The sequence below is a fragment of the Podarcis vaucheri genome (assembly GCF_965113315.1).
Source record: "Podarcis vaucheri genome assembly, chromosome: 9".
NCBI classification, from domain to species: Eukaryota; Metazoa; Chordata; class Lepidosauria; order Squamata; family Lacertidae; genus Podarcis; species Podarcis vaucheri.
The window spans coordinates 41,719,744-41,863,922 of record NC_138767.1 but is presented as its reverse complement, the minus strand read 5'-3'; the positions used below and the strand labels follow the sequence as shown (position 1 = coordinate 41,863,922).

Sequence of the window (144,179 nt, the reverse complement as noted above, 5' to 3'; positions counted from 1 at the left end):
TAAAGGGAAGTTCAATGAGCAACGAAGTAAGATAATGTCATTAAGAGCACAAACAGGAACACTTAATATTTTGATTTGTGCACATCAGTACCATTTCATTTATTTTAGTAGAGCTTCTTCAGTTCATTTAATGAACAGATTTTTGAAATATCTTACACTAGCATCCTCACACCCAGCATTGCTGAAGAATTCTAAGAAACAAAAAAAGAGTACAGTTTTGAAAGGTTCATTTCACCACCTTGATTCAAAATGGCATGCAATTATATCCAAACATATAGTAGTTGAAAACTGGCTCCTTGATCTCAGGGACCACCATACAAAATTTGGTTAAGATACAGTATGTCCTTGTGCTAAGTTGGGTGACCCATCTTCAAAGCCATTCAAATTGGCACCAGTCACACCAAACTAGGTGAAGTCACATCAAACTGGGCAGCTTGGACCCTTAATGCCAAATTGGGTGAAATCACTCTGAAGTTACGTTTTGATCCACCATCTTGATTCAGAATGGCACCTAGTATCCAAACATAGATGAAGGTTACCATCTCCCCTTCGAGAACCCTCATGCCAAGTTGGGCAACAATATCATCAGTGGTATCCAACGTCATGGAGGTTGGAACTGTCATGCCAAAAATCAGGTGAAGTCATGCCAAAGTCACATTTCAGTCTGCCATCTTGAGTCAAAATGGCAGGTGGCCACCTCAGGAACCCTTATGTCAGTTTTGGCAATTGTATCTTAAGAGCTGGGCAAAAAAATAATAATGGGAAAGTCATGTCAAAGTGATGTTTTGGTCCACCAGTTTAATTTAAGGTGGTGCCTGGCATTCAAATGGTGATGAAATCCATTGCCCCCATCTCAGGAACCCTCATGTCAAGTTTGGCAACAATATCTCAACAGGCGGATGAGCCTATGCCAAAGAACAGGTGAAGTCACACTAAAGCAGGCATGTCCAAAGTCCGTTTTGGGGGCCTAACACGGCCCCCTGGCCAGTTTTATCCGGCCCCTGTGGCAGTTTATTTATTGGAGTCAAATCTCCAAAAAAGGCCCAACTTCAACCCTAAAGAAAGCTCAACAACTTTGGTTAGCCCTCATGTATGTTCACTTCATCAAATCTGGCCCTCTTTGGAAAAAGTGTGGGCACCCCTGCTAAAGTCACATTTCAGTACATCATTTTGAATCAAAATGGCACCTGGCATCAAGAAGTCAGCAAAGACTCCCCACCACCTTGGGACCCTTATGTCAAGTTTGGCACTGATATCTCAAGAGGCATCCGAATGCACAGAGAACAGACAAACTACTTCTCAAAATATACAGTAGATTGTCAATAGTCATTTTTTTGGTAGTTTTAAATTTTTTATTACAGTTTTCCCCTCTCTTTTTTTGAGGGGGGGGGACAGGCGTTTGGCAAAGAGAGATCCTGATGGGCCACTCAGGTAACAGTAAGTGCTTGTGGGTATGCAAGATGTCAAGAAGCATCACTTCACTGCTGCTACCCTGGCCTTTTATACTTCCACTAAATTTAGTGCATTTGTAGTAAGTTTCAGCAGTAAGTTAAGGTCTACTTTTCCCTTTCAGCAATTAAAATTAAACCAATTTATTGCAAGTAGGTCACTAGAAGACACTTAACTGCACATGCTTTCCATCACACTTAAATACTTTTATCACGCATGTTGATCCATTTTCAAATCAACTGAGCATACTTAGGGGAGCCATTCCTTCCTCCAACTGCACCCATGGAACAATGCTGTGCTTTTACATAGTGGCCATACTGCCCAGGGACACCACCACTGCTGGATTCAGCTTCAAAAAGGAGTTAAGAAAGAAAAAGGGGGGGGAGACGCTGCTGATCCTGAATTTTGAAATATAAGTCCCCTTCTAAAATTGAAATCGATTTTTGTTTGCCTCTCAAGGGACAGAACAATTTTCTCCCCGCTATTCATCTCCCAAGGCCCCCACAAATTGACAGAAGCGTTCCCAATTACTATTTCTGCTGTATGTCCAGCTACAGGGAAATGACTTTTGTCCTTCATTAATATAATCCTTTGTTTGCTAAAGTAAAGCTTTGCCAGCCTACAGGGGACAGGACTGAGTTGTAATACCTAATTTCCTTTTATCGATCATAACTCAGAAGCTGAGCCTCTTTGTAATTTCTCTTTACAGTCACTGGTTGTCCTTTCCGAAAACACTAGGTGCTCCTCTCAACCCAAGGTTGCACATGAGAGTAAAGATCCTGGACAAAGATTGTGATGTTCCTATTGCCAGAGCATACCTTTCTCTATGCCATACAAACATACACCACCACCAGTTATTTGAAGACTCCAGCATGACCGTCTCTACCATTAGGTAAAGTGGGGCAACTGCTTTAGACAGTTGATGCTTGGGATTAAATAACACCAGCAAGGGAAGGCTTCTTTATTAAATACCACTTAAACCCAAAATAGATATAAAATAAGTATAAAACTATGCACAAGCATTAAACTATAGCCACCCATAACAAAAATATACAATAAAACAATCCCATTAAAACAGGTGGAAGAACCTGTGGTCCTCCAGTCGTTGTGGAGTTATGACTCCTAGGATTTCTGGTATTATTTCTTAGGAAAATGAAGTTGTAATGTTATTCTTAAAAAAAAAAAACACATTGAGTTTACAAATTATACTGCCTGGGAAGTATAAATAATATGATCATGATTACCTGACAGGGTGGCACTTTTAGAATCCACTTTATGTTGCCATTAAAAAGTCAGTTTTAAAATACATATTAAGAAGTAAACTACAGCCATAAAATACAGTAATGCTGGGCAGGCCGTTCTTCCTGTTATATACCTGCTAGGATTGGCAAGACCTTCACCTGAATCTCATAGCTCTCCTGACAGGTGATTTGGTCTGTAGCCACAGTGTGGAAATAAAGGAGGAGATTGCCCTCCAGATACCAGGCACTCTATTATTCAAATTAGGCCCCAGTGTTTTTCTTACGATCCCCTTCTCAATAAAGTAATCCATTTTAATCTAGAATTTAAATTCTCAAAACTTTCTTATTTGTTAATTTGAGCAACTACTTCTCTCACTTCATTACAAACAGTATTTCTACCTGCAACACACTTGAGCAATCCTGCTCCTCTTCCTTTCACAGATATTTTGTTGCCATTTGCAACTGTAGCTGCCTCTGATGAGTTATCATTTAACTCTTTGGGGGGAATTAGCATCAGATGTCATGTGCATGGAAGTTGCCAAATCAATTAACCAACTAGAAGGGTTACTGTTAATAGCACCAGTTTTCCTATAAATTGATATTGCTGGATAGTTCTGATGAACCGCAAAAGCATTTTTAGTTTGCTTTCTGTTGCCACCCTGGAACTTTTCTTTATTAGTGCCACTTTGTTTTGTACAATTTCTTGCAAATGAGGGAATACAACTTTTCTGCTTGTATATGTTGATAATATAATTCTGGTTACTGAGAACAAACAATATTGTACAAAAACAAAAGATTTGGTGCAGGCTTGGCCAGGACATAGACATCCTGTGGCAAAGGTGACCTGTGTGCTTGCTTGCTTGCTTGCTTGCTTGCTTGCTTGATTAACATCTGTTGGGAACTTCAAGGTCCCTGCTCTCCCTTCTTATGGTCTTTATATTGGACCTGGAGACTCCAATAGTGAGCATTCCATGTCAAGAGGGAGGGCAAGTGGGCACCCTATCAAATAACAGGGCAGGAATTACACGGAGCAGGGCCTTTTCACTGGTGGTGCCCATTGTATGGCTCACTCTTCCTAGACCTGCTCTCTTTTGGCGTGTATTTTGGAGCTTTATAATTTAGGAAGACTTTGGAAGAACTGGTTGACAAGTCTTATCAGTTGGTGATGTATGAGCGGATTTTATTTGCTGCTATTCTGGGCTCCTGGTGCACCAGAGTTTACACCAGCATAATAGAGCTGGCCAGGACGCCAAAAGGGATACAATTTACGACCTTTCTCCATTATCTGCACAGCATGGGGTGTTCAGTCAACAGTGCAAAGGCTGAGCTGAAGCGTTTCCTGCTGGTTACCTGCTTTCAGCAATAGGGGTCGCTGTTTGGTAGTACCCGGTTGATTAGCTGTCAGATTCTAGAGCTCCCTATTGGTGGCTCTTAGATAATTCCAAAAATACAGAGTCCATTAATAAAACACAGTGTTCATTCATAAAGCAGTAACATAAATCTCCATTGCTACATATTGGGTGTGTATTTCAGCAGTTGAATGTACAGGTTTATGGCCATGCTGTAGTGTAGTGATTAGGTAAAGGTAAAGGTACCCCTGCCCGAACGGGCCAGTCTTGACAGACTCTGGGGTTTGTGCGCCCATCTCACATCTATTGGCCGGGGGCCAGCGCTGTCCGGGGACACTTCCGGGTCACGTGGCCAGCGTGACAACGCTGCTCTGGCGAGCCAGAGCCGCACACGGAACGCCGTTTACCTTCCCGCTGGTAAGCGGTACCTATTTATCTACTTGCCCCCGGGGGTGCTTTCGAACTGCTAGGTGGGCAGGCGCTGGGACCGAGCAGCGGGAGCGCACCCCGCCGCGGGGATTCGAACCGCCGACCTTTCGATTGGCAAGCCCTAGGCGTTGAGTCTTTAGCCCACAGCGCCACCCGCGTCCCAGTGTAGTGATTATGCGACTGTAAATAAAAGGTGGCTGGGCTCATCATCCAGGGTTTTTTTTGGGGGGGGGAGGTGACAAAACTGATTTCCAATAAGTGCACCCTCTTTATTTCCATAACAAGTCCTTGAGTCTGTACTCTGAATAGTGATACCAGGGACCTAGAAGGTGCAGGGCTTGTCAGTCCAATCCCTGCACAGTCTCATCAGGGCTGACCTTAAGGCAATTGGAGCAATTTGGCCAAATTGGGCCCCGCAGGCTACTCCTAAGGGGCCCACCGCACCAGGGTAATCTAGATGGATTTTATTTATATCTATAAGATTTTACAGAGTTTAGCTATGAACTGGGGCCCTACCCCCAAAAAACCTAAAGTTGGGCCCCACTTCTTCAAATTGGGCCCCACTGGCTAGCCCTGAGTCTCAGAGCTGCTGGGAGAGGGAAAACTGTGGCACTGGGGAGATGGCAGGCTGGTGAGGCCCCCTAGATTTAGAGGCCCAAGTTGCCCTGCCTTCGCATGAAGTCTTGGGTTTGCAATTTTGGGAGAGAGGAAGTTGCCTGCTGGGGAGTGGGCAGGCTGGTGAGGCCCCCTAGATTTAGAGGCCCTAGGCTTCAGCCTACTTAGCCTATACATAAATCCGGCACTGGCTGTTTTAACAGTGGCACAGCCTACCTCAGAAGGTGATGGACTCTCCTTCATTGGAGGTTTTTAAACAGTGTTTGGATGGCCATCTGCCAGGGATGCTTTAGCTGTGATTCCTGCATTGCAGGTGGTTAGACTAGGCGATCCAACCCTTCCAACTCATATGATTCTATGATTAATTTTAAATCTTCCAAAAAGTCGTGATGACCAGCAAATTAATATTTCAAGTGCTTCTTTTGCGTTTATCTGGAATTTTGAAAGAACCCCTGTTTGACTCATATATATGATGGAAACAAAGTAATTCAGCTTTGTTTGAAATTACTGGCATTGCACTACTTCTCAGTATTAGCAACGTAAAATGCAAATCTGTCCTTTAATGCATCCTGGCAAAACTTGCTGGCAAAACTGAGAAACGTGAATCTGCAACTTCCTAGGAACATTGTTCCTGAGTTAAAGGATCTCTTTATTAACAACACAAATTAATTGCCTTGTTGGAGATCTTAGAGATCCTTAGAGGTTTCAGGAATAAAAGATTTGTTCAAATGTTTACTGCATCTTGGTTAATATCTTCATGATGATGTGATAATTATTTTGCCTGAAGAACACTTAAGGGAATACAGAGAGCTGCCTTACTGTGGGTCAAAACATTGCTCCTTACAGCCCATAATTTTTGTTCCTGCTGTGGCTCCCCTGGGTCTCACGTAGAGATGGAGCCATTCCCCATATCTGCTACCTGATTGACAGTGACAGGGATTGAGCTGGAGACATTTTGAATGCAAAGCATGTGCTTTACCACTGAGCTGTGGTCCCATGTGTCATAATTCATACCTGAAATAAAGAAGTGTTTCATCTCAGGATTTATACTTTATATTACTGGATTCTCAAGGAACTGAAGAATTCAAATTTTGCCTGGGATTTATGCATATGTACATAAGAATGCTTGGTAGCAGGGCACTTTCATCCAGAAGGACGAAGCCTTAAAGCAAAGTTAGGGAATATAGTGCTATCTGGATGTGATGGACTACAACTCCCATCATCCCCAACAAATGGGCATGCTGGCTTATGGCAGCTGGAGTCAGTAATATCTAAAGGACATCCCTTTAGCTGGCTCTGCCTTAAGACAGGGATGAGGAACCTTTGTCAGACCAAGGGTTCATTCCCATCTGGGCAAGCGTCTGAGGGCCACATGACAGTGGTGGCATGTACTTTTGTACAGTAGGCTACTTTCTACACACACACACACACACACACACACACACCCTCTATCATGCTTCCAGGCAACAAAGAGGCATTATTGGAATTCAAGGACACATTCCAGCTGGACAAAAACACTCAAGGGTCTGAAGAGGGGGGTGGCCTGGGAAGAGTCTCAAGGGCCAGTTAGAAAAGCCCAAAGAGCTGCATTTGCCCCCACCTCCAGGCTTCTGTCATGCCATTTGGCTTTCTCTTTCCAACATCATCAAATATTAGTCAAAGGGTGGGGGTGAGGGTGGTTGTTATGCCCACAAATCTGAGCATCTGACTGGTTGAGCAGTTTAACCTATTACAATTCTTTTGATTTCACAGAAGATATCCTATCAAATTTTGTTATTTGAAAATAAAAAACCCTTAACTCCTTCCTCAGAAAAATCAACTTTAGAATCAAAGGAGTCTCCTGTGTTTCTAACTTATTCTGTTCATGTCCTCCTTTTTCTTCTTAATGCCATGAAAGGGATAGACAGTGAAAGTGTGTTTTATAGCTCTCCAGGTGTTGTTACGACAATCCTCTGTATGCCTTCTAAAACCCCGTAACTTTCGTGTTTGGAGCATTTTCTCCCTCGAGCACACTGTGTCTCCTGCTGTCAGTGCTGTTTCCTTTCCTACAGGAACCTGAGATCAGCTACCAGAAAGAATTTCTATCAATTCTGCAGGTCATTCTGCCACCAGGCAGGACATAGTGACTTGGTTTATGTCACCAAATTCTGCCCCGAGTGCTTGTTCTATATTTACTGTGTTAATTAAAGAGGAAGACCTAGACTTAGCATGAAGGTGGACAGGCCTTCTGGGGTGTGAGAAAAGTAGTTGGAATAAATATTTGCTACATTCTGAGCCACCTGTTTTCAGGCTAAATAAGGTGTCAACAGATGGGGTCTTATACCAAGTCAGATCACTGCTCCATCTAACTCAGTGCTGTTTATACCAGCCTTCCCCAACCTGGTGCCTTTTGGTGTCTTGAACTAGACTCTCATCAGCCCCAGGCAGCAATGATCAGGTATGATGAAAGCCGTACTCCACAAGGTTTTCCAGGGTTTCAGCTAAAGGTCTTTATCAAGCCTACGCAGATACCAGGAACTGAACCTAGAACTTTCTGCATGCAAAGCCCATTCTCTACCACTGAGCTATGGTTTATGTTCAGATCACTTCCATCACAACATAGAATGCCTGTCCATTTTCACCCTTTATCTTATCCTTCAGGCAACAAGCAGGGCCTTCTTTGTTGTTGCACCTACCTTGCTGAACTCACTCTCAAAAGAAACTTTCCCGGCAACCTCCCCATCTCATTTATAATCAATATATGGAATTCACAGCCCCAAGATGTGATTGTGGCCTTTGACTTAGATGGGTTGCAAAGGAGATCAGACCATTCTGTGTGCAGAATATATGGCACATTAGGAGCAGTGACCTAACATAACAGCAACAGAAGTCTGTTACGTTTGATGGGCTCAGAAGGGATGGCAAAGTTGAGCATGTCTAGACGGAATCCAAATGTCCAAGTCCATAGTTTGGGACTTACACAGGAATTAGGGGTACAGGAACTTGGCCACTTTTAGCAAGATGAGCATATTGTGGTATTTATCAAACTTTAGTATCCTTTTAAAACGTATTAGAGTCTTCTAGGGTTTTCTATTTGAGAGGCACTGGCTTGTGTCCAACAAAATTGCCCCATTAGCACAAGGACTTCCATATGCCCCCAAATCTGTTCTGGTTTTCCTCCCAATTCTTCAGAGCAGATTTTTGGAGGTTGGTGCACAGGCAAACAAAGAGAAGATACAAGGGGGATATTTTGTTGCTCAAGTGGAAGTCCTTGTTCTAATGGGACAACTTTGCTGGAACTTTCATAGAGTATAGTCAGAGTGCAGCCAAAAACAAACAAAAGGGATAAATAACAGTTTTTATATTGGCACATAACTGAAAGTGGCTCAGTTTAAGATTTTGTTTAGATGATACATGGCAGCCCAATGAATAGCAGAGTACATTATACTATTATATTTGTATGTTGAAAATATGGTAGGATTCATGCAGATCAATATCATATGCTATGAACCAGCCCACATGTTATTCAGCTCAAATAATTAACAAAATAGCAGGGGCCAGATTAAAATGTGATGCATTAAGAACGTTGTTATATTTTATAAATGGAAGAAGCTAACAAAGGGTGTGAAATTTGATTAACTTTTTGACCACAGGAAGAAAACTCACCAGCTGCTGGGAAAGCGCTTTAATCTCCACAAACTCAGAATGACTCTTAAAAGTACTAGAAATCTCACACACTGACAAATCAGCCAATGTGGCTTCTAGAAGAAACTGCAAAACTGTGTAAACTTTCCTCCCACTACATAGTATCCTTTATTATATACAGTCGTACCTTGGATCCCAAACACCTTGTGAGTTGAACGTTTTGGCTCCTGAACGCTGAGTGTTCCAGTTTGTGAACCTTCTTTGGAACCCAAACATCCGACGTGGCTTCCACCAATCAAAAGCCGTGCCTTCATTTCTGATTGTTTTGGAAGTCGAACGGACTTCCAGAACGGATTCTGTTTGACTTCTGAGGTACAACTGTATTTGAATAATTATTTTGGGTTTTATATTTAAGTAATGCTAGTAGATAAATAGGTACCGCTTACCAGCGGGAAGGTAAACGGCGTTCCGTGTGCTGCGCTGGCTCGCCAGATGCAGCTTTGTCACGCTGGCCACGTGACCCGGAAGTGTCTCCGGACAGCGCTGGCCCCCGGCCTCTTGAGTGAGATGGGCGCACAAACCCCAGAGTCTGTCAAGACTGGCCCGTTCGGGCAGGGGTACCTTTACCTTTACCTTTAATGCTAGACTGCATTTCTAATACGTATCCATTGAGGAAGGTCTATAGCTTAGCAGAAGAACTTGCATGCAGAAGGTCCTAGGTTCAGTCCTCAGCATCCTCAGGTAGGGATGGGGATGCCTCCTGTCTGAAACCCTTGATCATCTTCTCCTAAGCAGTGTGGACAGTACTGAGCCAGAGGGACTAATGGTCAGATTCAGTAGCTTCCTGCATTCCTGTTGCTAAGAAGCAAGACCAAGCTTACTGCTTAATGTCAAACATAGTAGATTCCCCCCATGCACAAACATTTTCTTTGACATAATGATGCTCTCTATGTCTTCTGGAAGGTTGACAAAGGCTTGCTTTGTAGGCTTTCTGCAGCATTTCATTAGGCAAGTATATTTTTGTTGAGATCTATGATTGATTCCGTCATTTCTTTGTTATTCTTTACATCAACATGCAAAATTGCCTAGGCTCGTGCTGGTGGAATTTAATGAGCAGAACGCATGAGGCCATTTCCCACCTCCACACAAAAGTCCCCAACAATGATAAGAAAACAAGACTGGAAAATAGTAGCGAGACCAACAATAGTTATCTACAATCCCACTTCCTTTGCGGTAGCGCAAGTTATAAAAGATCAACCAATTTAAAAGCAAACTCTAATTCATTTGCAAAACACGCCTGAAAGTCATTATTCAGAATGTTCTCTGAAACACCTACACCTTTTCACGAGTTTCCAAATAGGGGTTTTTTTTTCCTCTTTAAATGCCTTATTTTAAATTACACTATTAAATGATGAGAACTGCTATACAAAAAGTAAATGGAATGAAAATATTTCCTTGTTATGCTGGGGTGGGGGGAAATGTTCCAGTTTGGAAAAACTATTGTTGTTGTTGGCATCCATTTGTCTTGAGAGAGCGTGTCTCTCTAATCAGTTACATAGTGCAGGTTTCTGGCGCCCAGGGTGGGGCAAGTGTTACATTATTGTCATTGTCCCGTCCCCCATCCCCCCTGATCACTTGGACTTCCCAGCGGGGCTGGGCTATCACTGAGGAACTTGCCTCTGCAGCTCCCTCATGCACCAGTGCCTAGTGGAGGAGAGGCACAGCAATGCTACCACCAGCATGGCTCCTCTTGGCTGCCTGTCATGGCTGCCTCATTGCACCCTCTCAAAATCATGTGCCCAGGGCTGTGGCCCCTCTACCCCCCCCCATGCTATGCCTCTGTCCCTAATACCCCACACACTCCTGGAAAAACGTGTGTGTGTGTGTGTGTGTGTGTGTGTGTGTGTGTGTGTAAAAAGTGACATTTCTGTAGTAGCCATAAAATGAAGAATAACTCTTCTGAAGTTTACTATTTTTCCCCTGGGGCTCCCATTCCTTGGGAAGCCTCCAGAGACCTTATACTTTTCAGCGTCTCCAACCAGGCAGAAAGTCTTTGATTTGAAACTAAATGGGTGCACAGTAAAAGCATTCTTTTGGTAGTCTTTTCCATTTCATAAGGTTCTCAGAGCCTGGGGTGGGGAGCAAAAGCAGCTGCTAGGTGTAATTTTGGGGGATTCAAGTGAAGCATGAAAATCCCAGGACAGAGCCAAGGGTCCTCGCAACAGATGAAGAGGTGGCCATAAAAGGAAACATCTAAAAACATGAGGAAGACACAGCAGGAGTTTTCACTCATCTTAGAAAGATAATGCAATAGTTTAGAAACTTTAGCATTAAATTTGTGTCATCTCCAAAGACCAAGTTATGTCACTTGCAGCAAATCACATAGTCAAATGAGGGGGAAAGACAGTTTTATGTATAGTCTTTGCTGCCCAGGGAGCCTAGCATATTGGTATCAACTTCCCCTCCAGAAATGCCATTCATTCCCTACCCACGCACCCCAAAAAAGTTGAATTGAAAATGGAAGAAGGGTTCATATCAATCCCAACATGGAGAATGAAAATGATCACTCTGGAATCAGGGCAACCCTAAATTTAGGCACAGGGGGTTGTTGCCTCAGGCTGTAGGTGCCACTTCTATTTCTTCTAAACCCTCTATGCTAGCCTGCTCTGCATTCCCCAAAAAGCTAACTTCCTACTCCTAGGTGGAGGAAAATGTTCTCTTGGCAGGATTGAAGTAAGTTTCAACTGCCAATGCAACCATATCCTTTGCAGGTCCTTTTTTTGAGCCAGCCCTGTCATCACCTGAACAAAGATAATACATCCTTTTATCCCTATAGCCCCAATAGACAACATACAGCAAAACCAGCAGTATTTTTCAGGGGCTTTGTGTGTGTGAAAACGTTGAAGCCTGCACATCTCAAAGTACCCATGAAGTCCTCCCTTATGCATGATCTGCAGGATAGAAACATCTATAATTTCTGAATATCTGTGGCTTTGACAGCTGGTAAATGTGGGTGTTTTCTTTTTCCTGGCACACCTCCTATGCGGCTTTGGAGAGCAGATAATTTATACTCAATGGCAACATCTTGCTTTTCCTAGCCTGCAGATGCATAGTGTAACCCCATACATGTCTACTCAGAGTGAGTTCAATAGGAACTGAGGTGGGGCCAAAGTGTAAAATCTCCCACCCCCTTGTGTTGGCCCTGATCATGTCAAACACAATGGTTTTCTTTTAGAATAATCTTGTGAGGGAAAATGTGAGGGAAAATATCTCAACTTCTTTGGACATCAGTTTACACAAAACCAAAATATCACAGAAATCATATTACAGATTCGCGTTCATTGATACTGAACACAGACATGCCAGATATTTGAATGAACATTTTTTACCATTAAGGTTTATGCCCCAACACCCCAAAGTATCCATTCACAGATTTGTTTTCAATGAGGAACAACAAAGCTTTTTTGTTTGAGGGAGGTACAAGAGTGCTCAGCACTTATTTTGGAGTTTTAGACTTTCCCACTGTGTAGGACAGGGAGAAACAAAGAGATTTAATTTCAAGCCTCTCTTGAGACCATTCTGATAGAAATGAAACAGGCTACCTGCAGGCATATCAGCTTTCTGTTTCTAGCTAATATGATCTCTATTTCCAGTTTTCTAGACCAGGGTTTCCCCAACTGTGGTCAGCAAGCTTCATTCAGGTGGTCTGTGGCATGTCTGCAAAATACAGTTTAAAATCATACAAGCATCTAGCACAGCACCTTGCAATTGCTACACGCAAGAAGAAAAATCTTTAAGTGGACAACCAAGACCCCTCAGTAACTTGCAAGTGGTCCATGAGGGGAGTTTGAGAACCATTGCAATGGACAGTTGGAGCTGTACCATGGTAGAATATCTAAGTATTAGGCTTTGTTTTATATTTTATATTTTTCATTGTCTCATTTTACTTATTTTTGTAAAATCTAAATATTAGTATGTTAGAAGTTAGTGTGATGAGGGATTGAAAATAAATAAATAAATAAATAGTACCCCTTACGCCAACATTGTTGTCTTTTGAGATGCTATTTCTGCCTTGGGGGCGGTGGAATTTTTAATAGAAGTTGTCCACATCAGTGCTCATGAATAAAACAGAACACTGAACTAATGTGAGTGGGTGGTAGTCAGCCAAGTTTTACTCGAAGTAAACCTAGTAAAATTAATGGACCTAACTGAGTCATGTTCTTTAATTTCTGTGGGTCTGCTCTAAGTTAAGATTAGCTGAATACCACCCAGCAGTAATGTATGCTTTGCACATAATAATACATTTTAAGAAAGAATGTACCTTTCATTTTTGAACTACATAAACATCTTAACTGGAGTAAGTGCTATGATTCAACCATTTTAATGAAGTTTTTCGTAAAATTATTCCGCTGAAGCAGCTCGCTGTGTTCTGCAACTATATTTTATTGTCTAACACAAACTGAAAATAATATTTTCATACCAGCTTCATTATGAACCAAGAATAATATAATGGACGTAAGAGGCAGCTCATCAGCCACAATCAGGATGAATTACTGGATATACCACTCTAGTGTTTAAAGTCCTTGATACACTTGGCTACTCCACAATTATGTCTCACGAATTTCATCCTCAACTCAAAGGCATGAAAGAAAAAGATACAGACACAATTATTTGCAAAGATTTTTGGTACGAATTTGCAGTCTAACAAATTAACCCTGTTGGTTCCAAGACTTTTGAGCCTACCTGGATATAGTAAAACTACCACCACCCCTGGAATTTCAGGCCTCTGTGGAATTTGGTATTTTGAAACCTGCTTTTATCTCCAGTTGGGATTCAAAACCTAAAGCGCTTTCATCTCAATCCATTAAACAAGAGTTGCATTGCAAAAAGTCTCCCACACGAGCCCCTGCTGGTGCAGAGTTGGATGTGCATTGCAATGCTCACCTGGGTCTCACTGTACTAGAAACAGCTGCTAGTCATTCTATGACTATTCACCGTGTATAACTAGACCTGATTTAGCAGGATTTTGGAGTTAAACCAAAGGTGCGTTTCACAGGACAAAATGGAAATACTCTTCATTTTTTGCTTCATTATTTATTCTGTTTCATTTGGGGATTGCCTGGAGAAAGGGTGTGTTTTGGTTCTCATATTTCTTTTCTTTTCTTTTTTTCAAATAATATTTATTATTTTCAGTAGATAAACATAGTAAAGAAAGAAAAGATTAACTATAATAAAGACATACAAAAAAGAAAAGGGAAAAAAGAAAGAAGAAACATACAACATATTATCACTTAATTAATTAAAATTAAAATTAATTAAAATCTTCATAAACATAGTATTTGACTTCATCGAATCTCTTCCATCCGAATTTCTTAGTAATTATATGTAGCAGTTTCCAATATCAGTGTTTCAAAAGACCATATCACAGTCCTAATCATATTACATAGCTTTCCTTATCGTACATTTTCTCATATTTCTTCAGTAAAGTGCAAATCTGATAGATTCATCTCTAAATGCAAAATGAAACAAATTTCTTCCTCAACTCTACTTTTGAGGTGTATCAGACAGCTGCCTATAGCCCAGCCCTGACAGGGTTAAAAATATGCATCTGTCACACATCCACAGCTTACATACTTAGGTGTACTCCAGGAATGGTGGAACTGTGGCTTTCCAGAATGTTCATAGAACAACACCTCCCATCATTCCTGGGCACTGGAAATACTGAGCAAGGCTGCTGAGTGTTAAGAGTTCAACAACATCTAGAGGGCCACTGTTTCCAGAATCCCTTGAAAACCGTTTATAGGCATATATTAAAAACCTAAATACAGCATCAAACATCATTTGCCATAGCATGTACACACAATAGCAAGGGCAAGACCAATTCTCCTTCAGAGAAGTGAAGGAAAACACATTTGCTGGATGCTCACATTATGGTTTTAGAAGCATAGGAGCATACATTCATAAAAAATGTAACATATAATTCCAGCTTCAGTAAGCATGAACTCAGCAAGCACGTCAACATGAGAAAGAGGCCAAAGGAACCAGCTCCGACGCAGCCGCCGTCCTGGCATCCAATTCCATCACGGAGGGACAGGATTCTATGCCATGTCAGTGAATTCTGTAGAATGACAAATATTACCTTGTGTTTCCCCATCAATCTCTTTTACATGAGTGACTGCAGGATTTATGTACCTGTGTGACAGAGCTGAGTATTTGTCAGAAAGGTAATATGGCTGTTTCATCATAGCAGCTGTTCAAAGGACTTGGGGAGGTCTAAGAAGAACGATGCACAGAAGTAAGATTGAGACTGCTGCCTGTACCGTTGGGACAAAAGGGCAGCGGCAGAGGGGGTGTTCATGCAAAATGAATAGAATAGTGATAACATCAAGCTCTTTGGTCCTGGCATATCAGGGCTGCCAAGCAAGAAACATGTCTTAGAGGAATAAATGCAGGGACAGTGCAATAGCTGACTATTGGCATAAATGCTGGCCAGCACATTCTAAAGCCTTATTTCTGAATGTTCTTGCTTCCACTGTTAATTTTCCAGCAGGATTTTAAGATTGCAAATAAGCACAGCATATTGCACAAATTTTTGATCAATTAGCTTAAAAAGAAAAGCCCACAATATAATGATGGACTATATCCATTTACTTGAGAGTAAGAGATATTAAGTTTCGGGGGACTAACTTCTGAATAAATATGCAATGTATCATGCTGCTGGAGTCCTTATTTACTCCAAGTTCTGTGGAGATGATGATATTTTTAAGAGATGAATATATAAAATATTCATTAAAATGTGAATTGTGTGGTACCATCTGAAGCAGCTGCCTATGACTGATGGAAGTTTCTGCCGCCCTAAAACATCTAGAAGTCACCACTAGGTCTGCAGAGTCTAATCTAAAGAGTCTCCTAACTGGGCCCAAGTAATTCCACATACACTCCTAGGAATTCCAAAATTTCTCATTTCTCCAGCATCTTCTTGTGCTGCATCACAAACAGGATCACACAGCTTTCAGGAGCAGTTTTGCTGGGATTGGAGATAACTTCCTTTTAATAACATAATTTTCCCGGAAAGATTATGTATTTTTATGAAGCTGTACAAGTCTCTGGATGCCTCTCAGAAGACATGGCAGAGTGCCTTAGTGAGCCTAGAATAATTCAATAATAATTTCATTTTTGCCTTGGTAGTGTTGATGGCGATGAAGATTAACAGCTCCTGCTTGCAGGCTTACATTCTAGTAATCAGAAAAGAGAGGGTGGGGAGAGACTTGGTGGGTGCAAGTTTAAATACACGTTGCATTCATGCAGCTCATAAAACCTTTCCCCAAATACTACTGAGCTAAGCATTTTGGCATTCTAAGGCAGGCATAGGCAAACTCAGCCCTCCAGATGTCTTGGGACTACAACTCCCATCATCCCTGACCACTGGTCTTGTTAGCTAGGGATGATGGGAGTTGTGGATCCAAAACATCTGGAGGGCCGAGTTTGCCTATGCCTATTCTAAGGTTTCATGCTCACACCTCTCCAACTGAAATAAACAGGGCTTCCGAGTGCTTACTTTAGCTAGGCTGTGCCTAGATGGTATACAGGAGCTTAATAACCTATCTCTCATTATGAAAAACCAAAATTAAAGTTCTCTGTTATGGTCAGGAAGGGAGACAATGACTTGAACATTATTAAGTTGAGGCTGTTTACACTGCTTATGTAAGGTCGAGAATTTGCTCTAGGAGGAGTTGGGAGCCTTTTTGCATTTTACTCAGTTGCGTTGCTGAATTTCAGATTCCTGCCTTACAGTTAACAGCAACGTCCCAGGCTAGTCAAATGATGCACTTGCCATTCAAAAGTCTCTAGTTTAGTTTGTCTTAGAAGTCTGCAGTTTGAATATGTGATACAGAAATTTGGGTGCATAAATACATCTCTTTTAAAAAAAATGTTTTATTTAGGTATGCATCACAGAGGAAACATTAACTAATGCAAGGGAAAGGGCAGTAGTCCCACCTCAACCCAATGTTAGCAGTCCATCTGTGGCTATTGGTACTTTCCCCCCTTTTGGCTGAAGTCCAATATAAGGCTTATATGAAGCCCAAGAGCAGCAGGCTAAAAGGCAGGAAAGATAAAATACATGTAACTCAGGAAACGGATTAGGTTTTGTTCTTCTTAATGGTCTGTTTTTCATATTTTTGAAATTTTTAAAGCATTTCTATACTACTTAAAATTTCAAAGACTCTATGCTGTGTACATTCTAAAAAGACAACCATATATATATATATATATATGTGTATATATATATAACCCACCTAGAACCAGTACAGCAGCAATATAAAAACATATTAAGCTGAATAAAATAGAGAGAATTCAAGCACGCCTCTCTCTTGAGCGACCTGCTGAAATGGACATTTAATGTTATTATCTCCAACCTATTATTATTGTATAGCATATTATTGTACTGTTGTACATATTTTAGCTGCTTTTTCCAGATATTGTCAGCCACCTTGGGAAAATGTACTTTGAAAAGTAAATTTTATTTGTTAAATAAAGTAAATTACGTAGCCAGAAAAGAACATTAGGGTATGGTTTCAAGTCTGCAAGCATTTAACTTGCCATGTTCTGCCTCCTTCCTTGCTAAACGTTCAGAGAGACACAGTCCTTGTCCGGCTGAGAAATGAAATTCATTGCCGACAATTCAGGTGTGAACTTTCTGCCTTCATATCTATTATCAGGTTTTTTTAAAATAAAAAAAAAGATTAGGTTCAGGACACAACAGATAATCCATTCCCAAGGAGGGGAGCAGGAACGTACACAGAGTCATACTTGTTCAGATCACGTAGCTCTCCTCTCGGCTGCTTGCTCTCAAGCCCTTCGAAAGCATGAAATCAAAAGGAGCCATTGCATTGCAATTTAAGTGGCTGTAATTCCACTCAGGGGTCGGGTAGCAGTTCAAAGAGAATGAGAACCTGACACATTCAATTAGTCATATATTGCAGGTTCTTACTTGCCTGGGTTACCAATCACAGCAGAGTCCATTATATTGGTGGGGGGAAGGAATTTTTGTTCTCTCTTTTCTGCCAGGATTGATGTAGAATGGTGTAGTTAGGAGGGATGATAAAGCATTGCATTGCAGGCACAGGTGGAAGACATTTTTGACCCACTGAAGCTATATAAACACAACAGGAAGAGGAAAGGCTTTGATGGTCAGGCTTCCTGAGCACAGCAAGCTCCATCAGAGCTTAATGAGCATGTCATTCAATTGTCCAGCTGCCAGCCATTCACAACTAAAACCCTACTTACTGTGGCAGAAATGGCTTGTCGCTGTTCCCTTGTTAGCTGAAGTCAATGAAACTGCCCAAAGTGTTTCTACATCCTCCCTCATCCTTGTTTGTACCAATCGAGGCCAAGTATGATAGCTCTTTTTGTCTGTTCTCTCAGTGCAGAGGGAAAGTGTAAAAAAAAACCCAACCATGCAAACTGTGTAAATGAAAGCAGCCATGGCGAACCAGTCTATTCCGCTGGCTGGAGAAAGATGGCAGCAGGCTATGACAGTTGCTTTGTACTCAGAGGAGAAGAGCTCCAGATTTAGGGGTGCCTTAAGGTAGTCTCAGGAGCCCCTCTCCCTGAATGGTCCCACCATGCTACCACCATCACCATTTGCCCTCTGGCACTGTGCCAGATGTACCACACTCCCCAGATGAAAGAGCAACACAAATGCAGATTGCTACTCCTTGTCCTTGTCATTGCTTGGTCAGAAAGGGAAGGCAGTGTCCTGATGCAAGCACTGACCACAGCCAAGGCAAGACCTTCCAAAGTCACCTCGCCCTCCCAGTTGAGTCCTGCATGAGAGCAAAGTTCTGATGTTGTTTCAGCAGCCACCTTCATGGAGAAAAGGCTCTTCATTTAAAAGAGCCAAGCTTTCTGCCGCAGGTGTTTGGTCCCAACAGAACAGGGGAGACTCCAGCTAAACTGAGATGGAAGTCTCTGAGTCAAGAGGAGGGAAATGTAATGTCCCTGGACCACAGGGGTACTGGCTCTTCTTGCAGATAAGTTTCCAGTAGACTAGCTGCTTCTAGGGCTCCACCCATTCTGACTCTCTGGTCCCAAAGAAGGGTTGTGATAGGCAATGGCAGCAGCAAGAAGGTATAATAGAAGCCATTGACCATGGATGTTAGCAATGTGACCTGTGTTGGAGTGTTGTCCTCAGCAGATGCCCAGCAATGCTCATTCCTGGCAGCAGCTTTGGAAATGTGGTGGCAGGCAGAGGAATGGCAATAGAAGGCTGTAGTAACTGTGTCCTCAATGGTATTTAAAAGATTGCCATAAAAGGTACGTATTTAAGCTGTAATAGTCAGGCAATTTATTCTCAAATAGCACTGGAGGCAATAGATTTGCCTCAAATGACACTTGAATATTGCAGCTCAGCAGCATTTTAGAACCAGACTTCGGTGGTTGTTCATCAGGTGGCCGTGACCACCCGTGTTGCAGAGCTCAGAGAAAATTGACGGAGCAATCATTGCCTGCATACCGAATGGTGTAAATGCTTGAGTTTGTTGAGTGCCTGCTCAATAAAAGGCAACATCTTTATGACAGCTGGTGTCATGCAGAACTTGTTAAGTGGATTCTTTAGTCCAGTCATTAAGGATCTATCCAGGAAGAAAGCTGCATCCAAATAAAATTGCCTGTGAGAATTCAGATGACCTCTAATAAAATGATGGCTTACTTTGCTGCAGTAGTCAACTGTGTGTACTTATTCAGAGAGATGTTTTAAGATAAGTATAGTCATTTCCATAAAATATGCATCTTCAGCATGTTGACCCTAGTTCTCCAGAGTTCTTATAGAGCCAGCAGAACACTCATCACAACAGAAGATAAATAATATTCTAAGTAAAGATGCTATAGAATAGATGAAACCAAACATTCAAGAGAATCCAAATTTATCATCCTCATTTAGGAAAGGACATCATAAATCAAAGTTGCTGATATGACTTGCTGTGCCGGCACATTGTGCTTAAGGTACATCAACAGTTATACCTGAAGACAACCACAGGTGTAACTGTGATGCTGGTGCAAACATTTAAGAAAGAAACTTTCCAGAGTCTACAATACATTTCCGAGCACAATTCAAAGTGTTGGTGCCGACCTTTAAAGCCCTAAATTGCCTTGGCCCAGTATACCTGAAGGAGTGTCCCCACCCCCATCATTCAACCCAGACACTGAGGTCCTCCTCTGAGGGACTTCTGCTGGTTCCCTCACTGTGAGAAGCGAAGTTACAGAGAACCAGGTAGAGGGCCTTCTTGGTAGTGGTGCCCTTCTTATGGAGAGCCCTCCCTTCAGAAGCCAATGAGATAAAGAACTACACAACTTTTAGAAGACATCTGAAAGCAGCCCTGTATTAGGAGGCTTTTAACGCTTGATGTTTTTATTATGTTTTTAGATATGCTGTAAGCCGCCCAGAGTAGCTGGGGGGAACCCAGCCAGATGGGCATGGTATAAATAATAAAATTATCATTATTATTTCAAGCAGCAATCTTTCTGTAACTAGGGTGATGGACAGATAATGATGGTGATGATATATTTAATTATACCCCATCTATTCCCCTGATGGGACTCAAAGCAGCTAACAGCGAAAAACAAGAACCGCTAAAACATAATCATTACAAACAATTAAACATTGATAGGATTAAAACGTTATATAAACTCTGCTTAGAACATACAAATAAGTACATTAAAAGCAGCACGGCACCAGCCCTTTGGTTAAAAGAATTCAATCCCCGAAAGCCTGTTGGAACAAGAAAGTCTTTACTTACCAGTAGAAGGCAGCAAGGAGGGAGCCAGTCTAGCTTCTCTAGGAAAGGAGTTTCAGAGTCTGGGAGCAGCTACCAAGCTCAGTCTATTTTCATTGAGAATGGTGATTGTATCTGTGAGCGTTCATACTTTGCCTTTGCTCATATGCATGTGGACCCAGAAATGGTTGGGAATAAACCCACAGGAGAAAAAATAAGTTTGCGTGTTGTACATTTCACAGCTACTATTTAAAAAGTTTCCTGTCAGGTCAATTCAGTGTTGTATTAGGAGCCAGAATACCAGGTTTTATATGAAATGTCTACATTTCTGTTTGAACGGTGTGGCATAATGAGCTGCTATGAGAGCATAAAGAATTGCCACTGTCTGTGCCTGGGCAAATCAGTCCATTTTTAGTCTGCTTTACTTTCATCGGTAAGTCAGTTCCATCCAGTTTTGGAATGCCAATGGATGACCTAAATTCTGATCTGTACATTAGTCTTGGAGGTGCAGAGTAGGTCAGTTTGCATCCAGATTTACAAAGTTTGTGTTCCTCAGGCTAAGCACTTTGATGTTTCATTCCAGGCCAAGAGAGAGACCTGTAATTGCACGTACAATCAATCTTGCTGATTGTAAATATTTAAATATTCAGGCTCCGGGTGGGAGGAGGAGGGTAAAAAGCTGGAACAGCAGCACAAACTGTGCATCTCTAATTACTGCACAGTGTAAAATTGCAAGTTTTCTAATTAAATATTTTTGCTTGCTTGATAGAACGTTTCTAATGTGTGGTGCTGATCATTTAATAAGGGTTGCTGGAGTAAATGCAAAACATTTAGAAGTATAATATAAAAATAAATCAGCCCTACAATGAGAAATATATCTGACATATCTGGTTCACTTTATTCAGCCGTTTCTGGCAATTTGCTCATTCACTGGAAAAGCTGCAATTCTTACACTGATACAGCAAAGGAGTAAATACAAGTGAGCACTACAACAGCAAAATCAAATGGGACATCCTTGCAAAACTTTGAAAGTTGACATAATCTTTCTGCTCTAGGTGAAGCTTCTGGACCAGATACAAGGGTCGCCCCACATAAAGAGAATTACAGTAATCAAGCCTTGAGGTTATTCACACATGGACTTCTGTGGTCAGGCTGTCATGGTCCAGGAAGTGTCACTGCTGGCACCAGAGGTCCCTGCTGACAGAGATAGACCAAGAAGTACCTCACAAGGGTGCTTTCATTTTATACAGGTTGACAAAATGTGTGTGTGTGTGTGTGTGTGTGTGTGTGTGTGTGTGTGTGTTGCTCAGAGTTGTGAAACTTCCCATTGCTCAGAGTATTATTATTTTTTTGTAGCTCTGTCATAATAAACGTGTAAGCTTTTAAGATATCTCAAGACTTGCTTTGTGGTACCTTATTCCACACATTCCTTTCCTGGGAAAGGGGAGCCCCTTTTGGGCAACTGCACCAGGGTCCCCAACAAACTTCATTCAGCCTTGGCAGCTCCAACCCCTGAGGAGAGAAAAGGGAGTCTAAACAGGCCTGGCCTTCCAGATATTGCTGGAATACAACTACCATCACCTTTGAGCATTGGCCACACTGGTTGGGGCTGATGGGCATTGGAGTCCAACAGAATTTGAAGAGCCACAGATTCAGGACTGGAAGCTAATCCCAAACCTGAGCCCTGTAGCTCCATATAGCATCATGGGAAATGTGTGTCATCTGTGAGTGCCAAACAGCATGACAAAGCTCTTGTTCCAGGCTGAATAAAGTTTGGAACAGAAGAACTCCGGCATTTTTTACAGATCCCATTTGTAAACAATGAATGTGCACCTCTCAATTTCACAATGAGAATTGATAAAACATGGTTTCCTACCACATTATTTCGCCATCACATGCCCCCCCCCCATTTTTTTACACTTTAATCTGATATAGTAAAGATTATCACTTTGCATATTATACTTCCCTCCCATGTAATTTTGCCTCATAAATAAGATGTGCCTTCATGAAATTATCACTTTCTACTTTACAGTCTCCATGTTCCAGGTTTCTGCAAGCTCAGCCCTGTTAGCATTAACGACCAGGAACTGCTTGGGGGTGGAAACAAATAAAAATTCTGCCCATGTCTTCCTAAAGAAATTAAATTTTATCTTTTGTGAAGCTTGTATTTCTCAAGCACATAACCATCCGTTTTCTGATACCTCTAAATGCTATACCTTGTTTTTATTGGCCTAATCATGTCTCCACATTTCATGGTGATAATGTCAGCAAACACAATATTTCACTTAACAGTCAAGAAGTATATTGCTTTCTCTCCAAGCTAGTTACATGTCACATCTTTAACAAGGTTCATATGCAGCGCAATCTTATGTAGGTTTACTTGTAAGTAAATCCCACTGAGTTCAGTGAGACCGTCTCCCAAGTAAGATTACAAGCTAAAGAGGCCCCTTTTACTCAAAGCCTTTAGGATGAAAATATTATTTGAGTTATCAGCACATTGCAGTTTCCTCCCGCTGCTGCCGCTGTGCCGCCAGAGCACGATTTCTGTTCTCATCCTGAAGCAAAGTTCTTAACCCGAGGTACTATTTCTAGGTTAGCAGAGTCTGTAACTGAAGCATCTGTAACCCAAGGTACCACTGTATACAGGTTGAGCAGAGGTGGTGATACAGGTTTAGTGCAGCTGGTATCTCAAGGTTCACTGCTCCTTCTTCATCAGATTTCTAGGGAGACAGAACCTCCAAAATGCTTTCCAGAGGCAATTTCGCTCTCTTTCTGTCCTACCCCAAGCCTGAATGACACCTACATGCTGCCCCAGTCAAGGGAGGGGTAAGAAAAAAGTGTCCTCTTTTGCCTTATGGGCTCTCACCTTCCAGAAATTTCTTTAGCTTCTGTGGCAATATAGCCACATAACAAAGGGGATACTTAACAGACCAGGCCAGTTCCATTAACAAAAGAAGCGAGTTTAATCATTTTAGCAGTCCTCATACTCTTCTTCAGACCCCAGTCTCACAACTACAAAATCACAGGTTTGGAAAGAATCCTGAGAGGAAAATCCAACCCAACATAAGTCCTATAGCAATATTATCTAGATGGCGCAATTGCATCTGAAAACCTTAAAGCGTCGACTCCCAGGTCCCCATAGTAGATATACTACCACAAAGGGAGATAGTGTTGTGGTTGCTGCTGCTGTCTATTACATTTGTATACTACCATTCATCCAAAGGTCACAAGGTGCATCACAACACAAAAATACAAAATGAGAACACACACTGCATAATAAAAGAAGAACAAAAACAATCTGATAAACCCTTACCGCTAAATAATTTTGTATTCTATGGCTGCAATACAGAGACAGTTGTACTCAATAATTATGCAGCACACACAGAACTAGCAACTTAAAACAGCAGATAGAGATGCACATTTGCATATGTACTGTAGCACGGATGGGAACACAGATACCCATCCACTATCTCCAGCGCCAACAGGGATAATACAAGACCTTTTGCATCTGGGTGCATTATTTCCAACCCAGTAAAGGATTCCAGACATGTAATCCTGCTTCTGATTATGTATATTCCTTGCTGGGTTGGGATAAACACCTTATCATATCACTGTCAGCATTTTTAAAACCTTTAGAAATAATCAAGCCATCTTTCCCTCCTGGTATTAATGAAATTAGATTCTTCTTTACTTTTTATTTTCTGCTTGTATTTCATCTGCATTTTTGATTTTATCTTTCACATCATTATATTTAGGACAGTAAAAAAAAATGCACCAATTTCAACAGTATAGTTTTAATTTACATAAAATGAATGTAAAATGAAAGGAAGGTCAGCAAAGACAACTCAGTTATGACAATCATATACATCTATCATTCTAGCAAAAACGTGTCCTTAACAAGTATGCCTCTACATGATACGCATGCCAATCATTTTAGTTGCCCTTATGCAGATCTGTCACATCTGCGCTAATTCCAGAAACTTGAGTACATAGGTGCCCATCACTACTGCAATCTCACTGAGCCTCTGATGAAGTGATTATGTGACCTAGAACAGCATGAAGAAGATTCAAACCTTCCCCCAAAAAACCTGAATGAAAGCTTTTTTTGTATAAATTGTTGGTGGGGATCAAAATACTGACTACCGCAATGAAAGGGAAAGTGATATGCTGTCAGTTCCATCACTGTTTTTCTTAGTTATTATAGCCTGATTTTTTTGTTTTAAACATTTGGACATACCGTACATTTATATTTGTAATATACTGACATTGAATACTTGTGCACTTAGCTTTCATAGTCAGACAGCAGTTAACTGTCTAACAGTGCAATCCTATGCATGTTTACTCAGAAATAAGTCCCACCCAAAACGTGGTAGATTTTCCTTCATTGGACGTTTCTAATCAGAAGTTGGGTGGTCGTCTGTCAGGGATTTCTTAGCTTGATTCTGGAATGGAGGGGCGAGGTTTGGACTAGATGACCCTTGGGTTTCCTTTCAACCCTACAGTTCTATTATTCAATGAGTTTATTGGTTGAGTGGTATAGGGTTTTATCCCCAGTGCTCTATATGAAGCCACTGGGAGCAGTCATTCGGAGATTTGGTGCAAGGTGCTATCAATATGTTGGTGACACTCAGCTCTGTTTCTTGATAACATCTGAATTAGGAGAAGCCATGCAGGTCCTGGACCAGTGTCTGGATGCAGTGGTGGGCTGGAAGTGAGATAATAAACTTGAGTTTGGATCCCAGCAAAACAGAGGAGCACTAGGTATTGCACAGCAACCTGAAATATGTGTGCTTCAAATTTACAGTTTTCATTTCATGCCTGGAATGCTCCTAATTATTCCTGGCATGCTCCTGAACTAAGCATAGCGTTCTCTCTCTCTCTCTCTCTCTCTCTCTCTCTCTCTCTCTCTCTCTCTCGTGCTCTGTCTGTCTCTCTCTCTCTCTCTCTCTCTCTCTGTGTGTGTGTGTGTGTGTGTGTTCACTTGATCCCTCAGATTTCCACAAAACTAGAAAATGAAGTAAAAGTGGATTAACATCTCAGTGAAGCTCAAATGTGGTACAGGTCCACTGTCTTTATCAACCACACTGACTGTACAGGAGAACCTGCCACCATTTCCTTTAAATAAAATTCACAGATGAACTGCGTTAGGAAGGGATTTTGGAGGACTGCAGGCTACATGGACCATTGCTCTGAGTTGCTCCTGATATTTCCTGAAGACAGATACAAAGCTAAAAAGGATTGATGGAAAGAATTACATATGCATTTACATGACATATTATAGTGCAGCCAAGTTTCACAGACTTTTACCATCAAAGGAATACACTGATTTCTGCATTAGGAACACTGGCTACAAAGAGCTATAAAACTGTCCTTCCTATAGGTGTTTCAAGCATTTCATTTCTTTGTAATAAAATGTATTTCCAGAATAAAGTGCAGTATTTGTGCTTATAATCCTGTAAAATAGAAATTAGGGAAAAACAATTATCTGAGCTATACTTCAGACATGAAAGGGAAGAGACTCTTTAACGAGAGGAGGAACATCCTTGCAGCCTCGTATCAGGAAAATTTTTATGTCTGATGTTTTTACAAATTTTTATATGCTGTAAGCTGCCCAGAGTGGCTGGGGAAACCCAGCCAGATGGGCAAGGTATAAAAAATAATTTTTTTATTCTTATTCTTATTCTTATTATTACTATTACTATTACATCATGTCAAAGTATATCTGTGGAATCAATTAGCTTTCGGTCTCAAAACGTATACTGACTGAGTGATTTCTATGCCATTCCATATATTAAACATATCCTGTCTAAAAAACTGAAGCAACAACAAGCAATCTAAACAAAATATTACAAAAATGCATTTACATATAAAAATGTTACATTAATACAAGTTTATTAATTTATATAACTCAACGTTGACTCGTTTTCCAACTGACATACGCTCCTTCTCAGCCTCCGGGATCTCCCCCAGGGTCCAAGAAATCCTCAGCTCACCCACAAAAGCCTCACGATGAGAAGAGATCCTGGAAACAGTGAACATCACTCAAGACTTGCTTTTTATGAGCAGACCAAAGGTAGATGATACTTCCTCAGGCTGTCTACTGGTGCGTCCCATTCAGCTGCACACACTGCACCCATTTCCAGGTGAAGCAGGTTTGTTGAGTTTCCCAGAAGGTGCAAAGTATGGGAGAATAGCAGCCATATCTAACAATGCATATTCTTGCTGGTAAGCAAGTGAATGGGTTAAGACCACAGAGCTGTATTGCTGATAGGCAAATATAAAATTAGGCACAATATGGATAAAGGAGATGGGGGGGATGACATCACAAAGAGCCCTCTACCAATTACATTTCTATGGTCTGGGTCTGCCTAATATATGGCCTAACTAGTCCATCATTCTGTTCCCACAGTGGGCAACCAGATGCCTACAAGAGCCCCAAACCAGGACATCATGCAATAGTACTCTTTTGCTCATGTTCCCCAGCAACTGGCACACTGTTTCTGATACCAGCCATCATGACTAGCCTTATATGTACACATGATCTTCTGCAGCTACAAATTGCATAGCAACCAAAGGGAGCTACAAGCAGCTTCCAAAAGAAAAGAAAAGAAAATACACTTGAAAGTATGAAGCAATTGACAATCAGTTGCCTATGGTTCTCGATATAATGCAAGTACTCCAGTCCATGCGCACAGGAGATTTCTGCATGGAAAGAATCTGGAGCTGCTCCATTCTGTTCATAACAGTCTGAGAATGTCCTTTACATCTTTCCACACGGACAATGAGCAGGAGACATGCTAGGAAAACACAGAGCAAGCTGTAAGAATGAGTGGGGCACAGTATGCTTGCACAGAGTACATCAGAGCTCAATGTTGCTTTTGATGACAGAAATTTCCTCACCTATATAATATATATGAACACAGTGAACACCCTTTTAATGAACTCGGCGTGACACAATCAATGAAATTGATTGCTTCAATAAAATTAATGGCTTTCTCGTGACACCCTTGTAGTTCTGTGGACGTGAAGCTGGGAGAGATAAATATCTTACTTCCAACAGCCTTGTCAGGACAAGGTTGAACTGAAATTTACTGTTGCTCCAAGTTCAATCTTCTCCAAATTGTACTCTGCAGTTGCTTCCAAAGAGTTAATGAACTCTGAGTTATGTCCAATGGCTTTGCTTTAGTGGGAAAAGCTTGCATCCACACATCAAGATACATTATTTTTGCTGAAGCGCCCTCCCCGTTGCTTCAGCCCTCAAAAAGATGTACCTGAGGATTGGGGATCCTCCTGAATAGATTTGTTGTTGTTGTTTAGTTGTTTAGTCGTGTCTGACTCTTCGTGACCCCGTGGACCAGAGCACGCCAGGCACCCCTGTCTTCCAATGCCTCCCGCAGTTTGGTCAAACTCATGCTGGTAGCTTCGAGAACACTGTCCAACCATCTTGTCCTCTGTCGTCCCCTTCTCCTTGTGCCCTCCATCTTTCCCAACATCAGGGTCTTTTCCAGGGAGTCTTCTCTTCTCATGAGGTGGCCAAAGTATTGGAGCCTCAGCTTCACGATCTGTCCTTCGAGTGAGCACTCAGGGCTGATTTCCTTAAGAATGGATAGGTTTGATCTTCTTGCAGTCCATGGGACTCTCAAGAGTCTCCTCCAGCACCATAATTCAAAAGCATCAATTCTTCGGCAATGGTCCAGCTCTCACTTCCATACATCATTACTGGGAAAACCATAGCTTTAACTATACGGACCTTTGTTGGCAAGGTGATGTCTCTGCTTTTTTAGATTAGAATATACTATATACAGGAAGACAGCAAAAACAGGGGGGTCAGAGAAAACTGGATGCCCCAAGTCACCTCCCACCATTTGATGCAACCTGCAACTGTCGTTGTTGTTCATTAAATCTGTATGCTGCCCTTCATCTGAAGATCACAAGATAGTTCTCAACATAAAAATACACACATATCAGACAGAGCTACTCACAAAAATACACACAAATCAGACACAGGCCCAACTTCAGCTGATCTATGGAGATTATGACTTCATCTCCACCAATAAAATGATTGATCTGATGGCTGGAGAAACTTAGCAAAAACCTAGTGCGCCTAAGCATGCAATCTCCAGAATGCAGACTTTGTGATATTTTTAGGAAAAATTAAACCCCAGGATGTGAACTCATTTCTCTTATTTTAAAATAATCTAGTGGCATACAGATTTATGGTTTTGGCCCATTTTCATACATCTGCATTTTGTTTACTAGGTGATGCTGTGCCCAAAGCCACTGGAACAAATTTTTTCTGATATCCCTATAACATTTCAATCAGATTAGCCACTCACAGAATAACTTATCTGCAGCAGCATCAAATTGAAACTGACATACACTGAACAAAAGCTTCCTGCTCCACAAACTACAGAAGAGGCTTTATCTTTTCAAATCCATCAAACTCTTTTTCAGTTTTATAGCTTCATAACCTAACTTTGCTATTTGAGCTCCAATGATTTCCCACCAAAGAAATGGACTAAAATCAGTGCAGTATGCAGGATATGCATTACTTTTTAAGCAAATTTTTCTTTGTAAAGAATTGTCCTTTCATAAGTTATGTTGTTATATCCATGCACCTTTTTGAGTGCATGGCTTCATGCTAGTTGACTCTAAGGGTTGTCTGCATTATCCTCATACAAAAATTGTGTGCTTCTTTCAAAGACTAGGTTTTATAATTATTTTTGTATTGATGCCACCCATAGCTGTCAACCTTCCCTTTTTTTGCAGGAAATTCCCTTATTCCAGCGCCATTTCCCGCTGCTTCCTGCTGCTATCCCGGATTGTTAGATATCCTGTAGACTGTCCCCGGGACAGGTGAGGCTGCTGATCCCTTATTTTTGAGGCTGCTGGTCCCTTATTTTTGAGGCCGCTGATCCCTTATTTTCAAATCTGAAAGTTGACAGCTATGATACCATCCTAGCAAGCAAGAGGCACCATATTTCAAGGCTACATTTGAGCCAGGCAAAGAACACTTGAAGAAAGCACAGAAGACGGATAGGAAGAGGTGTGGACTGAGGAAAACCCCGTTGGTGAAATAGAGACCTGAGGTTCACCACTCCTTTTTTTTTTAATGATATTTATTGGGAATTTAAAGTTACAGAAAAGAGAAAAAGAAAAGCAAAGAAAAAAGAGATTAAACAATACAAATCAATAAAAAGAAAATAAAAAGTACCAAACATACCATACCCCAAGAACAAAAAAATAAATTTAAAAACTAATCCAATATTCCCATACCCTTATCTTCATTAACTTATTTCCTCGACCTCACACCTCCCTTTTTTGTATTCTAATTATTAATTATCTCAGCAAATCATTTCCATCTTTCACTGTATTCTGTCCTTTAGTTGTCTTAATTTATTTTAGCCTTATTTTACCATAAAAAACCCTAAAACTTAAAAACTTATTTATACATAACTCCTTATAACATTTCTACTAAAGCCTAATAGTTTCATTCCAAGATTTTCCTAACAGTCGTTAATTTTGCAATATTTCTCTAAATGAATTTTTAAACTTTCTGTCAATCTTCATCCACCGTCTCTTCTTCCTGGTCTCAGGTTCTGTCAGTCCTTTCTATCTGTTCCATCTAGTCCATCAACCTGGTGATCTTATGTCCGAGGCTCTTAACTCTTTTCCATGTCCCTTCTGCAGATCTTCTTCATAATTGTACCTGCACTTTACTTTGTCTTCTGCTGGTTTTGTTCTTAATTTCCTTCCTTTGTCTCTGAGGAGTAGATCTCGGGGGAACAACCTAAGAGTGTCTTTATCCCTTCTCGGCCGGTCAGCCCGTTCTCCATGGTTAGCACTAAAATCCAAAAAATATTCCAAAACATACTTCAATGCCCCTCCAAAGTCGAGTGCCTCGACCACTCCAATCTCCTCCTGGCCCAAAACCAAATCCCTAAGGTCAGAGCATGCCTGCATAGGAGGATCTGACCAACTTGCCATCTCCAGTCCCGACAGGACTCTGTCTCTCCAAGTCTGCCTCACTCCAGATTCAGTCCTTAGAAACGACAGCTTATGCTCCTGCAGGGCCGCATCTCTCTCAACTTGTATTACTTGAGGTTCAACAACAACCTCCTCCTTTGTCTTCTCCGCAACTTGCCCTGTCAGGGCAGATTCCTGGGTCAGTTGTTGAACAGGTTCTATATCAGTAGTCACTGTTTGACCGAAATTATCAATTGCAGTAGTCATCAAATCCATCTTCGCATGAAGCTGCTCCAACAAAGTACTTGTCCTGCACAAAGCAGACACTAAGGTTTCCTATGTCAACATTCTTATCCAAGGTCAGAGCCTGTTTCTTACGCTCTGTAATCTCTACAGCTGTAGAGTTCCCCAGGTCCACTCCAACAACAGTTCAAAAGCTCCCTCTAGAGGAAACAATTCCTATTTGTATCCATCCTTTTACAAGCAGATCCAGCAACAAAATTGCTTTCGTTTTTCAAATCTTTGTTCCTTTTTTGTGCAAAAGGAAACATTGCAGTCAATATGTTTCTCTTATTTAACTATCTGTCAACATGCGTTATTATTCAGTCAATGAACTTTCCCCAAACGTCTATCTTCCCAGGTTCAAGACGATAGAAATTTATCTTTCTTTACTCCCTCTCCTGCAGGCTTGAAAAATTTAAGATTTCCCCCCTCTTCTCCTTTCCAAGGGGGGTTTGTAGTTTTAACCTGTGGAAATTTAGTCCTTTACAGATGACTTTCCAGACTTTAGCTTGCGATGTCTTTGCTTCAAGCTGTTTACAAAAGCGGAAGGCGGACTTCCTGTTTAGACCTTCCCGCTCCGGTGCCAAATTACGAAGTTTAGTAATCCAATTTTCCATTCTACTCACGGGTACTTGTTTAGAGTCCAATTGTCCACAGGAAAAAAGTCAGCGCTCTCCGACAACAGCAATGCGGCTTCACTCCGTGAAAAGAGCAATCGATTCAAAGCACCGCGCCGCTCACCCCACGTCGCTCCGGATCCCCGTAGTCGGGTTTCCCCGCGAGTAGGGGAGGCGCTAAAGGTGCCAGCCAAATCCCAGGTCCACAGGCTTCTGGGATTTTTGATGGGTCTCCGCCTCGCCGTGGCGGTCCAGACCCAGAACCCTGGGTTCCTCCAGATCAGAGGAAGCCCGCCATTGCCGGTGGCACTAACCCGGAAGTCCCCTGAGGTTCACCACTCCTGTCCTAATGGGGCACTTCTTCCATTATCTCTTTCTGTTCATCGCTACAGTAGAAGAAGTAAACATTGGAAGCACCCTTAGGAAGAAAGCAAATAGACTGGTGCCTTCCTTTCAAACAATAACTTTTCCTTTCTGAGGACTACTGCAGAAATAGGTTCCAAGGGAAAGGATTTATCTTACTAAAACTGCAATACCCTTGATTAGAATGTGCTGCACACCGGCAAAGGAACTCCATTAAGTGAAAACTCACTTAGAATGTAGGGACCTGAGTGGTTAAGGAGTTAGGTACTTATTTTAAAATGTCACGAGGAATGAAGAGTGCTTGATGTTTGAACACTCCCGTAATGGCTGCAGTCCTAGGAAAACCTCAGCCAGGGTAACGGAAATTAGATTCAATAAGGTTCTCTTATGCAGCTGCTAGGTTTCAAGTGTCTATTTTGATGATTTGGATATTTTATTGTAATGTTGCCATCCTACACTAAACCCACTCATACAATATAATGCCCAAGAAAGCTGAAAAGGCATAATAGCAGGTGATTATTATTTTTTTACAACCTAAAGAATTGCAAACTTTTCAGCTTCTCTTACCTGAAGATGGCAGGAGTGATGGAGCCTACCATCTGTTGGCTTGATCCTTACCCGTCCTATCTGATTGAATCAGAGAGATTATGGCTGAGCATCTGCACCTCAACAGTGGTTAATGCCTCCTTGAGGGAAGGAGAAATCCCCAGCAGCCTTAAGATGGAGGTAGTGAAGCCACCCCTTAAAAAGCCAAATTTAATTTAAAAAGCCGGTAGCAATTGTCCAATTTGCCATTTAGTGGCAATGTATTGAAGTAGCCTGTAGCATCAGAACTCCAGAAAGTCTCAGGTGATGCTGATTATGTAGATCCATCTCAGTCTGACTACAGGTCTAGCTATGGGAAGGAGATGCTGTTGTTGTTATTATTATTATTTATATACTGCCCTTCATCAAAAGATCTCAGGGTGATATACAAGATAAGTCCCCGGGAGAGGGAAATGAGTGTCTCTTGTTCTGCTTTATTTCCTGTCACTGTGGGGCAGGCACTTTCCTGGGCTGCTTCATCCCAGATACCTTACTCTGCCTTTCTTCAGAGCAGAAGTGGTGGCAATGGCACACTGTCTTGTGCCAGTCCTGATGGTCTAATGATATTAACTGGGCCTAGGCTGCACAGTTTGTCAACCCCTTCCTTTATCCAAAATGGATTCTTGATAACTTTTTAGCACTGATGATATCAGCCTGCATTTGTAAAAGGCCACCCACCCTCCATTCAAAGAAACAAGGTGTCACGACCCAGTTGGCTCTTCGGCTTAATCAGGCAGCAAGCAGACTCTGTCAGTTTTCAAGCAGTTTTATTATATACAGTAATTACACTCAGAGCCGCTCCAATGGCTACCAACCCCTTTCAAGACATTGAGGCATCTGAGCTAAGGTTACCAGATTTTTTTTCCAGTGAATCTGGGGACACTTTTCAACTTCAATGGATTTTGTATGGGGACTGATTTGTAAATCCGGGGAAATGGGGAAGTCTGATATCCTTAATCTAAGCTCGGATTCCTCCGCCAACAGGATGTCTTCCAGAAGCCCCCCCTTTCGTTTCTTTGATGGACGTCTTTCCTTGACCCTCGTTAACCTACGAGAACGGGGATATTCTGGCTGTCGTCCCACCTCTTCCTCTGACGAATCATTCCCCCCTTGTGCTGTTGTTAGAGACCGCTTATCAGTGCCTTGGCCTCCCTCCAGCCCTCTCTCACTTCCCTGAGAATTTATCTCCTCTTCTCCAGCAGAGGAGAAGGGGGGTTGCGGGGGGGCTGTCTCCAAATGGCTGAGAAGGAAAGAGAACTACTCCTTCCTCCTCTGGCTCTCTGGAGAGCTCTGACATTCTCTGGCTCTCTATCCCCATCCTCATCCTCATCGTCCCTCTGGGGAGCCCTGTCTCTGACACAAGGCTTCAGTGATCATCAAGCAGCTCAGAAGCATCATCTGCACCACTAGGCAGGTAAAAAGACACATGAAAAACTGCCATCATTGGAATGAGAAAACTTCAATCAAATGATATATCAACCAAGGCACAATCAATTCTAAGTGAAATCAGACAGCCTCTGAACTAATTTATCTCAACTATCTGATGGATGTGAGACTTGTCAACTCAAAAATGTGTCTGGTTGTGGTTTTTTTACTGACAAAATGTCATCCCTTCCCAATGAGTTAATAAGACGAAGGTCGATGCCTAGCCTGAAGGCTTGATATATAATCAATATGTGCTCCCAAAACTATAGCAAGAGCCAATTAATCGTCACATACCTTAAGGCCTTTGTTGCCACAGTGAGAATTTACCTGGATTGGCTGATGAATCTCTCACAAATGCCTACTACATAGTCAGAAGGTCGAAAGAAGCCAGAATCCAAGCCACTGTGCCTCTTCCTCATAAGCAAAAGACTGGTTTCCTGCTACTAGCTAAATGGGAACGCTAGGAAAGTTTGCTGCCCTTGGGATTTGCACAGATCATATTTTTCATGTTACGGACAAAATGAAAGCGCCATTTTGGAACATGGACTTTGACTTTTGTAAAACTGGTTGTGTGTTGTGCCCTAGCAGCTCAAATACTGTCTTGATGAGGATAGGTAGAGCAGCCCAACAAATGCAACCTTTGCTACTAAATAAATAAACCCTTTGTGAATTATCCAACTTACTGTATTGACAGGTTGTTTAGGGAAGGGCCATAACTCAGTTTTCAAGCATCTGTGCTGTATGCAGAAGATCCTGAGTTCAACCTCCAGATAGGACTGGAAAATATCATTGTCTGAAACTCTGGAAAGCCAGTCAGTGTGTAGACAAAACTGAGCTAGAACTGGACTCACTATAAGGCATGTTTCTATTTTGTAAAAATGGGTGCTCATGACACAAGGCAGAGAAAAGTTGTTGATGCTAAGGAGGTTTGGGTCTGGTCAGCATCTGATATCCTAAACTCAGAGACAAAACATCACATTTGGATGCGCTGATTAACTCAATGTAGGAATGGATTAAAAAAACTGACAGAATATGCGGAATTGGATTGTTAGTCCGAAAAAATAAAGAACAAACCAAAACAGGTATTTGTATCAAAATGGGAAGTCTTCAAAATGTATTTAAAAAATAATTATAGCAGTTTAAATTCTGTTGCAGCATTTAATTAATTTCAGTAGTGTTTTAAGAATAATGTGAGACCCAAGACTAATTAAGAAGCAGTTTAATCATGATAACAGTTTGTATCGGCAACAAGTTTTATGTATTTGAATTAAGGAGTAGACGGGAAGTCATTTGTGTTTTTAATTTGGTTTTGTAATAATTTTATTCACTTTCTGTATGGTATGGGTGTAAAGGGTGCCTTTTTTCTTTTTATTTTGTTTGTTCTATTTCTGTAATAATTCAATGAAAAATATTTTTTTAAAAAAAAAAAATTAAATCATTGTAAGACACATGGGTGTTGCCAGGATTTTTGTTAGGGGTGGCAGGACTTTGTTGGGGGAGCAGGACTTGATTAGTCAGTTAGTTAAGTATTTCTATTGTTTTACTTTATCTAGGGGGGCAGCTGACCCCCCTTCCCTCCCTTGGCTATGCCCATGTTAAGATTGGCTCCTCCTGTAGGGTAAATAAGTGCAACAGACAGCAGCAATGTGCCGGGGAGGTCTTGATGAGCTGCTAAGTGACATTTGGAAGGGAGACAAGAAGTATGTCCCTCCATGTGGGATAAAATAAGACTACCTGGGAAATTTCTTCCTCCTGCTGACTGTAGTATGCATTTCCTGAGGCCCTGATCTGGGTTCCCCTCTGACAGATGCTTGAAGAGAGGGCCTTTTCAGTTGTGGCTCCGTTTGTGGAATGCTCTCCAGTGAGAGGTGCCTGGTGCCGTCACTAACATCTTCTCTGCTCCAGTTAAAACCATGCCTCTTTCCCCCAGCATTTAAAGCCAACGGTTGTTGGCTATTATTGATGCTACTGAAGCATTTGCTGCAGTTATGGGGCAGGGAGGTTTCTGTTGATTTTTTTTTATTATTAACTATTCTGGTTTTTTTTACGATGGGTTTTTTTTTTTTTGTATTTCTTATGCACATAAAAAAAGTCACTTTGAGACCTTTTTTTGTATAGCAAGCAACTAATAAGTTCAAGTGATCACCACTACAATCATATCTGTGAGCAGAAAATGGCAGGTAAGTAAAACAGGTAAGCAGGCCAAGTAAGGAGCTGGTCAGTGACAGAGCACATGTTTCACATTCCAAGTTTCAAACCCTGCCCAGAGGCGTTTTTGCAGAATTTCCCCCCAGGAGTGAGGATAGTAAATACTCCAAATAAAAACATATGCATAATAAGCATCAGAGGACAGGTTCGTCAAACAAATGATGCCTGCACATTTTGCCTCATAACTCAGGCAAATGCTGGCAATTTAACGCTTATTTAAAAATGAAAGCAGGGAATCTGAGTATTATGATTTTTGGGGAGGGGGAGAAGTTTCCCACCTTTGCCCACCTGTGGACACCCATGTCCCCCATAATCCTCTAGTAAGGCTGTATAAGACACCTGTCTGAAAGAATCCTGAAGAGTCACAGCTAGCAAGTGACTAACCTGAGATACGTGGTCTGACTTGATAACAGGCAGTTTCCTCATTATACTGCAGCTCAAATCAAGCCCTTTGTGGCGATACCTCTCTGCTGGAGATCGGAGTGTTATGAGATGTGCGTTGCAATCCAATAAGTTCACTCCAGTAAGCTCAATAGGACATAGTCCCAGGTAAATCTACAGGATTGGTGCCTAAATCAGTTTGGAAGGGTAAAGTATTTTGTACGCTGGAAACGATTTAATAGTAATTATAGTTTACAGAGGGATTTATGTTTCAAAGCAATTATGCTCTCTCAATCTTCCTGTGGATAAACAGCAATTAGCCAAACAGAAACACTTATTTACAAGTTCCATAATAGCCAGCCGACTTTGTATCGCTGGCAGATTCAGCCACCTTCTGCTTTCCTCCCAACACGTAACAGTACTTAATAAGCTTGCCATTTAATGGGCTATTTTTCCTGGTCCATTTCACCCTAGTGACTAAGCTCTTTCTCCTGAGAAGTGGCAGTTTGATTCTGCCATTAGTCATCGTTAACAAGAGACTTATGGCCGAGGAGTTTAAGAAATTAGAAGTATAATGAGAGTCGCCAGCTGAGCCTCATCTAGAATTGTGTCCCATCCTTTTTCTCTTCTTATGAGGGAGGGGGCTTCAGCATTGGAGCAGCTCTCTGAAGGACACAGTTTTCTTGTTTTCCACTCTCTTGCTTTCTCTTGACTGGTCTATATATTTATTTATTTATTTTATTTATTTAGACTGTTTCTATACCACTTAATATATACAAATATCTCTAAGCAGTGTACAGAAAACTGAAACACACCGATTCCGAAAACACACAATAAAACCATTAGTGCAATTTGCTAAAAATATATATAGTGATATCAAATTCCTTCTCCTTCTGACAGACCTCCCCACTTAACACCTCTCAGCCCCCAGGCTCTCACCAAAGGCTCCACCCATCCAGCCTGGCTCTCACAAACCTTCTCCAAAATCTTACAAGATTTTTCCTGGGACCTGCTGGCATCACCTTAGTCCTTCACCCAGGCTTGTTTTTATGAACAGGCACCATGGTTACTGGAACTTCATCGGGTTGCCCACGGCTGTGTCCCATTCGGCACTCAGTCAGCTGCACTGAACATACCCAAAGCCAGGATACAGCAGATTTAGTTGGGCGAGTTTTCGGGGGGGGGGGGTCCAAAGGATGGCAAATAGGAAAATACTCTCCTCTCTTCTCATGTTTCTTTCTCTAGTCTCTGCATACTTCTCTTTCAGCTGCTGTGCTTGACATGTGTTAGAATGACGTGGGAATAAGATGGGCAAGAAAATCATGTGGACTACAGGGCCACTTGAGCACTGTTTCAGCATAGGGATTCCATGATGCTAGAACTGTTTTGATTCCAAAATTGGAAGACACTAAAAGGTCACCTTGGTTCCAGCCTCTGCTGCAGGGCAGGCCTATCCTCTTGTCTTCCCACACCTGCCCAAGACAGTTTAGTGTGCTACAGGTAGACCAACCACTGGGGAAGGGTTCAGTGGTAGAACAGGGGTGGGAGAATGTTTTCAGCTTGAAGGCCAGCTTTCCTTCTGGACAGACTTATGATGGCCCCATGCCAGTGGTGAGCAGAGCCAGAGACAAAAGTACGTGGAGCGATGCGTGCACAGTAGGCTAGCTTCCACACACACAAAAAGCTCTCTCTGTCCTCTGTCCACACAGCCAAGAGGCCAAAGTTCAAGGACATATTGCTGCCAGGCCAAACCCCTCAGGGTGTGAAGCAGGGGCAGTGAAGAGCGTAGCCTGGGAAGAGCTTTGAGGGCCGGCTGGACAGGCCTGGAAGGCTGCATTTGGCACCCACACCAGAGGGACCCCACCCCTGGTGGAAAAGCATGTTTTGAAGATTTCCAGGTTCATCCCAGGCATCAGCAGACAGGGCTGGAAACATCCTCTGTCTGACAAGCAGCCAGTGCAGACACTTGGCCAAGTCAATCTGCAACACAAAGCACAAAGGCAAGTTTTTCTAAGGAAGCAGACTGTTATCAGGGAGTGCCTTGCTCTTCTTTCTTTGCTCCTGTCAGGATTTAAATTAGCCTACTTGCTAATCAAATGAAAAGGATTTAGCATGCCTATAACTTTCTGCTGATTTATGATATCTGAGCATATGTATTGTGTAGTTGTTAGAGCAGCTGTTCAGATATATATCACGTCTGACTGAAATTCACAGAAAATAAAGGATGCAAGTAATTGTGCTGCGCCGCATACATAATACCGATCACCTCTATCAGCTGGGCAAATTTGAAAACTAAATTGTCTACAACCATGTTACATATGCAACTGTTAAATTGGGCATTCACTAATGGTGGTTGCAACCTACAAATGATTTGACATGTGGCTGCATTGTGGACAATAAAAGCTCAAGGGTTTATCAAGGTGGTTCCAGGCCATTAAACCAAATTCTGTTTTTTGACTCCGTGAGACAAAATTCTGTAGATAAATAAGAGCCAAAGAAGGACCTGCAACAAAATATTGCAGTGTGGAATGCTTTTTAAGAGTTCCAGCCTTTTCCTGGATTCTCCATTCCATTTCCCCTTGGTTCCCCACTTTCCCTTCCCAACATTATTCTGCAAACCTTGGTTACATCAAGCTGGCTGATACATTCCTTGTGTGTGTAGATGGTGTCATATTGGCTAAATAAGGATCCACACTCAGAAGATGTGTTTGCTGTTATTACATAGGTTAAGGTAAGTCCTTTGCTGAATCAAAGATCCTTGTCATCCAGAATGCCATTGGAAGTTGACAAATAATTCTACATTACCCCTTTTGTTTAAATCATAAATGCTTAGATTTTCGCATTCCTCCTCCACTCCATGCTCCAGATCATTCTCTGCGTGAAGAACGGCAAGTACGGCAGATGTGGTGCTGAATCAGTGTGTGGGATCAGTGATTACCTGGATGAGGGCCAATAAACTGAAGTTGAGATAAGGTAGAGTGTCTATTAGTAAGTGATTTGTCTGATTAGGGAGGTCATGTTCAGTATGTTCTGGGCAGAGTTGTTGCTAAAGGATCAGTTTTGCAGTATGTAGGTCTGATGAAGTCCTACGGTAACCCGTGCATGAACACTGTGCCCAGATTATTGTTTTATGCACTCATGCCACAATTATGTTTTATATGTTTAGGAGATAATTCCATGCCATTTAATTTAATATAATGTTAATGCACCAAAAGAATATTTATTTAAATGTGATCTAGAAATCTGTCTAGGAGAGAAGTCTCCTAAATACTTGTTTTTGGGGGAAATGAGAAATACATATACAGTCACTTTTTTAAATTACTGAGTGGGAAGTCAGAACTAGCATTTTGACACAACGCATAAAAGTAATTTTTACAACAGTCCAATTTTCTTTAACAGTATTTGGAATGTTTGACTGTAATTGTAGGTGCAACTACTATATATTCTACTGAGATTCCCTTACCAACATTTGCATAATCTCTTCTGTGATTCTTGTCTCTTGTGTGAAGATATCCGCTATTCAGATAATGATAAAAGAATTAGAGATAAAACATAATGAAAACCCAATATATATGGAATTAGGAAAATGTTCAGTGCTGTGGACAACTATTGAAGAATGGGAAGTTTTGTATACATTACTTTGAAAATTCTGTCCAAAATCCCCAAATCTTTGTAACATGAAGAACAGCTAATGTCTTAATGCTACCTTATTCTTTTAAATAGAGATTAAATACTATTATGTAAAAAATCAGTGATGAATCATCAAAATTAAGATTATTCTGTTATGTACCTATTGTTAGCTTTAGCAGTGAGCATTAAATGATGTTTGGGCACCCAGTTTCATTTACAGTATCTGGATATAATTTAGGCTGCAATTCTTAACAGCGCTTCTCTGGGCATAAGCCCCTGCTGAATTCAATGGAATTTACTTCTGAGTAAACATGAGTAGGATTGTAGCCTTAGTCATTACTTCAGTTTCTTTCTTCTACAGCTTTATCACTATCACAGCCTTCCACAACCATGCTGGCTAGGGGTGATAGCTGTGGTCCAATATATCTGGAGACCACGTCATTGGGGATGTCTGTGTTATCAACAACTGGCTTTTTGTGAACTACCATGGGTAATAACAATTACTATCAGAACTTTGCTTCATTTCTTTTTCTTCTGAACTCACTGTAACTATACGTATATGTATCTGCAACTCAGGATAACACTTCATGTATCTGATGAAGTGGACCATAATCCATAAGTCTATGCCATAATAAATTTGTTGGGGTGTTGCAAACACTGTGCAAACACTGTTCCCCTTCCTCTCTCTGTCCATCTCCAAAATCTGCTACAAAGGGTCTCCCAAACCTCTGGAACAAATTTTGAGACAAGTGGCTGCAGGGGAGAGGAGAAGATCCATTGCACAAGTGGAAGTCTGTTGTACAAGGGCAATGGCAGCTTTCATTACAGCCAATCATCTTTAAAATGCCATGACTGTTTTTTGTTGTAACAGACTAATATGCCTTTGCAAATTTCCCAGACATGTCAGGCTTTAAACCACAGCTGAACACAAGTTTACCATCGGTAATGTGAAATAACAATTTCTGCCTTTGCCAACTATGAAACTCATAGAGTATTAAGACAAATGTTGTCATTTGGAAGTGGCAGTTGACAGAACTCATCCATCTTTATATATGATGTGAATATTCTTCAGATAGGTGTAATCACTGTCAGCCAGCTTGTAAGAAAGCTGAACCACATCTCAGGCATTTTGTGGAGGGGATCATCTTATGAAAAGACTTTATCATGTCAGAAAAGCTACAGCAGCAACAGAAGCTGAACCTACAGTCTGCAAAGTCTGTTTGCAATGAGGAAATGGTTACCACTGTAGGCCCTTTTATGGAACTCCCTTCCAGCTGAAGTCAAACAGGTTTCCTACTGAATACTTTTTTATTCCAGCAGGCATTTTGACTGAATTCTGATCTTACAGTTTTAACCCATTTTTATGCTCAATGTGTTCCTTGTAAACCGCTTAAGAGACAATTGTAATTAAGCAGTATGTAAACTGTCTAAACAAATACATAAATATCCAACCTCGTGCAAATGGACTTCAACTTGCACAAAGGGCCTTCCCCTTCCTTTCTGCCCCCATCCTCCTGAAATCTACTTGAAGGCTCTCAAAAGCTCAAGAACAGATTTGGAGTGTGTGTGCAGGGGGCTAAAGGAAATCCCACTGTGCCACTGTGAAAATTGACAGGCAGCTGCAGCTAGATATCATCCAATGGGATTTGAATGTTTCATTTTGGTAACACTATAGAAAAGTTCCAGATATGAACAACATGAAACTTCTCAATTTTTTTCGGTACTGCATTACAAAACAAGGAGTCTGAAGTTGTCAACGTGGGCTGTGATGAGTAATGCTAAATTAACACAAATCAAACTAAATCTCAACCCTGGTGTTTTCAAACACTGTAAGGTTTTTTTTCTTTCCAAATGTAATGTTGCTGAAATATTATGAAGTTTCTTTCCAAACCAGAAGCTCCAGTAAGTTTTATAGTTGTATTTATAAGGCTTTACTGCAGGTTATTTTCTTGATTTCAGTATAATTTTCATCTTAGCACTATCCCATGGCTCTCCACATATCAGTGGATAAAAACCTTCATGTCATTAGGTGAAGGAAGCTTACTCCATGTCTTCTGTGTTGATACAGGTATAAGATCCTTTTCTAGCATTAGACTTAAGTACTGTTTCCTGGGTTTCCTTAGTACAGAGTACCAAGTTCAGCAGGGTCAAATTAGTGCTATCAAAATGCAATCCACATTTACTTATATCAATCTGGGGATTAGTCGAAGTAGCACTGAACTGGTGGGTAAGCAGTAACAAAGAGGACCTGTCCATCTCACCAGTAAAACATCTGTTTTCGATTTGTAGCCAATGCCAGCCTGAAACCGGAAAACTATTTGCATTCTCTTCAGATGGGGGGAAAAATGCATTTGGTTTTTCCCAGAAAAGAAATACATTCGATATACATTGTGCTGACAAACAAACCAGATTGCTTCTAGTGGGAAAGAAATTCTACTTCTAAACAATATGCATCTTCACAAATATCAAATTCAAGTTACAGACTAAAAAAAATTTCCAGTCTGGAGCTATGGAGCATTGGCCAACCAAGATAAATCATTATCAAGTTCCACTGACTTTAGTAGGAAAAAATAATCCAATTTACTAAAATTTCTTAACTTTAGGTCATTTGCAATTAGGAATGAGGCAGGGGGAGGGCTCTGCCTCGATTATGCCCTTGATCTGAAAATGGATACAAATTAATATTAAAGCATATACCAGGTTGCAGCAGCTTTTCTCACCTTTGTGGCACATCTGCCTAGGTGCCTTTTCCCTCAAAGTTTGGGATAGGTCTGGAAGACACATAGCACTGTGGCAAATTAATGCTCTCCATTATTAACGGGGAGCAGGCAAGACTGCTAAAACGCAACCATATAACTTTCCTCATGCTGCAACTGACAATTTCTTTTCACATTCAGAATTTGATTAACTGCTTCCTTTCGTAGCAGCAAACGTTTCAGTTGTTCAACACAACACTGTAAGTTTAAAAGTAGTGTTTGATAACTAATGGATCTTTGGAATTAGTTATCTAACTAAGAGTTAACCAAGAGAAAGTAAACTAGACTTCCATAGCTCATTAGACCCTTTTTTTTTTATTTCCTTTGCTAGATGCATTGATATTTTCAATTCCAAAGGCAGGATGTAAATAAACTCTAGAAGCCATTCATGCAGCACATTGCTGCCACCTACAGTTCAAAGTAAGTATGCTGTCTTCATTGAGAAGCAACTATTATTAATATTCCACAACATATGTTGCTATTTATATTTATATGCAGAAGCTCTTTAAAGAAAACCAGGTTCAGAGCAGGGGATAATAGGGAGAAGAGGAGCAGTGTTAGACAGGAGGTGCCTTAACCCTTCCAGTGCCTAAATTTGGAAATCAAGATGGGTGGTGAAAGAATGCCCTTTATCCCATCCACATTTCTGTATCTATATGTTAGTGATACAGCATGCAACTGAATGGACGACAGAGAATCCACTCTAATAACTTATAAACTGGACCTTATTTGCAGTTTCATACGGTGGTTTGCAATATGTGCATTTTAATCAGATAACTTATTGGTTCAACACCACAGGGGGCAGAATCATTGTAATAAGCTGATTTGAAATTTACTGACAACTACTTTACGTATTAAAGACAAATCTCATTAGTATTTTATACAGCAAGAATTTAATGTCAAAATGTCTGCATTCAAGTATGGAATTAAACACATGATATAAACATTAAAAACATGACAACATGCAAATAGAACAGTACCTTTAACAAATAATGCTTAACAATGTAAACATTGGATAAATTAACACAAAATAATTTGTTTCATTAATAAAACAAATATTTATGATGCAACTAAAATGCAAAGTGATTTACAAGGACCACAATAGTATATAAGTTATTTGTGTGAAGTCAAATTTGGAGGCATTCACTTGGAGTTAAGTTTGTTTTTGTTTTTCTACAAAAATAAATCTCTCATATGTATCATTTCCTTCTTACATAATACTTTGCTTTTTAACTAAATAATGTTTCCCATCTCCAAGAGAAAAGAAAAGAAGTGTGATCCTTGGTAACAAGATTATAACCAACATTTGTAGGCACTTAAAATATGTTAATGCTACCATTCAGCAAAGTAATTACTTAAAAAAATATTACTTGGATTCCCTTATCTACAATTAGACAAGGCATGAAATACTATGTCACGTTTGAAAGAATCCCACTCTTGCCAAACAAAAACACGTTTGAAACTTTATCTTCACACAAATTCAGTAAATTTATAAGCCATCTGTAAAATGGATAAAGTTAACTCACCAAAACTAATTGCGTGGACCCGATTAAAACTAAAACTACACTCTAGATTTAAAATAAAATAAAACATATTCCATTTTCATCCAGCTTTTTCTCTTTTTTTTTTCTTTTTCAAAAGAATGAGGCCTGATTGGAAATATACAGACGCTGTCCAACATGGTTGCTATTAGCAAGTGGAATTGTTGGTGACAAAGGGTAGCTTGGATAAGAATATGGTCTGGATGCATATGGTAACATGCTGGTTGTTCCAGAAGAGAGAGTAGCGCTAACTGGAGAAATGTTATTTACTGAACTTCGACGGAAATTGTAGTCTGTAAAAAAACAATAATAATCTGAGTTAAGTTTGAATGTACAACAGAGGTTTAATTAAGCAACAAAACTTAAGAAATAAAACAATGGTCACTGTTTTAGTTTTCTGCAAATCTAGACTATGCAAACAGGTATCGTTCGCCTTTTACCGAAGATTTCCATGCAACCTACACATTCCTCACTCAAAACCTTGATGCTCACCAACAGAACTGAAGACTACCTATACACATGGGCTACTTTGAGCCAAAGCTCTCTAAAACAAAGTATGACAGGGCCATACAGAGAGAGCGCTTGTCTTGCTTGTACAAAATGAACTATCAGGAGGAACTCTGGCTACCTCCCTGGATGTCCCCAATGAAGACTTTGTGGTGCCATCTAGTAGCCTGGTACAGCATTACAACTTGTCCAGCGCATAACCCATGGCACGGTGGAGGCAAAAGAAATTTGATTGACTGTCACATGGAGACAGGAGCTTACATGCTTTGTCCTTCAGCTAAACAACTGTCTACACATTTCAAGCCTCAAAAAGGTCAAACACAATGAAAATGGATGGTACTGAACTGCAAATCTTGTTACACTAAGAGATGGCTCAGAAATTTTGTTCCTAGTAGCTACGAATACTGGGCACCTAGGGTCTAATTAAACATTATATGCAAATGCATATAAAGAAACCCTGCAAGCCTTTTAGAATAAAATCTTTAAGCTGTTTGTTGGGATTGGGTGGGCACATGGAGTGGAAAAGATTTAGCCCTCCCTCTGCCCTTCTCCACTCCCAATTATCAGCATCTTTCCTCCTGAAGGATCAGAAACTCATTCTTAAGATTAAACACACATGGAATCAGATTTGGAACAGAGATGCCTCCTTTCAAAAGAGTATTTTACTAGTAAGAAAGCCTTCAGTGCTTTATTCACATAGTTGATTATAATGTCTAATTAGCCCCTGCCTAACAGAAATTTCATTTATAGATATCAGTTGCATCTTTAATTTTGCAGAAACAGAGTTATCATGCTGCCACACTGAAGTGTTTTAAATAATGGGTTTCCAAGAGTCCAACCTTAGCAAGTTTTAAATCTTTGCCTTTAAGACTCAATCTACAAGTTAGAAATATGTCAGTTTCAGAGAAAAAGAAAGTGGCAGTACTTTTTATCACATAAATTAGCCAATATTTAACTACCATGCATCTTGGTATACACCTACATCTCTTAACAATTTAAGTATTATTGCTGCTGCGCAAATACATTAATAATAATTTGCAGAACTGCAACAAGCTTTTCAAAGGAAAACAGCTAAAAACACATCTATAAATAATTTCCCAGCATGTGCATCTTAAAATTCAATACTGTTTAGTAACAAATTAAATTTCTATTTTATGACTGACCAACAAAAATTCTTAATTTTCCCATTCAGTTATGCCTTCTAAGATAATACAAGCCAAAATAAGCCACATTATTTTCTCAACACCGTAAAAGGAACAGGATGAAGCTACTCTTGGTTTTAGCCAACAGATTATATTCTAAAACAGTGTTTCCCAGCCTATGGGTTGCAACTTGCAATGCCAGTGCAAGTGGAGTTTATAAGTAAACCCCAAATAATAATTTTTTACTTTTAATCCTTAACTGAAATAATGAACACCTCTTACAACTTTTTGCTTCATTGGCATATTGAAATGCTATGTTGACAAAGAGAAAGGCTCAAGTCTTACATTTTAATGCTTGGAAACTGCTCCCTGGCAGATGATGGCAGATCAGGCCACAATGTACGCATACACTGCCACTATTACTGTACTTGCTAAAATGGACTTTATCATGAATAGAACAATAAAAAATATTTATAGTTCATTTTAACTACACTATATATTTAAAGTAGTATTACGTACATCACTTTCACACTCATAAAAGGTAAAGGTAAAGGACCCCTGACAGTTCAGTCCAGTCACAGACGACTCTGGGGTTGCAGCGCTCATCTCACTTTACAGGCTGAGGGAGCCCGCGTTTGTCCGCAGACAGTTTTTACGGGTCATGTAGCCAGCATGACTAAGCCACTTCTGGAAGCCAGAGCAGCACACGGAAACGCTATTTACCTTCCCACCAGAGCGATACCTATTTATCTACTTGCACTTTTTTGGTGTGCTTTCGAACTGCTGGGTTGGCAGGAGCTGGGACAGAGCAACGGGAACTCACCCCGTCGCAGGGATTCAAACCACCAACCTTCTGATCGGCAAGCCCAAGAGGCTCAGTGATTTAGACCACAGTGCAACCCACATCCTTTCACACTCATGGCTTCCCCCAAAGTTCAGTTCCCCCCAAGAACTTTTGTTTGTTAAGAGTGCTGTGAGTTGTTAGGAAAACCCATTCCCCTGCACAGAACTACAATGCCCAGAGATCCCTGGGTTGTTAATCCACTTGGGGAATTGTAGCTCTATAGGGGAACAGGGATTTCTAACAATTCTCAACACCCATAACAAACAGTTTCCTGGATTATTTGGGGGAAGCCAAGTGATACAATACTGCTTTAAACATATAGTACAGATGGGGCCCTACACTGTTTATGTAACCATATGTTTATAGAATAATTTTTGTAGCTTTTGAAGCAATATCCTGCAATCCAGATGGTGGGTCTTCTGACATTCCCATAAACAAAACTGAGAATCACTTTGTAAGTACAGTCGTACCTTGGAAATCGAATGGAATCCGTACTATACTATAAATATTTCAACAAACTGCACATTAATAGGAGTGTTAAGTAAATTTGTCTTTGGGTGCCTCAAGTTGTTGGTTATAAAATAGGCAAACTTGCCATTAAAATGCACAAAGCTGATCGCTGTCAAAGACCTAAGATACAAAATTCACATGATAATGAAGCTATAGATCACCACAGCACGGAAATGTGAACTTGTGGGTTGCTGTACCAAAACGGTTGTGAACCACTGTACTAGATGACTTGGCAGAGTTACATATTGGTTCAAAATAAAAACAAGTACATAGCTGTATTATTAGGAAAATGTAAATGCTATACTATAATTCTTAAAACCTGCATGGACAATAACTTTGTTTTAAGTCTTTTAAAGTAACATAAATATCATGGCTTGTTTTGCTATAGTAGACTAGCATATCTACTCTCCTGAACTAGGCAGGATTTGGGGGGGGGGGCATGGGGGGATTAGAAATGATTTAATTTGCAGCCCTCCAGTTAAGGTAGAGTACACAGGTTCAGACCAACTTCATTCCTTGGACTTCATAAACCTTGCCATTTATTTTTCAACATATATTTTAAAGCTCAATGAACCAAAACTTAGGCACTACGTCATCAACATTATTTATAGGCATGCTAACAATATACTAGGTGCTAAACATGAATATGCATAAGCTTCTGCCATAATCTAGATAAAAATGTGAAATGAAAAGGGAAAGAATTTAGTGTGATAGTAAAATCAGCATTTGGGGGCTGAGACAAAAAAGAAGCAAAAGGAGTCACAATAAATAAAACTTTATGAATGATAGAAGACATTTTAATATCAGTGGATGGTGTGGGGGAACAGAAAAAATAGTATTAAAACATCAATTAGTTTATATGCAATTTAAGGTGATAATTCTCAGAGAAAGGCTCATTTAAGTATGATTTTTGTCACACAGAAATTTCTTGTGCCAGAAATAATATTGTATTTACATATTTTCATATTATTTCTGCCAATAGTTAAATATATACCCTGATCACTCTTTACAATAGAGGAGAATTTGTGTCTTTTTACTATTGGGGATTAATTACTGAAGTTACATGCAACATTCAAAATAGAAGTGCAATAATCGAAGCACAAGTTATTTCTCTGCAAATGGCAATTTCATTCCGGGGGGAATTCCAAACGTTTAACCAGGAGTGAATTTGGCCCATTTTTTTTTCCTTCAATCAAGTTACTTACCTGCTTACTTTCTCCAAATTTTCCTACACAGGTCCAGACTGGGGATGTTATGTACCCTTTCTGCAAGCAGTGGAGACAGAATGTAACAATCTTCAAGGTGATGTTAACCCTAACAAAAGTGTATGGAATTCTGGAACTTAATTAACTGGACTATGCATTTTCAGTTTGTTATGTATGTGTAACTTTTTAGTTCTCAACTCACTTTAGGGCACTGATCTTCCGCACACTGAAGTTATGATTAACAACCCCCAATCCTCCTGTACTAGCACACGCCTTAAGAAAAAGGGCACCAAGTCCTTCATCAAAAACCGCCACAAAATTCATTATGCAGTACAATACTGTTATGTTGTGTTGGCATTACAAAATACACCTTCACAAATATGCCAGCTAAGAACGCAAGAACAGTATGCTGTTGCAGTGCTGATCTCAAGGCATAAGTTCCAGAAGTACTGAGCTCTTCATTTCTAACTAAAAGCAATCTAGAGGTTTCCTTAGTACGTTGAAGTCACGGGGTATAGATTTGCATAACATATACTAAAATAACAAGATCTAAATTGCCGATTATGAACTTGATCAGACTCCCATTGGTTTTAGTAAAGGACATAGCTGCCAAACAAACAAAAAATCCCTTTTATACAAGGAAACCTATCTGTTACTTTGTATTTATTTTCAGGTATATTGGCACAGGAAAAATGTTTACTATTTCTCTCTCCTATAAACTTTCACATGTCCATTGAGGCAGTATAACCCATGATCTTCTTACATTTTAATACAGATAATTTAAAGTTGGTTTCCATATCTACCAATAACTGACAATTCTGTGATAGCTCCCTTCTCAGCATCTGATAATAACATTTTAAATTGTGTTTCCAAACATGAACATTTTTCAGTAATCTAATGTTATTAGTACTTAACTGCAAAAGCTGAATGGTAAGTACAACTTTATACTGTTTGAAAAATCTCTCAACCTCTAGCTATGTTAGATTTGTTGTTGTTATCCTGTTGTGTGAAGTGGCAGGCTGGTTCCTTTCTCTAATAAACAATCAGCAATGTGAAGGCCCCGGGGAGGGAGGGAACATAGTATGTTTCCCTCAAAGCTTTTTTTCTGAAAAAATGGAAAAATCTGGATGATGAAATATTTTCTTTAAAATGATGAACAAAATGTTTAAGACAAAGTGTTCATATTTTTATTCCCCAAAATGATTTCTAAAACTGTGTAACAGGAAGACTTATATGTAAGACTATATACAGTATCCCATCATTATAATTCCTGTAAACTTAGGACATGCAAGTCCTGAGTACAACTCTCAAATGCAACAGTAAAACACATTTCTGCCTCCTGGAGGGCACTGTCATTGTCACAAGAGAAGGAAGGATTCAATGTATTCTTTTGTTTGTGGCCTTCCTTCTGTTGGCATACTTTGTAGATCTGTTTCTATTCTCTTGACTAGGCCTCAAAGGACTAGGAGTGAGAGAAAGTACAGGAGTGCATTTTATCAACATAAGTTTGTAGCTATCGTACCACCCAATCTTCAGAAATTTGGCCCTGCCATAGTCATTCACGCATTAGTGATTTCCAGACTAGACTACTGCAATGTACTCCAAATAGCCTTTGAAGATATATTGGAAACTACAGTTGGTACAAAGTGTGGCTGCCTCGCTTCTGCCTGGGACCAAGAGATTAAGTCAATCATGCCAAAATTGTTGATAACATTTAAAGCCCTGAACAGTTTGAGTTCATATTACTTTATGTTATCTCCTGTACTTATTCCAGTCAACTCAAATCCTAAGATTTCTGCCTGTAAAATCTATTTGGCTGATAAGACACAAAGAACCAGGACTTTTCTGATGTGGTCCCCCATTTATGGAACTCAACTCCAGTAGAAGTCAGGAAAGCCCCATTTCTTATCTCTTTTAAACAAGCTCTAAAGAAATATTGTTTTAAAACAGGGTGAGGTTGACAATTGAGCTAGAATAGTTGGGACATGTTTCCAATGCTGGCTTTCGCCTATTTCAGTCTATGTTGGTCTTATTGTTGTATTTTAATTGTTACTGAAGTGTTTTAGTTATTGTAAAGCACTTTGTGACACTATTGGTCTGAAAAGTGGACAGCCTTCTAACTAAATAAATGGACTTTTAAGCCTCTCTTGTACTGCCATGTTTGAAAATTGTTAATACAGATAGGAAAATGGAAGGAAAATGAAATGTTTACTGTAAACTGACACAAGTTTAGTCACATATTTCAATACAGTTTGCATTTGATTCACACTTCCCAAACCAATACAAGAACCAAAACAACCTCAAAAATTCTTCTAATTTTTCAATTCAGTTTTCCAGCCAAGTAACGTGTAAATAAATGCATGTACTGGAGTAAAGTATGCATAAAAATGCATATATTAGTGGAAACAATGTACAATGCATACTATTAGGGGAAACTGTTCTGCCAAATGTGTATATCAGGCATCCCCAAACTCAGCCCTCCAGCTGTTTTGGGACTACAACTATCATCCATAGCAAACAGGACCAGTGGCCAACTGTAGTTCCAAAACAGCTGGAGGGCCAAGTCAGGGGGTGCCTGGTGTATATTATGCAACACTGCATACAAATCTGAGTATATTATGAAAAATACACACTAAATTCTGATGAATTTTCATGTGGATTGTTATTTTAATTGCAAACTGATGTGGAAATGTGGAATACTGAAAATGAGAAACCCATAATTGACTGATTGACCCATCCTTACTGAAGATCATTTAAGTCTCACATATAACTATGACTTATATGTGAATATGAAAAGTAATAGAGAGTAGTGATGAAAATAGAGGTACAATTTAGTTCAAATCTAACCTCAGTCATGAGCTGACTAGGTAGCCTTAACCAAGACCCTCTCTCCCTCTCTCAGTCCCCACATATCTCCAAAAATGGAGGAAAATAATGACTTGCCTTGCAAGGTTGTAGATATTACAACTAGATAATGCACATGAAGCACTTTGAATATTTGGCAGTGCTATACAAACACTATGCCTTTAGTCTTACTTTACCTATTTCCTCTTTTTTTTATTAAAGATTTTCTTGTTTTACAGTAGTAAGTGTAATGTCTCTCATATTTTTTCCATGTAACATTTTTACAAATCCGTTTCATTTGTTGAGACATTACAGGGGGAAAAGAGAGGGGGGTGGAGGGAGGGAAGATGGGTGGAGGGGGGTTGGGTGGCGATGTTTCTGTTATGCTTACTGTATATAGGGTTTGGTGTCAGCGTTTCTTGTGCTGTTCACTTGTGTTCCTTTGGTGGTGAGAGAGGTTGGGGTTGGCCTAGGGTGCGGTTGTTTGTTTGTGATTGGCTGTGGTGATCTTTGTTTTTGTGTGTGAGTGGGGTGGGTGGGTGTTTTGGATCAGGTTAGCCATATTGATTTGACCTATTTCCTCTTGAGGGCTTCAGGTACAATTCTGGATTTTGGATAGCAGCAAAATATTATCAATGGGGCATATCAAATAGGATGTTTTCAAGAAACAGATCATCTACAAAGTTTTCAATTTTAGATTGAGAAAAGGTAATGGGAGTGTTTATTATAGCTACTGTGCTGAAAATTCTCAAATACCAGCTTTTATATTGATAAAAGTTAACCTGAACTTTGAGTTGGCAGGAAGTAGACAATGCAATAGAGATTAGGCATATAATCCTGATAGGAATTCTGAAGATTATATTATAGTAACCCCTGTAATACAAGAGTAGAAAATATCCAACAGAATGTGTAGCCTGAGCACTAAGAATTAGGATATTCACTTTCTTAGAACTGCTGGTTATGAGAAGTCGGCAGGGAGAGCAGTACGAAACCTCACCAGCCAGACCATATTGTACAGTACAATACTTCAGTCATGTAAAAGTCACACCAGACAAGTCACTTGGGAGGCTACTGCTATGCAAGACTGGGCCCAAGAATAATACAAAAGGAATGGGTTTTGGGGAAAAGGTAACTCAGAGCAGTAATAAGTACGGTACTTAAGAAACAAGTAAGGTAGAACTAAGTATAATCAACTGAAAAAAATCCAAACTGGCAGCTGCCTGAGCCTGAGACTTCCCTCAGATTATAAATGCTGTACAGGCATCCTCCCACTTACATACAATCAACTCATGTGCAACTGCATATACGCACAGTGCTGGGCAGTAATAATTTAATTCATAACCCACCCGACATGTTTTCTGATTTGTAACATTAATCATAGCACTTTCTCCTGCAGATGTGACCTCAATCATGCTTTATCTTTTCCTGGTTGAGTTTTCACAAACCCTTTACTTTACAACCTCTAAGGCCTTATCAACTATAAATTAGTCCTTTTCACAAAGGAAGTGGGTAGCTTTTGCAAACAGTGACTATTTGCTTAGAAAAAGAGCTTAGAAAAGGTGAAGAGGTTTGGGGAAATATTTTACCACTCATAGCTTAAAAAACCAGAGGTGGGAAACTTTTTCAAGTGCAAGAGCTGTATCGCCTTCTGAGGGCCACATGCTGGTGCTTGACAAACACATCTCTAAGGACAGTAAATGCCTCCCAAAGCCCTGAGAAAAGTTAACGCATTTGCGTAACTCCATCCTCAAAACAACTTTACTGTATCATTTTTTTTCTGCAATCCCCCCCAACGCAAGTATATGATTGAAATGAAAATTAACTGCCACTGCCTTTTCAATAAAACTAGAAGAAGCCTCAATCGTAAAGGCAAAGATCCCAGATGAACATGGTCCAAAACAACAAAGAAAGTCAGATTTACACAGAAGATTAAATGTATTCTTGTTCTCTAGCATGCTGCTGCTTGACAGTTAAAAAGATGAAACTGAGTATCTGACAGGTGCATTCTGAGGCAAAAAGTACAAAGTCTCTACATCCCTTGGTGTATGTAAAAGATTCTAAAGTATCTCTGGAGTATAAAATGCAGGCTTTTCCATAGAGCTTGATTACTAATCACCAGGGGCTACTATGAAGTCTTATTTGCTTTAGATTAATTATTCATTCTGCTAAAATAATGAACACCAAGAACCACAACAACACTAATAAAAGTTTTAAGAACTTACCCAAGTGTAGCAGTGCAAACTGTGCTGCTAATTCTTTTGCATCTTCTACTGTTGTGCAGAGTTTGTCTGGCATAAAATAACTTTGGGATCCATTTGCAACAGTAGGAATAACAATCTTGTACACTAGTAGAACCTTTCCATCTTGACTTGTAGTTGAATACAAGTAATATTCTGGAGGAGCCCAGTTATTTTTGTTGCAGTAATAATCTAACTGCATTGCTGCAGAACTAAAATGACTAGATTTTAATGAGTACATGCTAATTGGAGTAAGCTTTGTTCCAGGAAAAAATGGGTAGGTACACCTTTCAATTTCAGGAGGACTTGGACTGTGCTGTCCATTAAGTCGAATTGGAAGACTGGCTGGCTTCGGTAGAGATTTTTGGTGACCATCTTCTTTGTTTGCAAAGACAAGGAGGTTTTCAGAACTGGGACTAATTTGTCCATTCAGATGTTGTCTCCAGGTACTCTCTTTGTTTACTGGCTTGGCCAGTGTTACCTCAATGCTAGCTCCATCAATGCATTTCCCATTCATTACTGACATAGCAGCAACTGCATCATCTCGGTTGAAAAAATGAACAAAAGCATAATCTCGAAGTTTCTTTACACGCTCAACAGCTCCTGGTTTAAATTTGTTAAATTCAGCCTTAATTGTTTCTTCCGTAGTCGAGATCATCAAGTTTCTAACATATAATACTTTGACTCTCTGCATGGTTTCTTCATCAACCTCTTTTTCTGGGTCTGCCCAATCAACCTGAATAGTATGGCCCCACAACTGGAATGTTCCTATGAAAGAAAAATGAAATGAAAATGCATCAATTTTTAACATTTTCCATAGTTACCTAAGAATGTTTATCTACTTCTCCCTTCACCCCACAACCCCCAAAAGCCTTTCCAAATGGTTGATGGCTGTCATAAGCAATGTGGGATAGGGCATCGTGGTTGATTTGCAGGGAACCAAATCAGAAGAGAGCCAAAAATCAACTCTCAGCTACACAGGAAAAACACAAATTTGCTTTATGTAAGAAGGCTCATTGTCATTTCTTCATTTCTCACTTCAGTATGTTAGGGCTGAACTAGCTGTGATGGCAAATCAGTATAATAAAAACCCAAATTGACTCTATCAGGTATGAAATGGTGGTTCAATTTTAAGAACAAGTGTGTGGGAGAAAAGGACTTGAACACAGACTTCAAGGTAAACTGTAGCCAAGGGATAATTTAGCATTCCTCACCTATGTGCTGCCCATTTTGTTCTTAATCAGATTCACCACTCCCTGCTTTCTACATGGCTAGGGAACAAGAACCTGCCACTATCTCATCAAGGTTAGCTCTTAGTGAAGTCCATTTCTAGGAATGAAGTGCTTGAAAAGAATGTGTTTACACTTTATATGAAAAACAAAGATTTACCAGGAATCAATTTTCTTCGTGCCATAGCTGCAGCTCTGTGGGATTCATATTCTACGAATGCAAAACCACGATTCTTTGTCTTGTCAGTTGCACTTGGATAAACAATAACATCTACTACACCTTCTGTAACTTTTTTCATTTCATCTAAGATCTCCTCTTTCTTCTTTTCTTTTGGGATAGCTCCAATAAATAGTCTGCAGTTATCCAAACTTACACAAACACCAATAAATTTTCCAGGACGGATCTCATAATTATTAAGGATCCTAATGGCAAGCTGAGCTTCTTCTTTGGTTGTATACATTACAAATGCATATCCACGATTCTCACCACTAAATTCCATCATCAGTCTAAATTCATAGATCTTCCCAGCTCTTTCAAAAACAGGAACTAGTTCATCTTCATACATATCACGGGGAATTTTCCCTACAAAAACTTCACAGCCTCGAGGTGGTGGTGGACCTTCCCAACCTTAAAAAAATTGTTCAGCACATTATTACAAATGCTATGAGACAAGATACAGTGCCAATAAGAAATTTAACATACACATCTTAACACATTAGGAAATTTCTAATTTGTTGTTTCCTGTATGATAATTAGATGGGGTAAAATATCTGTTTTATTAATGGAGTTTGAAAATAGTTTAATAGCTCTATTCCCCTACCCCATCCTGCTAGTTAGTGATTTCAACTGAATTTACTGCAAAATATGGTCAGAATTATAGCCTAGTCTAACAAGCAGGAATAAACCAACTTGAATCCAGTTACTTTATCTTAAGCTGGGATAGGTCAAATTATAGAAAGTGTAGTTTCCTGTAACATTAAGCACAAAAAGGATCTGCGCTATTTGGAAAAACTAACTACAGAGTTCTCAGTCAATGTTAAATTGACCTACATTACACGTATTAATTCAAAATCTGTTCCCTCACTCCCACTCCAAAGCTTAACATTCTCAAAATACACAGGTTTGCTTTCTTACCCGGTGGAGGTCCACCAAATTTTCGTTGTCCATTTTCTTGAACCATGTTGTAGCCAGTCTTTTCCATAAGAGCCAATAAGGCAGCCTCATTCTGAGTACCAGTTCTGACTTTACTGCACCCATTCGTTACATCTGTGTGTTCTTCATTCATTGCTGTAACGTCTTCTGCAAACTGATAGAATGTTCATAGTGTTGCTTAAACAGAAAGCACAATTTCTTATTTCATGTTAAGATCTTATTATTGAAAAACCTTTATTGAAAAGCAGTTACATGTTTAAGTAGCCTGATATATTTCAAAGAAAATTCATGATATATCTATATATGCTTGCTAATTTCCAGGATCATGTTTTAAGTTACATATCAATTTTTAATGTAGATTTTAATACATGCTGTATGGTTTTATTATGCAGTCTATTCCTGAACCCCAAAACACTGTATGAATATAATATAAACTAGCAAAGTGAAACAAAATGTTTAAAGTGTTTACAGTATTTTAGCTTTATTAGTGCATAAGCAGAATTACTTTAAATAAATGTGCATGTGCAATAAACTGCAAGCTTCTGAAAATGCTTTTATAAACTGCTAAATGGACTCAGTAATTCTTGTTTATTTCAAACATGATCCTCCCTCTTTCATCTAGAAGCTATTATCTGTAATGGGAAGAAGCTAAAATAACAAAACAGAACTGAAACACAGTTAACCATTTACAGGTGCTAATAACTATTTGATTAGCAATCAATTTCTGTTGTTAATGGAAATAACCATATTTTCTGGTAAGACAAAGTGTTGGGTTAAGTAGTCCCCTTCCCTTCTCATGTGGCAAGGAGTACTTGCTGAGCTTACTTTTTATTTCAAAAGATCTCTGCTCAAACTAACCAGCTTTGAAGTTGGCTTGTTTGCAACTAACCTTTTTGTTGTTGTTGTTATAAGCCAGGATTCCCAGTGCATACATATTGCTGAGTATAGATTCTCTGAAATTGTAGAGTTAGAAGGTACCCCGAAGGTCACCTAGTCCAACCCCCTACAATGTAGGAATCTCTACTAAAGCATCCATGACAGATGGCCATCTGACCTGTGCCAAAAACCTCTAATGAAGGAGAGTCCACCACCTCCCAAGAAAGTCTGTTCCATATTAAAACAGAGATTTAATATGCAGGTTTTCAACAAGGATCCAATTTAGCATGTTTGACTTACATTTATTATACATAATATCGCTCAATTCTGCATGCTATATAAAAACCTTTCCCCCCAAAGCAAGTCAATTAATGTCTCTTATTAGGAAGGGGGGAAATGCACATTGCAATTTAAAAAAAATATATTCAAACTGATTCAAATGTTTACTTGAAAATTGTTTTTGTTGAAATACCCGTAAATATTGTAAAACATGACAACTCAGCAGCATGCACTTTCCTTACTCTGTTTGAAGGAATACCGTAATTATGGCACTGAACAATTCATTTTATGAAACAGTGTATTTTATTGGTGCTATCAGAGATCCAAACCTCATAGCCTTCCTAGAGATACTGGTGAGCCCCTTGTGCCAAGCACAGAAAATGGAGCATTTCCACGAGAAATATGCTGCACTAGAAATTTTTCTACCCCCCCCCCCAATTTGCCGGATTTTAACAAAGAACGTCCTATCAAAGATTTCTAGACTCCTGGTGCACACATTCACAATTTTAGTAGTGCTTCTAACGTGGGCATGGGGGGGGGGTGTCAGGTCCTCAGTTACTTTTATTTATTTTTTTACTTGATAGGGGAGGAGCGCTAACCCCATGGCTTCTAATATGAAACTCAAGACCACCTTTTGACTTTTCTATAGAGACGGCGTTTGTTTTCTTTTACTAGGAGGGCGCCCAAAGCCTCCTCTTTTGAACACAGTATTTTCAAGATTTGGGTGTGGTGGTTTCTCGGAGAGCCTCCACCGCTACCCAGGTCCCTGATGCTCCCGCGAACAGGAGCTAATGCTGGCATCAACCCCAACAGAAACTCAAAAACCAGCCATTTCTGGGGCAAGATCCTAAAGCGGCCCACGTGCCGCCGATATGGCCAAATCGAGACTTCTGGGCTGCGCAAGTCTAAGTCTGCCAACGTGGAGCGGCAAAACTTCCGGGAAGTTTGGACCTCAGGCTTTCGGCCTACCGGCCGGCTCCCCCTACCCCGCTTCCCAATACCTTATGGGCAGGGGGACCAATCTTAACCAAGAACAGGGGTGCAAAGGATCAGACGCAGGGCCTACAGGCCGCATCCGCGGGTGAGAGGACGGCAAGGCCGGCTCGCCTGCCGTTCCCGTTTCTACGCCGCCTTTCCATTTTCTCCTCGGCTCTTTCTAGGGGTGGTTTGCTTTAAACCCCGGGGCTCCCTCGGTTCTGTTTCCGGAAAGGCGAGAAAATGGAGAAAGGCCGTTTCTACGGCCTGCTTTCGAAACTGTTCGAATTGAGCCCGTCGCTTCGCCCAGCTCGTGTGAACGTCTCCCCTGGCCCTCGCCCTTCCCGCCCTTCTGTGGGCCCTTTTCCCAAGCCCTCACGGAACGACCGCTTGCCCTTCCCTGGAGAAACCGAGACAGGGAGTGAGGAGGCAAAAGGGAAAGGAGCTCAGCGCCGACGGCGGCAGGGCAGGAATCACTTGAACCCCCTCACATTACCACCTGCCAACCTTGTCGCCCAGGCAGGTTCCTACCGCCTAGGACGGAGGTGGGTGGGGGGATATAAGGCTTCCTTCTCTTGTACAGAGGGGGGAGAACACGAAGCCGCGCCACGCCTTCTCACCCGTGTGGCACACGCGCATCTGCCGCACTCGGCCGTCTGAGTTTGCGCCGGCTGCGTTTTTTCGCGTGACGCCTCACAAAGATTGACGGCGGCCGCCTGCCAATGGGAGCCCTTGAACCCCGGCGGAGCGGCACGAGGACAGGTGGGAGGGGTCGCTTTCTTTAAACAGGTGCGTCGCGCGCGGTTTCCCGCAGGAGGGGAGACGGTTGTAAATCCCAACGGACGCGCCTCCCCCGTCTAATAATTCTCGTCGATGTCCAGAAGCAGCCAATGGGAAGGGAGCTGCCAGCTCATAGGCTGACTAAGGCACGTTTACTCGCAAGTAGGTTCCATGGGGGGGGCTTACTCCCAAGTAAGTGTGAGCAGGGTTGAAAGGAAACGGGAAAGATGCAACATAGCTACACGCACACTGGCCTGGTTCCCACAACACGGTAAGCCCAACTGTGGCTGATAGAGGAATAGGGAACCTTTGGTGCTCTGTATGCAATTTGGGTTTTTTGTGATACAAAACAAATAAATAAGCAAGGAAAGGTACATACATATAGGACTCTGACTCCCATCAGCCAGTATGACCAATGGCCAGGGATGATGGGAAATGTAGTCTCAAAGGCCAAATGTTCCCTCACTCTGGCTTACATTGCCACTTTTTTGCTCCCACACCACTTGGCCAAACCCAGATTTGGCTGGTGGTTAAACTCTCTCCTCACTAACTGTGAACTGCAGTCAAGGTGGCATCAAGCTACCGTTTGGCCTCCAGGCATTCCTATGAACCACGAAGTAATTCAAAAACAGGCATTTTACAGCTTAGCATTATTCCCCACGTTACAGCTGAAAAGATATTAAAGAATATATTTTCCTTGCAGGTAACAATCAAACAGTTGCAATAAATGTTAATAGCTCCAGCCCCGGGGAAGTTAATGATGCCTAAGTGTGATTCTACTGAAATGAATCTCAGTTGCAGGCCTGCAGCCAACATTTTGGCTGGTAAAATATGGTGCAAAAAGCCATCCCCACAGCTTCTTTCCAGAGGCAGTGGGACACTCACATCACCAGAGCTGGGATGGAATGGTTGTTAGCCAAGAGACAGGCCAGCTGTTCAGCACAGCTCTCAGGTACTCCATAACAGCTCAGCCTGTTCTGAGCAGGAAATTAGTTTGAGCAGCCAAGCCCAAAGAAAGCTATCAAAAGCTGCTCACAGCACTAAGTTTTGCTGGTGTTGAAAGTTGCAGTACCTTATCTAGCCCTGTGTGGTGGTGGTGCAGCAGCAGAGATTAGCAGTTTTCTCTGCACGGAAGCTACCAAGTGAGACAAGAGTTCCCTGCTCAAAATCCTCAGTGCCTTACCTTTGGCTGTGTCTCTGGCCTTACCTCATGCATCAGGGATGTGGAACTTCAGGCCTGTGGGCCAAATGCAGTCCTCCAGGTCTCTTTTGGGACTCTTCCCTGGCCACACACTCTATCCCCAAGCCAAAGCCCTCACCAGTCTTACCTCACCCCCTTCCTTGAGCATTTTTGCCTGGCTGGAATGTGATGTTGGATAATGCCTTTTTTGTGAAGAAACTAGCCTGCTGTACCAAAGTGAAATGTATATTCATTGCTCTGCCCACTTTTGCCTCTGGCCTGATATTACCATGAGGCTCCCAAAAGGGTATGCGTTCCTCAGGATGAAAAAGGATCCCCCCACCCACCCCTGCCTTATGGGTTTCTGTCAGTTGTCTCTTTCTTCCCCCTTCTCTGCTGTCCACTGAGTGTCCCACACACTTTACACCAGCTGACCTTGCCCTCTCCCCTATTCTGCACAGACTGTAGAAGGAGTGTGGCCATTTTCTGAGCTTCAGCAGAAAGGTGCTGGCAATCATCACCTTTGTTTTCCTTCTCTTCTTCCCTGGGCTTGCAGCCTGCAGTGTCTGCCTTTCTTGGCTTGTTGCCATCTGGTCCTTACATACAGTTCTAAAGACAGCCTTATGCATGCTGCCCAGTGGAGGCTTGTCTATAAAAATGAATGGGGCTTTGCACCATCTACTTCATCCTGCTCTCAGACAGTCCCCACCTGCCTGACATCTTGTTTACAAACACTTCAGGGGTTAGCACAACCTATCCACTTCATCTTTAGCTCTCAGTGTTGACCATGTACAACTCGGCAGGGAGGAGAATGGGGACAAAACTATAATTATTTGTTCCGCCTACCCCCTGTCTTCTACCAGTGCCCACCTCTTTCTGAATTCCCATGAGAAGTTCTAAGTCTCACAGTATTGTGAGACGCCATTGTGATCACCAGGCTGCTCCTTCCTGTCTTGCTAGATATTGCAAAGCAGGACTATGATCTCGTTGCCATGGCAGTTGGGTCATTGTCTCTTTACACACCACACAATTGCACCTCTTCTCTCTCGCTGTGTCTCCTTTCTGTGAGAATGATCTGACCTCAGGACCTGCCCAGGATATTTTTGAGCCTGAGGAGGAAGGGAATGGAATAGCACCCTCTACCGCACTTGGGGCAGCAGTCTAAGTTAGGGTCCCAGGTCAGGTTGTGTGGCATAAACAGCTCTGTCTTCCAACAGAGGGCAATGGCCAGTAACTCAGGAGCAACAGCTGACTGCTACCACCTGAGGTGGTCATGGCATTTTGCCTAAGGGTATGTCTGGCTCTGCTAGGCTAGCCTGCCCTTGCAATCTACCACTTTTGATAGCACACACACACCACCTATCTCTGCTTTTCCAGATAAGCGCCCCAACTTCAGCTTGAGTGTTCCACTGTTTCTCTCTCGCCCATCATCGAATCTCACTTGCATTCAGCACCTTGTTTCAAACTCTTTTCTGTTTCTTTCAAGGTTAAAAGGGTACTACTGTAGGCAGCAGGGCTTCACTGCCACCAGTACAGTGCAATCAGTAATAAGTATTAATCCAGAAAAACTAAGTTGTGATTGTGTGTTTTTTGTTGCTTCCACTTAGCTTTATCGGGTACTTTACATTCTCTCTTTTTAAAACAACATTTACACACACATTATATATAATAAATACAGCGATATTAAAAACTCAATATCTTAAATGTTATTTGCAGAATTTTAAATACCGTTTTCATACACTGTAATTACAGTTTAACTTTCTGCCCACATTGTTTTCACAGTGGCATGTGATCCATCTCTAAGTCCTACGTTTATGTTCTAGTAAATTGCTGAGTCCCAATTTCTGAAAATTCTCTTGGGGGGGTTCTTAAAAATACAGTTAACCTAATTATTTCTGTCTAAATCCATATCTTGCATTTTAGTTTAGATTTTTATTTTTATTACTTCGACATGTTTTTGTAAAAAATATTCTGGATCTTGCACGGATGTATACAACTGGAATTTGCTTTTCTTATGGGATGTTTTTTAATTAGATCATTGGAATATTTCATTGATTAGCTCAAGCACTCTTACTACATACAGTAGAAGTGCCACCCTAATTTGCAGCCTCATCTACTTAAGGGAGTTCAGCATTTGTACAGACTTTTGCTGTAATAAGTTGGTGGTGGTGGTGGTGTTATAAACTGCAAAATGAGGATAAGGTTCACAGCAGAAAGTGCAGAAGAACACGAGGCTGACAGAATCATATGTGCTTTTGTGTCGTGCTTTCAAGCTTCACTTCAATGAATACATCTCCCATGTGCACCTGTCACTTGACACAGGTAGATCATTTTACCTTAATAATGGCAGATCATTGTCAGCTATCAGACTGAAACTTCAGACAGTTTAAGAAGATTGACTTTATATTTTGTTAGCCTTAATACCAAGGAATAATAATGCTGTATCAGTGTTCAGTTCAACAGTAGGATGCCACTAAGCAAGGGCTGAAGTGTGGCATGGGTAGCCTCAGTTCTTTGAATAATAATAATAATAATAACAACAACAACAACAACAACAACAATTTATTATTTATACCCCGCCCATCTGGCTGGGCCTCCCCAGCCACTCTGGGCGGCTTGCATAGAAACCAAAAATACAATAAAATATCACACGTTAAAAACTTCCCTGAACAGGGCTGCCTTAAGATGTCTTCTGAATGTCAGGTAGTTGTTTATCGCTTTGATATCTGCTGGAAGGGCGTTCCACAGGGCGGGCGCCTCTACCGAGAAGGCCCTCTGCCTGGTTCCCTGTAGCTTTGCTTCTCACAATGAGGGAACCGCCAGAAGGCCCTCGGCGCTGGACCTCAGCGTCCAGGCAGAATGATGGGGGTGGAGACGCTCCTTCAGGTATACTGGACCGAGGCCGTTTAGGGCTTTAAAGGTCAGCACCAACAATAATCACTTGCCTTAGATATTACAATTTTGGGCAGGGTTTCTCATTACAGCAGGGATGGGGAGCCTAAGGATCTCCAGATGTTGTTGGATCTCTGTTCCCATAAGCCTCAACCAGCACGGCCAATGATAAGGGAATGTCATACAACAGCATCTGAAGAGTCATGGGTCCCCCATCCTTGCATTCCAGCAAACATCCCTTAAGTCAATGCAAATGATTAAAAGCGCCTCTACCGAGAAGGCCCTCTGCCTGGTTCCCTGTAGCTTTGCTTCTCACAATGAGGGAACCGCCAGAAGGCCCTCGGCGCTGGACCTCAGCGTCCAGGCAGAATGATGGGGGTGGAGACGCTCCTTCAGGTATACTGGACCGAGGCCGTTTAGGGCTTTAAAGGTCAGCACCAACAATAATCACTTGCCTTAGATATTACAATTTTGGGCAGGGTTTCTCATTACAGCAGGGATGGGGAGCTAAGGATCTCCAGATGTTGTTGGATCTCTGTTCCCATAAGCCTCAACCAGCACGGCCAATGATAAGGGAATGTCATACAACAGCATCTGAAGAGTCATGGGTCCCCCATCCTTGCATTCCAGCAAACATCCCTTAAGTCAATGCAAATGATTAAAAGAACTGGAATCTTGATTCTCATGCACAGAAAAAAGCAAGATAAATTATTTCCCCTTCCCCATTAATCTTGTCTGTGCAAAACCTCAGACTTGGCTTCAGCTGCTGTGGTACAAACAGTACTTTGCAGCTTTGAAACTTCTGCTACTGAACAAGTGGGACAGAGAACATCACTACAGAATTGTACCAGTTGTTCCTGTTGTTCCATTGTAGATGAACAACTCACAGAATGCTGACCAAGACACAGGCAGTGCAGCCCAGGTGAACTGTGATTCATCACCAAAGAGAAGCAGATATGATCTAATTAGTCTCACACACAATAAATAAATTTTAAAAGGAACCTGGCATTAATGCTGTCCACCATTTTTGCTCATGACCAACTACTGTACTGAAAAGCTGTGCCATAGAAGAAAGATATCAGTGGGTTATGTTGCACTGGAATTTGAGCCAGGATTGAGCAACAGTTAGTTTTTTTGGTTGTACCGACAGTTAATATTCAGAAGCCTTCTGAAGAGTCATGGGCTTCCCCATTAAAACACCAATACAAAACTCAGATTCGTAGAAAGTATATATGGATAAGTACCGTAATTGTTCTAGGGTGGATATAACCAGGACCAGCCCTACCATTAGGTAGAGTGAGGCAGGAGGGCAGGGAGTGTCATATGACCTGTCAGATATACCCTAAGCTAGCCTGCTGCCTTCAGATGCAGTGAAGGATACTGTACCAGTGTTAAAGCAAGATTCAACTGCCATTTCAGCTGCTTTCTGTATATGAAATGGGAAGGGACACCATCTTGTTCTTGCCTTGGGCAGCAAAATGTCTTAGCCTGAGTGCTTTCCGATTTAAAATAAGTCTGCAAATAATGGATGTTTGTTTCCTCCAGCTCTTTCTTTTCATTGAGAGTATGAAGTGGCATGCATTGATTCTACCACATGCTGGGGGGGGAGAGTAAATTATAAGGTTGGTGGCACTATCCTTGTTTCCTTGACAAATTCATTTTGATTTCCATTTGGTTGACAATTACCTGCTTGTCCCAAATAACTGGTCTCAATTCCATCATCTGGGAAAATGTAGGAAGCATGGCTGAGTTTTGTGGAGACAATAAACCATTATGCAAATGATCAAACCCTAGGGGCTGCTTTCAGAAAAGAGCACCTTGTAAGATCAGCAATACCCCCCAGTTGGAGGCTAATATGTTTCAGGAGTCAAGCAAATCGCCAGCTTCTGTGAGGGCTGCAGAGGATGATTGATGGAGGCCATTTATCTTATCTAGAAGATGACAGGACTATACAATCTGGAAGAGAAGGGAGGGCCAAGCTCCTCTTTATTCTGAGGACTGCCTTCTTTCTCCCTGCTTCTGTCCTCATTGCACTTGCCCCCTGCTCCTGCCAGCAACTTCTGTTCATTTCACAAACCCTTCTGAATCGAAGGTTTTGTTTCACTGGGAGAGGGTCAAGCTTTGTCTCCTTGTGAGAACATGTCTGTGCCTCCCATTGCTATGACTTTCAGCTCATCCAAAGTTGCAGCTTCTCCCCCAGCTGGTTTGGTGTTGTAATGCTAAAGAGAAAGAGAAGATCGCGTGCAAGAAGTACCAATTGCCATGGTGTTTTACTGCAGCAGTTGCCTGTTTAGACTATGCCCCCAACCGCTCCTCACTCTAAGATCTGGACTCCCAGAGATCAGCAGAGTTGCTGTATGGCTTGTGGGTATCAGGGATGCAGAGTCAGTGTTTTATTCCCTCCTACCAACCCCCTTTGCAGAAGAAAAAAAGGCTCCCATGCAAATGAAACTGACCACAGCAGGAAGTTTTTCAAATTTGCATCTCAAAAAGAGGAAATGGCATGGTTGGAAGGGCCCCACATTCACATTGTTTGGGTTCATGTGTGCTAGCAGTAGAGTTGGGATCACACCAGTCATTATGCATTGGCTGGGTGCTCTACTCCAGATAGTTCTATTGGAGCTATGAATCACAGCCCTAGACTTCTTCAACTAGTTTTCCATTTACAAGCCCCCACCATTAAGCTATCTCACTTTTTAAAACTGTCTTCATCTTACGCTCAGGCAGCTTGCTGCAAAGATAGTCAATGTGGTGTCATCCAAATGTTTTGTTTTACAACACTCTTCAGCCCCAGCCAGCATGGTGGCCAGGGATCGTGGGAGTTGATAGTCCAAAACGAGTCCAGACTATATTGCAGCTATTTTGGGGCAGTTTGAATTGGCCTGGCAAACTGTATATTACCTACTTGGGAACAGGTGCCCAGGTAGAAGTAACCTAAATGTAAGGTACAGTGCAGTGACATCACCACCAGAAAACAATGGGTAACTCTGTGAGCCATTAGCAGCCGGTATGAATATGCACCCATGTGGTCTGAGTCCATTTCAACAACGCCCAGGAAACATTTAATTTTGATGGCTTTCCCTGGTATAGTCATAATTGGCTCCAACATTGAGTGTCTATTTACACAAGCAACTAACCACAGTTAGTAAGTTAGGTCTAAGACAGGTGGGGAGAAGATAAGCAGAACCCATTTTTTCAATGTATCTTCTCTCTTTTATAAAGGCATTGTTGGCCACCTGCTATTCCGGTTCCTTCAACATCTGCAAACCGGGTGATTTATAGTTATTTGAGCAATAACAAGCCCCTGCCGAGAAGATTATAGGAACTGTGTAAAACAGATATACATATATATATATATATATATATATATATATATATATATATATATGCGCAAGCCAGTTGAGTTTTAAAGGGGGAGGAAGTTATCCCATTGTTTTATCAGAGATTTAAAAAACTCTTAATACGTCATAGACTGAACACAAGGGAGGACTTTCATTGCAGAAAGCATAGGTATCAACCATGCATCAATAAAGGGATGCATGGTTGTGATGTCAAGATGTGGGTTTTGGTACTGGTGAGAAAGAACATGACTATGTTAAGAAGCACTTCTGTTTTAAATACCAGATATTGAATTCTGAGGCTTCTTCTGTCCCACATGGAACAATCAGAAATGGCTTAAGACAGGTTAGGGGGCGGGGTAGAAATTCCAGCACACACACACTCCAGTGGTGCTGAAAACATAACAAATATGCCACCCAATTGTACAGTATTCATGTTTCCTCGGACATCTATCAGTAGCAGCCTCTAGCTTGCTAGGAATCAACAAGGGCAGAGGCCTCTTGTGCCTCCTGCCCTGCTTGTGGGGGGAGGTGCTCTGACCCTGCAAGCGATCTTTTTTGTTCTTAATAGCTCTGTAGTAGCTCCTACATAAGTGTACTCAGCACTGCGGTAGAAGTAACTGCCAATTTGCCACACTTTTTACAGCACCCTGAAATCTGCTGCCTGGCGCAGGTTGTTTCACCCTTTCTAATGGCAGGTCTAGCCCTGGACACAATGATGACACATGCGTCCCACTTCCCAGTGCATTAGCTGTCATAAAGCAGCTTCATGATTTCCAACCCGATTGGTCTCATTGTCAAGAAAAGATTAAAGAGCAAGACAGTCTCCTTTCATCTTCCCTCAAAACACAGCCTTTCTCTCTTTTTTTGCTTGCTTGTTAGCCACTTGTACCAGCCAAACTGTTTTAGTCTCTACACTTCAGAAACTTCTGGCATGATTTATAACATTTAATAACAGGTCTAGGAAGGTGCAGTTTTTTCACAGTCCTTAAATCCAGGCAGGAGGGTGGGAGGCAGTTTTGTAATTTAAATGGAGAGCCTCTTGGTGAATTAACTTCCCACTTTATAGAACTCACTGGCAGGACTTTGGGACAGAAGTCCAGGGCCCCTCTCAGCAGAATGAGCAGGAGGTCCCCCAAACGCAGCAGGGCTGGCTTTGAAGTAAGTGAAGTAATACACATTACTATCTAAAGAGGTGGCCCCTGTAAAGCCCAGAGTCTAAAATTAGAAATGTAAAAAAGCAGAGGTGAACCAGTCAGAAGTTGTTAAATATGCAACAATAAAAACACACATCTGGACTTATTTTATTCCCACTGCATTTGGTTTAGAAACAACAGACTTCAAAGTACAACTGGAAGAGATGCTGAATGTTAGTAGCTTGTTTTCATTCCCTATTTGTCCCCTCTCAACTAGCTAAGGACTCTAAGACCCTGTTTCACTGAAAGACACCTCTTCCCATATTACCCTTATTGTCCAAACCTATGCACATTTACTTGGGAGTTAGACCTATAAATTTAATTAGAATTCACTTTCGAGCTTAGGAATGCAGTTTAGGAATGCTTGCTTGGGAGTAAATCCCATGAACCCATTGCTAAATTTGCCTTCTAGAAAGATTTTCACAAAATCCAGTGGCTTACACAGTAAGCTATTACATATTCTGGCCAATGATGCTTTAAAATCATTACACAACTGGATGCCACATTTTTCTTCTGTACACAATGTTGGAAAGGTGTTTGAGCTTTCATAAATACATTGTACATTCTATTTACAACTTCTAACAAGCTCTGTGGGTGCCTTTAACCCGCCATCCACAAAATGAATGGAACAATGATGGTAGGGAGGGTAGTAGAAGGTGCCAGACCCAGGCAGAGTATAGAAACCAGTCCCAGCAGTGCTGAAGCAAGAACACTTCTCTGGTCCCGAATAATCATCTTCACCGTTTCACAGAACTGCAAAAATCAGAGCAGAAATTTTTAGAATGCAAATTAAGGGCTGCTTCCAGTTGAGAAATAAACGCATGCGTGGAATCATAGATTTAGCAATGACCTTAAAGCTCATGTACTTCAACCTCCTGCTGATGCAGGGAATTGCTACTGCAACACACCAAAAAGTGACCAGCTAATCCTGGTTGAACACCACCTTCCAGGTTATATAGCAAACTGACTTACGTAGTATTTAATTTTTCAATTGAAATTTAGCAGGGCTAGTCCAAAATGTTTTGCTGTTAGAAGCAACTATGCCACATGATCTAAGAGATGCACCCCAACATCCTCAGTGATATTACAAGGGATATTGAAGCACCCTTGTTTATTTGGGGGGACTCATAGCTTTGTGGAAGAGCACATCATTTGCATGCAAAATGCCACAGGTTCAAAACTTCCAAGATCTCAGGGCAGCAGGGCAGGGAAACAGCTGTACCTGAGACCACAGAGAGACACAATAGGTTAAGAGTAGGCACCCCAGTGGTCAGGAACCCACTTCCCATCCATATGAATTTCTAATTCTCCAGTTGATGTATGCGCTTCTAAAACCATTTGGATAATTATGTTATGTACTGCATGTTGACATTGGCTAGAATTCGGTTTCAGTTCTCTGCTAACTTTTACATGATGGTATTTCAGTGCTTTCTAGCAAGTTGGTTTTGATGGACTGAAAGTATATAATGCCTTGACTGCTTACTCTCTAGCCACCCTCATCTCAACTACCCCATCATCACAGCAGAACTGTGGTACCTGCACATTTACTATTTACTAGAGTATTGCATTGGGATGAGATGGCAGGAGTGAAATGAACAGAAAGGGGGAAAGAATAGTCTTCAGAATGTGCCAATCCACCAGTGACATCCAAGTGAGGCGTAGAGTAGTGAATAGCTGGGGTTGGCTGTTGTTTTTAAAGTGTATTTAAAATGAACAAATGAAGGCTTCAGAACTAGCTGTCCTACTTCTTAAGGAAACATACCAATTTTATTTTTTAAAAAACCAAACCAGGCAGCCTTAAGGGTTTAAAAGTTGCAAGTTCTTTCCAGCCAAGACATTTATTAGAGTAATAAAGCACTATACAAAAACTCTGTTAGATTAACAGTGCTGAACAGTAACACCAATTAAAATCTGGTTTTGTCTGTCAGAAACCTGGCAAACCTAAATGACTTCATTGGCATTTCACACAGATTCAATATTTTTAAGAGAGAGAGAGAAATTAAAGCAAAATAGCCCTTGCTCTGTTCCTGCCTGCATTGGGCACAGAGAAGGTAATATGTGTTCCATTCTAATTAGCCACCCAGAAACACTGCCTCTACTACAAGAAATTATTTGCTTGGTACCTAAATAAATCTGACGTACTTCCTTTTGCAGACTTCATCAAGTTCAGCTTGTAAAAGCACGCCTCTGAGCTAACCTGGGGCTGCTGGTAATACTGCTCCTAGTCTCTGCACAATGTACCTTTATTTCTCTTGAATGGTGGAGGAGAGATCAGCTCTGCTCTTAGTACCACCATCCCCAGCTACAAAGGAGAATCATAACCTTGAATTTCAGGGCATCACATTTAGATGTTTGCTAAACCACACCAAAAATATCCTGTGTTTACCCTCTGATGGAAAGATGAACTTTTTTTTTACTTTTGCAATGCCAAACCCCTGCCTGTTGGAACAGTACACAGTGTACAACCTAAACCAGTGTTCGTTTTCACTCCCTGTACCCAGCTGTCCCATATGAAGAGAGACCTATTTCCTTAACACTGTTAAGCTTGAGATGGAAGGTTCACATAGGGCCACCCTCAACAATATGAAATAAATGCTGACTAAAACATACATTCAGCAAACCGGGACTGAACTCAAGTTCTGCAGAGGATGTGCTGTGCTTCAGATGGCTGTTTTGCATGCTCTGCTTTTAGATAGCAGCCAATCCAATGAATCAGAAGTTTTCACACAGTAAAGATGAGAGTGGAAAAGGAAAGGACATACCTTAGCCCACAGGTTTTCAACCCTTTTGAGTCCACTGCTCGCTTGACCAACTACATTCTTTCTGCGGCACGCCATTGGGGCTCAGGAGCCCAGTTAGGTCACCCCTGGCCTGCAGAGCTGGCAGCCTCTCACCCTTTTTCAAACACCCTCCTTTGTGGAGTGTTCCCTCAACCTTCTCTCCCCTCTCCTCTCCTTCGGAGTCTTCCAGGCAGCTGCTGCCCCTGGTCTCTGAGCTGCCCCACCCACCCCAAAGAGAGGTGCCTCATCACACTGCCCCATGGGGGTGTGGGAAGTACCCCCTGGCCAGCCGCAAAGACACCATTCACCTGGGGAGCTTGTAGCCAGGGCTGCTGGAACGAACAGCTGTGCAAGCCTTTGGGAGGCAGAGACGCAAGAGGGCATAAGAGAAGGGAGGGAAGGAAAGAGGGACAGAGGCCAGTGTTGCATGCGGCACCCCTTAGCCCTATCCATTTCTGCATGAGTATTAAAAAGCCAGAATCTGCAACAGCCTTGAACTGTAAGCCTTTCGGGGAATCACCATTTCATTAGGGGGGAAAGCGGGAGGAAATATATACACTATATAGCAATTCCTGCAACCAGCACCATTGTCACTAGGTAGAAAGTACTCAAAATACCAAATCTAGCATTCTGTCAGCAGTCTAAGGCTAAATTCTATTTAGATTAGTGGGCCCTTGCGAGAGGTCTGAGCTTGGATCTAAGAGAGGCAGGTGAAATGTTAAAACAATGACTTCCCACTTTTGACTTGCAAGAAACAAAATTTAAAAGGACTGTAAGTGTAGTCAAATCCTGAGCTGAATAATAATAATAATAATAATAATAATAATAATAATAATAATAATAAATTCATTCCTTAGGAGCAATGGGAAGATGAGCATTTCTCTTCAACAGAAAAGGCTCTAGTTAAAATCTTTTGGGAATTGAATAGCTCTCTGCCCAGGTTTGCTTTCAGACAGGAAAACTGAATAGCCAGTGCTACAGGAGGATCTCTATACTTCCTTGGCAGCATCAGCTCACACTGCCCTGTTCCCAGACGATGGAATGGCTGGACAGTTTTGTTTTTGTTTATTTGTTTATTCTGGCTCAGAGATACATTAAGTGTTTGGATAGCAGTCTTGTTGGGACAGGTAAGGAAAGCTTGGACTTGAATCTTACCACTAACGTAAAAGGCACTATATAGCTTTTTATGGATTGTTAGAGATTTTGGAACACAGTTGGTTACTAATAGTTAAAGGCACAAGACTGAACCAAAAATGAAACACCCTCAACTCATGCAGCTTACTTTATGTTCTGGGGGAAGGAAAGTGCAAGTGAGAAATGCTTATAGAAATAGGTTATAAATGCACAACACGGGAGTCCCATAAAGATAAGCCACTGTGCAATTGTCCCTTTGTGCTCTCAAAGCAAGGACTCAGAATCCTTTAGCCAGGTTGCTTGGCTAGATTTGTACAGTGGTAGTTTACCTTCTCAGTCTGGAAGCTGACTGGAGAACCATATCTGCAGAAGGTCACAAAATGTTCACAGTTGTTCCACAGCAAGCTGTATTCAGTGGCACCCACCAGCTTTTCTGCTCTGCAGACCACCTCTTCATCACGAAGGACGTTGTTCTTGAAGAGTTTGTCCATGTGGTTTACCAGAATAGAGCCTCCATAGGCAAAGTCTTCCACTGTGTCCACACGGATCCTGGCCATTTTAGTGATGACACCAAAGATGAGTCTCTTGTTAGTCACCACCTTCTGGATCTGTTTCTGGTCGTTGGTGAGAGCAGGCAGGATATCTGGCATAAGGTGAGCCACCCGGTTATCCCCCAGGTAGATGCCAAAATGAATGAAGAGTGTTCGGGGCACCTCCAGCAAATCCCCCGGCTTGAAATAGGTGGTATCATAATAACAGCATCGTTTCTTCTTCTCTTCTTCCTCTGCACCAGAGCCCACACCGAGAAGTTTGAAGTTGGCAAGCAGCAGAAACTTCTCCAGTAGCAGGGATGCTATTTCATACATGGGGTTTTTCATGATGCTGATCTTACTCTTATTCTGCGGCTGCAGCTGCTCCTGATTCATTCAGCTTCAGCATCTTGCCTTTTTATCATGGCAAGAGGGGCTGTCCCACAACCAGCATCAGTTTGGATTGGCAGATAGGCAAGTGGGTGGTTACTGTGGAGTGAAATAGACCTCTACTCAGAAAGTGACTCTTTCAGAAACATTTTACAAGAGTCCCAATTATGCATTCAGTATATAGAATGGGCAGACACACATACAAAATCACCTAGTCTAGACCATGTACTTATCAGAATGCAAGCACTTAGTGACTGAACAGCTTGAAAGCCTAGAATGATGTAAGTACCAATGCAATCATTAGGCATTCGATTCAGATTGTGATAGATTATGACTAATGAGCCCATCCTGGGAGACTGAGACACAAAAGCTGCAACATACACTTATTTTGGAGTAAGTTGTCACTGAACTTGGTAAGACTTTCTTCCAAATATGCAGGGGTTTGGGTTACAAGGCTGCATACTTATGGTACCCTGAAATTATTTCCAAGTAAATATTAGAACTGCAGACTTTTAATTGTATAGATGCTTACATGAAAGTGAGCCCCACTGTGCTCAGTGGGCTTTATTTCCTTGCACATGTGTTTGCAGTCTTATTTTTAAGTAATGGCCACTGCAACCAATAGGAATGGGTTTTCAAACCTTGCATGTCGTCAGTGTTAGGAAAATGTTGATAGGTACATCTAAGTGAAAGGTTTTTTGTTGTATGCCATGCAAATTGGATCCGAGTTTATACATGTACTGATTGAAAGATACAGAGATCTGCTTACTGATGAAAGGGATTCATTTTTGACATATACATGAACTCAGCTTGGTACTTAACATTTAAAAATATATATCTGAATTTGCAAGATAGTGAGAGACCAAATGCCATGATGGAAGTTCATTTGTTTGCATTTCCTATGTGACTGTTCAAAGCATACCTTTCCACATAGTTTCCAGGTAAGATAGCATCAAGTTCCAATGCAACATATAGGGCTTTTGTCAAGTGTGGTTTCTGCTTGGCAGAAGTTTGGGAAGTGGTTTGGTTTCCCCCAGAATTGTAATGTATCCTTATTTTATTTTAACTTTTAGAGAGGCAACAAGATCTGTACAGAATTGGGGAAGGTATACATTTCTGTTATGACAAAAAGCAAAAGCATGGGCAAACCCTTTCCACCACCCCACCCCCAGCTAATCTTTTCATGCACCCTGGAGGTACTTGCAGGGTTCTCAGAAGGAAGGTGCTAAAGAAACTGTAGTGATGGAGAAGCAGAGTGATGGGAGAAAAGCAAGTGATCCTCTAAAAGTCATTTCCCCCCTTTCAGAATGGGCCAGTATTTCTGCTCAAACGAAAAAATTAAATAACTGTTGGCTGGCTTTGGGGAAGGGGGGGTATTAATCTTGCACTTCACACATCTATTCATGTATGGATATCCCCGTTTTAACTTTCCGCATTTCCTTTCCCTCTGACGCCACTGTTTACACTGCCTTCCCCCACCGTGTGTGTGTGTGTGTGTTTGTGTGCGCGCGCGCGTACCTGCAAGTGAGGATAACTGATGACGTGGGCTTCGTTCCACGAAAGCATCTGGCACGACAACTGCGCCAGCCTCGAGGTGCCACGAGACTCTTCGGCGGCTTGTCTGCCTGCGGCAGGCTAGCTGGGCTGCCCCAGCCGGGGAAGCCAGAGAGACGCGCCGAAGGAGCCAGCCGTGCCTCGCGGTTAAGATTGATTCTCTGCTAATCCATTATGCGGAGGAGTCAAGCCCAGCAAACAAAAGCCTCAACTCAACACCCACCCCAAGCCCCTCGAGCTACTTCTCCCCTACTCCCCCCCCCCGGCCCCTGTCGAAGGCTACTGTGCTCGGTAGCCCAGCGGAATCTGCGAAGCATGATTGATGGGGGGGCCATTCATCTTACCTGGAAGGCGACAAGGGCTTGACAGCCGGAGCGGGGGAGGCTACTCCCCCGCGCAACCCGCCATTCTCTTTTCTAGCGGCCCCTGCCAGACTCACTTTTGTGTGTGTGTGTTTCGCCCCCCGGCACTCCGGATCCGGAGAGGCAGAAAAGCGGCCGCTGGAAGGGGGAGAGGGCGGGGCCCCGGGGAAAGGGGGCGGATCTCTCTCGCCTTGCGCTTAGAAGAAGCGAGAGCTCCCCCTTTCCCCTCTTCTCTCAAAGCGCCGCTGGGACCGAACGGGAGAGAGGCGTGGAGCCGTTTCTCTTTTAGTCCCTTTGCCCAAACTATGCAACGGATCCCGATGGGCCTTGACAGGACGAGTTTCCTTCCCCGCCCGGGCAGGCAGCGCTGCCTAAGGACCTCCCTGGTGGCGCGGCAGGATCGGCGGGGGCGGGGAGGGAGGGAGGCGCACCTCAGGACCTCTGGCTTCCCTAACCAGAGTTACCAGGAAGGAACTCGCAGCCAGTGTCACAGAATCGTATTTGGAAGGGGCCATGAGGGTCATCTAGCCCAGCCCCCTGCAATGCAGGACTCTTTTGCCCAACGTGGGACTCGAACCCACGACCCTGAAATTAAAAGTCTCACGCTCTACCGACTGAATTGGACACACGCTTGGAACACCCCCAAGAGCACCTGGGATGCGTTTCTTGGATGGAAGAGCGCTACACACCTGGCACTCTCCTCCGGGCTGTATGTTGCAAGAGATCTGACAGCGGTGGCAGAAGCTTGCCTGCTATTGTTAATCTTTTAATTGAGGAAGCATATTAAACTAACAAAGAAAATGAGCAAGACTTCTCCCTCCATCCCCACCCATTCAAATTCCGGGGGCGGAGAATGCCGGGGGCATCAGTTGTGAAGGGAAAACAATGGGGGAAAGGGGTGCGGTGGGGGAATTAGAGCCAAGCAGTGACGGCATGCTATATTCAGCATCAGTTGTTTGCAAAATGAGAATTCTCCCGCGCAATTGTTTCAGCTCGTTTTCATTGATAGTGGAGATAAGCAACAGAAGGGCTGCTCTTACATTCCTGTCCTGGTTATGAACTTCTCCCCTTGATGGGCGCTTGGCTTACCTGTCCTTGGTCACACCACCACAACATACATTTAAAGCACATAGGCTGTAGCCCTTCCGAGATGTTCCCAGGTTACATTTTAGGATTGCCAATGCAACAGCTGAAGAGAAAGATTGTTTCATGTTTACCAAAAAGGGAGGGTGTTAGTTTTTCTTCCTGGGTGCAATCTGGAAACTGCAAAGCACCTAACAGACTCCTTTCAGCTGACTGCCAGTTGCCTCCTACATACCATCTTAAAGTTGTGCCTAAATGCAGACTCCATCTGTGGCTCCAGCATCTACCCTTATGTAGAGATCCCGGGAATTCACAAACTTGTGCACTATTTTGTAACATCTTGGTCGACCTAAGAAGGATGTTGCCCTAATGTGGATTTTGTAATTTAACAAATGCTATAATGCGAGCCTCAGGCCCTGAAGGGCTACTGTAGAAATCTATTTCAGATGATCCATGTGGAATTAAGAAGGAAATGGCCCAGATCTCCACTCTGTTCCACAAAGCCACTTCCGGCTTGCCCAGGAGGTGGGGTTGCGGGCTTCACGCCCACCCCACATGAGCGGGGGCTGGTTGCAGCCCCCGCGAGAGCAGGGGAATCCCGGCCGGGCCTGCCCCCCCCCCAGCCAGCCAACCAGCTGGCTGGGGGGGGCGAGGCCTGTCCTATTTAGGGCCGGTGCTGAGGGGGCTCTCCCTCTTTTCGCCGGCTAGCCCTCACGTTTTCCCACCCTCCCTCCCTCCAAGTGGGCTTTAGGTAGGTCTTTGACTTTGCTATGGACTCCGGTCTGTCGCCGCAAGGGGCATGGTAGGAATTTTTCCCAATTGGCAATTTCTAGCCTTTTGGTTTTTCGCCTACCTCGTAGCAACTCGTCACAACTTCTCGGCATTGGTGGTAGGCATTGGTAAGAAGGGGTTAAGAGGATGTGGGGGGGAGGAACGCCATCACCTCCCCCCAGTGAGCGAAGGGTGGTCCGTTAAAGGACTCCGGGGGACGTGGCCCTATCTGAAGCCTATGGAGGTGAGGGCCAAAGGCACGCCCCAGAGCGGTGACCCAGGGGAGCTCCTAGTCGACGTGCCTCGGCGGGAGACTCCCCCGATATAGTGTTAACCCTTCCCCGTGTCTCCAGCAAATGGGCTGGAGCCGGATAGTCGTTAGGACCAATGCCTAAGCCAATGCCTCTCATTCATGAATTCAATAAAGTTGTGGCCTAATTCGCCCAATTAACCTTATATTATGGTGTCTCGTGTCTTTATTTATCCTGGTGGGGGGCGGGAACTCGCCACGCAACTAGGAACCCTTACATGACACTTATCTTAAGTGAATCTTCTGCTTCTCTTTCTTTTAGATTTGTGGTTTTGAGAACTTGTTGCCTTTTAAAATAAAAAAAATTCCTTCCAGTAGCACCTTAAAGACCAACTAAGTTAGTTTTTGGTATGAGCTTTCGTGTGCATGCACACTTCTTCAGATACCACTTCAGATAGGTATCTGAAGAAGTGTGCATGCACACGAAAGCTCATACCAAGAACTAACTTAGTTGGTCTTTAAGGTGCTACTGGAAGGAATTTTTTTATTTTGACTATGGCAGACCAACACGGCTACCTATCTGTAATTGTTGCCTTTTAGTCTTGGCTGCATAGCTACTCTCTCTCTCTCTCTCTCTCTCTCTCTCTCTCTCTCTCTCTCTCTCACACACACACACACACACACACACACACCCTCAGATGAACTCACTGTAGTATTGCCAGTGGGAACTTGAGCTGGAAGTCAGGTGGAGAGAGAGCTAAGTGTTGGTTCTTAGTGTGCAAAAATATGTTTCCAGGATGTTTCACTCCTTGTTTAGACAGAGGCAGCCTTTGTTTTATTTTCCAGTGCCATTTAATCTTAATCCCCCCAAATGAAGGGGTACATTACAGATAAATCCAGAGAGGAAATGGCCCATGAAACCAGAGATGCTATTTAGGTTTCTGGCCAAAAGCCTTGATTGCTTGGGTGAATCTCAAAAGGAATGTATGAAAAAACTAGCGTCCCTTTTCTTACTACTTCCACTAACAAGCTGGGGAAACAACAGTTTCACCTTACCTGGCTGCTCATTAGCAGGGATGGGGGGGGGGAGTGTTGCATTTTCTTGAAAAGCTATGCATTGATCCCATGCTGACTGCAGCTCCAGAAAATTCAGCTGTATACTCAGCCACTCTCTGAAATTAACGCTTCACTGTCCTTGTGTTGTTAGGAGCTTCAGATGCAGAAAGCAACAGTAATTAGTTTAAATATATATTTCAAAATGGGGTGCGGGTGTGTGGAAAGAAGCAGAGAACATTCACGGATGTTATAGAGGGCATACTATAGACATCACCCTTTATCAAGGACCTTCTCTAACTTTCATAAAAGGCAAAAGAATTAAGTCATAGAATAGACCCATTGAAATTACAGAGTTTAAATTAATTTCAGTGATTTCCATGGGTCTAATCCATTACTTAGTTGGCTATCATTCACATACAACTAATTTCCTGTTAAACGAAGGACAAAACTAAATACCTTTGAAACAAGTTGAGTAAACTTTAAATAACTATTTTCTACGGTACCCTTGGAAGCCATGAACAAAGGCGTTTTGAAACTGAACAATTAAGAATGACTTTGCTCCATATTCAGTAACTAGAATCAGAATAACAAAATAGGAAAGTGTGTGTGTATTTCAGCTGCAGCAACAAATATGTTGCTACACATTATTTTTGAAAAGAAAAGCGTCATATGGACACAAATCTGTCAGAACTAAAATATAGCCTAAATTTGCATTACAGTTCTACAGTATGTAAATCTGAAATACTCATTCTAGGGATTAACATCACAGCTCAACCAGTGACTCACAAAGGCTGCGATCCACCCACCTAATGGTAAGCCCCATTGACCTCACTGCAATTTACTGCTGAGTAGTCATGTTTAGGATAGCACTGTAAGGATGCAATGTGCACTTACCTGCGAGCAGGCCCACACTAAAGTGGTCTTACTTTTGAGTAAACATAGGGTTGTATGAGTTATATCCACACAGTCTCAATACCATGCACTGCAAAATTTTGCTGGAACAGTGAATCAGAACCAGATTTTAAATACACTTTCTCCATTAAAATGTGCTACAGAAAATATAGACACGAGAGCACAGTGCCCAAAAAACACCTAAGATTGTGGCACCCAAAAATGCACGTTTTGGGGTACTGTGCTCTTGCATGGGTCACAGCTTATGCTATGGTCTTAACCCCTTCATGCATTAATTAGACTAAAGCATGCTAGTTATATGAGGCTGGTTACATTCCTTTCTTCCTTCCCCATAGTTTTATTTGCAAAAATAATTTTCTATTTTCAGGGAGTGGGGGGTCATTAAAAATACTTTGGAATTCACTTCAGGGTGTTCAGATAGAAAGGAGGGCAGGGTACCTGCACTTGACTTGCAAACTATGCTTTCTGAAATTCCCTCTTCTGCACTATTTTCACTTAACCATGTGTGAATTTTCTGCCAACTTCCTGACTAATCATCACCTTTGTATCATCGCTCAGTAACTTTTTGGAAAATCTGATTTAGAACTGACTGTCCTTACTAACTATGCTAAGGCTGCAATCCTAAACTCACTTGGAAAATCAAACTGAACTGAAACCATTCCTAGAAAGACATATAAAGGTAAAGGGATCCCTGACCATTAGGTCCAGTCGTGGCCGATTCTGGGGTTGCGGCGCTCATCTCGCTCTATTGGCCGAGGGAGCCAGCGTACAGCTTCCAGGTCATGTGGCCAGCATGACTAAGCCGCTTCTGGCAAACCAGAGCAGCGCACAGAAACGCCGTTTACCTTCCCGCCGGAGCGGTGCCTATTTATCTACTTGCACTTTGACGTGCTTTCAAACTGCTAGGTTGGCAGGAGCAGGGACCGAGCAATGGGAGCTCACCCCACTGCGGGGATTCAAACCGCCGACCTTCTGATCGGCAAGTCCTAGGCTCTGTGGTTTAACCCACAGCACCACCCGCATCCCTAAGGAAAGACATATAGGATCGCACTATAAAGGTCCAATGTATTTGAACCCTTATGCATGCTGCCGATAGCCACACACAGCTTTCCTACAAACTGGAGTCCTATTCACAGGAGAGCTGCTGGAAGGGAGGAATCATTTGGTGGCAGCACACCAGAGGCAGAGCAGTCAGTTCATACACAAAAGGATACTACAGATGACTGACTGACTTTTTAAATGTATAATTGACTAATGGACTTTAAATTAATGCAGCTAGCCACTTCCCATTCTCTGCACAAAATGAATTTCCCAGAGGTCTGGTCCTTGTTAAGATGGGTCACAAACAGAAATATTATACAGTATTAACTGTTTATCTGCTTTTTGGTGTGTGTGTGGTAGGGGACATGAGATATGATGTTTTGCAGAAGTCTTAGGGTTAAACTATTAATCATGTATAGTTTTGTGTATCTTTCTTCTATTTTTTAAAAAATGAAAAGAAACTTATGGAGACTGCAATTATGAGTGGAGAGGCAGCAAATAGGCAGGAGATGCATACCTCCTTCCAAGACAGTTCTTTTTCCACACAAAAGGGCCCGAACCCCAGCATGGCTTTTCCTTTTGCAGGGAAAAAAGATGCTAGTACTTCTACCTGAAGAGGGAAAGCAGCTGGGTGGAGTGTGATTTCAAGGAGAAAACAACTGGCAGGGTGAAGTTAAGCTCTGCTACACCTACTGGTTCTCCATACCAACCTCTAGCAGCTGTTTTTTTCCTTTTTCAGAAGCATCCTCCTTGCCAGGTGGATCAATGCCTACTGAATAAAGTTGCCTGCCCCTGCTGATTTAACTATCAACCTTTATCCAGATAAGAAAGTGAAAACAAAATTTAAATCATGTAGCAAGCTGAGTCTCTTTGCAACAGAAAATATCACAAAAGTCTGCCTCATCATCCAAGGCGCAACTACCTTTCTGTGATAGGGATGTGGGTGGCGCTGTGGGTTAAACCACAGAGCCTAGGGCTTGCTGATCAGAAGGTCAGAGGTTCGAATACCCGCCACTGAGTGAGCTCCTGTTGCTCCGTCCCTCCTCCTGCCAACCTAGCAGTTTGAAAGCACATCAAAGTGCATGTAGATACATAGGTACTGCTCCAGCAGGAAGGTAAATGGCGTTTCTGTGTGCTGCTCTGGTTCGCCTGAAGAGGCTTAGTCATGCTAGTCACATGACCCGGAAGCTGTATGCTGGCTCCCTCGGCCAATAAAGCGAGATGAGCGCCGCAACCCCAGAGTCGTCCACGACTGGACCTAATGGTCAGGGGTACCGTTACCTTTACCTTTCTGTGACTATATAATGAGATAAAGTTGGAATACGTTAGATTGCTGCTTCTTGGGAAATCATTATATTACGATGAGCCTAGAGAAAGTCAACAGACGAGAAGAAAGATAGAAAGGGAGACACAACAAAACTGCTGATTCCATTTAACATTTATTTAACACTAAAATTATGTGTACCACTTTTCAGTAATGAAGATGGGACTACACCCGGGTGTACTCCCTACTTTTATTAGTTCTGTACAGAAGCCTCAATGTCAAGTCCAAAGTCCGATCAACATATTCAAATGTAATCTTGATAAACAGTGGCTTGTATGCTGTTCCGGAGGAACAAATGTGCAAAATCTGTGTACAGGTCTTGAATTTAATATGTGTCTACAAGGTTCTGGAAAAGTTAACATAGTCCAAACTAGTGTTATATATATAAAAAAAAATCAAGCACTTAACAGCTACAAATAATAATTCTAAAAATAAAATTAAAAAATTCAAAATAAAAAATTGTACTGTCATTTTCAGTGAAGCATGTACTGTATACCAATCTTCACTGTACTACAGAATGAATGGATCAGGATTTCTGATGCCTGGACTCTTAACCAGCCCATGTCAACCTGTTGCTGATGGGAGTTGTAGTCCAAAACACCTACACTGCACCAGGTTAGCACAGACTACTCTAAGCTAATGGTTGGTCAATTCCAAATAAAGGTTAAGGCAGGGAAGGGAAACCTGTGGCCTTCCAGACATTACTGGACATCATCAGCCTCAGCCAGCATGGCCAACAGTTAGGCATAATGGGATATACAGTTCAGCAATATCAGGAGGCCCCCAGGTTCCCCATCCCTAGCTAAAGGCGATAGTTTGTACAAGTAGGATAAGCAACCACTTGCCAGTATTCAGGGTCTGTCCCCATGTGGACTTATCTGGAGGTAGTATCTTTTTAACACATTGTACCAGCCATCAAATGTGACCTTCAAGTTCATTAGCCAACATCCAAAGAACCAAGCTACTAGTTCGACATGCCCGAGGAGTCCAAGGCCTTGCTTGTATTTATGGGTCTTCAGTTTTGTCCACCCACCCAACCTCGCCATGACAAAGCAAGGGAGGAGTTTCAAAAGCAGCTTGTGACATGGCATGGTGGTGTGCTTGCTTTAAATATCTAGAGGGCTGTCACACGAAAGATGCAGGCTAGGATCCAAACTAATGGCTTCAAGTTACAAGAAGGAGATTCCGATTATACATCAGGAAGAACTCTGTGACAGTAAGAGCTGTTTGACAGTGGAGCAGACTTCTATGAGAGGTGGTGGACTCTCCTTCCTTGGAGGTTGGATGGCCAGCGTTCATGTGTGATTTACTCGAGATTCCTGCATTGCAAAGGGTTGGACTAGATGACTCTTGGGGTCCCTTCCAACACTATGATTCTATTAAAGGAGGTGGGATACAAAATATCACCCGGCTTGCCCCCCATCCTTAAGCTGATCTAAATCAGTTCTTTGGATCTTTGCCATTGTTAATAAAACTTACATTAAAGTGCATTCAGGGGGAGACTCCAGCTTCTACCTTGTCTCATGAAGTTTTAACTCCCAATGGGTGTGCAATCACTGGAACTTCAAATTGCTCGTCTTGCCTGATTACCTTCCTTTCAATTGCCTCTTCCTGACCAACTGGGAAACCAATTCAAGAGTGTGGAATGGCTCAACAGCATCTCGAGGAATCCAGAGTGGTTCTTCATTAGTTGTACAATGTATCATTTATCTTGCTGCACGTTGACTTAAAATACATACTACACCACTTACTGAATATACGTACCCAACTGGTTGCACACTGAACACACTTTGAACCACTGGTGCAACATTTTGAAGCCAAGCCTTTTCCAACCTGGTTCTTTCCAGATGTTTTGGATAAAAAAACCCATCCTCCCTGATCCATTTACCATGGAACTATGCTGGCTAAGGCCGATGAGAGCTGTAGTTCAAAACATCTGGAGGGAAGTAGGTTGGGGAAGGCTGGGACACAACACATGTTTTGTTTTTAAATCCAAATAGCAATTTGGAAGCCTCCAATGAAAGCAGTGCTAATCTAGAAGCTAAGTTTCAGTAACCATGAAAGACGAAAGAAGCAAACAAGACTGAGCAAGCATTAAAAATCATGTGTTTCTGAGTTGCTAGTATAATTAGACCTCCTGCAGACTGTGGCAATAACAATTCCTGGATCCCATAAAGTAGCATCTATCTGCAAACAAACAGCAATGATTTAATGGTAGCAAACTCTATATTACAGTGCTGCTGGAGCTGCTGCTGTACTAGAAAGCAGTGAAGGACATGCATTTTTGGGGGGAGGGGAACAGTGGTTATCTCTCAGAAAGATATTACAAAATTTATTGCTTAATTATATTAACAGGAAATAAATAGGCTCTTCATCCAATGCACTAGACAGGAAATACCAGTCACTTTCAAAGCAACAAATCTGGCATTACTCAGAACATTTCCTTATCTGTGCATAGGCGTTAGCTGAACATTTTAACTGATAATTGCCACCAAAACGTTTCGGTGGTTTCTTGATTTTTGAATGAAGCATGTGCTTCTGGGTTGATATGTGTTTGACGTTGTTTGAAAACTGAATGAGGCCAAAGATTTGTTATTCTATCAAAGATTTTAAATCTGGAACATTTTTAATCTGGAAGTCCAACAGCATCTGCCCATACGCCTTGCCCTGTGAAAGCAAATAAATAAATATATATCACTTTATGCAGCAACAAAGGTAATTTCTTATTCAAACAAGGGGGGACCCCAAATTTGTCTCCCTAGTGACCCTCCCCCTTTTGAACAGCAACTCCCTTCCTCATGCTGCAAACTATTTCAGTTTGGCACTTTCTATTCAATTACCTCATGGCCCCAAACATGTGTGATTTCTGCCTGAGAATGTATGTGCAGGATTGCACCATATGAGTCTCTATAGAAAGGGAAGCCAAGATACAAGAGAACATGAGGCTGTCCCCAGAAGCTGTTTGCAGAGGCCAACACATAAATGGGGTGGAACATGACAAGTCACAGGGTAACCCTCTGAACTCCAGGGGTGGAATTCAACTAAGTATTCCTCGGAATAGACCCATTGAAATCAACAGTCCTAGCTTATTAATTTCAGCAGCTCTACTGTGAGTAAAACTTAGTTGAATACCATCTTAGAGCTAGAATTGGTAACTTCAGGACATTAACATCTCAGCAGGTAATGGCTGGTTAATCTATCACAGTTTGTTAAAAGGAATGTAAGGGGCGGGGAGAAAACAAATTGCTTGAGTTCTGTGTCTTGTGCCACCTTAAAGCCTAAGGCTGCAATCCTATATCCACTAATTTGGTAGTAAGCCACATTAAAGGGCTTACTTCTTAGTAGACATATATAGGTTTGCACTGTAACAGACGTATTGTGGTATACATTTAATGAACCCCGCCTCCCCATCCCATTTACAATAAAGAGGGCTCTAATCCAGGAATGTTTATGCCACAATACATCTATCAATCTTGTAAGGGGCAAAAGACCCTTTTGATTTGCTGCAACAGACCAACTCAGTAACCCCTTTGGAAAAAGACACCTACTTGTGGGTCACTTCTCAGAGATGCAGTGCCACCGCCACCCAGGGCATTTTTCAGAACGAAGTTTAATCCATGTATTCCTGGCATTTCATATCTGGAAAAATAAAATATAGCTGTCTGCTTCACCAGCTTACAATTTAATCACACTTCTTAAGAAATCATACTGGGCCTGATCATGGATTACAAAACTTGGATTTAGAAACTAAACACGTGAGTAAGTGAAATGATGCACATTTAAGGAAGATGACTTCAAGGAGCTGACCTATTTTAACAAGTTTGTGCATAAGGCAGACCATTTCCTTTTATTGCTATGTTTATAAAACTAGCAGACTACAACAGTCTGGAAAGTTTATTTCCAATACAACAGTCTAGAAAGTTTATTTCCAATGTAAAAGCTAACATAATGTTTAGTATCCAAACTTCCTGAAATTCTTTGGCAAGTGATGATTGTTTGCTAGTCATACCCCAATTCTGGAGGGTTTCTTCCTTCTTCTCATGGACTTCTCATGGACCAACATGACCGTGCTTTTTTAGCTGCCTTAGTGACTATAGAAGCAAACCATTCATGGCAGAAGCATCCATAAGAAGCTACATTCCTACCACCTGAAGAGGAACTTTGCATTTTGAAGGTTATATCCTGTCCTACCACTAAGATTACCACACAATTTGCTATAACTGATCTCCAGATTTGCTAACATACAGAATGCCATGCTTTTCTTTATTTCAGCTCTCTGACTAATCAGGAACCCAGGGTTAAGCCACTGAAGGCATGGGGCAGATCTGGGTTACTGTTGGACGATATAATTTTTAAAAATGGGTTCCAGACATTGTTTCTTTATCCCAGCATGAATAATAAATAATATTATTTAATACCTGTAGCTCCTAACAGAGACTGATCAGAGACACTCTGTAATCTCCATCATGAAACTGAGGCAAAAGCGAGCAAAGAAACTAGTGTGAATTTTACCTTGTATAGTAGGTTAGTTTCTTTACAAATACCTCTCTATCCTCCATCAAGCAAGGAAGAAGCATTACCAGAATTCAAGGCTAGGCAAAACCAATCAAGTAGCATACAAAGCAGGGCTGGTGGGGTGTGTGGCTTGGGGAGAGCCCTGATGAGCATATTTGACCTGCCTGGCCAACATCCAGCATACTGTTGTTGTTGTTGTTGTTGTTGTTGTTGTTGTTGTTGTTCCTCTCCCCTTGTCACTATTTTGTGACATCTTGGTTGGTACCAATACAATTCCCTAAGTTTTTTAATGGAGCAAACTTTGCTTTTCTACATGTCCCGTCCCCCCATATATAATGAACTGTTATAATCTGGGTGAAAATATCAATTCCAAATATATGCTAAGATGAAATGTGAGTGGAGTTTTGCCTGTAGAATGCAACTTTCCTACTTTCCCCATCTTGCTTGGGACAGCCCCCTGAAGAACCTAAAAACAATGCTGAGGATCAGCTCCATGTACGGAGCAAAGTTTAGAGAAGTCTTCCCTCCAAAGAGCAGTTCCACTCTAGCTAGCAGGCTGCTCCCAAGCTTGACTAAGATGGGATGCAAGTCATGACTGAAATGGGGCTCCTCTAATGTGCTTTCAGACTTGGTGCCACTTATATAATAATAATAATTTATTAATTATTACCCGCCTATCTGGCTGGGTTTCACCAGCCACTCTGGGCGACTCCCAACCGAATCTTAAAAACACAATACAGCGTTAAATATTAAAAACTTCCCTGAACAGGGCTGCCTTAAGATGTCTTCTGAATGTCAGGTAGTTGTTTATCTCTTTGACATCTGATGGGAGGGTGTTCCACAGGGCGGGCGCCACTACTGAGAAGGCCCTCTGTCTGGTTCCCTGTAGCCTCACTTCTCACAATGAGGGAACCACCAGAAGGCCCTCGGCGCTGGATCTCCGTGTCCAGGCTGAACGATGGGGGTGGAGACGCTCCTTCAGGTATACAGAACCGAGGCCGTTTAGGGCTTTAAAGGTCAGCACCAACACTTTGAATCATGCTCAGAAACATACTGGGAGCCAATGCAGATCTCTCAGAACCGGTGTTATGTGGTCTCGGCAGCCACTCCCAGTCACCAGTCTAGCTGCCACATTCTGGATTAATTGCAGTTTCTGGGTCTCCTTCAAAGGTAGCCCCACATAGAGCGCGTTGCAGTAGTCCAAGTGGGAGATAACTAGAGCATGCACCACTCTGGCAAGACACTCTGCGGGCAGGTAGGGTCTCAGCCTGCGTACCAGATGGAGCTGGTAGGCAGCTGCCCTGGACACAAAATTGACCTGCGCCTCCATGGACAGCTGTGAGTCCAAAATGACTCCCAGGCTGCGCACATGGTCCTTCAGGGGCACAGTTACCCCATTCAGGACCAGGGATTCTTCCACACCAGCCCACCCCGTCCCCAAAGAAGAGTACTTCTGTCCCATCAGGATTCACCCTCAATCCATTAGCCCCCATCCATCCTCCAACCACCTCCAGACACTCACACAGGACCTTCACTTGCCTCACTGGTTCTGATTAAAAGAGAGGTAGAGCTTCACTAACATTCTCAGTTAGGGTGTGATTAAGCTGCCTGGGGCAGGTGGAATGACTCTGACTCTGTATGAGGGGCTGCAATGAGCTTCTACAAACAATTCGCTAATCATCAAAATACATGCAGAAGATGTGTATTGTACTGTTCTCTGGGAGTTCAGGGAAGATGACAATGTGTTGCTGTAAATCTGGGAGGTTAGTCTGGATGCCGCCTGAAGGATCCCCAGATTGTGAGGCTGACATCTGGTAAGCAGATAGCTATGCTTTAGCAATCCTTCTAGATCCTATTACCTTGATGGATCTGGCAGAGGGGTTGGTACACACCTACTTTTGCCAAAGAGGTGTCTCTGAATGGAAGGGGAGAAGTTTTTGGAATCAGGGCTCAGCTCACCCCCCCCCCCCAATTGTTGGAGGTAATGCCAGGAAGGTACCGTATTTTTTGCTCTATAAGACACACTTTTTCCCTCTTAAAAATTAAGCTGAAATGTGTGTGCGTCTTATGGAGCAAATGCAGGCTGCGTGGCTATCCCAGAAGCCAGAACAGTGAGAGGGATCATGCACATCACTCCCTCTCGCTGTTCTAGCTTCTGGCTTAGCCACGTGAAGCCTCTTCAGGGCACTGGGAGCCTTCATTCCACTGCCCTGAGGAGGCTTCGCACGGCTATCCCTGGCTTTTGCGGGAGGTGGGGGAAGGGACAGAGGGCAGCCCCTCAGTCCCTTGCCCCACCTCCCAGAAAAGCCCGCAAGAGCCGCGCGGAGCGTGTGTGCAGCTCTGGAGGGCTTTTCCCTGAGGAGGGAGAAGCCTGCAAGTGCCGCACACACGCTCCACGCGGCTCGTGAAAGGGAGCGCTGAGCAGAGCCTGGGATGCATACAGACTGCTTAGCGCTCCCTTTAAAGAATTTTTTTTTCTTGTATTCGCCCTCTAAAAACTAGGTGCATCTTATGGTCAGGTGCGTCTTATGGTGCAAAAAATACGGTATGTGTCTGTGAAAGGGAGCAACAGCATGGCAGTCTTCTGTTGGAGCTGGAAACACACAGGGATTTGTGTTCTTTGAGAATTCAGAGTGGCTTTGGTGTTCCCCCACTAAAAAAAATACCAAATGGGGGAACAAGATCTGTTGGGGGTGTTAAATAAAATAAGCTATATATAATTTTTAATGTAAAAGATAAAAGATAGCTATATACGAGTATTATCAAGTTAACGCTCATTTAAGTTCTATTTTAACTGGGCAATTCTAGGCAATCTCTGCTCAGAAGTATGGACCACTGGAGTTCATTATGCTTACTCCCAGGTAAGTGAGTACAGAATTGCAGCGTTAAATCTTTCTGTCTGAAGTCCTCAATGGCACAAAAACAGAAAGTTAAACTTTGTAATGATTTCTACAGAAATAGTACTAAACAATTGTACTCATCTGAAGTCCTCACTGGAACAGAAACAGGAAGTTACATTTTGTAGTAATTTCTACAGAAATGGCATCATAACAATTGTGCTCATTTGTCAGATAGTATACAAAAGAGAAATAGAGCTATTAAAATGCAAGAATATGGTTTTCCTTCTCAAATTGCTATTCAAAATTATGTGTCATTTTCTTTTCAATGGAAAGCTTGTTTGCTTTTGTTCCCATAGGCAAACAAATTTTGTCAGTCCAGTAAGAAGCCTTCAGATCTTAAAAGCATGTGAGTATAATTCCTTCTAATCCTCCTCAAGGGCAACACAAAAGTGTTCTTTCTTCTCACTGGTCGCTTTTCACCCTGTGTTCACATTATTCTGTTATCACATCCTTAAAAATACACAGCAAACTAAATGCCTATGATTTGATTAATCAAAGAAATTTGATTAAGCCAAAAACTTCAATAGTGGCCTGAGCACACGTTTTCACGAAGCAAATATCTGTTCACAATGCAAAAATGGCACAGTTAGCTCATGGTCCATAGCATTGCTCAGTGAATAAGATAACTATTCTCTAGCCTTCAGAGAACACAAGTGCTATGAACTTAACCTTTGCAGAAGACCGCATAATCATGAAGATTTTAAGGTTGATAAAAAAATGTTGTTCTTCAGTTTGCCCCCGAAAGAAAAAAAATGCGACAGAACAATCGAATCATTTCTTGGAAATCCCACAGCAAATGTCACAAGCTGGAAGGCCTTAATTAAAAGCCTTCCTAAGTTTCCTAGCAGTTCGAAAGCACGTCAAAGTGCAAGTAGAGAAACAGGTACCGCTCCGGCAGGAAGGTAAATGGTGTTTCTGTATGCTGCTCTGGTTTTGCCAGAAGCGGCTTGGTCATGCTGGCCACATGACCTGGAAAAACTGTCTGCGGACAAATGTTGGCTCCCTCGGCCAGTAAAGCGAGATGAGCACCGCAACCCCAGAGTCGTCTGCAACTGGACTTAACTGTCAGGGATCCTTTACTTTTACCTTTAAGTTAAGATCAGAGGACATTCCAGAGTCATTTCTCATCTTGCTTCCACTGTAAACAGCATTGTAACAACCATTTGAAGGACAATGACTTGGGAGTTTGGAAACAAAAATATTTAAGGTGGAATTCCAAGGCGATTATTCCATCAGTACAAGCATATTTGTCTGCCAGACAGAATGACCTCCCCTCTTCTCATCCTGCCAGCTGTTCTGGGGATTCTCTCGACCACCCCCTAAACGCCTTTGGGGAGGGTACAAGGGTGCACAGTGGGAGAAAGGGGAAAGTCCCATTGTGCTAGTGCAACTTGTCTTCCGTTAGTACAATTTAGTTTAATCCAGTTCCTTAGCATCTAATTTAAATATCAGTAAATAATAACTTATTTCTACAGGATCTTGAGGTATCACAATGGAAAACTTTGGTAGAATTTCTGTTACCTTATGGCCATTTACTCGCTGTGAATTATTGTTGTTTCCATTCCTAGTAAGAGGCTGGGTGGTTTTATATTTAACATCATAAATTATCTGATTTATGATGAGTCAAAGGAACAGAGATTGTTATCAATTCCTCTCTGAACTCAAGTAAGAAGTCACATTCTGCATACGTACAGGATTTGGTTCAACACAGAAATGAGCCCAAGGCATGAGACAGATGCATCATTTATGCCATTAGTATTAACAGAGTAGACACTGTAAGACTGAACTACCAGTACAACTAGTCCTATTACTATGACGATGAAACATTTGTTAGGTGTCATAGTGTGCTAGATGCTGTGACAAGAAATCTTATAATTTAATTAAGATGGAAAGGTAAAGAGAAAGACCAGGGTTTAGATGAATGATCTTGCTCACTGGTTTGATCATGTGTCTCCTCCCTATCATTCTTGTCACTGTCCTCCAGATACATTATATACCAATGTTGCAGTGCTCCTGTTCATGGCTGTCAAGTCACCTCTCTGCTCTGTTTCCTCCCATATCCATGCAGAAGATTTTCCCCATTCTGCTAAATAGCACTAGAGGACTGTTGGCCCCAAACCTGAGTACCATATAGCTGGAGGCAGGGGATGGGAGAGGCATCTCCTCAACTTCAATTCCTATCCCTCTTTTGGGATACTTACAATGAGCTGTCAAAGGCTTGAGTGGCCCAATTCACACTTTTTCCTCTGCCCTCCATTTTCATTTCCTTTCCCTTTTTTCAGGATGGTGTTTGCTTTTAAATGACACAAATACTCTTTGTCTCAAACTGTTGTCAGACATACACTTGATCCTATCTTGGTCTATTAAGCCAAGATGTAAACAAACCTTTTGGTCATTCCCACAGCCTCTTCTCAACTAGAGTAAACAAACCAGGAAGTTCTCTATTAATGATAGGTTTCCATTTCATCTGAACAGGAAACTTTATTTCACTGCTTTGGAGCAAACCAAGATATTAAGTCAACTTCAGGCATGCCTTAATATCTCAACCTCTTCCATACTTTCCCTGTTCAAATGAAGCAGCTCAGTGGAGCCCCAAAATCCATTTTTCTACTTGTGATATTGAATCAACCCTTCAGTGGGAACATTTATGTGTGTCCAATGTTCTCCGCTGGACTTTTGCCTAGAATAACATTTGAAGCCTATTTCAAATGTGAATATTTTCTAGTAATCTAAGAATATGACAAAACAGTTTCTTCAAGCCACACTGCATGAATATTTTAATCTGAAAAAGCACATACCTTGTGACCGAGCTCTCTTCAGACTGTTCCTTCTCTAAAAGATGTTGGAAATACCCTTCTATAGTCTGAGCAGTTAGTGCTTTCTTGAGGTATGGATAGTACAGTGGATGTCGAGCTACTACACCTGTTGTTGCACACAAGAAGAACGCAACTGTTATGACGTCAGAGTCTAGCCTCCAGCAAGACTAGGAGTCAGAGGCTGCAGTCTCTTCAGTTAAGGAGACAGACCAGGTGCAGGGCTCTGAGTGTGCTGCTGGACAGCAGGAGACAACTGAGCCTGCAGAACATAAGCCCCACCCCCAAAGAATCTCCCATATCTCAATGGCCAGAGCTGGAACTCTCAAAAGTACAGTAACTTTCCCCAGAGCCATCCAATGCCTCCATATTTTTATTTACAACACTAGTCCAGCATCACAGGGAGACACCAAGATGGAGGCTATGGAACAGGAAGTGCACATATTCAGGCCAGAGGGTTGGCCCTTTATGGTCCTGAAGGGGTGTGCTTGCTTTAAAAGGCTTGGTCTGTTCTCAATCTTTGTCAGAGCAAGTGGCTCACTTGATGCTATCCATGGTTCTGTAACCTTTGACCTTCTCCATGAGATCCAGTACAGTTGTACCTTGGTTTTCGAACGCAATGCGTTCCGGAAGTCCATTCAACTTCTGAAACATTCAGAAACCAAGGTGCGGCTTCCGAGTGGCTCACAATTACACAGGCGTGCCGGAAACAATAGCGGAAGCCACATCAGACATTCAGCTTCCAAAAGAACGTTGGAAAACTGGAACACTCACTTCCAGGTTTCGATCGTTCAGGAGCCAAAATGTACGAGTACCACGGTGTTCAACAACCAAGGTATGAGTGTATTGGGCCCGAAAACAACACCAGCCACGTACTGTTTTATGGCAAAACTATCATAAAAAAACCCCATTCCATTCCAAGTTTTTTCTCAAACCAACAGCCTTGCAGGGCTAAAAATAAATGCATTTTCTATGGGAGGTCTTTCTTCCTCTCAGCTGTTGTTTCATGTTTGATGAGCTGTCCTTGCTGGTATACTAATAATAAAAAGTAAGGTAAAGGTGTGTTTGTTTTCTGCTGTATAATCTTTGCATCTGGTGACACATTTTTAAAATAAATTCAAATATTTATATCTCACCTTTTCCAAAACAGTCCCATGACAGCTTACAATAGAAGTACAAAGATGTGATAAAACAACTACAAACTATTTTTTTAAAAAAGCAAGATCAACATGACAGCCAAACAAAGCATCAGTAGGAAGTAAGAAAAAATTCCAAGTAAAGGATGTAGATGATAAATCCATATAGCTTATTGGGGGAAGATCTAGATTTTAAAAAATTGAGGTCTAGTTTTATATGAAATAAACTCAGTCTTAAGTTACTGTATATTGCTTCCTGCATCTCTTTCCACTGACTTGTGATAAATGAACAACATATACAAGGGTAAAATCCTCAAAGCTTAACAATAATTCATTGATTGTGTTTCTCTTTGGCAGATGGGAACTTAGTTGTATTGACAGTGATTTTAATAAGCTCTTCAAGTTTGAAACGCACATATACAAAGTGGGACAAAGGGGTGGAACACTGTCAAAGCATTATTTTGAATGCATGAAATGTTTAAAATTTTGTTCTACTGCTTCAGCATCAGTTATCCTTGCAATAATGTATGAAGGTTAAGCATATTCTCAATGTGGTGTGAAAGTTCCATTCATTTAAAAAACAGCTCACATATGTAACCATAAGAATTGAAGAATACCTATGTTTGCAGAATTGCCTTTGTCCCCACTTCTGGTATAGGCAAGTTCTTCCAGACGATATACATGAGGACCACTTGGTAGATCTATACATATGGAATGAAATAAAATTACTGCTTTCTCACCTGCAACAGCAAAGCTGTTGTTTTGTTTGTTTATACTCTCTAGTGTATTGCTGCTTGCAGACTTGACCAGGCTTCCTCAAACTTGGCCCTCCAGATGTTTTTGGTCTACAACTCCCATGATCCCTAACTAGCAGGACCAGGGATGATGAGAATTGTAGTCTCAAAACATCTGGAGGGCCGAGGTTGAGGAAGCCTGGACTTGACTCAATCTTCATGTATATATTCTTAAATGAAGCTAAGGTACGAATGATCTGTAACCCTTAGCAACCAAAAACAAAGTTAAGGGAAAATGTATTTTTTTAAAATATTGAATTCTTTATTACAATAAAATATTCACCGCATATACAAACACTCCAATAATAAATATTATAATAATAAATCCTTAATAGGCCAAATTGTGTACAGTATATATCAACATAAACCAAATGAGGTCAAGTTGGCTCACCCACCCACTTTATCCTCACAACCAACCTGCGATATAGGCTGGGAGAGAGAAAAACAGGCCCAATGTCCTCCCAGGTGGTTTATAACAGAGTGGGAATCTGAACCTCAGTCTTCTCAGTCTTAGTCTGGAACTCTAATTTCCATCATTTACCAGTAAATTTTGAAATAACTACTAGGAATGAGAAATGTCCAAAACAAGCCCCCAGGTCCAATCATATATGATATTGCTACAACACTATCACAAATCTGTCCTTTGTGCAATATCCTGAATCTGTTTTAGTAATTAAATAGTCCAAAACTTTCGAATAAACCGTAAAGCAAAATTATGGCATGTGGTCTAATATGTCTTTAAATAATTGTTTATTCTGTTAAAAATGGTAATTCTACCAATTTTCAGCATGTGGCTATAAGGCTATAAGATTATGCCCAAGGCCTATTATATTTTATAATCTGCTAAGTTTAGGATCTGCTACAAGAAATATACTTCGCACATTTGACAGAGAAGATTTCTCCAGATTTGAGAAACTACAACAGCATTTGATTTATTTTCAAGTGGACATGACTGTGTGCAAATAGAAGAAGACTGTACTGAAAAGCACACCCTGTATAAAGAAATGTCTATATGCAAAAATAAAAATAAAAAATCTAGGTATGGAGCAATTTTAGTGGTAAACAATAGTACCTTTTAATTCTTCCTGAGTCATGGGCTCATCATGTGAAATTGCTGCATCTGAAGTGAATGAAAGATCCTCCTCATATGTTTCAACATGTAGCCCATTGATAAATATGTCAATCTGGGGGGGGGGGATATTATTTAAACAGTTAAATAGGCTTGCCACATATACAAGACTAAAAGCCATGTAGGCAACAAGTTAGATTGGTAAAACAAGTCAAATGGGTAAAACTGTTTGTGTTAGTGCTCCCATGCAACATCTAGCTTGGGCTTTCAATGAAATCTGTGTTGACACAACCTATCACACCAAGGCATCAGCTGACTGGACTATAATAGCTCCTGCTTACAGATATCTCACAAATCAGAAGTGTCTACTGCAACCTATAGACGCAGCCAACAAGCCAGCCATGTCAGTGGCCTTTCTCCAGCTTTTGATTTTTAAAAACTTCTGTGGTGGTCTACAACCATTTAGGTGCAAGTACAAGTTTTGCAAAAGATTCAAAACAAAGTGGAATGAGAAGCAAGCAAGCCTTCCTTGTGTACATCCTGCATTGGTCAGCAGAAATTGAAGACTAAGTGGAACTCAGGACAATAGGCACCATTCTTACTTTTAACAGATTGTTAATTTGGGGGGACTTGGAGGGCAGAGGAAGACTTATTGAAAAATGTTGCAGCTGCTCCCCAGTAAAAAAAATGCAAGGTTTTATCCCAACGCTAGCCATACCCCCTGTACAACAATTGAAATGAACATACATGACTTAACTTAGACCCATTAATTTTATTGGGCCTGCTCTAAGTATAAATTAGTTGTATATTACCCATACAATTGTATATTTTGAAATCAAAAGGTTTCTAACTTGTAAAGATACGAAACTGCACAAACACTGTTTTGAAGTTAAGTACAATTACATAAAAGCTGAAGGAAAAGCTCCACTGATCCTCATTCTTCACAAGAACAGAACAAAGCTCTGTTGCAAACCAAATAATAGAATCTTTGTATCAATGCAATTCTTTGGAGATGGGGGGAACCTTATGCAATAGGTTTTACTCTAGGTCAGACTTTAAAACAATATTTAAAACAGCACGCATTTATGCAACTACTGAAATCCAGGTCAAACTTTAAGCACAGGAAATGGTACAGTCTCTCCCACCCTGCATGGGCCAAGTTTGACACATGAGTGGGGACTCCCACCTGTCAGTCGCAATGACCTCAAGTGACCTGTTTCTGCAAGCGCTATGCTAGCCTCCCAAATCAGCTGATTGTCAATGCTTGAATGGAAGCATCAATGATCAGAAAAATGTCAGTGCTGCTACAATAGGACTTAGCTACCATACATCTTTACCTGCATCAGGTGCAGAGCAGGTGGCATGGCTTGGCCAATAACAGCCTCATGGGCCGAGGGGTTAGGCCAATGGGCTGGAGGTTCCCACAGCTGCTGGAACTGCTACACTTTATTAATAAGGACATTACCGTTCTTCCCCAACTAGGCTAGAGAAACACAGAAGGAGCTACAGTGGTACCTCGGGTTAAGTACTTAATTCGTTCTGGAGGTCCGTTCTTAAACTGAAACTGTTCTTAACCTGAAGCACCACTTTAGCTAATGGGGCCTCCTGCTGCTGCCGCGCCGCTGGAGCACGATTTCTGTTCTCATCCTGAAGCAAAGTTCTTAACCCGAGGTATTATTTCTGGGTTAGCGGAGTCTGTAACCTGAAGCGTATGTGTCAGCGCTGACTCAGGTACTAGCTCACAGAGGACCAACGCCAGTTGCTCTTTATAAACAAAAGTCTTTATTGTGGTTCATTGTTGGTTTGACATCCGTGGCGCTCAGCGCTACGTCTGAGTCCTTAGACCGGCGAAGCTCCGTCTGACTCCTCCCCGCCCATACACCAGTTCAAGACCCGAGCTTTGCTCCACCTTTCCCTCTCCTCCTTTTGCTCCTTTCTCCTCCGGGTCCTCCTGCCCTCTGGGGTTGCCTCCTTCCTACTCTCTTCAGAGGCGGATTCTTCTGACTCCTCCTCACCCTTCCGGCGGGCTTTAGGACCTGGCTCCCAATCCGGGTTTTCTGCTGGCCCGCGCGCCTCCACATTTGAACTTGGCGCGCGCACCCAGCCGCCTACTTTCCTCCTAACGGCTACACTGCTCCCCCCACTGCTTTCTCCTTCAGGGAGGCTGGCCGGACCTGCTCTTCCCTCCGCCCCTCCACTCTCTGACTGAGGCGTGATCAGTCCAGCCTCACTCTCTCCTCCTGCAGGAGGCTCTTGTTTTAACCCTTGGGATTCTTCCCCCCCCCCCGCTACGCTCTGGTGGGGAAGCTACCCCTGATTTCCAGCTGCCGCTTGGAGACTCCCCACTGGCCCCCCTTGCCCTGCCTTTGGGGGCCCCTTTCTGGGAATCCTCTGATTCGCTGGAGAGACTCATGGAATCTCTCTGATCACTGGCATACCCTCCTGAACTCCCCTCAGATTGTTCCCCTTCGCTCTCCATCTCCTCCTTCCCCTGTGGCTCAGTCCCTGAGCCCATGACAGTATGTAACCTGAAGTGTATGTAACCCGAGGTACCACTGTATTTGGAGATAGAGGAGGGAGGGATGAAAGTGCAGCAGAGTCAGAAGAAGCCTTGTGTTTCTCATTCTTAGGTCCTCAGAAGACATTTTGCCCCAACTCCTTGCATGGATAAGAGTATATGAAAATGTGATTTCTCATTACATATTAAATATATAGGGAGGATTGTTCAAGCTTTGCTACTCTGGCCTCGCACGGGTTATTTGATTTAGGGGTGTGCAGCTGCTCTGTTCTGCAGCCATACCATAATGAAGCAAATTGGGGTGATTTTACTTTTCGCTGAGTCCAATCAGGGGCGTATGAAGTGGGGGGCGGAGGGGGTGGTGTGCCCCGGGTGCCACTCTGGGGGGATGACAAGATGGCTCCCCTCAGCTGTACGACGACCATATGGGCTGCCGTTCTCGCGCACCATCCATACGGGCATCGGTACATGTTGCCACGCATGTGCACTCCGTACGGGATGCCGCGCATGCACACTCCGTACAGGATACCACACATGTGAACTCTGTACAGGATGTCACGTATGCACAGCCCGTACGGACGTCGTGTGTGCGTCACTGGGCGGTTCTCCCCACCCCTCAGTGTCCCACTCCAGGGGCCAGAGAGGATTCCTCCACCACTGAGTCCAACCACAATGTAAACAAACCACTTCGAGTCAGAGCCGGGCCCTCACAAAGTTTCATGTCACGCTGTTTTTCTGTGCTCTCTTCCTTTCTGTTCTCTCTGTTTTCTATTCCTCTATCTTTCTCTACTTTAAGATTTAAGATTTTGCAAGAGGTGTGACTGCCTAAATGCTGCTTGCAGAGTACTAAAGAGCTCCAAATTGTTTTCTTTTTCTTTTTCTGCTAAAGCATAATGGAAGATTCTTTTTAAAAAAGAGTTAACTTTTTAAAAAATCACCCATACCTATACTTATGGGGGGGGGGACATTTGGAGCTTTTCAATACTCCACAGACAATATTAAGAACAGTATTGCCTTGTGCAATGGTGCATATTGTAGGATGTCTCTTCCCAACACAAACAAGCTAAATCATCCACCATGAATAACACACACCCTTCAAAATATAAAACCAATATGAATTTTGTGATTTTCTGCAGCAGCTACAAAGTGTATTTGGGACTGGTACTTAGAAAGCAGCTCCTACCTTGACATTCTTTTTTGGATAAAGAAAGAAAAATGGTTTCAGAACTGGCGATCTGGAAAAGAAGCCACACACAAAAAAGGCAAATTAAGTACAGATGCCAAAAGAACACCTTTCAGTAGGTTTTTAAATGGTTCCTGAATACATCTCAACATCAACTATGGTCTTTAGACATTCAGTACATCTATTTAATTCAGGGGCGGTCCTTCATGACCACTGGCCATGATGGCTGGGGCTGATGTCAGTTGGGGTGCAAGACCTGTCTTTTAATTATTGGCAACACAGGATAATTTAAAACCATGCAGTGCAGTATCGCTGATAATCTGCTTCTGAGCTACTTTGTTACGACTGGAAATTTTCTAGAAATATAATGACCAATAAATATTTTCACTGTAGGCAAAGCCCTCCAAAACACAGCAGTCAGCACATTCCTGAGACTGACTAGAATATTTTAGGATTCTCAACTAAGGGAGTATATAATTTGGCTGTCTATAAAACATAAAGTTAGCTAATCAATATGCTAAGTAACTGACAGTTAAGAAATGCACAAATTCCCTAACGGTTAAAAATAAAAGTATATATTCTTATAACCCCCTCTTAAAAACTTACACTTTTGGACGTCCTCCAACTATTGCAGTGAGACCAGGTGCTAAAAATGAAATATATTTTAAAGTTAAGATTCTAAAGATGATTAACAGAAAATCTGGGTTGAACCATTTTATTTATCGAGATTTGGTTTTTCTCCAAAGCCCCCTCAGACAATGAGATAAAGTTTTAGGATGATGAGGACTTTTGCCTAAACATGAGACACTTAAAATCACTCCAATTCCTAATTAGACCCTGGAGAATTATAGGGCAGGAACAGGAGGATAAATGGAGTTTCAATAGGGGGAGGTCGGGAAAATCTGAAGGAAATAAAATGATTATCCTTCTGCTAGAAGACGTACAACAGAAGCTATGAAGATGGTGGGAGTTTGCAACTAAATCTAGGAATCTGAGTGAGTGAGTTTTCCACTGATAAAGTATTCAGGATGCCTGTTTTAAGTAACTATACAGCTGTCCCCTTTACAAGAGCTTTAGCTGATGGGTGTAAATAAAATTAAATCAGGGTGCTGAACTAAAATGGGTCTAATCTAATACAACGCAAAATACTTTTTTAAAAAATGCAGTTCAACTGTAACACCAACGCAAGTTAGAAAGCGGAATACATTTTCAGCTTTTATAGTGCCCTTCTTTTTCTATCGTAATACAGTAGTACCTCGGGTTAAGTACTTAATTCGTTCCGGAGGTCCGTTCTTAACCTGAGACTGTTCTTAACCTGAAGCACCACTTTAGCTAATGGGGCCTCCCACTGCTGCTGCGCCGCCGGAGCACGATATCTGTTCTCATCCTGAAGAAAAGTTCTTAACCCGAGGTACTATTTCTGGGTTAGCAGAGCCTGTAACCTGAAGCGTATGTAACCTGAAGCATATGTAACCTGAGGTACCACTGTATCCACAAGTATTAGGATGAGCTAGAGCCTGGAACTAAATCAGGTTCAAGATTTTAGAAAGAATATTATTTTCGCTTCTCTAGCGTCCAGCCACAGCACTTATTACCAACTTGAACTTTTCAAACTCTAAAACAACAAGCATCTGAAATCAAGTGTCCTATAGTCATTATAATATTGCACACCATATACAAATAACTTTGCTTACAGAGGCCAATTAAAATTGCTATATCCATTTCCTCTCAACCCAAAGAGATAAGATATCTTTCAGGATTATGTATTCAAACATAAATGAGGGCTGGCCAAGTTAATCTGTTAAACCTAGAAGCAACTTCCAACACACTTGTCATCAGTCATAATATTTACATATACCCAGGCACTTTAAAATCTCAAGCTGCATTAAGCAGCTGTCATCGTGGTGTCAAGCTCCGGTCACTTAAGATGTGAAATAAGGGTCAGCACATTAGTTTTGTAGTTAGGAAGCTGCCTCAGAAAATTAAAAATGTGAACGTTCCTTGCTGATGCTGTTGAAAACTCCGAACATCAGTTTTGTTGTAGTTATCTCAATAAGAAAATCAGAATGAGGGGCCAGTACGGGAATTTGGGTGACTTTAATACACGTTTCGAATCTGCATCCACTACCCCACCTCTGCCTTAGCCACACCCAATTAGATTACAGCTGTACACTCCATATGGGTCTGTCCTTGAGAAGTGTTCGGAAATTGCACTGATCGTAATGGCATGTTTTCAGAGCATATGACAGGTTTTATTGTCTTAGCTCTGAACAGTCAATGCAGTTTCATGCATGGGAGGGACTTAAGAAACTTAAGACTTAAGCCCATAAGAAACAGGGGCAATGCCATGCTATCAAATGGTCTAGCTCAGTGGTTTTCAACCAGCATGCCATGACACCCTGGAATAGTGGTCAGGTGTGCCGTGGGTGGCACTGGCCTCCATTCTTCCTTCTCTCCATCCTCTGATGCCCTCTCACATCTCCACCTCCAGAGGCCTGCGCAGCTGTTTGCTGCAGCGGCCCTGGCTACAAGCTCCCAGGCGAATGAATGGTGGCTCTGGGGCCAGCCAGCAGGTGCTGGTTGCCAAGAGCTGAGTAAGCAAGCTAGTGGGCGAGGATTCCTGAGGAGAGGTTGTACATATGTGTAAATAAACCACATATCATAAAGACACCACAGTCTCTGCTGTGCTTCATATCTAAAAGCAAACACAAACCCTGGGTAAACACCTGGAACCCCTGAATTTTCGAACCGCTCAGAAATTGGGGTGTCATCCAACAGTGCTTTTGACTTTCACTATTAATTAAAGACTGTTTTTATTTACATTCACAAATGTTTTGAGGAATGGGCTTTTACTGCACAATGGGTTTTTTTTGCAAATATGCTGTAAAAGGAAATACATTTTAAAGGTAAAAAAAAAATCCTTCCTGAAAGCAAATCTGATCAATAACAAGTGTCAAGATGGTTACATGTATCTCATCTTAGCAATATTTAATATCATATAGATAAGTGCTACTTTACTTTGCTCTGTTTGGTAGAACATAAATTTACCGCCAGTTACAGACTGTGACCATACACTGACCCTGCTTCTGTAAACAGAGGTTTAAATCAACAGTGTATTTATTCTGTCTCCAGGCCACTGCAGAAGCAATAAATGAACAGCTTATTCACATGGACCACATGGTTAATGTACTCCTAACATCCCAAGCAATGCAATTACTTAACTACAAAGGGAACTTAGTGCAAATGAATACCTTAAAAGCTGGTCTGTATTAAGGAAGGACCTTGCTCAGGAATTCAGAGTACCTTGCACATGATGTCATTGTAACATCACATGACTGACGTGGGCAGCCCTGCCCACCAACCAAATTTGGCCTTAAAGGCTGTCTGGGGAAGTCAAAATGGTTCCCCACTCCTGTTCTAGACTAACTAAAAACCAAAGAAGTGCTCATTTTTGGTCAAATGACAACCAATTTTATACAGTTTAATAACCAAGTTTGGTTATAAACCACAACAGCAGAAAAACAACCAGATACCGAGAGAGAAAAGATTCAAAATTTACCCATTCCTGTTCCAGCTGGAGCAATTTCTCTGGAAAAGATTTCCACTGCCTTTTTCTGCTTATGAAGTACTGCAAGCCAAATAACAACTTCCCGGGGACCCTGTTTTCAGATATTAGAAAAGAGAAAGGTAACAATTATAAACCACATTGAAAGACTAACAATTCTATGGTAAAGAAAACCTCCACAGAATTTAGAAGCGGAAGCGTAAATCAAAAGACACAACTCCTACTGCAAATGGTTTGAAATTTAACTTTGAAGTTTCTGTTTATTTCCATAATTTATTAAAAATACCAAAGGTGCACGTGAAATTAAGACAATAGCTTTAGTTTTCAGCAGACAAAACATATATAGCATATATAGCAAATAATTGTACAATGCTGAGCATTAAAAATGTGACTGACACATTTTAACTTGCAAGCAAGCCTTCTAAGAATAGTCCAAAGTTTAGAACATTTCCCTAGTATAAACTTCCCTAGTAAAAAACTGCTGTTCTTGTCAGTAGCAGGGTCAGTGTGCTAACTTTCAAATGGCACCGTTCAGAGTCTGGATGATATGTTCTGTACAGAAGCAAATTTGATCGTGAGAACATTATATTTTGCAACAGAAAGCACAATATCAAGAGACATATTTTCTTGCAGGAACAGAATGTTGTATTTCTAAAAAAAGAGATATTCCATACATGACTTTTTAAATTAAATTTTAAATAAATTGGAATAATTCCAGCCATGTGTACAGATTTAGATACTGAAAACAGCCTGGACTAGAGGGACAAGTATTGACAGTTTAAAGCAGGGGTGTCAAACTCAAATTTATCGGGGGCCGCATCAGCAGTTTGGTCACCCTCAAAGGGCCGGTTGTATCTGTAGGACTTTACATGAATGCATGTAAAGTGGAGGTTTCCTGTGTAGAACGGCCGCCGCTGCTAGAGGGCAGACGTTCTCTGGCTTTTAGGCTGCCGCACATGCGCTGAAGAGGCGGCTTTCTTGTGTCAAAAAAAAAAAAAAAAGCGAGAATAAAAGGTCAAGGCTGGCGGCCGGCGGTGGCTACACGGGCCACATGACGAGGTCTGGCGGGCCGGATTCGGCCCACGGGCCTTGTGTTTGACACCCGTGGTTTAAAGGTTGCATGAAGCTTCATACTTACTTGGAAGGGGATCCTACTGAGATAAGTTATTTTAAACATTTTTATCCCGCTCCTACCACAACAAGAGGGGGTTTACAAACAAAATATATAAAATATAAATAGCAACCATAAATTATCAGTAATAATACCACCTAATAAATCCAGTAACTAAACCCAGTAGCACTACAGCATCCTTGCCCACCAAAGGCCTGGCTTCAGAATGCCTCCTAAATCACTGTAAAAGGGCATTAATGACCTGCCTTGTCCTGTAACAGAGCCTCAGTTTTATGAAGAGAAAACCCAGCTCCTTCCCATTTTCAGCCTGATCATTCTAAATAATGCCATTCTGAGCAGTAGCTGAATAATGGTATTTATGAAAACTACCTCAGTTATTTTCAAATTGATAATATATATGAATATTCATGGCAACTAGGAACTTCTCCTTAACACAAATGGTAACTTTTACCAAAAAAAATCACAATTGCACAGTGAAGCAATATTTGGGGGAAGCATTGGCAATGTCCCCTTTACAATAATGCCCCCCTCCAATCCCACAGCTGCAATTAATTTACGGAAAAGAAGAGACATAGCTGCTCACTAAGCAATATGTATTTTAATTCTTAGCCTCCATTCCTTCCCAATCAGTGAATGAATATAAACAGGAAGAAAGTGATAAGACTGGTAAAATGCATGAGAGGAACGATCTTCTTCTCAATCTGGTGTTCTCTGTTTCTATTCATCTTCCCACCTAGGCACCGAAACCAGAACACAAAAACAAAAATATCCTCTGCAAATAACGTCATACGCTCCATTTCATTCTCCTTTCCTTCAGGGCTAAGTAAACGATAAAACGGTGAAAATGAAGAGTAAACGGAAATGCAAAGGGAAAGAAATACTTCTCTTGGCTGCACAATCAAGAAAAGTGCTTGTGAGTCCACCTTCTCACTTACATCGTCTGTGCTCCTTTTGGCGTGCGGTCCGTACGTTTCCTCAGAACCTAAAATCTGTAGGTTAATTTTGCTGTAGTCCTCATATCCCAGCTGATCAAACATCATGCATGTCCTGAAACAGGTCAAATATATTCAATAGGCTGCTGCTAAAGAAACTTTTGCAACACCTAAGGTTTGTTTGTAGAACGCAAGTCCCGTTTGCAGACTCTCTCTGGACATGTGGTTGGCCAGTGTGATCTACTAGGTATACCTTTGGCATGATCTAGCAGGGATTTACTTATGATCCCCATTCTGAGATTCAAACTCTACATGGGGCAACAGTAGACAAAGTCTTCTAATGGGTTTTCTGCCTTTGTGTGTGAAGTGGATGCAGATGTGAGTGTGTTATACGCAAGTGACATATACGTATATTTTTCCACCCCTGCCCACTTGTGGCTTACCTCTGGCTTAGCCAGTGATTTTTCTCTTCAACTGAGCTCTGGCACCAGCTCAGCTGGGAGAAAAGCTCTTGGGATGTTTTGGCCCACCCCCACCCCCCATTCACGTGCCCTTTAAATTGTATCCTCGTCCCCACTTTATACCAGCAGGTCACAACAGTGTTTAAAGATGCAACTCTACCACCTTCACATGGGGTTTGGGTCAGAGAGCAAAGCTTCCTATTGGGCAAGTGTTAGCATAGCTATAAGCTCAGAAACCGGTGAAAGATGGGAGCCTCTCTTCCCGCACCCCCCAAAAAAACTCTGCACTCTGATTATCATAGCTCTCATAATAAGAAAATGTAGAAGAATCAAGAAAATCCCAAATCCTCATAAATGAAGTTAAGTCTGAAACATTTTTCAAAGAATGTATTTGAATTTCTCCCCAAGCTATTCTACTCATTCCTGGTACGAATGAGTGTGGAAATCAAATTATCTCTTGCCCCAGCCAATCTTTTTTCAAGGGAAATGCCATTTAGCTTCCCACAGCAGCAGTACCTGTTTATCTACTTGCACTGATGTGCTTTCGAACTGCTAGGTTGGCAGGAGCTGGGACTGAGCAATGGGAGCTCACTCCGTCACGGGGATTTGAACCACCGACCTTTCGATCGGCAAGGCTAAGAGGCTCAGCGGTTTAGACCACAGCACCACCTGCGTCCCTCTTCTGGAAACACACTTTCTCATTTGACAGTACTCATATACAGTGGTACCTTGGGTTACAGACGCTTCAGGTTACAGACTCCGCTAACCCAGAAATAGTACCTCCAGTTAAGAACTTCGCTTCAGGATGAGAACAGAAATCATGCGGTGGTGGCACGGTGGCCCCATTAGCTAAAGGGGTACCTCAGGTTAAGAACAGTTTCGGGTTAAGAACGGACCTCCAGAACGAATTAAATTCTTAACCCGAGGTACCACTGTATTGCAATAGGCAACTCCAGGCTTAATTTGCAAATATGGCCACAGGCAGTAATGCTTCTGAATGTCAGCTGCTTGAAACTGCAGGAGGGGAGATCCCTCTTATGCTTGGGTCCTTCCTGAAGGTTTCCTGCAGGCATCTGGGGGGCCATTGTTAAAACAGGATGCTGGACTGGATAGGCCATTGGTCTAATCCAGCAGCTTCTTCTTAGGTTCTTATACATAATGAACGCCTGATAATACGCTGTTGGAAATATTAAGTGTATATTACATTGCTCTTAATTTAAGATAGTGACATTTTAAGTTGCAGACCAAATGACATGGCTACTTTTTACCAACGGGGAACTGTGAGATGATTATACAATTAGGGGACCTGTTCTGCAGTAAATTCCAACCTTTCCAAAATACTTTCAGCAGTTCTTCTTGCTTTTTCTATTGCCTTTGGTCCTCCTACTGGGCAGCAAGCAGTAGCTCTGAATCCATCAAGGTACGTAGCATTTACCTGGAAAAACAGAAAAGATGTGAATAAATTATTAATGGTTCATTCTCATTATTCATTCTCATATTTTGTTTAAAATGGAAGAGCTATCCTTGCAGCAACTAGGAGTATCACAAAAGAACAAAGCTGTATAGTTTATGCAAAGGGTTTACTGAATGAAGAGTGCTCATAGCTGATAGCTGAAGCAAGTGGCATTAGAAAACTGGATTGTATTCATTATATTTGCGATTAAGATCTGCGCTCAAAACACTCAGGGCAATTGTTATTCAAATAAACCCTTTGACAGTGCCTGTGGCTTTGTTCGTCTGTGACCACTCTTCAGTTTCATTAGCTATGCAGACTAATGTTTAACCATCTATTTAAAAGAATCCTTTACTCTTATTTAATCATAGTCAGATAATTAGAGAGGGATGGATTAAAGTTCTGTCTCATTTTAGAAATAAATTAAGATAATAGAGGATGATTGTGATTTTCAAATACTGTGAGAAGTTGGAAGATAAATCTTTATACTTGCTAAATAGTGTATCTGTGGTAAAGGACTAGCAAGAAAATGTTTTAATATGTATACATTTAAATGTGCAAATTTCTGTTAGATACAGAAAGAGACAGTGGTATAGTACAAAAACCCCCACTGAACCAATGCAAGATAAAGTAAATTCAAATCTCAGCCTAGAAATGGTTATGTGAGATGCCAGCAGACAAGTCACCCTCTTCAAACCCCCAGATTCAATGCACAGAACACTACACAAATTTGCATCTGCACTATCCAAAAGTTTTAAAACAAAATTTCTGTTCATATGGTCTTTCAGACTCCTTTTTCTGAACAACATGTTCAAACAGTTTGGATAGTTTAATTTCAGACTGTTTACCACAGAAAGGGCTGCAAAACCTTCTAAAACTAAATACATAAAGTGAAAATAAATAAATGCTATGCAAAACAGACTTGCCAGGAATTTCTTGAAAGACTCATCACTTCAGTTCAATGACGTTTGCAAAGTGTCTATATTCTTTTCATTAGACATAGGAAAACACATGTTTCACACCATGGCAATACTATCTTTTCTTCAGGCTTATACTACCGTTATCATTATTGAAACAATAATTAGAACCTTGTAAAATGCTGATGGAGGCAATCCTTTTGCTCCCTGAACTTTCACTGCACCACCTTCAATACCTGAAAAAGGATATTGAAAAGATTGGAATTACTTATAACCAAACCATTATTAATAAGCATTTATGAGCTACTGCACTCCAAAATGTATAGGACTGACAACAACACTATTAAATGAAGACAAAATCAGAACTGTCAAAATATGTTTCCCTGGATACATGTAAAAGCAATGGCTTCAAAATGAAATTAGACCAGTGCGTGGCAGAAAAGTATTTCAGTGGATTTTAGCCACAACAGATAAATGGAACTGTGCAGTTGAGAAGTGGAATTCCTCTGAACATCTGTTGCTGGGGTGGGGACAGGTGTTGTGTCCAGGCTGCATTCAATGGTGTCACCCAGGTGGCAGAAAGATTTCTGGCAACAGAACAGGAAATAAATTCTCGTCTTTTCCAGTCGCCTGCGCCACCTCTCAATCTGCTATGATGGTTCCCCCAAAATGCTCTGAAGCAGACTTTGGAGAGGGAAAGGTAGCACAGGGGAAAGGGAATTGCTGGAAATGGCTTCCCTCTCCATTCTGCAGGCAGAGACCCTGCTGTCAGCTGAGCAGTACTGTTGGATACAACCTCAAGACAGCAGACCCTGCTGAACGAATTAGGCTGTGAGAGTGTAGGTACCTTGCACTAGTAGAGCTTCAGTTTGAATAATATGTTCATGCCCAATCATCAGGGATCCCTGCTTGCCCTGGACAACAGTCTACCCAATTCAGCAGATCTTCCAACCTTCAACAGAGCATATCTGAGGGGCTTGGAGGCAGGAGCAGGCAAGCCAGCTACAGTGATGCCCCGCAATACGAATGCCTCGCAAGACGAAAAACTCGCTAGACGAAAGGGTTTTGCGGTTTTTGAGCTGCTTCGCAAGACGAATTTCCCTATGGGCTTGCTTTGCAAGACGAAAACGTCTTGCGTTTTTTGCAAGTTTGTTTCCTTTTTCTTAACACCGTTAATACAGTTGTGATTTGACTTCGAGGAGCAACTCATAGAACGCGGTGTGGTAGCCTTTTTTGAGGTTTTTGGTGATTTTTGAAGCTTTTCCAAAACTTTTCCGACACCGTGCTTCGCAAGACGAAAAATTCGCTAGACGAAAAAACTCGCGGAACGAATTAATTTCGTCTTGCGAGGCACCACTGTATAGCCATTTAATTTAAACTAGTTCACTATCTAGTAAAAGACAGGCATTTTTTGCCCACAAAATGGTTAATCGTTATATTATCACAGCTACCCAAAGATGGCTCAGCCTGCAAACAGGATCAGCCAGGATCATGCTGATATTTTGTACTCAGGACAATTCTTCTGGATGACTGTTTCCAGGTGCTGAGGAGGAATTTTAACCAGCGGTGGGAAACCTGTGCTCCTCCATATGTTGTTAGACTCCAGCTCCTAACAGTCACAGCCAGCAGGGCCAATGGGGTCAGGGATGATGTGACTGGGGAGTCCAGCAACATCTGGAATGGTACAACAGGTCCCCCACCCCTGATTTCAACCCTGTTGTCGCCATCACAGTATATCAGATTGGTTTATTTATATCTAGCCATCAGACCATCACAAAGCAAGCGTTTAGCAAACGTAATTCCATATTTGTATAAAAGTCACATGCATTAACATAAATAAATAGAGGCAGACCTAAATAAAACTATATACAATATAAAATGAAAAGTTCTGAACCTCCAGGACAAATCACAGCAGTCCCCCCCCTTTTTTTAAAAAAAACCTCTCTTTTAACACAGATCAAAATTAAGAAAATCTAAACAAATCTGAATAAAATTATATAAAACCTAAATAAAAGATAAGAACAAATGTATGGCATGGTGTTGGTATTGCTACACTAAAATCTGCTTCAGCAGAATTACCACTGGTGTTCTAGTACATGATCCTCCCATTTTATTTGCTCCAGTTCCCCTTCACAAAATCACATAATTGTAGAATTTGAATTGATGCCAATGATCATCTAGTCTAACCCCTGCAATTCAGGAATCTTTTTGCCCAACTTGGGGCTCAAACCCACAACCCCGAGATGAAGATTTTCATGCTCTACGAACTGAGCTATCGCAGGTTCTAACCAGGGAGGTTTAAACTGATAAAGAGAGATGATAGTTACAACAATAACTGTGTAAATTATTCCACAGCTAAAACAAAACAAGCTCTGGAGAAACAAGCCATAGTTTGTTTGCCTGCCTGCGAAATGATTTAGTTTGTGGAACACACTGTGCTAAAAACAAGCCATGGCTTAGTGTTATGTTCAACTGCAGCCTAGAATGTATGATGCACTCCTTAGTAATAATGAGTATAAACAACGTCTTTGAAAACAGCTCAGCAAAGAAATCTTATCTGACTGAATGGTTGGCCCACCTAGTCATGTATCTAACTGACTCACTCACTCTGGGTTTGTCAGTGTTTGTAAAAAAAGAAAAAAAGGAAAAGGGTTCTGACCTCCCTTTGTCTCCTCAGCCTGGTCCTCAGACCCTTGTCGGCATAAAAGAGTCCACAAGAATATCCTTGCAGAGTGCTTTCTGCTTTTATTCTTAAAAGTCTTTGTGCAAAAGCGACTGACCAACTGTACACACCAACACTACCAGCTTTCACTAACCAACCAACCAAGCAACCAACCCCAACCACCAAACTAACATTTCTCACTCTATATATACAACCTGGTGCAGGCCGCTGACTCATGCTGACCCAGCTTTATTCGCATTAAAGAAACAGCGGTCATTTTAGCTGTGACAGGGTTTCCATGTCGGACATGTCAGGCCTTGATGCTTGCAAGTATATCAATGATTGATGATTGAACACAGGACGATTTTAAAGCCTGGGCGGGATGATATGGGAGTAGACAGTCCCCTGAAGCAACTAGGCCTTGAGCAATTTAGGAAATTAAAGATGAGCATGCTAAATTGAACCTGGAAACACACAGGTAGCTAAAGTAACTGGAATAATAAGTCCCAGTTATCAGACTTATGTTCTGAATGCCATTTTCAGTCCTACGGATGAAGTTTCCAAGCTGTTTGTGAAGGCAGCTCCACACAGAAAGCACTGGAATACTTTAGCTCTGAAATAACTAGAGTCAAGACCATTTTGTCTTAACTGAGGCCAAGTCCGTCTTTTCTTAAAAGAGGCTTCAGCTGGAGAATCACCAAAGTCGATAGGCTTGACTTGTACACAGAGGAGGTCATGGTTTTCTCCTCCATCTCAGCAGAGCTAAATGGCAGACTACTCTACTGATTTCAGTGGTGCAGGACTTCAAACTATTTCAAAGAATCATAGAATTGTAGAGTTGGAAGGGACCCCAAGGGTTGTCCAGTCCAACCCCCTGCAATATAGGAATATGCAGCTGTCTCGTACGGAGATTGAACCTGCAACCTTGGTGTTATCAGGCCACACTCTTATCAACTGAGCATGTGATTAGTACATGAACGAACAGATCTATGCAATAATATTAAATATTTTTCTTCATAAATAACCCATCACTAAAAGAACATCGTAAGCCAAATGCTACCAGGACAATGCAATTTATCATTACTTTTGAAATGGCTTTACTCCTTATAATGTTCTTAAATCTAAACAAACATAACTTCCTGCCACTTGATTCATTATAGCTCATGAGTTCTGTTAGAACTTTTATAATAAGAAAAATACATTTTAAAATCACAAAATTAGCAGAGCTCTTACACCAATTATGTTTTTTAAAACCCTTCATATTCCCCACTGAAATAATAAAAAGAGCATCTCTAGTTCAACCAACTAGTTTATCTAATCCTGCCATACAAAATATTTAGTAAAGTAAACAATTAAAGTAGATAGGCCTGGAGTCCTTTTTCTGGTGTACGTGTCAAAACAATTATATCTAAAGATATTTGAGAAATCTGCCTATTTCCCATCTGTTATATTTCTACTAGAATAACTGAAAGTTCATGTGAAAGTTCATTTGGAGTTCAAATGTGTCATGTTGGGCCATTTACAAACTAAAAGTTCATTTGAAGGTTAGGTGTATTTTTAATTATTTTTTAAAAGGGTTCCTTTAAGCTTAGAGCTATAGCTTTTTTGATTCCAATGTTTGTGAAGCTTCATGTATCTGTTTTAGGGGTTTTTTTTGTTTATCAAATATATATGTGTGTGCACAATCTTTCTAGATTAATATTGCATTGTATTTTCATTGTATAATTTCATTAAAAATTCCTTAACACTAACGGCATGACGCTATACATTTTTACTTGTTTGGCAGTAAGCCCTATTGAGTTCATGGATCTTAAAGGTAAAGGTAAAGGACACCTGGCAGTTTAGTCCAGTCGCAAACGACTCTGGGGTTGCGCCGCTCATCTCGCTTTATTGGCCGAGGGAGCCAGCGTACAGCTTCCAGGTCATGTGGCCAGCATGACTAAGCCGCTTCTGATGACACCAGAGCAGCACACGGAAACACCGTTTACCTTCCCACCGGAGCGGTACCTATTTATCTACTTGCACTTTGAGGTGCTTTCGAACTGCTAGGTGGGCAGGAGCAGGGACCGAGCAACGGGAGCTCACCCTGCTGTGGGGATTCGAACCGCCGACCTTCTGATTGGCAAGCCCAAGAGGCTCTGTGGTTTAGACCACAGCGCCACCCGCATGGATATTACTGTAGTCTAAAACAAAGAGCAAAAACGAATGAGGATACAAAAGTAATGATGTATTTTCCTATTCTCCACAGTCACAAATCCTTGACCTCGTAACCAAGGATGCCAATTTTTCTAAGTAGGAAGGAGATCTCATTTATTTCGAAGGAACTAAGTTTGAGTAAAACTCTGAGAATGCCCCTTTCCTGAGTCCCGGGTGGGAGTGGTCAGAATTCTTTCCTTTGCTTACTTATCAACAGTGATTAAATTCCTTAGCAAAGGTGCTGCTTGCCCAGTGCCGAAGCCTTACAGTACTGTACCTCCACGGTTTGCTTTCTAACTTTCTATAGAAATATCCAATTGACCCACTTAAAATTGAAAACTAAGTCTAGGGTCCATGGCCCAGTGCAAATGTACTTCTCTGCTACCAGCCCTGTACTTAAATTAGATTAATTTAGATTTCCATGAGCCTGGAATTTAGAACCTAGGAATGTGGTACATTTCTCCACATAGCCATGTGCAAGTAGCCACATACAAGTTTAACTCTGGTCTTTGATAGGGATCAGCTCCCCCTGGCACTTCTTGGTTCCTCGGCTTCATGGCACACAGCTCCATCTTTGGTCACACCAGGGGTTGTCAACCTGGTCACTACTGCCCACTAATGGGTGTTTCAGGATTCTAGGTGGGTGGCAGGGGGTACAACAGCACAAGCTGAATCCTTCCATTGGGCACGGGTGGGCAGTAAAGAAATTTTACCATCAAGAAAGATGCATTAGTGGGCAGTTGGGATAAAAAGGTTGACTACCCCTGGGTCACACTGTTCTTGCTATGATTCCTTATCCTTTCTACCTGTTTCTTCAACCCATAATCCTGTGTTTATGCATGTCTGCCCACACCCTCTGCAGACACTAACCTGGGATTTCAGCAAGGGAAACTTGAGAGAAGTCACATGTGACATCTGGCAGGAGATATTCCTTAGGATTACCAATTTCATATACCAACTGTTCTGCCACCGTGCCAAAAGACAAGAGGCCTCCTGTGTTAGGTGGTTTGGATACAATAAAACTTCCATCAGAAGAACATTCTACTATGGGAAAACCGATGTTATGCCTAAAGGGTTGAAAACATTGAATACTTTATTGATTCGGAAAATATATAAGCATCCAAATAACAGGCAATACATGGCAATGGTTAGGGGGGCACAAAAATATATCTACTTCCAAAACATATACCAAGAGCTTTAAAGGGTATAGAACACACACACAGTTTTCAAAGCTCTTGAAGAGTCAAATGACCAGCTGCATTATGGTAAATAAGGAAAAATAACTGGGGAATTAAATGTTTGTGCCCCAAAATCAGAGATGGGGACAAATAAACAGAAGGCAAGCTAAAAAATTAAAACTTAAGAACTTTGAGAAAATTAAAGGCAGATTGACAGGCTGGCTACAATACTATCAATTGCATGAGGTTTTTAGGCGAGATAAAAAGAAAGGCTTTGCAACAGAATTTTTGAGATTTGAAAAGGAGGTGATCTATAATGAGGAGAAAATGCTTTCAAAATTGTACAAAATTCTGCTAGATTGGTCAGTAAAGGAAGAGGAGGTTAAGTGAATCATGATAAAATGGGCTATGGATATAGGTCATAACATCCAACTTTCAGCATGGGAAAAATCTCAAATTCATGGCATGCTACACTCTTAAAGAAAATTATATGCAGATTTTTTACCATGGTATTTAATACCCAAAAAATTGACGATGATGTATAAATATAACTCAAATCTGTGTTGGAAGTTTAATAAAGCAGTAGGAACAATATATCATGAATGGTGGAGATGTTAAAAAATGGGATAATTCTGGGATATAATTTATAGTGAGTTAAAAAATATGTTTAAATTACACTGGTCAACAACAAATTTGTTGTCTGCGTTTTTTCAGTTAATTTGGGATAAATCTGATGTGCTGAATCCAAAAATCACTTTGGTTTTGCTCAATCAGGTCAAGTTTTTGAGCTATGGCCACATGTCTTTTTTTACGTTTTTGTTCACATGTACGCTTGTGTGGAGCATTTTAGAAGAAGTTGGTGGGGGTAAAATGCCATGTCGAATAATTGTTTTGATTGGAAATTATTATTTTAATGACAAGAAGTATTCATGTCCGATAGTTCTGGGTGATTATGTCGAAAAGGGATCAGTCTGAAGTCATAAAACCTCGAAATCTTCCATAAATTGTAAGCGTGCTTACCACGCTTATTTTGGTATTAAACTTGGTGACCAGGATAAAGCTTGGGCACCACACATGGTGTGCAAGGCATGCACCGAGACTCTACGTGGGTGGACCAATGGCAAGAGGAGTCTGAACTTTGGAATTCCCATGGTTTGGAGGGAGCCGACAAACCATGTCACTGACTGCTACTTCTGCGCTGTTGATGTGACTGGGATCAACAGAAAGAACCGGAGCAGCCTCAAGTATCCTGATCTTCAATCAGCATGTCATCCTGTAGCTCGTTGTGGTGAAATTCCAGTGCCTATCTTCGGAGAACTTCCTGACATTAGTGACGAAGATGCCTCCAGTGTTGAAGGACATGAAGAAGAAGAAGTGGTTCTTGAAGATGATGCTCCACATCCATTTTCCCAAAAGGAGTTGAATGATCTAGTTCGCGACCTCAGCTTGTCAAAGGACTATGCCGAACTGTTGGCATCCAGATTGAAGGAAAAAACCTCCTCTCTGACAGTGCTCACATCAGCTTCTTCTGCAACAGGCATCAAGAGTACCTCCATTTTTTCTCGGAAGAGAAGCACCTGGTGTACTGTGCAGATATTGCGCAGCTTCGGCTCAAGCTTGGAGTGCCACAGTGCGAACCCAAAGATTGGAGACTGTTCATTGACAGCAGTAAGCGATCACTGAAATGTGTTCTGCTACACAACGGCAACCAGTTTGCCTCTATACCCCTGGCTCACTCGACTACACTGAAGGAGAACTATGAAGCGGTGAAGTATGTGCTGGAGAAAATTGGTTATGATCAGCATAAGTGGTTTATTTGTGTTGACCTGAAGATGGTGAACTTTTTGTTGGGACAACAGTCTGGCTTCACCAAGTACCCATGTTTTCTGTGCATGTGGGATAGTAGTGACCGTGCTCAGCATTACACGAAGAAGGACTGGCCTGTGCAGGAGGAATTGGTGCCTTGCAAAGAAAGGAACGTCATCAACGACCCTCTGGTGGACAGAGACAGAATACTCTTCCCACCGCTGCACATCAAGCTCGGCTTAATCAAGCAGTTCACCAAGGCTCTGGACAAGGATGGTGACTGCTTCACTTACTTGTGCCAGGCTTTTCCAGGATTGACCATGGAGAAGTTAAAAGCTGGCATCTTTGACGGTCCTCAGATCCGTCAGCTCATCAGAGTTCCAGAGTTCGGAAACTCAATGAACTAAGTGGAACTGGAAGCGTGGAAGGCATTTGTTCTGGTAGTGAAGAACTTTCTTGGCAACAGTAAGGCCAGAAACTACGCTGAACTTGTCAACAACATGCTGACTGCTTTCAGAAACCTGGGCTGCAACATGAGCATCAAGATGCACTACCTATTTTCACATATGGACCGGTTTCCTGAGAACCTGGGTTCAATGAGTGACGAGCAGGGGGAGAGATTCCATCAGGACATGAAAGAGATGGAGACCAGGTCTCAGGGTCGCTGGGACGCAGTCATGATGGCTGACTACTGTTGGACTCTGAAGAGAGACTCTGAAGAGAGACCTCCCTGCCGCTGAGCATTCCAGGAGTTCCAAGAAACGGAAGTTCAAGCCCTGAAGTTTGAAAAATGGTGAAGCAACATGCAATTTACGTGTACTTACCTTTATCAATGCCCACCATTCAGTTTACAGTAATCGATGTTTCTATCAGGCAATCAATATATGTTGTTGGAAAAACATTTTTTTCTCTTAAAAACATATTTAGGATGATGTGTTGACAAAAATCAGCTGATAATGCCACAAAAATGTAATCGATTTTGTCACAAGATCTGATTTTTTTTCAAATCAACATAGCACAAAAACCCGACCTGATGGAGAGAAATGGATGCCATTTCCTGATTCAGCAGTGCAAAAATACCCTAAATCAATTGTAGAAATCTAGACAACATTCAAAAAGTAAAAAATTGTTGCCCAGTGTTATCATTTCCCAAAAAGCCAGAAGCTTTCTTTTTAGGAATCATGGGGAATGAGATCCCCAAAGATCTGAAGAAGTTGTTCATGAAACCACGGCAGCGAAAGTATTGTTAGCACAAAACTGGAAAGGAGACCAAATTCAAATGAAGAGAACTGGTAAGTGAAGTTGCTGGAATACGCAGAGATGGACAAGCTGACAGGGTAGTTAAGAGACCAAGAGTACCAAAAATTCAACAACAATTGTAGTAAATTAAAAAAAATCTGGGAGATTACTGTGGTGATTAAATTTTTTTAACTGGGCTAGAATGACTCTTGTAAAGATAACTAGTAGAAACAGCAGGAATGATGGTAAATAGAATATTAGATACAATTGGAAAGGCATATAACATAGAATTCCATTGACCCAAGTAAGAGGTGGAAGGAAGTCCGGTGCAAACAAAATAACAGCAAAATAAGTAGATAAGTAACATAATATTTATTTTCTCTTTAGTTTATGCATAAATGTTAAACATTGGAATGTTCATTGTGCCCAATTGTTTATTGTGAATATTGACGTGTAGGAAAAGGATGGCTGTAAACTAACTGAAAAACCAATAAAGATGTCTATGGGAAAAAAGAAAAAAGAAGGCAAGCTAAAAAAAGGGATGACAGTGTGGAGAACAGAACACTCTGTATTCAATGGTTCTAAAGAATCTGTGGTAGGTTGGAGCTAACTAGGTTACAGTGAGGCATAGAATGCATAGTATAATTAAAACGGCTGAAATTAAGGTAAAATTGCATTCAGATGTTTAAGCCTGGCCTGGCTAGGCCTCCAAAAACACAGAGAAAAGCAAAGGGGCATAGCAATTTCTAAAATGGGATTCATATATTTTGAGAGTTTGGGTTTTTGCTTTTACACGCAAGCTGTATATAAATTTTATGAAATAAATTTGATAAAATAATTTAGACTGTCCACATATACTGATACACATTGTCCTAATATTGATACATATTGTCCTAAAAAGTTTGAGAGAAAAAACTGACAAAATAAGCATAAAGAAAAGCGATAAATCCCCTTAAGGTGCCCCTGTTTCATTTTCACCACATAAACCAAATCAAACTATCAAAATAGAATCAACATACCAGTCTGGTACCCTATGCCAATCAGTAAATATTCCGCCTGTACATTGAGCACCGCATTCAATCAGATGGCCTGCAAGACTGAAAACCGAGAGTCGTAATATACATTTTAGTTCAATGGCAGAAACTTTAGTTTACAGTCATTCGGATTCAACTTTAATCTTTCAGAAGGAAAAGAAAGCTAACCTAAAAATATCCTGTTCATATGATACATGGTTAGATGGTCAAATTGACCTTAAGGGATCCCACATAATAGATAAAAGTTTCAAAACTTAATGGATCCACTGGCAGTTTCTATAATCTTTAGCGTATCTTGGAACAGAGTGCTTCTTTGGCCTCTTCCATCTGTTTGATAGTCAGAGAACACATTACTACCATGTAATTAGTCCTCCTGCTTAAATCGACTATGGAATATCAGCAACTAATTTATACTTCTGGTTCATTAACTTCAGAGACTTTGACCTAAGGCCATTTTCCTAGTAAGTGCAAATGAAATCAGTGAATCTTAGTGACATCAGTATTCATATAGCTCTGAAGAGATAGTTGATGCTAATTACTAATAGGCCTAATTGCATCAATTGCCTTTTTGGATGGGTGACAGTCCTTCAACCCCTCCCCCCTTCCCATTCTCCCTCAATAGGAAAAGAGTGAAACACGAAAGCAAAATCTAGTCTGACACACACAGAGTCCATAGATAAATTTAGCACTGGGGAAGCTCGCAAATGTTACAGTCTATCAATCCAGAGTTCCTACTCCACTGTCAGGAACCACAAATACAGCAGATCCAGCACCAAAAACTATGCATGCAACATACTTTGTTTGTACATAATTTGCAATTTAGCAGGGGATTTCTCTGCAGAAGCCTGCAGCAACTTCATTGGATCCACATATGCTTCCTGAAACCATGACACTTCTGCACTGGAACTCAAAATAATTTGATATACGGTATTCATAATTAAATGTGAAAGCAAACATTGCATTCATGTTTTTCAAAGTAATGTTTCCATTAGAATTATGCAGAACATAATTGATGTTCATACAGCATTACATTTTAACGGAATTTATCATTTTTTAAAGTCAAATCGTTTACCTTCCAGATGCTAAAAGGCCGAACTCATCTCTCTTCCAGCCAAACTATAAAAGAAATAAAAGGTTTAAAGTGTTAAACATAAAGGGACCCCTGACCATTAAGTCCAGTCACGGACGACTCTGGGGTTGTGCGCTCATCTCGCTCTATAGGCTGAGGGAGTCAGTGTTTGTCCACAGACAGCTTCTGGGTCATGTGGCCAGCATGACTAATCCGCTTCTGGCGAACCAGAGCAGTGCATGGAAACACTGTTTATCTTCCTGCCAGTACCTATTTATCTACTTGCATTTTGACGTGCTTTCGAACTGCTAGGTGGGCAGGAGCTGGGACTGAACAATGGGAGCTCACCTTGTTGCAGCGATTCGAACCACCGACCTTCTGATCGGCAAGCCCTAGGCTCTGTGGTTTAGACCACAGCGCCACCTGTGTCCCATTTAAAGTGTTACGTGAAGTACATTTAAGTGGTGCTCTGAAAATTAAAATGCAAAGAACAGTTCATCACAACCTACCCTAGAGGTAGGTTAAGCCCAATTTCCCCACTGCTTGTATGCACACACAAATATGCTATCAGGAAAAGAAGGCCATTGGGTGAGGACTACGTGATGCCTAGGTACACGTTCTATCCTTCCCCTTGGGGCAGATAACTTGCATGGATGCATGGCAAGGGAAAGAGCCTGTAATGAACTGAATTGTGCCCTGAAAATTAAATAGACATCAATAAACAATGGAAGAACATTTTACAGATATAAAGAGGAATATTCTCAGTATCTGCAAACCAGGACACAATGTAGCCGGCTTTCAAAATTCATTTGGTAAATATCAAACTTGTATAGGTAAGGATCTGCAGCATAAATAGCAAAACCTCTGGAGGTACGGCTTTCGATGCAAAGGACATGATTTACAAACAAAATCAAAAACTGACATCTCTGACTTTTTATACACCGATTATGTTAAAGATGCTGTGCATCAGCTCAGCTACATACTTGCAGGAATTTGTTTTAGCCTAACCAGACATTTACGTAGATAAAAAAATGCTAACCCATGAAAAAAAAATCACATGTTTAAAGTTGACCTTTTGTGCCACCTTGTGGCAAGCGAAATCATTTTCATGTTGTAAATATTTTTGTTCTGTAAAAACTACAAATGAGAAAGGTAGTTAAATAATGATGAAAGATTTATCAGAGGAAGTTCATTAACATGGATGACATTTTTTTCCTAAAAAGTAACTAGGTTGGCTTGTTAATATGAGGATTTGCTTGTCTCCATAGTTCTTTTAGAACTACAACAAACTACTAGAACCCTCAACCTAGGTTTTAGAGAGAAATATACAGATTTCATCCATTTATTAAAAAAAGAGTTTGAAAAAGACAGGTAGGGGGTTGCAAAGCTAAGTTAGTTCTTGATCTCTTGATCACTGTCTAACTACTTTCTAAATAAGCATATTTCATCAAGTTGGTTGCCTCTGAAATAATCAAAACTAATGAAAATACATTTGCACTTTACTTCAAGGGCGTATAATTTAAATAACAAAAACTGGAAACCTGTTCAATATTCATACGGATGACTCCTAAAGGAAGAAACTGTTTTGGAAGCATTGATTCACACTTACAGAATGAATTAGTGGTCCCAATACAAGGCTACTGTCAACACATCTTCCTGTCACCACAATGTCTGCTCCTAAGTCAAGAGCTCTGCTTATTGGCCTTGCACTGAAGAAACAGAAGTATTGATCATTAAAACACTAGATTTACTCATTCACCTTTCAAAATAATTGAACATTCGACCTTAAAGATTTAAAATTAAATCCAGCACAGGGTTCTTAAACGAACAACCCCTCAATTCAATTGAGCTTGTAAGAGAAAAGATCTTGCAGCCAGAATCATTGATTATATTCTCAATATTACACACAACAAAGTATTACTAGGCAGAGAGCAACAACATGATGAATGAGGTATCTTGTGCCCCAGAGTTTATAATGCCCCAGACACACACTCAGTAGGCAGCCTTCCACAAGCCACCACCTCTCAGGTTCAGATTCCCATCTGTAAAAAAATAAAATGATACAAAAATGCCCTAAAAGGTTAGGATAGGTTTGGCTGGGTTGATAAAATATTGCTGTCTAACCTTGAACCTTAAGAATGCAAGCCTAACCCCTCGATCTACAGGTTGAAAATGGTTTGGATAGGAGAGGAACTCCACCAGCAGGGTGGCTATTTCTACCACAGAATCCTCTGCTATACCTGAAGAAAGCTGTTCAGGAATAGATCTGTCACAGGCAATGTTTCCACTATCTTTAGTAGCTAACGTTAGGTCATGTGATGAAGCATTCCAGCGATGAGATAAAGGTGGGGGTGAATCCCATTCATTCCCACAGGAGACCCCAAGATCAGGCATATAACTTCCTTCCCATTGGCTATGCTGTGCAACAGTATGCACATATCTAAAATGCCTTCCTCAAACTACAGCGGTACCTCAGAAGTTGAAGGGAATCCATTCCGGAAGTCCGTTCGACTTCCAAAACGTTCGGAAATCAAGGCGTGGTGTCCAATTGACTGCAGGAAGCTCCTGCAGGCAATCGGAAGCCGCGGAGGCCATGTTGGACGTTCGGGTTCCAAAGAACGTTTGCAAACCGGAACACTCACTTCCGGGTTTGCAGCGTTTGGGAGCCAAAATGTTTGACTCGCAAGGCGTTCAGGATCCAAGGTACGAATGTACTATAGAAAGAAGCCGTAACTCTTCAGCTAAGGCAGGCATAGGCAAACTCAGCCCTCCAGATGTTTTGGGACTACAAATCCCATCATCCCTAGCTAACAGGACCAGTGGTCAGGGATGATGGGAGGTGTAGTCCCAAAACTTCTGGAGGTCCAAGTTTGCCTATGCCTGAGCTAAGGCATCACACTTCCTGTCCCTGCAAATTGACACTAGAGGTGGGAGTGGCGAGGTGTGGAGAACAAGGCATGGTAGAAGAGCCAATCCAAGACTTGTGCTGCTGTACTCATACCATGCCTCACCCCTCCCCTTCTCAGGAACCAGCAGTGATACTCAGGTGTTCAGAAGGTAGGTGATCAATGCTGCCCCCAGCCCACAGACTGCTACTGCTATTGTCGTGCTCTAAAAAGCAGCTCCCCGTATAACTTTTTTTTTTTTTAAAAAAAGATGAATTTCTTAAAGATCTTACCCAAGGTATACATTCATGCTGTGAATGTTTTCTGGAAACGGCTTCCCATTCTCCTCTTTTGAGGCAGATTCTTTGATGCTGTTTAACTGTAAAATACCCAAATGTATGTATGTGATATAAAAATACTTACATTACAATTCTATTTTCTAGGACGGGAAAATAAGTAATGTTTCTGTTATAATGCTAGATAAAATTTATCAACTGCAAGAGGTAAATTAAGTTAGGGGATACTAAATAGGTTTGTTTTCAGAAGAGTGTTCAACATTTAATCAAGAAATTGTGGCTAAATGATTTGGGGAATTGGAAGCAAATAACAGGGTCAAGAGCTTCCCCTCTCCTTGTTTTCTTTCAAAACTTAATTAAAGACTTCCTGATTTTCTAAAACAATAATTTGCCATGATGACCAAATTAACAAACAATGATTTGAACAATCTCTACAAAGCAGCACTGCAGAGCCTGGGGGAGGGGAAGCACTCAAGCACAATCAAGCCAGATGGGCGGGGTATAAATAATAAATTATTATTATTATTATCATTATCATTATCATTATCATTATCATTATCATTATCATTATCATTATCATTATTATTTAGAAGACTAGAATTCTGACATCTGAACGCCACCCGCTGCTTTTATACCAGGAACCCGTGGCTGAAAGCAAGCCCCATTATTTTCACTTGATCTTGCTTGAAAGTAAGTGCTAACAGATCACATCATTGTGTAAGGTTCTCTTATCCTTATCCAAAAATATCTGATAGGAAATAATTAACAAATATATATGTTTGCTTAGGGTTGTGAAATGAGTACAGTACAGTGTTTATCAAAACAGAACTACAGTGGTACCTCGGGTTAAGTACTTAATTCGTTCCAGAGGTCTGTACTTAACCTGAAACTGTTCTTAACCTGAGGTACCACTTTAGCTAATGGGGCCTCCTGCTGCCGCCGCGCCGCCAGAGCATGATTTCTGTCCTCATCCTGAAGCAAAGTTCTTAACCTGAGGTAATATTTCTGGGTTAGCGGAGTCTGTAACCTGAAGCATATGTAACCTGAAGCGTATGTAACCCAAGGTACCACTGTACTGGCAAAATTCCCACGATTTTAATGAATATGCGCTATTGTTTTGAATATTCACATTGTTATGCAGTTTACCAATATTAGCCCAATGATTTTTTTTCATAAATAGCAGCCATCACTTAATCAAATAGTAAAATTATTACATGCTAGCATAGCCCGTGCAAAATTTGTATCATAATAACTGCTGAAGTGAGGTAGTAGTCAACAGGCTAGCAATAACTTTTGTTCATCTCAACAGAGGTGGCAGAAAACGGGGTGTGGGGAGCAGTGTTAGAAACGGAGATATGAAAGCTAGGAGCTAAATAGACCCTTAAACCTAGGTTATGGGCGCAACAATGGAATGTCTAGGTGTGCTTTTGTATAACAAGAATACAAAGCTGAAAATGAATGAACTGCAGCTAAAATATTATAGATTCAGGTAGGTAGCCGTGTTGGTCTGACACAGTTGAAATATATATATAAAAATTGTCCAGTAGCACCTTAGAGACCAACTAAGTTTGTTTTTGGTATAAGCCTCTGAAGAAGTGTGCATGCACACAAAACCTTATACCAAGAACAAACTTAGTTGGTCTCTAAGGTGCTACTAGACAATTTTTTTAATTTTTTTATCTATTTTGACTAAAATGTTATGTTCATTTTTCCCATAGTCTAGTCCTTCCCCTGCCCGCCCCTCTAATATTGTTAAGAGGGTCTCTTCTCCAGTCTTCAGAGAGTAGCTGGAAGAGGGGAGGCAGAAAAAGGTCCTCCTTTTCTTCCACTCTGCTCTTTTAATCTGAAATCTTAGGCGCAGTATTGCGCCCAGAGCTCAGAAACTGCTTGAGCTAATGAAATTATCTTGTCACAAAATGCACCTAGAAACACAATGGGAGTTTTGAACACTGGTGGTGTCAGGGACTGGACTGAGGAGGAATAGTGGGGACCCCCTCCCTTTTCCTGAACCTCCCCAAGGACAGGAGGACAGCATAGATTTAGAACAGTGGTTTGCAGAAGGGCATAGTTCAGAGGCTGCAGAGGGGAGAAGCTGGGAGATACTGGAAGAGGAACAGCAGGAAGAGGAAACACCAAGGGAGACACAGCTGACAGACTCAAGTGTTTTTTGAAAGCATTCCTGACCTCCCCTCTCATAAGACTAGGCAGTCATTGAGGCTAATAGAACAGAAAGCTCAGCAGCAGAAAGCTCAGATTAGCCTACGTAGGGGTGAAGTAGAATAGTAGAGACAGAGGGGATGGGACTTTACTTGGAGCAATGCCATTTCTAGAGAGAGACCGCATTCCTTTGTCTCTTGCTGTGATTATTGAATAAACTAATTGGTAAGAACTCTTCTTTTATCTGCTTCTTTGCTGCCATCGGAGAGGGACCTGATTCCCCAAATCCTCACAGGTGGGGAGGAAGAATAAGGACAAAGGAGACCTCACTGTCTCCTAACTCCATGGATTATCTACTGCATTTGTGTAGCGTTGGTGACATTTGTTTAATGGACACACTAAGGACCTGACCAGACTTCAGGCTTCTACGACAAACATATATGCGGTTTTAAAACTGTATGAAAAGTACCAACCTTCCTATTAATTTTTTTAAAGGAAATAAAATATCCAAATACCTCTCCCATTAAATCATCACCAGTAATAGCAGCAATCTTCAAGTCGACGCCAGCTTTTTTGGCCACTTCTTGGAGTGCAGACGCACAGACAAGAGGATTCATTCCACCAGCATTGCTGACAACACGAACGCCTAAGCAAGGCAAAAAAAATTAGGATTATGAACAATGTATATACACTGCTCATGTATGTACGCACACGTGTAAATTGATTTCTCTGTTGTTTGTTTCTACTCAGATGGTTACTTAAAGTTAGCTACAAATTACAGCTGGCTGCTCTAATCCATACCTCTGACTGGACTAAAACAGACCTCTAAACAGTCACTTGGGAGTCAGTAAGGAATTGCTCCAGGGTGAGCAGGCAAGTAGAGTTTTTGTAAACTGGAGGAGAATTTGGCTCAGTTCTAATCAATCAAGGCTTTACAAGCCAAGGTTTAAAACAAGCACATGGGTCAAGTACCCTCTTCTCCCCCCCTGCAAATAATTTAAAATTATTACAGCAATATAAAATACAAAATCATACCTTTCCTGTGTATGTCCTTTATATATGGACCCATTGCAGTTAATACGAAATCAGGAGTATATCCTAAATCCTAAAAGAAATGAAAATTAAATTGCGAATGTTTTTATTAGAAGAATTTTTTTTTAATTTTTGCTTCAGAAGAATTACTCACTGGAGATCTAGCTTTGGCAGTAGCTAGTAGAGACATTGTAATTTCAGAAAGGTAATCAAAAACCAGGAAATCCAGTTTCCCTCCGTAGAGTAGTTGAGGAACTAATACAAAGAAATAAAAATGTCTTTAGTAAGAACACACACACACTCACATTGCAAAAACATCTAATGCAAAACCGTTCAGGAATATGGGCTTTGCAGCAAACAGACCTATGGGTCAATAATAATTCTTTAAAATATAATTCAAGGCCAACGTGCTACATATATGCAATGGCTAATTTCTTAAAGTCAAATCCCAAGACCACAGTTCATGACTAACGTGTAAAATTTGGCCTTTAATTCCAAGGATGGCTATGATAGCATATTACACTAACAACAGATTTTGGCTCAAAAGGGACATTTCGGTGGACATTTACATTGGAATGGTGAACTGAAACTAGTCTATATCCCAGCCCTATGCATTTTTATTCACATTAAATCTGAGGGAATTAAGCTGAGATTACTCTGTAATAAAAGTGTCTTACAGGGCAAGTACCTATGCATACTGCCCAGAAGTGACAACTCCTTTTTACACTAAAAAGTTTAGGATCACACTATACAGTCACAGAGAAAGGTAAATAATTGTTGTGGCAAAATATCAAAGGAAGTGAAATGGGTAAAAAGCTAAGATAAACTAAAAGGAAGTTTAAGTGTCAAACACTGAGAGTAATAATGTTCTAACTAAAAAGTGTCTACAATAAGTAAAAGGTGACCACTAAGTTGGTTGTCAAAACTGAGGAATGCCATATGGAAATTATTTTAATAGTACACCATTCATAGCTACATATGTTGCAGCTCTCCAAATCAGTTCCCACATGACATTTATTATATTGGACTATGCCTTTTCACTTTTGACTCATTTATCCAGAATAGCTCCTCCCTAGTCCCGCTCTCAAGTCACATTGAAAACCAAACCCTTCGCACAGTTACTGAGAAGTTAAGTTCCACGGAGCCTCTTGAGATTGCCAATCAGAAGGTCGGCAGTTTGAATCCCTGCGACAGGGTGAGCTCCCGTTGCTGTGTCCCAGCTTCTGCCAACCTTGCAGTTCAAAAGCACGCCAGTGCAAGTAGATAAATAAGTACCACTTTTTATTCCTTTTCTATTCCGTCATGGTGTTCTGTTGCACCAGAAGCAGTTTAGTCATGTTGACCACATGACCTGGAAAGCTGTCTGTGGACAAACGCTGGCTTCCTCGGCCTAAAAGCAAGATGAGCGTCACAACCCCATAGTCGCCTCTGACTGGACCTAACCGTCCAGGGGTCCTTTACCTTTTTTTTAACCTTTTTTACAGGATTTACTCCCAAGTGTTTAGGACCGAAGCCTCAGAGTCATGTTCACAGCATGCATTTACAGACGAAACTATATGTACTCCTTTTACATCATTTTCATCACGCCAAACTGTGTTTACACAGTTGCTAGGCGATCAGAAGTTTTGGGTACTCCCAAGGCTGTAGTCCTATACACGCTGACCTGTAAATCCCACGAAAATAGATGCTCCTTAGTCCTGAGGTTCGATTGCATCGTTGCATGTAATCTGAGAGGTTGCAGCGAGTAAACAAACAACGCAAGCTTGCAGCAACTTCAGCGCCATCTGCTGTTTTATCTTTTGGCCCGATTTCACCCCCAAACTTCCAATGAATCAAGCCAAGAAGGAACGGGGTGAGCCTGTGCGGAACCTAAATCCAAGCAACTGAACACTGTTAGGGCAAGTGAGTGCAAAAGGTATGTTCAGACGGCATGATCAGGGACAGCAAGCCGGGCGAGAGAGCCTGCGAGGAAGCGCGCAAAAACTGCAGCGAAGGCTAACGGGGCGAGAAGCGAGTCAGGAACTTAATAATGGAGATCGGGAATCTGGGCATATTTGAGGCATGCAAAGCATCTCGCGCCATTGCATTCAACGGTGCCCACACTCCCAGATAAGCGTGGCAAAAGGAGTGCAGCCGAACAGCGCGATCGGCTCAGAAGGGAACTCCGCGGAGTGGAGCGGAGCAGATACCCGGGGAAAGCGCGCAGGGAGTTTTTCTTTTTCCCGCCTCCACGTCCGAGGGGTTTCCCGGCGGGCAACCAGCAGGAGGAGCTGCCGCCCGGTGCAGGCGCGCAAGGCCGCGGCTCCCTGCGTAATACCTGAGGCCGCTGTGTCTCCCCAGAAGCCCGAGGCGCAGCCGATCCGCACCGGGCTCGCCTGAGGGGCGCACGGCTCGCTGCTCCAACAGCGGCGGCTGCTGGTCCACCGCGAGAGGCGCGGGGCGGCGGCGACCGCCGGGAGCCTCAGCAGCAGCAGCGCGGCGCCGCTCATGGTGCTTCTTCCTGGGCGAGAGGCGAGGCCTGGGCGGGCTCGGCCGAGGAAGTGGCGCGGAGAAGGAGGGCCGCCGGCCGCCGCCAGTCAGCGCCCGGGATCCTCGCCCGGACTCTGGCGCCCTCGGCTCTGCCGCCGCCGCCGTGTCGTTCCGCGTTCCCGCAGCTTTCCCGGTTCTTCAAGGCGGCCTCCGCCGTTCTCCTCCATGTGGGTGGCAGGCAGAAATCCGGCTGGTGAAGCCGGCCGCCGCCATTCCCTCTCCAGAGTTGCGGTTGTCGTTTTTCCCCTTGTAGAGTTTCTGTACTTATGTTTAAAAAGTTTCTGACCGTGGAAGCTGCAGCACCTTTTTGGCAATGCTAACCTCCAGCTTAAAAGTCCAGGAATCTTTAAGAAACAGCGCCAGGCAGCTGATGAAGGTGCAAGAGCTTTCAGGCAAAATGCGGCAGCGATGCTTTGACCCTGACCAGGATTTAACAACTGTTCATTTGGCCAAGAGGAGCCAAAGCCTTTCACTATAGCAGTGTTTTTCAACCTTTCTGGGGCAAAGGCACACTTGTTTCATGAAAAAAATCACGAGGCACACCACCACTGTGTGCGGAGAGGGAGATGTCAGAGCCCCGCTGCTCTCTATGGGGAATCGGATGAGAGCGGACTGCCTGTCCGCTGTCATCCGATCCCATTCGATCTGATCCCCACCCAGGACGGATGGAAAATGGGGTGGACACAGTCCGGCGCCCTCCTAGTGGGCGAAAATTTGACTTTTTTAAAAAATCTTTCGAATTTTTCAATTTTTCCCACGGCACACCAGGCAACATCTCGCAGCACACTAGTGTGCCGCGGAACAGTGGTTGAAAAACACTGCACTATAGGAGTGTTTGCTGCTTACATCAGAAGCTGCCTTATACCAGGTCATTTAGATCGATATTGTCCACAACAGCAGTCAAGGACCTCGACAGCTTCCACCTAACGAATATTCTGAGACTTGAACCCAAGACCAGCCACATGCAAGACATGTGCTCCTCCACTGACTTCCCTCCCCAAATGCATACCTTTGCTGCTGGTTGAGTTAAATAAATTAAATATAGAAGGAAAGGGTGTACCAGCGATGAAACACCCTTTCCAATACTAGACTTACAAGGTTGTCATTTTCCCCAATACATTTTGCTGCCAGAAACAAAAGATCGGATGCCTCATCCTGTTTCATATACAGAAGCTGAATGGACCAACAGCAAAATATTGAATTCACACTGGTCTGGAGACAGGATCCTCCTTCGCATCTGAAGGCAGCAGGCTAGCTTAGGGATCGCAAACCACGGGGTCCGTACATTCTGTTCTCTTAAACTACCCTGCTGCTTCCCCAGCATCTGCTGCCTGGGAGGGTTCTCACTAGCTAAAGGAGCAGAATATAACAGATAATAAAAAGAAATTAAAATTGCTATACAGTATGTCAAAGGAAGCAAAAGTTCCATCTGAGAGAAAAAGTGACATAACACACATTTTGGGAGTTTTTATTTAGGGTTCCAGTCACTACCCCCCGTTTTTCAATTCTCGGAGAAAAAGATCTGTCAGAATTCTGTGCTCAATAAAAACAAATTTAAAAACATAATTAGAAGGTAGGCTTGAACATTACCATCCATGTAATGTTCCTGTTCCTACATTTTACTTGACTAAATACAGTGGTGCCTCAGGTTAAGAACTTAATTCGTTCTGGAGGTCTGTTCTTAACCTGAAACTGTTCTTAACCTAAAGCACCACTTTAGCTAATGGGGCCTCCTGCTGCCGCTGCGCCGCCGGAGCACGAATTCTGTTCTCATCCTGAAGCAAAGTTCTTAACCCGAGGTAATAATTCTGGGTTAGCGGAGTCTGTAACCTTAAGCGTATGTAACCTGAACAGTATGTAACCCGAGGTACCACTGTAGTGCTTAAAACTACGCTTATTAATAGTTGGGGAAGAAACACCATACTTTCGGTAAACATGAAATGTTGGTGTGCCAAGCATTTTTAAACCTTTTCTGGCAAGAATCCAACAAGTTCAAACATACACATTTGCGATATTTTAACAACCTTAATTGAAAGCACCATCAGAAAACTTGGTCATTGTGAGATGCTTAACTTAAAAATTCCTTAGGATTATACTCTGACCAGCAGGAGGCTGTGTTGCACCACCATCAACAGTGGCCCAATCTTGACAATAATGATACAGGTATAAAAAGAGCAGGAATCAATTTAAGCAATGCTATTTTTAATTTAATGGGATGCGGGTGGCGCTGTGGGTAAAACCTCAGCGCCTAGGACTTGCCGATCGCATGGTCGGCGGTTCGAATCCCCGCGGTGGGGTGCGCTCCCATCGTTCGGTCCCAGCACCTGCCAACCTAGCAGTTCGAAAGCACCCCCGGGTGCAAGTAGATAAATAGGGACCGCTTACCAGCGGGAAGGTAAACGGCGTTCCGTGTGCTGCGCTGGCTTGCCAGATGCAGCTTGTCACGCTGGCCACGTGACCCGGAAGTGTCTGCGGACAGCGCTGGCTCCCGGCCTCTAGAGTGAGATGAGCGCACAACCCTAGAGTCTGGCAAGACTGGCCCGTACGGGCAGAGGTACCTTTACCTATTTTTAGTTTATCATACAATGTGCCAACTATCAGTCACTGAAAAGTTTATAAGCAGAGACTAGTTTTGCATGATGCAACTCACTACTGTACTTTAGGAATTGTTGTTGTTGTTCTTTAGTCGTTTAGTCGTGTCCGTCTCTTCGTGACCCATGGACCAGAGCACGCCAGGCACTCCTGCCTTCCACTGCCTCCCGCAGTTTGGTCAAGCTCATGCTGGTAGCTTTGAGAACACTGTCCAACCATCTCGTCCTCTGTTGTCCCATTCTCCTTGTGCCCTCCATCTTTTCCAGGGAGTCTTCTCTTCTCATGAGGTGGCCAAAGTATTGGAGTCTCAGCTTCAGGATCTGTCCTTCCAGTGAGCACTTAGGGCTGATTTCCTTAAGAATGGATAGGTTTGATCTTCTTGCAGTCCACGGGACTTAGTCGCAATCAAATTCAGATGGAATAGCCATAGTATAGCTAAAAACAACACTGCATGGCAGCCATATTAACTTGCCTTTTGGTTATAAAAAACATTAATTTGGATTTTTTGTGCTTTTCTCGGTGAAAAGGCATTTCTGATGCATACTATACTTCTGCATTTTGTTTTCCTTTTTCAATCAGTACACAAACCCTAAGGAACTCTAATGCTACCATAAAAAGACAGCAGGTGGCAGTCTATAGTAATACATAGATACTTAATACAGTGGTACCTCGGGTTAAGTACTTAATTCGTTCCGGAGTTCCTTACTTAACCTGAAACTGTTCTTAACCTGAAGCACCACTTTAGTTAATGGGGCCTCCTGCTGCTGCCACACAGCCAGAGCACAATTTCTGTTTTCATCCTGATGCAAAGTTCTTAACCTGAGGTACTATTTCTGGGTTGGCGAAGTCTGTAACCTGAAGCGTATGTAACCTGAGGTACCACTGTATTCTATTTTTGTATAGTACATGTTCACAAAAGGATTGGTGTTTCAAAACTATTTACTGGCCTATTAATCTAACTAAAAATAAGTTGGCAATGCTGTTGTCTGTGCAGCCTGCTCTAGTCCCTATTGACTTTATGGATCCATATGGGGCTAGTGTAAACTTGAAACAACTTTTGGAGTAGAAAAGCAACTAATCTTTAATCATTGTGTCATTGGGTAAGGTTGATCTCATCCCCCACCCCCACCTTGTTTTCAATGTAGATCTTCATTCACCCCTTCTTCCCTGGTGGGGAGGAGGAGGGTGCTATTTTGTGGTTTGCCTCAGATGCCAAAATGTCTTGGGCCAGAGTTGCATTGTTCAGATGCAAATCTATCTCTGGATGAAACTCATTAGCTATGGGAAGTGATTTCACTTTCTGTATTGAGACAAGTGAGGTTATACAACAACTAATCAGATATGGAACTATATTTAGTGCTGCAGCCAAGGATAGGAGCACGATAAAGAAACACCAAGCAGGGCCGCCAGCCAGGGGCTAAGGGTGGGTGGGACACACATCTCCTGGCCCCAAGCCAGCAAGGAGCCCAGATTCATTTTCATTTTTTAAAAAAGCAAAGTCAATCAGACATCTATAAAGAGGTTTGGAAAGCAAAACGTGGAGACAATGTTCTAAGGCTGCAGATACAACTGTTTCTGCTAAGGTCCCTTCATTACTTTTGCTAAGCATATCAGGAAGGAACGCTGACCACATGGGAATAGGTTGCAGGAGGGGGAAAAAGAGAGAAGCATGCCTGTGCTGCTAGCCTGATGCTGGATGAAGGAGGAAAGTCTGCCTGTGTACTGGGATATGTTTGTTTAAGCACTTTCTTCCGTGACCACATTCATTCATACACTCCCCAAGTGCATTGCCTTTAGAGTGTAAAACACAACTGGCTAGCTTTGGTATGCTCTACATGACTGTAACTCATGAAATAAATGAGGTTTCCTTCCCAGTAAGGAAAAAATTGTGATATTGCAGAGGGTGGGCCCGTTTATCATGTCTCCCAACAACCAGTCCAGTACTCATCTGTTTGTCATCACTTGTATATTTTTTATTAATATACAGTAACCATCAAACTAAAATATAAAATGCAAGGTGAAACAACAAATACAACCATAAAATCACAGCTGCAGCAAGTTGAAATTATGTAGACCGTAATCCAAAGATACTTCTTTCGTTTATCATAGTTGGCAAAATGTGTGTGTGTTTTGCTGAGAGTTGTGAAACTACACATGCTTAGAGTGTGTGCTGCTTCTTTTTGTATACAGTGCTACCTTGGATTAAGTACTTAATTTGTTCCGGAGATCCGTTCTTAACCTGAAACTGTTCTTAACCTGAAGCACCACTTTAGCTAATGGGGCCTCCTGCTGCTGCCGTGCCACGGGAGCACGATTTCTGTTCTTATCCTGAAGCAAAGTTCTTAACCCGAGGTACTATTTCTGGGTTAGCGGAGTCTGTAACCTGAAGCATCTGTAACCTGAAGCGTATGTAACCCGAGGTACCACTGTACAGGCAATCCACATTTTGTGCAGAAGTTACAGTCTGGACCCATGCGTGCCTTGACAGAGCACACTTAAAGCATTCTGCCCCATATCACTCCTACCCCACCACTTTCAGTAGTGGTTTGGGGTCACTTCCCAGTTCAGCACCATGTGTGCACACTCACACATCAATTGGACACGCATAAATTGGTTGTTGCCTGTAACTGTATCTTGCTTTTGCTCCCAGGAGCTAAAGGCTGTCTTCCCCTCCCCTCTTTTTATTTTTACAACAGCTTTCTGAGGTAGGCTAGACATGTATTGTCAATAGATTTGGGAAGGGGAGCAGAATTCAGACAGTTCAATTCACATACAGTGTACCAGTTTCAGGAAATCTGGTTGGCACCCCTAGATTTCAGCCTCAATTATGTCTGGGGGTTGGGGAAACAACCTTACACAGTGTCCCATTTGCTAAAGAACTCATGAAGGGCATTTTATTTTACTGAGGACAAATGATGATGCACCTTTTGGCCATTTCACAATTAATGTTACATTTCCGGTTGCCAGTAACATTGCTTATTGTGTACGATGTTCTGCAAACACATAAAGCTGTATCCCATCCAGAAAATTTGTTTGATTTGTCAGTCTTTTCCTGAGACTACTTCATCAAACAGCATTACTCACAAACAGCTGAGTTTGTTGTAGACTCTGTCCTCACCTACTTGCAGAGTATTCTGCAAATATTTGAGCTGATTATTTATCTCCCCCTTGCACATTAGTGCATTAGACCTTTGTTGAGCAAATGGAGTTCACTGTCTTCTGCTCAAGGTAAAGCATACACTGCAATCTTTGAATAAAGAACTTAAAGCTAACCTTTTATAAATGAGCCGAAGTCCTTCAAATATCTGTAGATCAGTCAAATGAAATCGGGCAGTGTTGTGTTCCGGAAGCTGGGGCACGAACTAACCAAAGAATATTAAAATCTGATGTTGACAAATGCTTCCAAATCTTGTTCTTTGTATGAGTGCTCAGTAGGTAGAGTGTGAGACTCCTAATGTCACGGTTGTAGGCTCAAGCCCCTCGTTGGGCAAAAGAAAACTGCATTATTGAGGGTTAGACTAGATGACCCTCATGGTCCCTACCAGCTATACAATTCTATGATTCTATGAATGCAACCACATCTTACAAACTCTGGAAGACATAGAAACAACAGCAGGAAAAAATACTTCTAATGCTGTTATCAGATTGTCTCCTTTATAATCTAAGATGCAGTTTAATCTTCAATCAGACATGTTGAATAAAACTCATGTGATTGTTATATTTTCCCTCCTCTGAATTTGGTTTGAAGGTTGCACTACTGTATGTGTAGTCAAGCAATATTTTGTTGTCCAGGAGAAGCATAGACAATAGCAGCAAAATGAGTATTTTCAAAATAAAATTGATAATGAATATTTTCTGTGTTATGTGGAAGCAAGAGACTGGCAGGTGGGCCGAGACGCAGAGCACATCCCAAATAATGGCTCTGCCAGCCAGAAAGAAAGCCAAGGAAAGTGAGTAAGTGAGGGTGGCAAAACACTGCGAGCAGCCATGCAAGCTCCCCCCCCCCCAGCTCTATCCTGCTCTTTTTTGCGATGTTTTGGTACTGTTTCTTGGTTGTTATTATTATTCATTTATATGTTGCCCATATGACTGCATTGCCCCAGCCACTCTGAGCAGCTTCCAACAAATTATAAAACATCAAACATTAAAAACTTCCCTATACAGGGCTGCCTATACATGGTTCAAATCATGTATTTATTTATTTCACAGTGATGCGCATAATGGGGGTGGGGGGTGGTTGGTTGCCTGTGGAAGTTCTGATTCCATTCTAAAGCAGGAGCTCTAAACTTTGATCTTCACGTTAACACAACGTACAGCTTCCATCCCATCATTGCTGTGGTGCACAAATGTAAACAAAGTTGCTATGTACGTTCTTGCTGTGTCCTAACCTATTGCCCAAGTTTCTGAACTGCCTTATAAACAGATATTTCCATTCCATGGACTTCCCGTTTCACTTTTTAAAAAAACAAACCTAAAGGTTAATCTTAACAGGAATGTTCAGGATAACTTTCCAATGTCCCTTTGAAAGAAAAGGCTAACAAAGATCGGCTCAAACCTCTATGTACACAACCAATGGGATTTATAAAGTTTGACCTAAAAACTAACCAAATACCATTTTTACCTTTCTTATCAGTTTGAGAAAGGTACATGAGTATCTAGGCTTAAGAAATCTGCCTTCCATCTCCATCTGCATTAATCATTCAGGAGCTGCTTGAGAAATCCGTCAATAAACCACTAAAGGCTCAAAATTGCTCAATTCAGTACACAAAGGGCTTTACTTTGGCCTCTAAAAATGAATTGCCCATTCTTCTATTCATTTTCTAAAGATCTGTCTCTATAAGGACACCTTAGCAAAACCAAAAGCACTTAGAATGGCAAAGTAAATGCTGCCAGGGTCTTGATTAAATGTAGCAAATTACCTCTCTTCTCACTCATGTGTTTCTTTTGGATCAACACAACAATTCTATGAAAAAGCGTAAGGAGCATCTTGGTTTGTGCCAAAATTTTATCAAGAGATTTTAAGGATCAGCGTTATTTCACAGGTTTGTTGCCCATAGCAACAACACTGTATTTACTTACTTACTTACTTACTTAATTGTTAAGAAAAGAAAAGAAAACAACCCTCTAAGCGGTTTACAAAATTTAGAAATCTTTTTGCAGGATAACTAACTTGAGCTTTTTTCAGCCAAAGGACTTCATTCCCTCATAGGCAACTTTCTGAATGGCAGTGGCTGGCGGGTCCACGTGCAAAAGTGTGTGAAGCAAAGATGGGACTCTTCCCTTTGTACACTAGGCTACATGCTAACCGTGCAAATGCCAGAGGTTTCTGCATCCACGTACATCAAGATGCATTATTTCAGTCCAAGCACAGGCAAAAGCACTTGAGAAGGGCACAGAGCAGGGCAAGTGAGGGATGTTGCTAGATGAGGATGTGTAGCCTTGGTGCAAAGAGAGAGAGAGGCCCCAAAGCCTCAGGTTCCCCACCTCAGATTTCAGTAGAGTAGCTCATTCTTCCTAGGTGTGGGATCTTCCTGAAGGGATACCACTCAGAAAGAATGTGGCACTCTGCAAACCCTGCCTGGAGCCTCCACAGGCCCAGATGACATTTATCAGGTGGTTTGGCCTTGTGTGGTGGACTTTTAAAGAAACAAATAGTGCACGGGAGCCCAAGTAATATCGGGTCTGTGGCGTAGGGAGAGGGGACCTTTCTTGCTTAGAATCAGATCACATTGATGTTAATGGGAGCTCTTCACCCACAGCAAATAACCTAGAGGGGTTCATGCGCAGGAGCTCCAGCTCAGGGGAACCACACACAAGCTATTTCTTTTTTTGAGCCTTGGCCACACAGAAACACTTTCCATGCTGCTACATCCCCAACACTCATACTTTCCAAATTTTCCCAAACCTTTAAAGTTTATACCAATATAGTGGTACTCAGGTTAATAACTTAATTCATTCTGGAGGTTCATTCTTAACCTGAAACTGTTCTTAACCTGAGGTACCACTTTAGCTAATGGCGTCTCCCGCTGCCATCACACGATTTCTGTTCTCATCCTGAAGCAAAGTTCTTAACCCGAGGTACTATTTCTGGGTTAATAGAGTCTATAACCTGAAGCTTCTGTAACCTGAAGCGTCTGTAACCCGAGGTACCACTGTAATTTTTAAAGGCCACACGGGGGTCCAAGAGCACGGCATCAGCCATTTTACAAAATAACACATTTACTTGGAGCTGTTTGAACTTTGTGGGGGCGGACATAGACTCTTCTTGCGATCTTTCCTATCTCTGATCATCAGACCCTTCAGAGAGACAGGTCAGGCTTAGTGCAAGTGGTTCCTGGAAGCGATTGCTCCATAGGGCAACTTGTCCATCTTCTACAACCTTTTTTCTTTTTGTTGTTGTTGTTCCCCGCAAAGAAGGACTTGTGGATGTGTGTGCTAAGTGAACTGGTGCTAAAAATGGGAAGAACAGGCAACGGATCCCGGAAACACCCCCGCAAGGTCAGGAAGAGGCTGCCCTCCCTCCCCACTCTGTCCCCGCCTATTTACAATACTGTGTCCACCCACTGTGTCCCACCTGATCCCTTAAGCTGCTGCTGTGCAGTCCGGAGAGCAATATCAGGTCCCTGACACTTGCAAAGCCGCACCGATAAAGCACTGCCTCTTCAGTGCTTGGGAAGTCACAGAGCCACAGGCACAATGAAACCCAGGTTCAACATTTGGCTGCCTCTCCTGTCCTTCCTTTTTTCAACTTGCAGCACAGTAAGTGTAGCAGGGCAGGGTAGCAACCTCTTAAAGAAATGGCTGAAATAGCTGCCATAGTAGCAAAATCACTGTAAGTCTCATTTTATTTTATTTATTATTTCACATAGTATGATGTTCCTGTGACCCGTGATAACTGCTGCATCTTGGATGACCGATTTGTAAGTCAATATCTCTTGTTATTCTTGCGCTTCTTACTAATATGGTTACTACTGGCATGTTGGTATGTGTATTCCTTTGTGAAGCAGTTGTTAAAATGTGTGGCTGCTTTTAACGTTGGTTACAGACTGCATGCAATATTTTAAAATAAGCTCATTTATCATTGTGTTTTAAACTCTCCTCTTGTCTAGCCTACAAGGGGGTGATTAATATTCATCAGGTTCTGCATGTGTAGGGGATGAAAAATTATAGAGTCAGGCTGTTAAACATTTCTTCTTCTGCAGTGTGATTTAAAATTTCTATTTTCCTTTAGGGTAGCTTTTGCCCCACCACATGTGGCATTGCAGATTTCTTGAATACATATCAGCCTACAGTGGATCGAGATCTCCGGATACTTGAACAAATCCTGGAACAGATCTCTAACTCTTCAGGTTTAACAGACCAACTGATATCGCAGATTCGTCAGGCGCACTTGGGATCCCCTCAAACTCAGCCAAGTGAGAATGCAAAGGCCACTACAGTACAGTGGAAACATTCCTTTATTTCCCAGTTCATTTAGCAGCACATCACTAATATTTTGCATGCTTTTGTTCCTGTTCTGCAGATGTGATTCCAGGTTATATGCAAAAGTCCAGAGAAATTATTGATGAAATCATCAGATATGAAAACATCGTTGTGGCCCATGAAAATACAATACAGTATGTATCTTCTGTTACTGCAGCTTTGAGGACTTTACTTAATCTCACTGCTTCGCTTCCTCAGTGAAGTTCTGCTGATGTGTTAAAGAAAATGTGTGTGTTCTTATAACTTAATCTGTGTAAATAGACAAGTTGTTTGCTTAGTTAAGGCTTATCACCTAATCAAGCTATTTACTTGTTTAAAGTTATAATCCAACCAAGAGAATTAAGCTATCTGTGTAGCTGCAGCTCCTATACCTGTTTACTTGGAAGCAAGCCTCACTTACTACATTGGGGCTAACTTCTGAATAAACCCGTTTAATCAGACTACAGCAGATGCTTCTTACACATCTAAAGAACACAGATACGGCCATCTATTATTCCTCCAATGAGCTCAAGGCAGCAGACATGGAGGCATGCAGTACAATTATTATATTAGGTCATATTAGTGCAGAAAAAAAGACCACTTGCTCCTAGTATACTGACTGCATCGAAGGGAAAGGGGGTCTCTCACTGGACCTGCACCAAGCTCTGTGCCTTCAGTGGACAGTTTGCTGGACATGCAGAGAGCGAGGTAACTTGAGATAAGACATGATTCTCTGGCCCCCGACCACCTCCTCACAGTCTAAATGAATTCAGCTTCAACTATTGTTCCAATAAACCTGTCCTGTATTGGGTTTTTCAATTGCTAGGCAACTGACAGACATGCTGATTTTGAACAATAACAATATTCAACATTTGAAGCAGAAGACTGCTCAGCTTGAGGCACAATGCCAACAGCCGTGCAAAGACACTGTCCAGATACAAGAATTAACTGGAAGAGGTAAGAGTGAGAGCCTAGTACCTGTTTGATGAATTGTGTGCCATCACTCCCATCTTATTGAGGTGGCTAATAGCTCTTTTAAAAAATTTAATCTGTTTCTGATCATGAAGTCCACTCAATTCAAATATATACAGAAATTAATGGGAAGTCGCAGTGACAGGATAATGCCAGTTTATTGTGTACTAACATTTTATGGAAAGGCACTGCATTTGGCTAATTGGCCATTTTATAAACTTATTTCATTCTTGAGCATGAAGCCCAGCCATTTGAAAGCATATTTTTTAAATCTGAAAGAACTGGATGTGGGTACAAAGACTGTGGGGTTGAGATCAATGGAAATAACTCTTCATTTGACAGTTGTCACTATAAAATGGTTTCATCACTAAAGCATGGAAACAAACAACTTAGTTCTAGTGACTTCAAAAGATCCAGATGGGCTTAAGTCCAGGCTAACATCTATGGGCTGTCATTCTGTTCTCACCTCAAGTCTAAGCACAATTATTCAGTTTCCATTGATGTCTGCGGCATATGCTCACAAATAAGTATATTTTAAAGTGGAGCCTTGAGGTCGACATGTTTACTGCATTATATCTACTTGTGTCCTTCCACTGATGGAATCCTTTTTGAATGCAGCACAGACTTCCATCAGCTTAAGGTAGTTTTTGCAAAACTTCCCTTTCACCTGAAGTTCCCACTTCACCTACCAAACTGTTCCAAAATGTCCCCCACCCCAACATAACATTTGGAGCAGTTGCAAGAGGCCTCATCTTTTCCCCATTACTGGAAGTCCCGGCTGGACCAATGAGTGGAGAGAGACAACTTGTGGTATTTTCTGAAGTTTCAAAAGCTTTGCTTGACCTATAAAATTATCAAAATCTCTATCTATATAAGTAAAGAGGAGGAGGGCCATAGCTCAGTTGTAGGTTAATACAGTTCCAAGAAAACCACATTTCGGTGCAGACAAATAGGAATGTATCTCGTTAACTTATGTATCTCGTTACCTCAGAACAGTTTCCACATAGAGCAGAACCAGTGGTTTGAGGGGTGTGGGGTTAGTCTTAGGCCAGGGAGACTTGGGTTCAAATCTCTGTTCAGCCTAAGCTACTTCATGTGATTCTTGAAAGATTAAACTGTGTATATTGCCCTGAGTTCTTTGGGTAAAGCACTGGAGAAGAATGCAAATTATAATGATTGAGGTATGTGGTGTATTTAGTCTTGTTTGGTTAAAATGTGAATACCATAGACAGCAGTTTCACTAATGTATGTTGCTCCTGTTTCTTCATTATAGATTGTCAAGACATTGCAAATAAAGGTGCCAGGCAGAGCGGTCTCTACTTCATCAAACCTCTCAAAGCCAAGGAGCAGTTCCTGGTCTATTGTGAAATGGATACACTAGGAAACGGGTGGACGGTTTTCCAGAGGGTATGTGATCTGCAAAGCGAATGCATGGCATGCATAACATATAAGAGAAGATCAGTCGTATAAAATGAATACTAATCCTGTTCATTTCCCTTTCCTACCTTTCCAATTCCTTATCAGAGGCTTGATGGGAGTGAAGATTTTAATAAAAACTGGATTCAGTACAAAGAAGGCTTTGGACACCTGTCACCAAACGACCAGACTGAATTCTGGCTTGGAAATGAGAAGATTCATCTGATAACCACTCAGTCTGCTATTCCATATGCCTTGCGAATAGAGCTGGAGGACTGGAGTGGCCAAAAAAGGTATTCCTCCAGGAGGATTTCTTCAGTAGTTCATGACTCCTATGCTGGTGGTGGTCTAAAGGTAAAGGGACCCCTGACCATTAGGTCCAGTCGTGGCCGACTCTGGGGTTGCGGTGCTCATCTCGCTTTATTGGCCGAGGGAGCCTGCATACAGCTTCCGGGTCATGTGGCTAGCATGACTAAGCTGCTTCTGGCGAACCAGAGCAGCGCACGGAAACGCCGTTTACCTTCCCGCTGGAGCGGTACCTATTTATCTACTTGCACTTTGACATGCTTTCGAACTGCTAGGTTGGCAGGAGTACTAACCTCTCCCATCCAAGTACTAACCAGGCCTGACCATGCTTAGCTTCCAAGATCAGACGAGATCGGGCGTGTTCAGGGTAGTATGGCCATAGATGGTGGTGGTCTAACATTGGCTTATTAACTACATGCTCCTTCCAGGAGGAACAATGGGGATTTCCCCTTCCCAAACTTCACATTTTCTTCCCATGAGAACTTTGTATCTGCTGGTAACACTGCATTTGGCTCAGAAGGTTAAGAGGAAATAGTGCAATAAAAGCAGGAACACACATGAGGACTCCCCAGGGAGTAAAAGAGGGGTGAGTGGGGTCTGACCAGAGGCCAGGAGGGGAAAGTAAAGCAATGGTTGTCTGGAGAGAGGTACAATGGTGCCAATGGAAGCAAGGAAGGAAGGCTTTGTGGGGGAAGGAAGAAGAGGTAGATACAGGATCTGTGTATGAGCATTGCTGGGGTAGAGGAACTGTAACAGCAAAGGCTTGGGGACTTGTGACTTGTTGGGGTCTGGTAAGTGCAGCAGAAAGGACTATGTTCTACCTGGTTCTTTGTCACAGGACATCATTGCTCTTAGACTTTGGAACTCTGGCTATCCAAAGTTTGCACTGTACAGCTGCCAAATTCTAAGGTATAAACTAGATCATTCTGCTGTCCTCTTTACCCATCCATGCCCCAACTCCAGGTCTGTGGGCCAAAGTCTGCAAAGAGGGCTCTTGCTTTGTCAACACCTGGCAAGCCTGTTATGCTGTGCCATCATCTTTCTGCCCATTTGCTACCAGCCAATACAAGTCTTAAGGCTATTGTTGGTTTCTCTGGGTTCTACTGCTTCCTGCAACATGTGATCCAGGCTCCTTCCCAGCAGCCAATCTGACACTGATATGTGTTCCAGCCATTAGTCCACAGCACTAATGAAAGACCACTGGGCTGTCCTCAATATTCCACTGAAGAGCATAAAAAGCACAATTGTATTTGTTTAAAATAGCAAATTTTTAATTATAGAAGCAGGTAAAGTTGGTGTACCATGTTATGACCCAGGGATGGTTTGCACCTCATCTCTCAAACAAGCTCTAGTTTACACCCACAGTAACTGTAATAGCAGAAAACTGCTTTACTATGGTGCCCAGAACAGAGGAGTGCGATCAAGTCCTCTACGTTTATAGACCTGTTAAGAAGATGCTGTGGGTTAAGCCACAGAGCCTAGGACTTGCTGATCAGAAGGTCGGCGGTTCAAATCCCTGTGACAGGGTGAGCTCCCGTTGCTCAGTCCTTGCTCTGCCAACCTAGCAGTTCGAAAGCACGTTAAAGTGCAAGTAGATAAATAGGTACCACTCTGGCGGGAAGGTAAAGTGTTTCCGTGTGCTGCTCTGGTTCGCCAGAAGCGGCTTAGTCATGCTGGCCACATGACCCGGAAGCTGTACGCCGGCTCCCTCGGCCAATAAAGCAAGATGAGCGCCGCAACCCCAGAGTTGGCCACGACTGGACCTAATGGTCAGGGGTCCCTTTACCTTTACCTGTAAGATGAAGTACTCAGCAAGCAGTTGTTTTAGACAGTTTCTGCGCAAATGCCCCCATTTTGTACCCTTGAAATGCCTGCACCACGTAATATAATTAACAGACATGTCTGAGGAATCAAAAGTAAAAGACACTTAACACTAGTAAAATTTGGAACGTTTAACTTTCTCCTTTCTACAGCTATGCAGATTATGCCCACTTCAAAGTGGGAACTGAAGCAGACAAGTATCGCCTGACTTACGCCTTCTTTTCTGGCGGTGAGGCTGGTGATGCTTTTGAAGGCTTTGATTTTGGAGATGATCCAAGTGACAAATTCTTCACATCCCACAACGGAATGCAGTTCAGCACACCTGACAACGACAATGATAAATTTGATGGCAACTGTGCTGAACAGGACAGATCTGGGTGGTGGATGAACAGATGTCATGCTGCTCACCTCAATGGCAAATATTATCAAGGTAATGCTGTGAGCTTTCTGCATGCTCCAAGTCCTCTCTCCCCTCCCCTCCAAACTTTTGAAGGCGGACAGGTAGCAGGGGCCTGACTCATCTGATCTCAGGTTTCAGAAAGAGATGGGCAAACATAGACACCTCCTCACATAATCTGGAAATAGTTCCACTTATTCTGAGCCAATCGAAGTTAAAATGGACTCAATCAACGGGTGTTTGATAGGACTGATCTCTTCTCCCTCCAGTCCTATACATTCAGGGTAGGATCCAACAAAAGTGAATCCTAGACTCACTGAATATAGGGCAACTTACTTCTGAGTTAACATGCATCGGTTGCTCCTTTAAGCACTTTTCTGTCCCATTGATTTCAATGAGAGAGAAATCAATTCAACTTTGATATGCTAGCCTTTGGCTACAGCAAGTCTGCAGACGCTTCAGATTTTCCAGGATCAAGTATCCGCTGTGCTGTGGATCTGGACGGCCGGGTACCAGTATATGCATTTTCCTGTGGTGTAAACCATTTATGATTTTGAGATATCTTGAAATAGGAGACTTTAATACTGAAATGGTGCCATTAGCTGATCACACATGTGCAATTAAGAATTGTAATTACAAAGTATGTCCCCTTCATCTCACTTCAGATGCTTACTCTGAATAAGCTTGAGACGGAACCATTTACTTGTCAATTGACATTTTACATATCACATATTTATTGTGTGTATAACTAAGTGCAGTCCTTTTTTCTGCAAAAAATGTTTAGGGCTACTCTCATTTTCCTGCTCATATTGAAATACTGCCCCTCAATGAGGCCAAACTTATGGTAGATTCACAAAATGTTTAGGGGTATGTGTACCCAGAAAAAAAGCACTGACTAAGTGTTCTTATTATGAAATGCCCCATTCAACTCAGTGGAACTGACTTCTGAATAAACAAGTTTAGAAACTTGCTGCAGAATTGCTGGGGGCACAGAGAAGGGTAAAATTAAGTGCAGCTTATCTTCTCATTCTGTAAAAAATAATCTTACCATCCACTTACATGATATTATGTTTCTGCTTGTATTTTAGGTGGTTCTTACACAGAGAAAGATGCCGGTCCAAATGGTTATGACAATGGCATCATTTGGGCAACCTGGCGAAGTCGGTGGTATTCCATGAAGAAAACAACTATGAAGATCATTCCATTCTCCAGGCTTTCAGTAGTAACAGGAGGGCAAGCCGGAGGAGTAAAAGAGGTTATTATTATTATTATTTAGTTGCTTTGCCTTGCCAAAGCAACCGAAAGTGACTTTCAACCAAACACCGAACAAACGAACAAAAAACCAAACATAAATACATTCAAATCAGGGTGATGGGGGTGGTGTGGTTGTACTTTACAAACATCCCACCCACTTATAAAAGCCATACATTGTTAAAGGCCAAAGGTCTGTATATAGAGAAAAATGGCCCGGCACCTAAAGATGCAGTGAAGGTGCCAGAGGAGCCTCCCTGGAGAGAGCATTCCAAAAGTGGGGAGCCACCACAGAAAAGGCCCGTTCTCATGTTGCCACCCTCCAGACATCTTGTGGAGGAGGCACATGAAGAAGGGCCTCCGATGATGATTGCAGGGTCCAGCTAAGTTTATATGGGGAGAGACTCTTTGGGGAGAGGTTCATAAGGGGAGAGGCTGGATTAGGAAGCCGAGGAGACATTTAGGAAGAAAACAAAGTCAATTGAAAATTGAATTAATAAGGGGAGAGGCTGGATTAGGAAGCCGAGGAGACATTTAGGAAGAAAACAAAGTCAATTGAAAATTGAATTAATGGAAGCATTGCACCTGAACACTGTTAACAGCATTTTGCTGGCATCTTATGGAAAATATTCTCAGGGCTATTTCATTCTGAATACTGTTTTATCACATTAAAATCAAAATGGCATATAGATGTGTATAATGGACACATGGTACCTGATGCCATGTGATGTGGTGTTGGAACTCTAGCAGAGAATGGCTTTAAAATAGGACTAGACAAATTTCCTGGTGGATCATTCTATTGAAACTATCATTTAGCCATGATAACTAAACAGAACCTCCATGTTCAAAATAAGTGTATCTTTGAATCCCAAACTGGAGCGGAGATTGTTGTCCGTTATGGTCTTCCAAAGATTCTTAATTAGTAATGTCTTTGGTTGGAGATTGCAGGGCTCTTTTGTTTCTGTCTTCACAAAATCCTCTTTATAGATGTATGTTATTCAGTCTTTTCTCAGGAGAAAAATGACAGTTGTTCCTTTTTCTTTCTTTCTTGTAGGTTGGAGATGTTTAAAAGAACATTTTTAACAAAGATTTAACTGGTCAAGTTCACAAACTTTTATAAAATGCTACTCTGAAGTTCACAAAGCATCCAAAATGTAGTCTCTGGAACTAGAAGCAAATCATTTAATGTTCATTTCCACCCTCCAATAAAAGACATTCATTGCTCACGTTTTCCGCTGCATATTCACAGTTGCACAATTTTGCACAAGGTTGTGGAAAACTGAATAGCTCACAAGTTTAAAAGCCTGAATCCTGAAGTTCTCCAGATTGTGTCTGTATCCGACAATGGTATGGCAAAATCCACATGCAAGAAAATACCCTTCAACATAGGCAAAAACTGTTCTAGATTAGAACCACTATTTGTAGTTATTGTTCAATATTTCTTCTCCGTATATATTTGAATAAATATTAATAAATGAAAATGTACTATTAATTGCTTCTTAACTGCCACAATAATTGAAAGGAATTTGGCAAATGTTCAGAATCATCTTCAAAAGATTGTTTATAAATCTGTAAATGTGCTCCTAGCTTTATTCATCAGCACCCTAAAGGTAAAGGTAAAGGGACCCCTGACCATTAGGTCCAGTCGTGACCGATTCTGGAGTTGCGGTGCTCATCTCGCTTTATTGGCCGAGGGAGCCGGCGTACAGCTTCCGGGTCATGTGGCCAGCATGACTAAACCGCTTCTGGCGAACCAGAGCAGCGCACGGAAACGTCGTTTACCTTCCCGCCGGAGTGGTACCTATTTATCTAATTGCACTTTGACATGCTTTCGAACTGCTAGGTTGGCAGGAGCAGGGACGGAGCAATGGGAGCTCACCCTG

At 41.8% G+C, this 144,179-nt stretch overlaps 4 protein-coding genes and 1 long non-coding RNA gene across 17 annotated transcripts; 2 read left to right on the top strand and 3 right to left on the bottom strand.

The window, feature by feature from the left end:
* Nucleotides 1–43,836: 43,836 nt before the first annotated feature.
* Nucleotides 43,837–61,423, bottom strand: RBM46 (RNA binding motif protein 46). Of its 10 annotated transcripts, XM_082237679.1 has the most exons (6): nucleotides 60,843–61,423; nucleotides 55,889–56,060; nucleotides 54,914–55,381; nucleotides 53,510–54,292; nucleotides 48,444–48,503; nucleotides 44,289–44,528 (listed from the first exon to the last, which is right to left on the bottom strand). In XM_082237679.1, the coding sequence occupies exons 1-5, from the start codon at nucleotides 60,882–60,884 to the stop codon at nucleotides 48,448–48,450; spliced, it is 1,521 nt and encodes a 506-aa protein (XP_082093805.1). In that variant the 5' UTR covers nucleotides 60,885–61,423; the 3' UTR covers nucleotides 44,289–44,528; nucleotides 48,444–48,447. The 10 variants fall into 10 exon arrangements, with proteins under 10 accessions (XP_082093804.1, XP_082093807.1, XP_082093806.1 ...); XM_082237678.1 differs by lacking the exon at nucleotides 48,444–48,503 and having other exon boundaries at nucleotides 43,837–44,528; nucleotides 60,843–61,415; XM_082237681.1 differs by lacking the exon at nucleotides 48,444–48,503 and having other exon boundaries at nucleotides 43,837–44,528; nucleotides 60,867–61,414.
* Nucleotides 58,846–63,889, top strand: LOC309540702. Of its 2 annotated transcripts, none has more exons than XR_014223398.1 (2): nucleotides 58,846–58,978; nucleotides 63,763–63,889. It is a non-coding gene; the product is annotated as an uncharacterized lncRNA (long non-coding RNA). The 2 variants fall into 2 exon arrangements; XR_014223399.1 differs by lacking the exon at nucleotides 58,846–58,978 and adding an exon at nucleotides 62,180–62,318.
* A 3,624-nt stretch (nucleotides 63,890–67,513) lies between these two features.
* LRAT (lecithin retinol acyltransferase) lies at nucleotides 67,514–78,463 on the bottom strand. Of its 3 annotated transcripts, none has more exons than XM_082237761.1 (3): nucleotides 77,333–78,463; nucleotides 71,666–72,355; nucleotides 67,514–68,175 (listed from the first exon to the last, which is right to left on the bottom strand). In XM_082237761.1, the coding sequence occupies exons 2-3, from the start codon at nucleotides 72,260–72,262 to the stop codon at nucleotides 68,023–68,025; spliced, it is 750 nt and encodes a 249-aa protein (XP_082093887.1). In that variant the 5' UTR covers nucleotides 72,263–72,355; nucleotides 77,333–78,463; the 3' UTR covers nucleotides 67,514–68,022. The 3 variants fall into 3 exon arrangements, with proteins under 3 accessions (XP_082093887.1, XP_082093886.1, XP_082093888.1); XM_082237760.1 differs by lacking the exon at nucleotides 77,333–78,463 and adding an exon at nucleotides 74,155–74,496; XM_082237762.1 differs by lacking the exon at nucleotides 77,333–78,463 and adding an exon at nucleotides 73,775–74,019.
* Nucleotides 78,464–80,705: 2,242 nt separating this feature from the next.
* On the bottom strand, nucleotides 80,706–126,055 carry LOC309540647 (uncharacterized protein). The gene is made up of 20 exons (XM_082237665.1): nucleotides 125,869–126,055; nucleotides 123,706–123,806; nucleotides 123,555–123,624; nucleotides 123,035–123,165; nucleotides 120,360–120,445; nucleotides 118,791–118,890; nucleotides 117,185–117,228; nucleotides 116,098–116,175; nucleotides 111,726–111,922; nucleotides 106,169–106,233; nucleotides 104,956–105,062; nucleotides 103,170–103,281; nucleotides 101,097–101,196; nucleotides 98,144–98,183; nucleotides 97,538–97,589; nucleotides 93,840–93,951; nucleotides 92,591–92,674; nucleotides 90,823–90,946; nucleotides 84,158–84,248; nucleotides 80,706–83,276 (listed from the first exon to the last, which is right to left on the bottom strand). The coding sequence occupies exons 1-20, from the start codon at nucleotides 126,038–126,040 to the stop codon at nucleotides 83,202–83,204; spliced, it is 1,941 nt and encodes a 646-aa protein (XP_082093791.1). The 5' UTR covers nucleotides 126,041–126,055; the 3' UTR covers nucleotides 80,706–83,201.
* A 9,207-nt stretch (nucleotides 126,056–135,262) lies between these two features.
* Nucleotides 135,263–143,777, top strand: FGG (fibrinogen gamma chain). The gene is made up of 10 exons (XM_082237723.1): nucleotides 135,263–135,431; nucleotides 135,542–135,592; nucleotides 135,904–136,087; nucleotides 136,195–136,288; nucleotides 136,960–137,090; nucleotides 138,379–138,512; nucleotides 138,630–138,814; nucleotides 140,801–141,078; nucleotides 142,134–142,300; nucleotides 143,351–143,777. The coding sequence occupies exons 1-10, from the start codon at nucleotides 135,369–135,371 to the stop codon at nucleotides 143,363–143,365; spliced, it is 1,302 nt and encodes a 433-aa protein (XP_082093849.1). The 5' UTR covers nucleotides 135,263–135,368; the 3' UTR covers nucleotides 143,366–143,777.
* The last annotated feature ends 402 nt before the right edge of the window (nucleotides 143,778–144,179 follow it).

Bases quoted from the DNA above. Each gene is read 5' to 3' on its own strand.
- RBM46 (XM_082237678.1), bottom strand. From the start codon at position 60,884: ATGGGAATTCAGAAAGAGGTGGGCACTGGTAGAAGACAGGGG. The intron at 55,382-55,888 runs GTAAGAAAGCAA...AATTTTTTTAAG, and splicing joins ATTTGGTGGACCTCCACCGG to GTTGGGAAGGTCCACCACCA. The intron at 54,293-54,913 runs GTAAATCTTTGT...TTTCTTTCATAG, and splicing joins ACGAAGAAAATTGATTCCTG to GAACATTCCAGTTGTGGGGC.
- LRAT (XM_082237761.1), bottom strand. From the start codon at position 72,262: ATGAATCAGGAGCAGCTGCAGCCGCAGAATAAGAGTAAGATCAGCATC. The intron at 68,176-71,665 runs GTAAACTACCAC...TGATTTTTGCAG, and splicing joins TCAGCTTCCAGACTGAGAAG to TTCTGTGAAACGGTGAAGAT.
- LOC309540647 (XM_082237665.1), bottom strand. From the start codon at position 126,040: ATGAGCGGCGCCGCGCTGCTGCTGCTGAGGCTCCCGGCGGTCGCCGCC. The intron at 123,166-123,554 runs GTATGATTTTGT...TGCCTTGCTTAG, and splicing joins AAAGGACATACACAGGAAAG to GCGTTCGTGTTGTCAGCAAT. The intron at 118,891-120,359 runs GTAAGATCTTTA...CTGTTTCTTCAG, and splicing joins AGCATGAATGTATACCTTGG to TGCAAGGCCAATAAGCAGAG.
- FGG (XM_082237723.1), top strand. From the start codon at position 135,369: ATGAAACCCAGGTTCAACATTTGGCTGCCTCTCCTGTCCTTCCTTTTT. The intron at 135,432-135,541 runs GTAAGTGTAGCA...TATTTCACATAG, and splicing joins TTTTTTCAACTTGCAGCACA to TATGATGTTCCTGTGACCCG. The intron at 138,513-138,629 runs GTATGTGATCTG...ATTCCTTATCAG, and splicing joins GGTGGACGGTTTTCCAGAGG to AGGCTTGATGGGAGTGAAGA.